This window comes from Entelurus aequoreus, linkage group LG01 (assembly GCF_033978785.1).
Source record: "Entelurus aequoreus isolate RoL-2023_Sb linkage group LG01, RoL_Eaeq_v1.1, whole genome shotgun sequence".
Taxonomy (NCBI): Eukaryota; Metazoa; Chordata; class Actinopteri; order Syngnathiformes; family Syngnathidae; genus Entelurus; species Entelurus aequoreus.
Genome location: NC_084731.1, coordinates 30,354,092 through 30,498,270, shown reverse-complemented (window position 1 = coordinate 30,498,270; position 144,179 = coordinate 30,354,092). Strand labels below are relative to the sequence as shown.

General features: G+C 39.2%; 2 protein-coding genes and 2 non-coding genes across 5 annotated transcripts; all 4 read right to left on the bottom strand.

Moving 5' to 3' along the window:
• Positions 1 to 36,925: 36,925 nt before the first annotated feature.
• stimate (STIM activating enhance) lies at positions 36,926 to 64,297 on the bottom strand. The gene is made up of 8 exons (XM_062062149.1): positions 63,531 to 64,297; positions 53,612 to 53,660; positions 53,438 to 53,533; positions 53,218 to 53,339; positions 49,410 to 49,522; positions 44,056 to 44,133; positions 43,823 to 43,966; positions 36,926 to 38,098 (listed from the first exon to the last, which is right to left on the bottom strand). The coding sequence occupies exons 1-8, from the start codon at positions 63,706 to 63,708 to the stop codon at positions 37,985 to 37,987; spliced, it is 894 nt and encodes a 297-aa protein (XP_061918133.1). The 5' UTR covers positions 63,709 to 64,297; the 3' UTR covers positions 36,926 to 37,984.
• On the bottom strand, positions 40,404 to 40,476 carry trnar-acg (transfer RNA arginine (anticodon ACG)). The gene has a single exon. It is a non-coding gene; the product is annotated as a tRNA-Arg (tRNA).
• On the bottom strand, positions 40,819 to 40,891 carry trnar-acg (transfer RNA arginine (anticodon ACG)). Its single transcript has one exon. It is a non-coding gene; the product is annotated as a tRNA-Arg (tRNA).
• Positions 64,298 to 64,418: 121 nt separating the features above from the next.
• sfmbt1 (Scm like with four mbt domains 1) lies at positions 64,419 to 143,770 on the bottom strand. Of its 2 annotated transcripts, none has more exons than XM_062047188.1 (21): positions 143,664 to 143,770; positions 98,891 to 98,949; positions 98,710 to 98,804; positions 93,399 to 93,642; positions 88,582 to 88,670; positions 87,835 to 88,087; positions 85,993 to 86,090; positions 85,798 to 85,899; positions 85,545 to 85,704; positions 85,304 to 85,386; positions 80,307 to 80,433; positions 79,943 to 80,056; positions 77,051 to 77,093; positions 76,917 to 76,984; positions 76,682 to 76,821; positions 76,422 to 76,531; positions 75,992 to 76,167; positions 74,048 to 74,226; positions 73,728 to 73,952; positions 66,421 to 66,549; positions 64,419 to 66,345 (listed from the first exon to the last, which is right to left on the bottom strand). In XM_062047188.1, exons 2-21 carry the CDS (start codon positions 98,913 to 98,915, stop codon positions 66,205 to 66,207), a joined length of 2,601 nt encoding a protein of 866 aa, XP_061903172.1. In that variant the 5' UTR covers positions 98,916 to 98,949; positions 143,664 to 143,770; the 3' UTR covers positions 64,419 to 66,204. The 2 variants fall into 2 exon arrangements, with proteins under 2 accessions (XP_061903172.1, XP_061903163.1); XM_062047179.1 differs by lacking the exon at positions 143,664 to 143,770 and adding an exon at positions 143,501 to 143,653.
• Between the last annotated feature and the right edge of the window lie 409 nt (positions 143,771 to 144,179).

Sequence of the window (144,179 nt, the reverse complement as noted above, 5' to 3'; positions counted from 1 at the left end):
GTCCTCAATGAAGGTAAAATGAGGTTAAATGTTCATTTATGTGTTCATTTATTTTCTATAAAATGTGTTTTGTGGTACTCTTTTTGGCTGTCTGGAACAGATCATTTACCTCCGCTAGTAAGTTATTGGATCGGTTTGTTTGTCTGTTCGTAAGTTAGTTAGTTACAAACATAGCTCAAAATCTTATGGAAACAAGTGATTACATTTTGGGAGTGGTCATTATCCACGTCTGTATTTTTTAAAGCTATTCAATGTTATCCAGGTTACGGACCCCCAGACTGATGGATAGGTTGAGCATGGACCCCCAAATTATATATATTTTATAAAATTGTGCTTTAAAGTAAACTGGCCCTGAAGGTACCTTGGTATTGTGCATTACTAAGATATTACAATTATACTGTATGGTGTCGCTAATAGCTCGCTGTCAACTAGTGCACCAATCGCTAGCTGACAGGGTGCGCGCCAATAGCTGAAAACTGGTGCGCTAATCACGAGCTGACAACTACAGCGCTTACCGCTGACAATTGGTGCGCTAATCACTAGCACAGTGTTTTTCAACCACTGTGCCGCGGCACAGTAGTGTGCCGTGAGATACAGTCTGGTGTGCCGTGGGAGATTATCTAGTTTCACCTATTTGGTTTAAAAATATTTTTTGCAAAACAGTAATTATAGTCTGCAAATGATGTGTTGTTGTTGAGTGTCGGTGCTGTGTAGAGCTCGGAACCGTGTAATACTCTTCCATATCAGTAGGTGGCAGTCGGTAGCTAATTGCTTTGTAGAAGTCGGAAACAGCGGGAGGCAGCGTGCAGGTAAAAAGGTGTCTAATGCTTAACCCATAAATAAACAAAAGTTGAGTGCCCCTAAGAAAAGGCATTGAAGCTTAGGGAAGGCTATGCAGAACGAAACTAAAACTGAACTGGCTACAAAGTAAACAAAAACAGAATGCTGGACGACAGCAAAGACTTACTGTGGTGCAAAGACAACGAACATGATATGACAATCAACAATGTCCCCACAAAGAAGGACAAAAACAACTGAATTATTCTTGATTGCTAAAACAAAGTAGATGCGGGGAATATCGCTCAAAGGAAGACATGAAACTGCTACAGGAAAATACCACAAAAAGAGAAAAAGCCACCAAAATAGGAGCGCAAGACAAGAACTAAAACACTACCCACAGGAAAACAGCAATAAACTCAAAATAAGTCACGGCGTGATGTGACAGGTGGTGACAGTACACCTACTTTGAGACAAGAGCTATATTGATGCATGGTTGGTTTATGGTTTAAAGTCATATCCAACAATTGCGACAATGACTTTTTACTGTCAACTGAGTTTTGTTTTTTAATGATTTCTGCTGGTGGTGTGCCTCCGCATTTTTTCAACGCAAAAAATGTGCCTTGGCTCAAAAAAGATTGAAAAACACTGTACTAGCAGACAACTGTCACGTTAGTCACTAGCTGACAGCTAGCGTGCGAATCGCCGGCTGATAACTGGTGTGCTAATTGCCAGCTGACAACTGCTGCGCTCATCGCGAGCTGACAACTGGTCTGCTAATTGCGAGCTAATAACTGGCCCGCTAATCGCGAGCTTACAACGGGAGCGCTTACCGCTAGCTGGCAATTGGTGGGCTAATTACTAGCTGACAGCTGGCACGTTAATCACTAGCTGACAGCAAGTGCGCTAATCGCCAGCTAAAAACGGGTGCACTAATCGCTAGCTGAGAACCGCCGCGGTAATCGCTGGCTGACAACTGGTGCTTTAATCGCTAGCCGAAACGGGTGCGTTAATCGCTAACTGTAAACGGGCACGCTAATCGTTTGTTGACGACTGGGGCACTTGTTGCTAGCTGACAACTGGCATAGTAATCGCTACCTGACAACTGGGACACTAATCGCCATCTAACGAGTGTGCTAATCGCTAGCCGACAACTGGTGCGCTAATCGTTAGCCTGCAACTAGGGCGCTAATCTCCAGCTGAAAACGGGCGCACTAATCGTTAGCTGAGAACCGGCGCTGTAATCGCTAACTGTAAAAGGCCACGCTAATCGTTTGTTGACGACTAGGGCACTTGTTGCTAACTGACAACTGGCATTGTAATCGCTAGCTGACAACTGGGACACTGATTGCTTGCTAATAACGAGTGTGCTAATCGCTAGCCGACAACTGGCGCACTAATCGCAAGCTGAAAACGGGTGCGGAAATTGCTGCAAACGGGCAAACAAATTGCTAGTTGACAACTGGCGCTCTCATTGCTAGCTGATCTCTGGCCAACTAATCGGTAGCTGACAACTGGGATGCTAATCGCTAGCCAGCAACTAGCACTCCAATTGCTATATGACAATTTGTGTGCTAATCGCTAGCTAACACCTGGAGCGCTAATCACAAGCTATCTTACATGCCAACAGTAAATACAAAAATATAACAATATTTATTCAAGTTCTATTTGAAGCCTGCAAGGTACAGAGGGTAAGGTGGCCATCTCAGTACCATTTTAAAACCGCACTTCAGTGTGTTGGAGCAATGATAATGTCTATTTAAAAAGGTAAACAATCTAGACGGTGACTATAAAAATTATTATAAAAAAGTTTAGCCATCCAAAGATCTCAGGACCCCTCCCGCAGTACCGCTGCATACCTCCTAGGGGTCGGGGTACCCTGGTGAAGAGTAAGGCTGAAACGACGCGTCGACGTAGTCGACGTCATCGGTTACGTAAATACGTCGACGCCGTTTTTGTGCGTCGACGCGTCGCATATTTACGTCACACTACCGTCATGGCGGAGCGCAAAGCAGACTGTGCGAGCGAGGGGGAAAAAATCACGCCAAAAGTGATCAAAAGTGTGGGAGTATTTCAATACACGGCCTAATAAAGTTGTTGTATGCACACTGTGTCGAGCGTAAATGGCCTATCATAGCAGCACAACGGCTATGAACAAACACTTGAAAAGAAAACCATCAACTAGTCAATCGTCCGTGCGAGTATACGTTGTCATCATTACACAAAAACATGAATGTGTCATTTGTATCTGCTAGGGGTGTAACGGTACGTGTTTTGTATTGAACCGTTTCGGTACGGGGCTTTCGGTTCGGTACGGGGGTGTACCGAACGAGTTTCTAAGCTAAAGCTAACTTTAGCTGCTAAAGTGTTAACAAGCTGCTTCGCTCCTTCTGCGGCTGCCTCTGTCTCAGCACGCAGCACGCAGCATTGTCCCACCCACACAACCGTACACACAAAGCGTTATACAAAGCGTTATCAGCCAATCAGCAGTGCGTATTCAAAACGTTACCAGCCAATCAGCAGTGTGTATTCAGAGCGCATGTAGTCAGCGCTTCAGCGTGGAGCAGATAGGTGTTTAGCAGGTGAGCATCAGGCAGCGGACTCTCCCCAAATGATAATAAACACCTCCCAGTCAACTACTAGTAACATCACTATGAGCTAGGGATGGGCGATACCACACTTTTAGGATTCGATACGATACCGATACTTTATCTTGCCTTTTCATCGATACCGATACCGATACCATTAATTTCTTATTGGCAATTTTTGTCAGTCAAAAATATTATTACTATTGTTATTATTTAAGACAAATCACAAGACAAAAACAGACTATTTATACCACATTTATTATGGTCAATATATAATAAAAGTAAAATTAAAATAAATAACATAAATATGAAAAATAAATTAAATATTATATATAATAATAATTATATATTATATATAATAATAATTAGATATTAGGGCTTTCCAATTAACTGTCAAATCCGAATCGCAAGAAGCTGCAGTTATTTTTTAAAGTTTGTGATATAATTAGCAATTAATGAAATATGAAATAGGCTAATGTTTTCGAAATGTAAGAAATGATGTTACAGATTAAAACCAAAATCACATTCAATCATATATTTCAAGATTTTCTTGGAAAAAAATAAAACTGTAATGCAAAGATGAAGAATCTCCAAATTTTATCTCTTTCTTATCTTGTTTTAAATACTCAAGCAATTTTCAACTAACAGTAAATTCCCCTGTGTGGAAATTATTTGAATTTAGGATAAATCATTTAAACAAAAATATTCAGTAAACATTACTAAAAAAAAACAAAAAACAATGCCTGTTTTAAGTCAACAATTGGACAACACTGGATATGCCTGGCTGCATCGCTGTCGGCTGGCTGTGTGTGTGTTGCACGTTGACGACGCTCATTGGCTGTCTCCTGTCACGTGACTGGGCCAGCTCTATACTCGGCCAGGTACAGGGCTGTCCCAGCACATAGTAAGTTTAAGTAAGTCATCAAAAACATCTGAAAGTGATGCTTGCACCCCCCACACGCCGTTTTTTGGTTTATATCGATACTTTTTTCAGAAAAGTGATGCCAAATGAGTAGCGTGTGAGTATCGATATATCGATACCACAGGATCGATACGCACATCCCTACTATGAGCCCGTTGACCTTCTAGGAATATAAACTGGAGCTCAGCTCACTCGCAGTCCTGGCTTGAGGTGAAGGCTACCGGTAATTAGCTCTCAGTTCCAGCCACATCGACCCCTTCTGAGCGCCTATTTTCAGCTGCTGGGAATATTGTAAACAAGAAAAGAACCAGAGCATGTAGACATGCTAACCTTTCTTCATTACAACTGTTAGTCACTCACTGGAATGAGTAGAATTGGTTATTGTGTACTGTGTTGGACTGGATGTTTATTTTGCACATTTTAAAAGCAATACTTAATGTTTACAGTGCTCCAGAATATTTAGATTGGCACTTTTTTGTATTGGATGTTTATCTTTATTTTTGCACATTTTAGCAAATAAGCAATACTTTTACTTTTGAAATGCTTATACTATTGCAGAATATTACGATTTGCACTGGATGTTTACTTTTATATTTGCACATTAAAAAGCAAATAAGCTACTTTTAATTTTGTTAAATGTTAAAAGTTTTAAATGTTTACATTGTTACAGAATATTTTGTCATGTTGTTGTCAATGTTGACTGAGTGGCCATACTTCTTTTTTTTTGTAAATAAAAGCCATGCCTTTTGAAAAAACTGGCCTGCATTTATTTTTTCATCTTCATTTTGAATAAAAAAATAATCGGTAAAAGGAAAAATAATCTATAGATGAATCGAAAAAATAATCTATAGATTAACCGATTAATCGAAAAAATAATCTATAGATTAATCGATAGAAAAATAATCGTTAGCTGCAGCCTTAGTGAAGAGCTCTGTTTGAAAAGATTCTTTACTATTGGGAAAATAGGGCCTAATGGAGTGCTTTTCTAGTTATTTGTGCTGTATGTCTTATGGGAAAAGTTTTGGAATGCAAATAAAGGTAGGGAGTAATTCATACTGTTTCCAATTTTTCTCTTTTTTCAGTCATTTGGCACTTCAATGCTGTTCTCAGGCTGAGAGAGACTGAGAAACACAAGAACCAAAACTCAGGGCAAAGGTGAGAAAAAGGAATGTCAGTGCTTATTATCTCCTGACAGTGAGGCAGACAGAGCTCTAGAAAGCAAACAGACAATGACAAAGAGAAAAAAAACCTTTAGGAAGTGTGTTCTAGGGGTTATGTTACGGGTTTCTGGTGCAGTACACCTCGGAGATTTGCCGTTACTCTACTGGTTCCTTGTGGTGACTGATGGATAAAATTGCAGACTCCCTGAAAATTTAGTTTTTTTTCATTTGTGTGAAGCAGGTCTTATACTGTTTGCCTGAAACCTGATTTTATTTAGATCAGGGACGTCAAACGTACGGCCCGCAAACAGGTTTTATCCGGCCCGCGGGAAGAGTTTGCTAAGTGGAAAAATTAACCTGAAATTTTTTAATGAAAGAAACTGCTGTTCTAAATGTGTCCACTGGATGTCGCAATAGCAATTCTTTGTATCTTTGTAGATGATGCTACATATGTACAAAATAGACCACATGATGTTAGTACATCAGTCGAGGAAAATGATAAAACTACATAAATAACATCTTGTAATTTGATTTTGATATTTTAAAAAAAATCTAAATTGATTGAAAATTAACACCAATGAGTTGACTGATGAACATTATCACATCATTTATTCAGAAAATCTAAATAACGACAAATAAAGTATATATACTATTAACCGCAACAGGTAATTGTAAAAAAACCAAACAAAACCATTATGATTTGTACAAGTTCAGAATGTGCTAATGTATAGTGTGATGTTGTTGTGCTATATTATGAACTAGACAGGGTGTTATATTTTATTTTGAAGTATCGCTTTTATTTTTGAAGAACCAGATGTCCGGTGCGGGAAGTGTCTTTGCTGTTTTTTCGGTTGTTTACTTCCTCCGGCTTCAGACTTTTGAGTTGGAAGGTAATAGTTCTTCACTGCTCCGTGTTTCTTCACCTTCTGTTGTAAATATTTTTCCTAAACCTTCCTAAATACTTTAAAAGTTAACACAATAATGTTGTGGGTACAAGTGATGTGTTGTTTGAAGTTATTTTTCTGCACAATTTTGTTAATTAAGAAGTAGAGTAGACTGTGTGAATTGTTTGACTGGTCGCATTTACGCATGGTATTTAGCGATCTACAAAAGTTCTATTTTTAAACAAAGAAAACAATTTGGAGTTGTCTTTATTTTTAAGTTATCGTGCCGTGATTTCACCAGTCCGGCCCCCTTGGGAGTAGATTTTTCTCCATGCGGCCCCTGATCTAAAATTAGTTTGACACCCCTGAATTAGATGCATGTTTGTGAGTAATATGAGTACATGGTTAACACGTTTGTTTTTAGTGCAAAAAAACAAAGTACATAACAAAATAAATATGTTTCTAAAAATGTCCTGCTTAAACCTAGATAACGACAATAAACATAATTATTTTTTGTAACGAACCGGTGTCCTGCTTTGCTGAAAGCAGAATAAATTCTGGTTTTGTGGTAATGTTACTATCATAAAACCAGACACACTATTTATATTTCTGTATACATTAATTAGTACATCAACTTACAACTTGGTTCTGTGACAGAGTTCTTAAACCAAAACACACAACATTTATTTGGTGCTTGGCCAGTCCAAAACATCATTGATTTAACATGCAACATGACTTTTAAAATACAAAAACAAACTTTTAAATAAAAATATTGTTTGAAAGAGAATACAATATAATGTACTACTAACAGTGCTACAGTAGTTCTATGAAGTAATGTAATACAAATGTACAACATTTACCTTGGTGAGCAGACTTGTGTACGGTATCTCTGTCAAACACACCATCAGCAGCGTCTCCATACTTTCATGGATAAATGTCCGCCGATTAGATATTATTTACATGCCCTTGTCACGACGTGGTTTTCGCTTACTGCGGGGTCATTCTCCCAGGAAGGCAAACGGATGACTCCGGACAGGACTTGCAGGTAGGAACATGATTTAATTTTAAGAAACAATCAACGAGGTACAAAACAGAAAACAACCCGAAGGCAAGCGTGCCTATCGCACGCGGAAGCTAAGGCAAAAACGTAGGACATGAAACTATAGACATTAACCTCACGAAACTGTGGCATGAAACAAACACGAAACTGTGGCATGAAACAACTTCAATTCCCACCTTCTACCTTCCTAGTCACGTCCGTTGTGTCCTTGGGCAAGACACTTCACCCTTTGCCTCTGATGGCTGCTGGTTAGCGCCTTGCATGGCAGCTCCCGCCATCAGTGTGTGAATGTGTGTGTGAATGGGTAAATGTGGAAATACTGTCAAAGTGCTTTGAGTACCTTGAAGGTAGAAAAGCGCTATACAAGTATAACCCATTTATCATTTATTTTATTAACTATGGCATAGAACAAACACGAAACTGTGGCATGAAACCAATAGCATTAACTATGGCATAGAACAAACACCAAACTGTGGCATGAAACCAATAGCATTAACTATGGCATAGAACAAACACGAAACTGTGGCATGAAACCAATAGCATTAACTATGGCATAGAACAAACACGAAACTGTGGCATGAAACCAATAATGACGCCAGCACGACTGACTGGCAAAGGCAGGCTTAAATAGTCCTCTGATTAGCAGCAGGTGCGCGTCCCGAACACCAGAGGCAGGTAAAAATCATAAGTAGCCATGGTAACTAAAACAAACTCAGGTGTCAAACAGGAACTAAAAGAGTCCAAAACTAACAGAACATAACAAAAACATGATCCGGACCACGGATCATGACAGCTCTTGTTTGGCGTTAGATTTCTCCTGCTGATGCGCCAAGTCGGCGACACACACAGTCAAGTTTTTAATGATTTTGTTCTTTATTTTAGAGTACTGTCCTTCAGATTCACTTTCTTCCTTACCATGATTGGAAAAACAAAGTTATGTCAATCTCTAGCTGTACGCTAATGCTAGCAATAAGCTAATGATAGCGAGTAAAACCAGATGTTTTGGGCGAATCTTACGAGATTCACTGTGACATTTGATGGCGAGTTAATGGCAACTCAAAGTTTTGCTTGCAACTTAAAGCATAACAATATTAGCAGTTGAGGCACTCTTAAGTTAAGGTACATTAATTAAACAAATTAAACCCACAAGTAGTGTTTGGACGCCATACATCATTATTATAATGGCAACAGGGCGGAGCAGAGTTGTTATTATGGCTGCCAACTTCCTTAATTCCCTGCACACTCTGCTGCAAAAGGCAGCACCAGAAGTTCTGCCATTTTCTTCTGTTGTTTGTGACATAGCAGGAAAGGAATGTGAATATAGTAAATAAAAATAAAATAAAAACAGAATGCAATGATTTGCAAATCCTTTTCAACTTATATTCAATTGAACACACTGCAAAGACAATATATTTAATGTTTGAACTGAGAAACTATTTTTTTTCTTTGCAAATAATCATTAACTTAGAATTTAATAGCAGCAAAACATAGCAAAAAAGTTGACACAGGGGCATTTTTACCACTGTGTTACATGGCCTTTCCTTTTAACAACACTCAGTAAACATTTGGGAACTGAGGAGACCAATTTTTGCAGCTTTTCAGGTGGAATTCTTTCCCATTCTTGCTTGGTGTACAGCTTAAGTTGTTCAACATTCCGGGGTCTATGTTGTGGTATTTTAGGCTTCATATTGCGCCACACATTTTCAATGTGAGACAGGTCTGGACTACAGGCAGGCCAGTCTAGTCTTTTAGTACGAAGCCACGCTGTTGTAACACGTGCAGAATGTGGCTTGGCATTGTCTTGCTGAAATAAGCAGGGGCGACCATGAAAAAGACCTTGCTTGGATGGCAAACATATGTTGCTCCAAAACCTGTATGTACCTTTCAGCATTAATGGTGCCTTCACAGATGTGTAAGTTACCCATGCCTCGGGCACTAATACACCCCCATACCATCACAGCTTTGCGCCAAGAGCAGTCCGGATGGTTCTTTTCCTGTTTGGTCCGAAGGACACAATGTCCACAGTTTCCAAAAACAATTTGAAATGTGCACTCGTCAGACCACAGAACACTTTTCCACTTTGCAACATTTTGGGTTGTGGACCCCTGGTTTAGCCTTGGGCAAACTGGTGCAAAGCTGCTAATGGAATCTATTTACATTTCATAGACTATTTTTGATTTCCGTTGTAATCTGGGACATGTACTCTTGATGTTAATTATGGGGCTATTCAGTTTTATTGGCGGTCGATCAACTAGGACGGGGGTCAGCGACCCGCGGCTCTAGAGCCGCATGCGGCTCTTTAGCACCGCCCTAGTGGCTCCCTGGAACTTTTTCAAAAATGGCAAAAGATGGGGGCAAAATATATTTGTTGTTTTAATAATGTTTCTGTAGGAGGACAAACATAGCACGAACCTTCCTAATTGTTAGAAAGCCCACTGTTTAATATGTTTGTGTTTATGATTCACTGATGACAGTATTTGGCCAGCGCCGTTTTGTCCTACTAATTTTGGCGGTCCTTGAACTCACCGTAGTTGGTTTACGTGTACAACTTTCTCCGTCGCTGCCACAGAAAGACGTGTTTTATGCCACTCCTTCTGTCTCATTTTGTCCACCAAAAATGTTATGCTGTGCGTGAATGCACAAAGGTCCCCACATCTGCGGTCCTCTTCAAGGTTTCTCATTGTAGCCCATTGGGTTGAGTTTTTCCTTGCCCTGATGTGGGATCTGAGCCAAGGATCTCGTTGTGGCTTGTGCAGCCCTTTGAGACACTTGTAATTTAGGGCTATATAAATATACTTTGATTGATTGATTGATATACCTTTGGCAGTTTTAAGCCAGTAATTACCAGGAGTTATCTCACCCTCTGAGACACTAACTTAATGCGTTGCCTTCATTATAACACTTACATAAGGCTTTTAACTTTTTGCGGCTCGAGACAGATTTATTTTTTGTATTTTTGGTCCATTATGGCTCTTTCAACATGTTGGGTTGCCGACCCCTGAACTAGGAGGTTTGCATGGAAATTAGTGAAGCAGTTGACCAAGTATGACCAGGGCTCTCCAAATGGTACACCCATGAAACAAAAAGTGTAAAATACTCATTCTCACACTCAATGTTTGTGGAATTGTTGTCAAAGTTCAAAAATGATTAGGTGAGAACTACAGCTATGGCCTCATTGTGTTTTCTAAACCATGCCACCAAACTAGTTATTTTAAAATGATCATGTTTCTGGAGATAAATACAGTGTAACCCAGAAAACAAAACATGTTTTTAAATGCGTTCAAATTCCTATTTGTCAATGTCAGTAGCACTTAAAATGACATTCTGACACTTTGAAAGGAGTCTACAGCCATGCTTATACGTCCAATGGTTTATCAATAGCTTTACATTTGCTTTGGGTTAATGCCAAGTGTTTACTATCCTAGCTGGTGACGTAAGCACAGTTTTGAATGGGCCTTTCATATGAACCCAGTGAAGAAGGTTTTCTCCCGAATTTCACAACATCACTCACACCCTTTTTCCCCAGCGTGTTGGAAGAAAAGCACAGCGTGGAATGTAGCCCTGCAGGTTTTTGCTCTTTCGACCTGCGGGCAAACAGGCAAATAATTTCATCACCTGCAATTCATTTTCCACTTCTCATTATTCTCTCCACCTGGGCTGTGATGGCGGGACTTTCCACAGATATTGCGAGTGTGTAGAATGTGACGAGAGAGCGTCAAAGTCATCATAGGGGAGGAGCAATAGCTACAACAGAGTGCTGAGTCACAAGCAAAGATAGTTACTAATTTGCCAATTTATTCAAATCCAACTCTTTAAAGCAGACATGGGCAACTGGTGACCCTCAGATTAATTTCTCATTTAGAAAACTACAATAAGAATAAGGTTGATTGTAATTACTACCGCCTACCAACATGTGGATACTGCTGTGTGGGAGACGCTCTGGTGTTGCTCCAATGTATGATAATTAGAGATGTCCGATAATGGCTTTTTTGACAATATCCGATATTCCGATATTGTCCAACTCTTAATTACCGATTCCGATATCAACCGATACCAATATATATAGTCGTGGAATTAACACATTATTATGCCTAATTTTGTTGTGATGCCCCGCTGGATGCATTAAACAATGTAACTTGACCACGAATTGATTAAAGTGGACCCCGACTTAAACAAGTTGAAAAACTTATTCGGGTGTTACCATTTAGTGGTCAATTGCACGGAATACACTACCGTTCAAAAGTTTGAGGTCACCCAAACAATTTTGTGGAATAGCCTTCATTTCTAAGAACAAGAATAGACTGTCGAGTTTCAGATGAAAGTTCTATTTTTCTGGCCATTTTGAGCGTTTATTTGACCTCACAAATGTGATGCTCCAGAAACTCAATCTGCTCAAAGGAAGGTCAGTTTTGTAGCTTCTGTAACAAGCTAAACTGTTTTCAGATGTGTGAACATGATTGCACAAGGGTTTTCTAATCATCAATTAGCCTTCTGAGCCAATGAGCAAACACATTGTACCATTAGAACACTGGAGTGATAGTTGCTGGAAATGGGCCTCTATACACCTATGTAGATATTGCACCAAAAACCAGACATTTGCCGCAAGAATAGTCATTTACCACATTAGCAATGTATAGAGTGTATTTCTTTAAAGTTAAGACTAGTTTAAAGTTATCTTCATTGAAAAGTACAGTGCTTTTCCTTCAAAAATAAGGACATTTCAATGTGACCCCAAACTTTTGAACGGTAGTGTATGTACTGTACTGTGCAATCTACTAATACAAGTTTCAATCAATCAATCAATCAAAAACAAGGTTTTCCGAAATAAGAGAACAACTTCAACTCCAGTTATGGAAAAAAGTGCCAACATGACACTGCCATACTTATTATTGAAGTCACAAAGTGCATAATTTTTTTTAACACGCCTCAAAACAGCAGCTTGGAATTTGGGACATGATCTCCCTGAGATAATCCTAATACCCACTACAACTATGGGAAATACTATACTTTGACTTTCACAAAGTGCATTATTTTTTATTTTTTTTAAACATGCCTCAAAACAACAGCTACAAAAACAATGAAGACACACAGCTTCAGTCCAGAGTATACTAGAGTAATAAAGTAAACAATAACATAGTCCTCCTTTAGTGCAAGGCTGCCTGGTATACTGTATAACAGGAAATTATAAACTGGGCTCAATCTGCCCTGCTCTAACATATTTGTATGAGTAACACAAATGTGCTGCAAGCGAGTGGTGAGTGCTTGAAGTGGCCTAGCAGTCAGCCATCCATCCATCCATCCATTTTCTACCGCTTGTCCCTTTGGGCGGAGTCTTTAAGCGACAACTGTTGTGGTACTACTTTTTTTCAGTGTTTGCTTTTCATCCATCTTCTGCTTGTATTCATCGTGTATCTCCTTATGATTCTTGAAGAGGTGGGAGATCTAATTGCTCGAATTAAAGGAAGACATCTTGGTTCCTCCTCGCATAACCAACTTTTTGCAGTCATTGCAAATTGCCAGTTTTGTATCCGTCAGAGACACTTTAAAACAATCCCAAACCATAGACATGGTGTTGATAGACAGTCACCGAGGTCGCTGGCTTGTTAGCCACGGCTACAGCACCGGCAACAACACACTCTTGTTGTTGTTATGCTGCGCTCGCTGCGGTTTGATGAGGTCATCAAGCGTCGCCAGTAAACCTCCCATGCTGCAGTCATCAACTCCTGTGTTGTGTGTGGGAGAGGGGAGAGTGGACGGGCTGCTGACTGGGAGACGCAACTGCTCTGTACTGCTCCCTACGTCCGTGTTTTACCGGATATGTACCGCTCCGTACAGCGGCGTTTTAAAAAGTCATTAATTTTATTTTTTGTAACCAATACCGATAATTTCCGATATTATGTTTTAAAGCATTTATCGGCCGATAATATCGACAGGCCGATATTATCGGACATCTCTAATGATAATAGTCATATTTTTACGATAATAATTGTATTTTTATCATAATAAAATAAAAAAAATAGGGGTGTAAGATAATTACAAATTATGACATCACACCAATAATTCGGTAACATTAAAAATAGCACCGATAACCGATCTTTTTTTTATTTATTTTTTTATAAAAACGCTCCAATCAGACGAAATTACCCATACTGTGCTTTATGTGGGTTAGGGTAAACAATTCAAGCATTCCTACCTCGATGGAGGTCCTAACATTCCTTAAACTCATGGTAGGCCCTTTTCCATCGCGGCAAATTTTATAGGAACTTTCCCATTTATCCGGGTAAATCAGTGGCGGTCCGTGCGTTTCCCACCTAGGCCTTCAGTGATGTCCGATTTCAATGATCACCTCTCAAAATACCATCATAGATGACCATTGCTGGAGAAATACCATACAGAAACACATTTACGCACTATTGGGCATTGTACAAAACGGGTTGTTTTCTGGCGCATTTAAAAATCAATCAACCCGCATCAGCAATTAAAACATATCTTATGTGGTACTGTCAAAATTAAAAATTGCAAAAAAAATATTAAACGTGAAAAAATAAAGAAATAAAATATCTGAACTCACATTTCATCGCCCGCGACAGCTGAGCTAGCTTCCGGGGTTGGCCAACATGGTCTCACAAGATGTAGTTTCTCTTTAAATATCCTTCTTGAAAATGGCCTTGCAAATATATATATGTTGTTTTGTCTAATCATAAAAGATGCAGATGAGGCGTGTTGGCTGAGTTCTTGAAGTTTACTCCACAGATTGCTCATCAAAAAACATCCAGCTGCCGGCATGGCTACATTCAACCTAAACGGGGCTACTACGCATGCTCTTCACTACTGTGGCATGCTGGGTAATGGAGTTCTTATGTTACCTAGCTCATAAAATCCGAATATTTATCTGCCTTAGGCCAGCTAGAAGGCCTTACTGACAACAACTCGTGATCTGATTGGCTATCGCAACTGTCTGTCAAATGTTTGTGTCCGTTCACTTACAGTGCACGGACGCCCGCATTGTTGATTCTGAAGGCCTCGGGAAGATTTCATACAGCATGGCAACATAAGCTAGCTGAATTCTGATTGGATAAAACCTCTATAACCTAAAAACAACAGCGCTGGAATGAGCATAATATGACATGAAGAGAATATGAATACTTTTAGTTATTTAGGGAAAGTAAATAAAAAATTACTTTTATCTTTAATTATGATCATGATTTCTGATTATGTTAGGCCAGCAGAGAAGGCCTTGCTGGAGCTGACAGCACACCACTGGGGTAAATAGAGTTCCCATTGTGTTTCCACCAAAAATTACTCAGGAAGATTTAGTTCCTCAGGAACCTTTCAGAGTTCCTGCTCGCTTGGTGGGCCTTTTGGAAGAATCCCAGGATCTTAACGAGGGCGGGCTGTGCTGTCGTACGCTGATTGGTTGAACACAGTTGGGGGCGTTCCTAAACCTCCTTTTTCGAACATTCAATTACAGAATTCTCGACGGCTTGTTTATTTCCTTTCTCGCGTTTTTCTTTTACGGAATACTTGACAACGGAAAGAAAGAAGATTGAAAGAAACTTTCGACTTGCAGGAACTTTTGTGGGGCATCTTTGTGCTGAAGAACGCTGTATAGTGGCCAATATGATCACGGTTATCGTTAATATCGTGGTTTTGTTGAATGTTCTCAAAAAGTACTTAAATACACACTAAACTCTTTTGACCAAGTTATTTCTTTGAAATAACTAAAAGCCCCTATTTTGCATGTTTCGTGTTTCTTATTCCTCACTGATAGTGTTTGAGGCTTAGTATTGTATCTGTTTTAATGGTGAAGCGTTTATTGTTTTCAATATTGGTTTGGTTGAAAAATTATGAGACAAATAAAATCGTATTATTATTATTCATTTTTTCTGGCGGGCATTGTGCTGTCCAGCGGTTCCACCTGGAACACTCTGTTCTAAAAAGAGCACAGCTTGTGGCTTCAATGCGCACAACTGAATAGCTGAGTTGCTCAAACAGCAACGTGTTTATACAAGTTGAGATTGGTGCATGTTGTTTCTTAACGGGGAAAGACATTAACCTTTCTTATTTTCATGTTAACATTTGAGCTCGCAAGCCGGCAGCAGTCAGTCCGTGAGTTTATCAAAGGGCAGTTATCAATCACGTTTTTCCCATCATTTCAATTAAAACGGTAATACTAACCGTCAGGAATTTTGCCGTAATTGTCATTATTGGCATTTATTGTTACATCCCTCGTTAAGACAAATCTACAGGTTCAGTTTGTCAAATCCACCGTAATTTGAGTCTTTCATACCTCCATGAGTGCATAAACTACAGTCAGATCTCCATATGAAAAAAATAACTTATTTATGTCTATAAATAAGTTATTGGTATCGGTCTTTAGAAGCAAGAAGTTGCCGGTGTTGGTTTGAAAAAAAATCCATAACGTAAGATAATTTGAGAGTATACATCCCGCACTGCAGCTGATATTGTTCATTGTCTCTCGTGCCTCTTTACACCCAGGTACAATTATTTCCAACAGTGCTGTTAGTTTATTTAAATATAAAACTGTATTGTACGCTATACCCGTGTTTCTTAACCATTGTTGAGACGCCAAAAAATATCTGTTTCTCAGCTGTGGCATGTACGGGCCGCAGCGGTACTCAGTCGTAATACACTTTCCCACCACTTGTGGCAGTAATGACGATATCAAACAAACAGAAGGAGTCTGGAGCCAAAGTCATAGAGAAGTTTTTTAAGCGCAAAAATTATGACTAAAGTGGTGAAGCTGTATTTTCAAATATTTTTACAATTTTATTGACATTATTTAAGAAACCGTGTTACAAAAAAGATCAATTAGACTGATACATAATGTGTTTATTGAGTCAAATATATTAAAGTTCGATGATTTGGTAAAATTGCAAACAGCTAAAATGATGTACAAAGTAAACTATAACCTGCTACCAAATAATGTACAACAATTCTTCTCAACTAAAGAGGAGAAGTATAACCTTAGAGGAAAATCGAATTCAAAACATTTGTATGCATGTACAACACTTAGAACCTTTAGCATATATATATATAGTATGTGGAATTAAATTATGGAATGGATTAAGTAAAGAAGTTAAACATTGTACTGATATGATCCAGTTTAAGAGGTTGTTCAAATTAATAGTGCTTACAAAGTACAAAGAAGAAGAACTATGAGAAATACTTTCAACCTTATTAAAAATAAGATATTCTTCATCTCAGTATGTTTATAATGACCGACTTAACTAATTACATATTACAAAACTGTTGTATTACTCATTCACGGATGCAATTTCACTGTAAAAAGGTCAAATTAATGTATATATTTGTAAACGCTCTGAAGTGGGAAAGGGGTAGGATTAAATAAGCTTTGCTTCTTCCTACTCCTTTTCGGACATGATGTAAACAGAAATGATATGAAATTGTGTGATGTATTATGCTGTAAGTGTGTTCATGTTCGAAATAAACTAAAAGAAAGAAAGAAAAGGAAGAAACATATATACTATTATATTATGATTATTAATTTAGTAAGTAGTTATTTACTTTAGCACTGCATAATTGTAAATGTACTTTTCATCTGTTTTTATGAGTCCCTTCTTTTATTGTAAATTTGATTGGTATTCATTTTTGTAATCAGCCTGACCTAAACCTGGACAACAATCTTTGTAATGAACACATGGTTTAAAATCATTTGACAAGGTTGATCCAGTTAAACTGTAAGTAGGTTAGATATCAGTGTTGGGATCGGGACCCTTTGGGACTGTGTGACAAGGGGTGGCACTTTTGTGACTCCTGCTGTGCTTTTTTGTGAACTTCTGGATCTGCCTCCCGGGAGCCTTTTGGCCATGGAGACCAGCTGCTGGGTCTCTGCCACGCCAGAGTCCGTTTGGAGAGACTGGAGTAGATGCGGATGAAGAGACAGGGCTGCGGGACAGACAAGCTTCACAGTGTCTTGGCTGAATGAGCAGGTATCGGGACACCTCGGTCTCCTTGGACGTATCCTCGCTTGTCCATGCGGACTGGACACGAGGGTGGAGTCGGCTCTCTTGGTTGCTTTGCTGGGTCCGCTCCTGACTCTGGCCATGCTCACTCCACCCCAGCAGATGATGGCGTGGAACAACGCAGAGGCCACCACAGTGTATATGTTTTTGTTTTTTTCGAGGTTTGTGGCTGTGTGTAGAAGTGGCTGGTTGCATCAGCTTTACTCTTTTAATGTCTTTAATGTTCTTTGACGTTTCCCTCTAACACACATGTTTATGTGTGCTATGGCTATGAGGTTTTTTTTCCCTCGGCCTCAGTCTGGACCCCCTCTCCAGGGCCCAGGCTTTGACTGATTTTTGTTTTCTTCTTCAGAACCCCTGCGCTATTCTATACACAGTCTGTGGTAATGTTTTATTGGAGCAGATGATCCTGAGTACATCAAATCGGGTATGTACAATCATTTTCCCACTATTACAAAAATGTTAAGCTTCTGGTAAAATATGTTTGTAATTTCCTAGTACGAATGGAATGGTTTATAAACAAAAACACAAGAGTGTCGTGCAGGTCAAATGCATGTTCATGGCGAGCGGACAAAATAAACAGACAGGTCACGCCTGTGGCATCGTATACATCAGCTGTATGGGAGCACTTTGGACTTAGCGTGGGCCACGATGACGCTGGTAAGGAAGTTGTGGCTGAAACAACGACTGTGTGCCAGCATTACGCAAGATGTTTTGTTCATGCTCGCGGCAACACATCAAACATGTCTCGTCACCTGCGGCAACATCACCCCACCATGTCGATTGAAAAGAAAAGAATGAGGTGGAGAAGTGCAACTTTCACTCCCGGCAGCCTTTCAACAGTGGTGACGCTAATTAAATAAAGCTCTCGAGCGTTTTATTGGCAAGGATATGCAACGTGGATGGGTGTGGGATTTTAGCACATAGTAAAAACCCTCCAGCCACAGGATCATATCCCTACATGCACACACTTCAGTAACACAAGAATTGTATTTAGAGAAAGTTTCCTAACTGTGACTGTCCACTACATTGGCTCAGAGTAGGAAAGAAAAAAACTACTTTATGAGAGTTATTGTACATGGTCATTGGTATATATTGTATATATGTTATAGACATAATATAATACATCTGTATATATATTATTCTGTACACATATTATGTATATATTCGTATATATGTTAGATTTTTTTGTATCGCTATATTAGTCTATTTATACCTGCATTGTCCTTTCCATCCTTACACTTTCCATCATTGTAACTGAGCTACTGTGTTGAACAATTTCCCTTGTGGATCATTAAAGGCCTACTGAAATGAATTTTTTTTATTTAAACGGGGATAGCAGATCCATTCTATGTGTCATACTTGATCATTTCGCGATATTGCCATATTTTTGCTGAAAGGATTTAGTAAAGAACAACGACGATAAAGTTCCCAACTTTTGGTCTCTGATAAAAAAAAGCCTTGCCCCTACTGAAAGTAACGTGACGACACAGGAGGAAGGGCTGCTCACATTTTCCCATTGTTTACACCAGCAGCGAGAGAGATTCGGACCGAGAAAGCGACGATTACCCCATTAATTTGAGCCAGGATGAAAGCTTCGTGGATGAGGAACGTTAGAGTGAAGGACTAGAATGCCGTGCAAGACATATCTTTTTTCACTCTGACCGTAACTTAGGTACAAGCTGGCTCATTGGATTCCACACTCTCTCCTTTTTCTATTGTGGATCACGGATTTGTATTTTAAACCACCTCGGATACTATATCCTCTTGAAAATGAGAGTCGAGAACGCGAAATGGACATTCACAGTGACTTTTATCTCCACGACAATACATCGGCGAAGCTCTTTAGCTACTGAGCTAACGTGATAGCACCGGGCTCAAATGCAGATAGAAACAAAATAAATAAACCACTGACTGGAAGGATAGACAGAAGATCAACAATACTATTAAACCGTGGACATGTAAATACGCGGTTAATAATTTCCAGCTTGGCGAAGCTTAAAAATGCTGTTGCTAACGACGCCATTGAAGCTAACTTAGCTACGGAGCTAACGTGATAGCATCGGGCTCAAATGCAGATAGAAATAAAATACATAAACCCCTGACTGGAAGGATAGACAGAAAATCAACAATACTATTAAACCATGAACATGTAAATACACGGTTAATAATTTCCAGCTTGGCGAAGCTTAAAAATGCTGTTGCTAATGAATTGAAGCTAACTTAGTAACGGAACCTCACAGAGCTATGATAAAAACATTTGCGCTCCACCTACGCCAGCCAGCCCTCATCTGCTCATCAACACCCGTGCTCACCTGCGTTCCAGCGATCGACGGAAAGACGAAGGACTTCACCACGATCATCCGTGCGGTCGGTGGCTAGCGTCGGCTAGCGTCGGCTAGCGTCGGCTAGCGTCGGCTAGCGCGTCTGCTATCCGAGTCAAAGTCTTCCTGGTTGTGTTGCTGTAGTCCGCCGCTAATACACCGATCCCACCTACAACTTTCTTCTTTGCAGTCTTCATTGTTCATTAAACAAATTGCAAAAGATTCACCAACACAGATGTCCAGAATACTGTGGAATTATGAGATGAAAACAGAGCTATTTTGTATTGTATTCACTGGGGTACCGATACTTCTGTTTCACTGGCTACGTCACGCGCATACGTCATCATCCAAAGACGTTTTCAACCGGAAGTTTAGCGGGAAATCTAAAATTGCACTTTATAAGTTAACCCGGCCGTATTGGCATGTGTTGCAATGTTAAGATTTCATCATTGATATATAAACTATCAGACTGCGTGGTCGGTAGTAGTGGGTTTCAGTAGGCCTTTAAAGTTTGTCTAAGTCTAAGTTTAATCATCCAAAACTAATGTTTTGGCAAACTCTATGCAAAGCCAAAGCCTTCACCTATACAGAAGGGCCTCATGTCCAAATGTGAGTTTGGCTCCCATTTCCCCCCAGAGGAGAGAACTGGAATCACAGTCAAAATTTCCCAACAACTGAAGGTCATCCAGCAATCAGGAAGGCTCTCACCTGAAGCAATCAAGTCCGCTCCTTTAAGTCTGCAGCTCCAGCTCAGACGTCAGCCCAACAAACACTGCTCTAGGAGAGTTTGCCTAGTGCCCAACTGTTTACAGAGACCAGGGTGGCTGACGGTTTTTCACCTTACAACTATTTAATGAAAAAAGAGACAATCAAGTCCAAAATAAAAGGAGAAACAGAGATTTGTCTCATCATTGGATGAAAACAAAGAGTGAAGTCCCAGTGTAACCCCTGGTCAAACAGTCAAACCCTTTTCAAGTTAGGGGAGAGCACAAACAAACAAAACATAACTTGACAACTAATGTAAAGCATCCAAACAACAGAAGAATAAGTGACTATTATATTTTAACAGAAGTGTAGATAGAACATGTTAAAAGAGAAAATAAGCATATATTAACAGTAAATGAACAAGTAGATTAATAATTCATTTTCTACCACTTGTCCTTAACAATTTTGACAAAATAATAGCATGGAAAATGACACAATATGTTACTGCATACGTCAGCAGACTAATTAGGAGCCTTTGTTTGCTTGCTTACTAATAAAAGAAAAGTTGTCTCATATGTTCACTATTTTATTTAAGGACAAAATTGCAATAAGAATCATCATCATCATCGTCATCATCAGCCGTTGTCAGTCCACTGCCGGACGAAAGCCTCAGCATGTTTCTGCCATAGTGAACGATCTCTAGCTGCTCCCTGCCACTGCACTGTTCCCCAATATTTGTCTATTTCATCTCGCCATCTCACTCTTTGTCTTCCTCTATTTCTGCTCCCATCCATGGGTCTCCATGATGTCATTAGGGAAGTCCATCTATTATCTGTTCTCCTACTGATATGTCCAGCCCACTTCCACTTACTTAGTTTGATAGTTCTCATAGTGTCTTGGACTTGCGTTTGTTTTCTCACCCATTCATTTGTTTTTCTGTCTTTATATGTGATTCCGAGCATATTTCTTTCCATGTTGTGTTGTGCTGCTGCTATTTTCTTTTCCATTTTATTTGACAATGCCCAGGTTTCAGCTCCATATGTTATGGTTGGTAACACGCATTGATTAAAGACCTTTCTTTTTAGGCTTAGCGGTATTTCTCCTCTCATGATGTTGTTCAGTTTTCCATATTGGCACCAGCCCAATCTGATTCTCCTCCCTGTCTCCTGTTCTTGACTCTTTTCTTTCAGGCTAAATCTCTGCCCCAGATAGATATATTCATTAACTTCATCAATTTCATTTCTATTAACAGTCACAGGTCCATGAGGTACCATGGAATTTGCCATAACTTTTGTTTTCTTCATATTCATTTTCAATCCACAACATTTGCTGGCATTTACAAGGTCTTTAAGCATATCTTCCACTTCACTGATTTGCTCTCCCAAGACAACAATGTCATCTGCAAACCTCAATAAGAAACATATGTTTAATGTACCCTAAGATGTTTTGTTAAAATAAAGCCAATAATGCCATTTTTTCTGGTCCCCTTTATTTAGAAAAATATCGAAAAGTATCGAAATACATTTTAGTACTGGTACCGGTACCAAAATATAGGTATCGGGACAACCCTAGTAGGAACTCTACAAAGCAATGTCAATGAGGTACAAAACAATGTCCGCAAGCTCAATGAACAGATTATCAAGGGTGTACAAAAAGATGTAGAAAATCTCCAAGGACAGATTGTCGGAGAGAGAAAATAATATTGTGATGATATGATAGAAATTAGAAAGTTCAGAGAAGAAATTAAGATTCATTGAATGGTGCATATCTGGGGAGTATCAGTGTTTTGGAAAACATCAAAGAGGAACTTGATCAGTTTACATGACAGAATGACATCACCATTGCAGCGCTACGCATCAACCCTCCATCCTCTACAAGAGTAGTTGACAACAGAGGAGAACCAGACGACATGGACGCTTCAACGGAGCGACAAGTGGTCAACTTTCTGCAATCAAAGGAAATGATGTCGATATTAACACCATTGATGGGTGCATCTTACTGAATAGAAGAGTCATCATTGTGAAGCTTGCCTACAGGAGATCTATTGCCGAAACAAGGAAAGAAGCTGAAGGGTTCAAATGTGTACATGGACGAGCGCCTCAGTAAACGCAATGCTGATATCATCAAGAAAGCGCACGACTTGAGGAAGCAGGGGAACATTTGGGGAACCTGGAGCGCCAACTGCAAAATCGACATTAAAGTGAATGGAGGTCCAGAAGCAAGAATATTGGTTGTCTGAGACATCAAGGATCTGGACAAATTTTGAAGCTCCCAGAGCGACAACAACAACAACAATAATGGAGTCTGACGGAAAACAAACATCGATATTCAACTACAGGACTACAACGCTCCAAAGGATTACGGAACAAGAAGATATTTACACGTTCATCTACACCAGTGGTTCTTAACCTGGGTTCGATCGAACCCTAGGGGTTCGGTGAGTCGGCCTCAGGGGTTCGGTGGAGCCTCCGCCGCGGAGGTCAAGACACACCCGACTCTTCGTGTAAATAAAAACTTCTCCCTGTTGTCGTATTATGGATACGGCAACAGCAGAAGTCACACGGGTTTCCAGGTGTGTCATTTGTTGTGAGTTCATGCACTGTGTTGGTTTTGTTCTTTGAACAAGGTGATGTTCATGCATGGTTCATTTTGAGCACCAGTAAAAAAACTTATAACTTTGTCTTGAATTTGAAAAAAAAAAAGATTTTTCTATTTTTCACTAAAGAAAGGGTTCGGTGAATGCGCATATGAAACCGGTGGGGTTCGGTACCTCCAACAAGGTTAAGAACCACTGAGCTACACTTACAGACCATCATAGAGCAACACAAAGGCATGTATGGAACGGTAATCCTTCTGCAGCATAGATCACAATAGTCCGGAATCAGAGAAGGAAATAGATCTAGATCGGGGGTCTGCAACCTGTGGCTCTTTAGCGCCGCCCTAGTGGCTCCCTGGAGCTATTTCAAAAATGTATGAAAATAGAAAAAGATTAATATGGTTTCTGTATTAGGACAACATGACATAAACTTTCCTAATTGTCAGAAATCCCACTGTTTATATTAAACATGATTCTCTGATGACAATATTTGGCGAGCGCCGTTTTGTCCTACTAATTTTGGCGGTCCTTGAACGCACCGTAGTTTGTTAACTTTCTTCAAAGATGCCAGAGGAAGACATTTTATGCCACTCATTCTTTCTCTCATTTTGTCCACCAAACTTTTTATGCTGTGCATGAATGCACAAAGGTGAACTTTGTTGATGTTCTTGACTTGTGTGGAGTGCTAATCAGGCATATTTGGTCAGTGCATGACTGCAAGCTAATCGATGCTAACATGCTATTTAGGCTAGCTTTATGTACATATTGCATCATTTAATTTCCTAAGTCCTCTGTGTATTTAATTTATATTTGCATTTCTCGTGACACATTATCTGTACGTAATATTGGCTGCATTTCTGATAGTTGTTTGTGTGCCATGTTGTTCCAGACCACAGCAAACGTTGCCCAGCTTGCAAAGATTGTAATAAATCCATTCGAAGAAGACAGCCTGCCATTTCCTTTAACTTGAACACACACATCTACACCTTTGGTAATTCTGAGCCAGTAATTTAGAGGAGTTATCTCACCCCCTGATAAGCCTCCATTTTACTAATGTTTTCCAATGTTGTAAAAATGTGTAGAATAAATATTACATTTCAACTTTTCTGTCAACAAAGATTTGTGTCAGCCTGCGACAAATAGTCATTTTGATAGTAGGCTAGTATAGCTAATATAGACACTTATATAATGTGTTCCATCCATCCATCCATTTTCTACCGCTTGTCCCTTTCGGGGTGTTGACTTCATTATATCCCTTATAGAAGGCTTTTAATTTTTTGCGGCTCCAGGCAGATTTTCTTTTTGTATTTTTGGTCCAATATGGCTCTTTCAACATTTGGGTTGCCGACCCCTGATCTAGATACAATATTTTTCTTCTATATCACGAATAACTGTTCTTATTATTCAGACGAACAATATAATAACAACATTAAAATCGACAAGAAACTGTCATTCGTTCATTCATTTCAACAGCAGGAGCTTGTATGCAAACTACAACAACTTGAAGCATTTTTTGGAACAATTCAACAAAGCCTTTAAGCCTTTAAGTTGATCGCTATCTCAGAAACATGCAGAGATGCTAAAAAATGAATAGATTTTGATCTGGAAGGATATGAACTATATCAACAGAACCAAGAAAAATGGAGGCGGGGTAGCTGTGTACGTGATGAAGAACAGGTCAAATATATGTCATGATAATATTTTAGAATGTCTAACCATTGAAATATGTCATGATAAAAAGCAAAAACATATTAACCAACTGCATAATTAAGTCAAACATTGATACGTTTGAGAACTGGATGAAGACAACTTTTAATGACATCAGTCAAAAATTAACTTTCTTATGTGGTGACTTCAACATTGACCTCTTAAACCCTCACAATGACTTCATAGACACACTAAGTGGGCTTAAGACCCACCTTGCTGGAGCCTATCTCAGAATAAAAAACATGTGTTCATTCATAGTTTTGATGCCTTCAGTGACAATCTACAAGGTAAATAGTCATGAAAATAAAGAAAACGCATTGAATGAGAAGGTGTGTCCAGACTTTTGGCCTGTACTGCATATGTATATGTATATGTATATGTACAGTATATCTATATCTATATGTGTATGTACATCCTTTGTTATAGTACAAGGCACAATGCACATTAATGGACATATAAAATGTTAATGTGCCAGATTGTAGCCAATGGCAAATTTTTTTGCTGTTTTTATCTGCCACACGTAGAAAGCCGTTCCGTGAAAATAATGCATACATTAAACTGGTCCCTGGTGGAAAAAAAGGTTGGGGAACCCTGGTGTAGAGCATATTTGCATGTTTCTTTTGGATTGAGATGCATTAAAGGCCTACTGAAACCCACTACTACCGACCACGCAGTCTGATAGTTTATATATCAATGATGAAATCTTAACATTGCAACACATGCCAATACGGCCGGGTTAACTTATAAAGTGCCATTTAAAATTTCCCGCGAAACTTCCGGTTGAAAACGTCTATGTATGATGATGTATGCGCGTGACGTCAATCGTTGAAACGGTAGTATTCGGACACTATTGTATCCAATACAAAAAGCTCTGTTTTCATCGCAAAATTCCACAGTATTCTAGACATCTGTGTTGGTGAATCTTTTGCAATTTGTTTAATGGACAATGAAGACTGCAAAGAAGAAAGCTGTAGGTGGGATCGGTGTATTAGCGGCTGGCTGCAGCAACACAACCAGGAGGACTTTGACTTGGATAGCAGACGCGCTATCCGACGCTAGCCGCCAACCGCATCGATGATCGGGTGAAGTCCTTCGTCGCTCTGTCGATCGCTGGAACGCAGGTGAGCACGGGTGTTGATGAGCAGATGAGGGCTGGCTGGCGTAGGTGGGTAGCTAATGTTTTTAGCATAGCTCTGTGAGGTTCCGTTACTAAGTTAGCTTCAATTCATTAGCAACAGCATTTTTAAGCTTCGCCAGGCTGGAAAGCATTAACCGTGTATTTACAGGTCCATGGTTTAATAGTATTGTTGATTTTCTGTCTATCCTTCCAGTCAGGGGTTTATTTCTTTTGTTTCTATCTGCAGTTAAGCCCGATGCTATCATGTTAGCTCCGTAGCTAAAATGCTTCGCTGATGTATTGTCGTGGAGATATAAGTCACTGTGAATGTCCATTTCGCGTTCTCGACTCTCATTTTCAAGAGGATATAGTATTCGAGGTGGTTTAAAATACAAATCCGTGATCCACAATAGAAAAAGGAGAAAGTGTGGAATTCAGTGAGCCCTTGTACCTAAGTTACGGTCAGAGCGAAAAAAGATACGTCCTGCACTGCACTCTAGTCCTTCACTCTCACGTTCCTCATCCACGAATCTTTCATCCTCGCTCAAATTAATGGGGTAATCGTCGCTTTATCGGTCCGAATCGCTCTCGCTGCTGGTGTAAACACTGGGGAAATGTGAGGAGCCTTTCAACCTGCGACGTCACGCTACTTCCGGTACAGGCAAGGCTTTTTTTATCAGCGACCAAAAGTTGCAAACTTTATTGTCAATGTTCTCTACTAAATCCTTTCAGCAAAAATATGGCAATATCACGAAATGATCAAGTATGACACATAGAATGGATCTGCTATCCCCGTTTAAATAAAAACATTTAATTTCAGTAGGCCTTTAATACTTACTGTTATATGTTTCTGCAATATGTTTTGAAAAAATGACACGTCACAATGTGTCTAAAGCAGTGGTTCTTAACCTTGTTGGAGGTGCCGAACCCCACCAGTTTCATATGCACATTCACCCAACCCTTCTTTGGTGAAAAAATTATTTTTTTTATTTTTTTTTGTTCAAATTCAAGACAAAGTTATATGTTTTTTTTTTACTAATGCACAAAATGAACCGTGCATGAACATCACCTTGTTCAAAGACCAAAACCAACAAAGTGCATGAACTCACAACAAATTACACACTTGCAAATCAGATGGAAAATTAGAGGGAACATTGTTTGGGGGTATCCATAATACTTAGACTTAGACTTCCTTTTTATTTTCATTCAAATGTTAACTTTACAGTACAGATACGCCGATAGGGAGAAGTTTTTATTTACACGATTGATTGATTGATTGAATGAAACTTGTATTAGTAGATTGCACGGTACAGTACATATTCCGTACAATTGACCACTAAATGGTAACACCCGAATAAATTTTGCAACTTGTTCAATTAAGTCGGGGTCCACGTTAATCAATTCATGAGTCTGGTGTGTCTTGACCGCCCAACGGAGGCTCTGCCGAACCCCTGAGGCCGACTCACAGAACCCCTAGGATTCGATCGAACCCTGGTTAAGAACCACTGGTCTAAAGTCTGCAATTCTTCCTGATCAGACTGAATCGGTTTAGCCATAAATAAAAACTACATTTTGGTTGACTGGTATTACAAGTTTTACATGTGTGGTTTGAGTTTATTATTGTTGTTCGCATGATGTAAATGCAGAGCGTTTCAAACCACAACATTCATTTACAGTTATTGCATGCTTTGTGTTCAAACATTTCAGCATATTGCTCGTATGTCTTCTTGTTGAGGAAATTAAAAAACATGAAATTATTACAAGTAGCGCTGTTGAAATCTTTCCATGTGAAATGACCCAAACTTTGGAGCGTTTCTAGTGACGTCATTCCCGCCCACAGGAATGGTGAAGGGAATCATTTGAAAAACTTGGCCAGAAAGGTCAAGGTATTGATACACCGGGAACCGGTTCTGAACAAGAACCGGTTTTGATTCCCATCTCTAAAGGTAACAGTATCAACTATCAAGTTTGGTTGCATCATCTTGTTGTCTCACGGTTGATTCTTGAGTGAGGAAAAAAAACTAAAACAGAGTGTTGCAGATAGCAAAGAAATTGGTGCAAAAAAGGGTAAAGTCACCTCAACGGTGTGGCAGTTTTTTGGGGATTTTTCAAAACGGACCGTGTGGGGAACAAGTGCTTTTTGTGTCGTCCTCGCCAGTTCCAGGTCCGAAGTGGCGGTTAAAGTGTCCCAACTTGTCGGATTATACGAAACCCAAAACCAGTGAAGTTGGCACGTTGTGTAAATTGTAAATAAAAACAGAATACAATGATTTGCAAATCCTTTTCAACTTATATTCAATTGAATAGACTGCAAAGACAAGATATTTATTAACGTTAAAACTTTGTTATTTTTTGCAGGGGGCACAAAATACTGATAAAGTTGAGGAATGCTCATCAAACACTTATTTGGAAAATCCCACAGGTGAACAGGCTAATTGGGAACAGGTGGGTGCCATGATTGGGTATAAAAGCAGCTTCCATGAAATGCTCAGTCATTCACAAACAAGGATGGGGCGAGGGTCACCACTTTGTCAACAAATGCCTGAGCAAATTGTTTAAGAAGAACATTTCTCAACCAGTTATTGCAAGGAATTTGGGGATTTCACCATCTACGGTGCGTAATATCATCAAAAGGTTCAGAGAATCTGGATAAATCACTGCACGTAAGCAGCAAGGCTGAAAACCAACAGGCGGTACTGCATCAAAAAGCGACATCAGTGTGTAAAGGATATCACCACATGGGCTCAGGAACACTTCAGAAAACCACTGTCAGTAACTACAGTTTGTCGCTACATCTGTAAGTGCAAGTTAAAAGTCTACTATGCAAAGTGAAAGCCATTTGTCAACAACACCCAGCAACGCCGCCGGCTCCGCGAGGCTACAGCTCATCTGAGATTAACTGATGCAAAGTGTAAAAGTGTTCTGTGGTCTGGCGAGTCAACATTTCAAATTGTTTGTGGAAACTGTGGACGTCGTGTCCTCCGGAACAAAGAGGAAAAGAACCATTCGGACTGTTATAGGCGCAAAGTTGAGAAGCCAGCATCTGTGATGGTATGGGGGTGTATTAGTGCCTAAGGCATGGGTAACTTACACATCTGTGAAGGCGCCATTAATGCTGAAAGGTACATACAGGTTTTGGAGCAACATACAGTCGAGGTCAAAAGTTGACTTACACTTGTAAAGAACATAATGTCATGGCTGTCTTGAGTTTCCAATAATTTCTACAACTCTTTTTTTTTTTTGTGATAGAGTGTTTGGAGCACATACTTGTTGGTCACAAAAAACATTCATGAAGTTTGGTTCTTTTATGAATGTATTATGGGTCTACTGAAAATGTGACCAAATCTGCTGGGTCAAAAGTATACATACAGCAATGTTAATATTTGGTTACATGTCCCTTGGCAAGTTTCACTGCAATAAGGCGCTTTTGGTAGCCATCCACAAACTTCTGGTTGAATTTTTGACCACTCCTCTTGACAAAATTGGTGCAGTTCAGCTAAATGTGTTGGTTTTCTGACATGGACTTGTTTCTTCAGCTTTGTCCACACGTTTAAGTCAGGACTTTGGGAAGGCCATTCTAAAACCTTAATTCTAGCCTGATTTAGCCATTCCTTGACCACTTTTGACGTGTGTTTGGGGTCATTGTCCTGTTGGAACACCCAACTGCGCCCAAGACCCAACCTCCTGGCTGATGATTTTAGGTTGTCCTGAAGAATTTGGAGGTAATCCTCCTTTTTCATTGTTCCATTTACTCTCTGTAAAGCACCAGTTCCATTGGCAGCAAAACAAGCCCAGAGCATAATACTACCACCACCATGCTTGACGGTAGGTATGGTGCTCCTGGGATTAAAGGCCTCACCTTTTCTCCTCCAAACATATTGCTGGGTATTGTGGCCAAACAGCTCAAGTTTTGTTTCATCTGACCACAGAAGATCTTATCTTAGTCCATGTGACATCCATATGTATTGTGTGCTTTTTTTCCCTTCTTTTTCTCTCTTTTTCTTTTAAATTGTAATTTTACTGCTTTTTACATCATGGCCAGGGGACTACAGATGACTTTTTTAACCATGTGTAGTCATGTGTTTTATGAAATTGCATTGTCCCCTTTGAAATAAACTAATCTAATCTAGTTGAGTCTAAAGAATATAAATCGATATCTATATATATATCGATTAATCGTTTCACCCCTAATTCTTATATGTAAAAATAACATGAAAGCAGAAAACGTCAACTTTGAGAACTGTTTTGGTTACAGTAAATCTATCCCAAACAGGTGGCTTCAATGGGACAATCTTGCTCCCTTAAAGAAATAGCATATGCAGATTAATCTACCCGGCTAGTTCCTTACCTGCTACAACCAATATTCAGGCATGTGAGCACCCTTTGAGGAAAAAAAACACAAACCCGAAAGAACATTTTTAAAATCCAAACTACATTTCCTGCAATTGGGTGCATTTCTACGTTATATTCTCCTTTAAGATCAGGGGTGTCCAAACTTTTTCCACTGAGGGCCGCACACTGAAAAATCAAAGCAAGCGGGGGCCATTTTGATATTTTTTTATTTTAAAAACCAATACAATATATGTATAAAAAATATACATTTAGGCCTCCACTCAGGCTTGATCCCGGGGACCCCAAAGGGTTTTGTTAAAAAAATATATTAAAAATGTGTCATTATTCAGTATTATTATTTTTATTATTATTCAAGTTTTAAATCCATAGATCAACATTAGGTCTGTCTGTCACTATAACGTTTTTAAAGATTTGAGTCGTATGCTCTTTTTGTCAAAAAAAACCCTGTTTTTTTATGGAAAAAACACAAAATATGCAATATTTTCACCCAATAAAATTTTTAAGTGGAATATTTGAGATTATATGATAATTGGAGCCTTAAAAAGGTCAATAACTCATAACACCATTGATTTTAATTCTCTTTTTTTTTTTGAGCGATGACACTTAAAAACAAATCACACAAAAATTATTGGGGAACCAAAAGGGTCTTACTCATTAAAGTGTTAAAAAAAAATTATAATTTTTTTTTACTGTTTACTTTTAACACAATAATCTCGAGATCAACTTCAGATCTATCCGTCAATTATACGTTGTATTGTTGTTTATGTTTTTTGTTTGTTCGTTTTAGGCCCTTCTTTAAAAAAAAAACAGCTACATTTTTTATATGGCAAACACAAAATATGCAACATTTTCCCCAAAAAATATCTCAAAGTGCAATATTTAATGTGACGTAATTGGAGCCTTGAATAGGTCAATAATTCATAATAACATTGATTTTGATTCATTAATATTTTTTAAAGAAAGAAACAGCCTGCATGGCAGCTTTGTGTTATTAGAGTGAACATTGCAACATTTTCTTGTTACATTTCACCTGTTTGGTCTTTCGTACCACTTTTTATGTTTTTAATTTTTTAATCGTATTTTAAAATGGGCCGTGGGGCTGTTAAAAAATGGCCTGCGGGCCGCACTTTGGACATTCCTGCTTTAGATTTATTCTCATCTACCAACCTCTTATGGCTGTATTTTTTTTACACTTACATGTCCCATGTAATGTAGTACATAATTTTTTTGTTTTTTTAGTACATCATTAACTAACATTATTATCATTGAAAATGATAAAACTTGCATGCAAACAACTGCGAAAACGTTTCCCATTGGGCAACTCTGTCCTGTAGCCACGCCCCCCGGGTAATATAAGATCACGACACGCTGGGGTTGACTTGAGCGTGCGTGGGTGGTGTTCAGAGTTGCCATGGTGGTGGACGTACCGCACCTGGAAGGTGATTGGCGGGGAATGATGAAGTGTTAGTGGGCAGTGAAAGATGAAGATAGATGGAACGAATATAAAGTGTTTTCGGTGTATTTTATTCTGACACGCTTTTAAGATGTTAGGTTTCCTGTGCTCTTATTTTGGCGATCTAATCTGAGGCGTCATTTCCTGTTTGTCACGTTCTCTGCTGCTCAGTATTGGCACGTAGTTAGTTGATCGTGTGCGTTCCTGACTAAAATGTAAGTTTACGGCGAATATCAGTGCCAAAATTATCAACGCTAAAATGCCTACAATGTGCAAATTGCAACAATGTCTCTCCATGAGGATATAATTCGCCAGCTCAACTTTCGCCCTCTTTATCTTGACATTACCATGAATTGATTAACGTGGACCCCGACTTAAACAAGTTGAAAAACTTATTCAGGTGTTACAATTTAGTGGTCAATTGTGCGGAATGTGTACTGTGCTGTGCAATCTACTAATAAAAGTTTCAATCAATCAATCAATCAATACTTCTTGTTACACGGTAGTTACCCTATTCTACCACAGGAGGGCGACATAGACCGTGTTTAAAACACTGCCTAAATCAACAGTGCTTATTCTCCATTCATTTCTAATGGACTGCAGCTGAGATAGGCTCCAGCACCCCCGCGATCCCAAAAGGGACAAGCGGTAGAAAACGGATGGATGGATGTTTGTATAGTCCATGTAAATTTGTTTGTATATTTGTATATAAACAATTGGATCAAGTAGAGTATGATTAGGGTGGGGGTCAGCAACCTGCGGCTCTTTTAAAAAAAGGATTGAAAATGGAAAAAAATGGGGGGGAAATATTTTTTTTGTTTTAGTATGTTTTTTGTTTGAGGACCAACATGACACAAACCTTCCCAATTGTTAGAAAGCCCACTGTTTAATATGTTTGTGTGTATGCTTCACTGATGACAGTGTTTGGTGAACATCCTTTTGTCCTACTAAATTGGCCCTAGTGAATCAATGTGAGTGTGAATGTTGTCTGTCTATCAGTGTTGGCCCTGCGATGAGGTGGCGACTTGTCCAGGGTGTACTCCGCCTTCCGCCCGTGTGCAGCTGAGATAGGCTCCAGCAACCCCCGGGACCCCTTAAGGGTCAAGCGGTAGAAAATGAATGGATGAATGGATGGGCTTTTGCAGATACATTTTAAGGAAAGGCATTCAAAAAACCTATCAATGATCTGCATCTACTCAGAGGTATCAATAAACTATATATTTGACGATAAAAAGTCCTTGAGCTTTAAGGGATTACAGCCCAACTGAGGAGGTGTTTGTTCAGCCTCTTCTTAAAGGCATGAATACTGCTTGATGTAATGTCTCCAACAACCACAGGGGGGAAGGCCGTTTCATATTGTAATAGCAGAGTGGAGAAAGCTTCTGTCGAGGCGTTTGGTGTTTGACTTTGGGATTTCCAGGGCATGGTCTGTCTATCTGTGTTGGCCCTGCGATGAGGTGGCGACTTGTCCAGGGTGTACACCACCTTCCGCCCGAATGCAGCTGAGATAGGCTACAGCTCTGCTGTAGGGCAAAGTCCTCATCCATGCCAATGACTTTTAGAGCCTATTTTTGGATGATGTCGAGCTGCCCGTACTCCATAATGCTCTTGACCTGGATCTTGTATATGTTGGCTCTGCCTTTAGCATCAAATTTATTGGCCAGTTTACGTAGTACGCAGAGACGTTGACCAGCACGTTTGCAGATGTTGGACACGTGGCTGGTCCACGTTAGTTTGAAATCAATACAAAGACCCAGAACCTCTATATGCTCACAGAGCCCGATTTTAGTGGCCCTGAGGAAGAGATCTGGGTGTATCCTCTCTCTGGACAGGATTATAGCTTGCACTTGTTGGGCTCAAAAGTGACCTTCCATGTTCTGCAGGTCTTTGTTTAGCGATGCAGCTACCTCCAGTCCATTTAATGTTGTTGTAGGTGCGAAGATAGTGGAGTCGTCCGCGTACAGGAATATGGTGTTCTCACACTGTTCCACATTATCATCTATGAAGATGGAGAACAGTAATGGGCCCAGAATTGATCCCTGAGGTACAGATGCATTGATGGGAAGTGGAAATGAAGATTACCCAGAAAGCACAACCTTGATGGTTCGTCCTTGACGGTAGTCCTGTAGCCAGACATGCAGTCTTCCAGTTACGCCCTTTGAGGTGAGCTAAGCACAAAGACCATTGTGCCAAACCTGGTCGAATGCACCCTTAAGGTCCAGTGCAACAGCGTACACTTTGCCACCTTTGTCGAGGATGTTGTTCCATGTCTGTGACAAAACTGTAAGGAGGTCTGCTGTGTTGTGGTTTGGTCAGAAACCATATTGTTTATTGGAGATAAGGTCATAGTGGAGAAGATGTATCAGTAGCTGTTTGTAGACAGAGGTTTCCATCACTTTACTGATAACCCTAAGCAAGGATATTGTACGGTACTTGGATGGGTCTGCTTAAGAGTCCCTTTTGTGAACTGGGATCACTCTTGCAGTTTTCCATTGGTCAGGAAACAAGCCACGAGAGAAGAGGAGTTGAAAGAGATGGCTGGGGGGACTGGCCAGTGGCAAGTTCTGCGGCGCACTCTGTGAGGACACTACCTGGGTCTAGGTTGCGTAGGATGTTCCTCACCTCTTTGGGTTTGAAGTGGACATCTCCAAAGTGAGAGGATGGTGGTGGGCTGTGGAGCTGAGGTTGTGCTGATGCCCCAGGCAATGTGCACTTGTCTGCAAAGGTTTGGCAGGAGATGTTGGCCTTTTCATCTGCTGTGATATAGGGGATACCCTGATGTTCGATGACAGGTATAGAGCCACTTCTCCCGGAGAGTGAATTTACAATGCCCCACCTTTTCTTCGAGCTGAGTGCTTTGTCCGATAGATCATTTCTCAGTTTGTTGTTGTATTGTCTTTGATTGAACACTGCTCTTGCTTCCAGAAACTTTTGCTTTGAAGCAAGATCGTCGGATGTCCGCATTTTGTGGTAGAGCCGTTGACACATAATGACATATTTTAGTAAATAAAGGTTTATTTTTTCAGGAGTTTTTGAACCTCCATTGATGTTATCTTGGCACACCACACATAAAACGACCAAAACTGTTTAAGGCCTGACAATAACCATTTTCATCCATCCATCCATTTTCTACCATATATTTACCCTTTCAGAGTCGCGGAGGTTGCCGGAGCCTATCCCAGCTGTACTCGGGCAGAAGGCGAGGTACACCCTGGACAAGCCGCCACCTCATCGCAGGGCCAACACAGATAGACAACATTCACACTCACACACTAGGGCCAATTTAGTGTTGTCAATCAACCTATCCCCATGTGCATGTCTTTGGAGGCGGGAGGAAGCCGGAGTACCCGGAGGGAACCCACGCAGTCATGGGGAGAACATGCAAACTCCACACAGAAAGACCCTGAGCCCGGGGATCGAACCCATTTTCAGATATAGAATTTTTTTTTTAATTTACCCCACTTTTAATATCAAAAGATCATTACCTATTGACAGAGCCGGCCCAAGGCATAAGCGTACTAAGCGCTTGCTTAGGGCCCCGCGGCCACCAGGGGGCCCCCAAAAGCAATTAACAAAAAATTCTTATTTTTTATTTTTTGCATGTACGTGTCTGAGTCAGACTCGTACATGGCAGTGATTAGTATTAATAATAAAGTCGGCCATCAGATTTCTTACAGTGATGTCATAAATGACTTTGCCTCCAGAAAAGCCAGGAAGCACAGGTTTTAAGGAGTGGGTGGAGTGGTGTGGGTGGTGAAGAACAGAGGAACACAACTGTGATGTGATGGTCAAATGTGTGAATTAAGGACCTTAATTTAAGGTAGTTTATTTTGATTTTTCCCCCCAAATTTTTTTTCACATCGTTATGTACATTTACATAGTTTTAATATGTAGTAACTTTATATTTGTTTATAAACCGTTATGTTACCTTGTTTCTGGTAACTCTGTTCATTAATATTATTTAAGTATTTGCTTGATATTTAATTTAATTATGTTGTTTTTTGTACAATTGAATTTGTTCCTTTTTATATATATTTAAGTGATTTTATTGTTGCACTTTATTGTTTTTCTTGCACTACGAATTATTTTTGCACATTGCTGTTTCAGGTTTTTGTTACCAAAAATAAAAAAGTGAATCAGAATCAGCTTTATTGTCCAGTTATGTTTAACACACATGGAATTTAACTTCAGTAGACTGCGCTATCTTTGTACAAAGTAAACATTAAATATGAACAATTAACTAAAAATATAAACTAGTAATTAAAGACTAATATGTACAAGACTGATGAGACAAGATGACACTTTTACTGTAAATACAAAGCTTTATCACTTGGACTGTTCAACCCCAGGCCACTCTTGTAGCTGAATGTTTTCTACATTTTAAGATTAGGAACCATATGTGGCACTCTGGACATCATTTGTTCATTCATTGGTATTATTTATGTTCTTAACTGGGCCACCCCCATATCTTTATAAATGACAAGTCATTTGTAAAGACATGCCAGGCTGACAATAGGATAATGTAAACAACACTGCCAGAGCCGCAATGAGTTTCTAGAGGTGTGTGAATGATCAACAATCAATGTTATTGGCAGAAATAGAGGGCCCCAAAATCAAATTTTGCTTAGGGCCCCATGGAGGCTTGGGCCGGCACTGCCTATTGAGCTATTCAACCTCTCATTATGTATTTCCTCCTTTAATAAGCAGTTTTCAGTTTGATGTTTAGTGGTAGTGTATCTAATCATGCTTGAACGATACATACGTCTCCTGCTATTTGGCAGCAGTGCTCAAAGTAATCAACCTAGTAGCAGTAGTTTAACAGGAGAGGATGTAGAAGTTTCTGATTGGACTGAGGAGGGTGCCGAGGCAAGGAAAACAAGTGAAAATAACGAATAAAAAATATCATAAAGTACAATGAAGCATTTTGGGTTTACAGGGACTATGGTAGGAAATGAGGGAAGACTGGTTGTGTCTTTTGCATAAAAACTCATGAAAACAAATACATTTAAACGTTTTGAATGCTTATGTATGGTATGCATGTAAATGCACGTAAGTGAATTATTTTCACTTTTTTGAGAACGTGTTCTTGATTATCAGGTGATTCTATGCGGAATGCTGGTATTATGGGGATAGGATCCAGCTCACCTGAAACCCTATGGACACACAGTCTAGAAAACGGCAATTATGACACCATTATTGCAAATCTTGGTAACATTCTCCAATAATTATCTGGCTTTTGAAAAGATTTAAAGTGCCCAACAAAGCAGCCTTTATTTATTCAAAATAGTTGATCACATTCTTTATTGTAAATTCATTTATAATGGTACCTTACCTTTTTTCCCAATAAAATATCATTTTAATGCCACCGTGAAATCTTCCACAGCGGCACAGTCACAGTTAATGTCGCACTCCATTTTCTTCAAAGGGTCCATCAGTCAACTCTGCACACACACCAACGTACACAGGCGTATGTTTACTCTAACACCATTTCTCTCATTAACTGCTTGGTCCACAGTCACTTAACAGTATAACGGTCTACGCACATCACATTCTGGAAATCACAGCCTGCTGAATGCACCTGGAGCCCTGATAAAACAATAAAAACACAAGTCAACAACAAATCAACATCTGCTGGTAATGTTGCTCAGGCACACTGTCACTGAGCTGAAGAAACAAAGAAAAAAAAAAAGCAAATGTGGTAAATTGTGCAAGAGAGGGTTCCCATATCTGCTCATCTTTTTGGGAGAACACTTTTGGAGCCAGCATAGTCAACATTTTGGCCCACAAATAAAAGCTGCATGCATGAAAAAAACTGAAATAATACAGAGACAATTTAAAGACAAACAACACTAGTGGATTGAATATTGTCTGGGATTCTGCAGTGACTGGACTTTAAAGGATTCTGATGCAAACACAACAATTACAGTAGTTATCAAGGGCCTCGCGCAAGCACGCCATACACACGCACGCAGACACGCACACACACACGCAGGTCTTGGTGGTCTACATGAGAAAATGGCATTTATATAAAGAATACAGCCAAAACGAAGATGATCCCTCAAGCACTGACGTCCGTACACTGCAGTAAGTAAAGTAAGTGTTGCATATTTCCTATTATGCAGAGTAGGCCTCCGCTTTAACAACGTGATGCTCGTTAAGTGTCTTCAAAACACAATAAATAGGCATCCAGGAGTGTCATTGGCTGGCTGAAAGAAAATAAAAAACCCAAGTCCTTAGCGCCATTAAAGGGATCGCCATGTTTGTCCGTAGAGTAGGAAGTGTGGCGGCATGTACTTTTGCTTCCGACATGATTGTTTAACGAGACCCTCGGTCAAACAGGGATGCCCATGCGCAGCTTCTTTTTCTTGACCGTCTTTAGACCTGCCAGGCGGCGAACATCCTCTTCGTCGGACTCGTCCATTTCATCATCTGCTGAGAAAAGGATCTAATAACAAAGAAAGAACAGGAGAAAATACAAGTTCAGGTCAATTGTTCACTGGTCTACACTGCAGGGGTGTCACACTCGATCCATACATACATACATATATATATATTTATATACATAGATACATATTCCTTAGGTCAGGAAAAAAACACACGCAGGCTATTTCATCCTTACAGTTCTGTTTCACAGGTTTACCTGCTCTTCAGGGGAGTTTATGAGAGCAGGGAAACCTGTGAAACAGACCTGTAAGGATGAAATAGCCTCTGTGTGTTTTTTCCTGACCTAAGGAATATTCCGCTCTACTCCGGTATTGAGCACTGTTTTAACGGATAAACCACAGCAACCTCGGCTATACATACATACATACTGCATATAAAAAGGAACTTATTGACTACAACTGAATAAAAATGGCGTACTTGCGCAAAACTCTTTGGGTAAACCTCTACCATATATGGAGATATCCACTGCCGTAACTAAGACAAAATACGTTTCTAAAATCTCCAATTCCAAACGGCTCATTTGGCACGTGTTTGGAAAAAGGCAAGATTGTTTTATAAATATCTCCACCATGCCTCCATGGTTTGATTTCATATTTTCAGTACTTATGGGGATCCCAAATACATAAAAACAGATACCAACAAGTAAGAAAAATTGGTTTTGCATATAAGGACACCATAGCGTTTAACTCCCTAGCTGCTTCTCCAGGAAATGAGCAATATCATGGTGAGTTTTTCAAAGTATGGTAATCAATCACAGTTTTAAATTAATAAAAATTTGAAAAGGTAATACAAACCGTCGGGAATCTTACCACATTTTATCATTATATATTTGCTTCTTCCCTATTCCTGGTGTGCTAGATCTGGGAGAGCTACAAACGGAAAAATGTACTTTGATATGTTTTGCCATTTAAGATATAAAAACAACACAATGTAGGTCAATTAATATATGCTAAACTATCTCAAAAACATTTACATCTTAGCTTTATGTTATAATGTTGGTAACAAAACAACTCCTTGACATATTTAAATGTTTCTTTTTTTATTTCATATTGATATCATTATAATTCTGCCAGCTAAAACCTTGTTTTTGTTTTTTTTTTCCATAAAAAAATACAATCATGTGTGCTTACAAACTGTATCCCTGCAGGCTGTATTGATCTATATTGATATATAATGTAGGAACCAGAAATATTAATAACAGACAGAAACAACCCTTTTGTGCGAATGAGTGTGAATGAGTGTAAATGGGGGAGGGAGGTTTTTTGGGTTGGTGCACTAATTGTAAGTGTATATTTTGTTTTTTATGTTGATTTAGTTAAAAAAAAAAAAAAAGGTTGGTGGTTGGGGACCACTGCTTTAGCACACTCGAAAATGTACTATATAGCAAGAAAGACATGCTCATTCATTGTGACATGACACAGGAAAATCACTGACCACATTCAAGTAAGATGCACAGGTTGTCAGCCATTTTGGTTGTCAGGTTTCATTTTGGGGGGGACTTGGGCCAGTTCCTTTTAGTTCTTTGTGTAACATTCAAATCCAGGACGTGTTTATTTTGTCTGTGGAATGTGTCCATGGTCAATAAGAAACAAGCCAAGAGCTAAACAATAGTAAATAGTGATATTAAAACAACTACATCTTATGAATCACATTAAGGAAAATATCAAGCAAGCCGAGGGTTGAAACTAGAACATTGTGTTCCGTAGTCAGACACATTATCCATTGTGCCACTGGCCCAGCGTCGCACCTGCAGAACAGATAATTTCTGTTATCGTTATATCCTATCTGAATCTTTTTTTTTTTTTCACAAATTGTATTTGTGGTCACAACAAACTGAGTTTTAAGGCATCGAATCGATAGTAATTGGACAGTTCAAATTGTGTAAGAAAACGTTTCGCCTCTCAGAGAGCAGTCTTCATCAGTTTGTGCTCACATACTTACATATAGGACAGATCCAGTCATAAGGTCTGGTTCAAAGTATTAATCCCTTAAACGGTGGAGCCTATTCAAAGGATGTTTTTTCTCTTTTGCGGTGAAAAACAAACCGAAAAGTTAAAAGTGACTGTAAGAAATTTCTTTAAGCTAAAGCATTTACTTATTGTTGTAGATCCATTCATCCACCCTCTAAACTGCTCGTCCTCATTAAGGTCATGGGTGAGCTGGAGCCTATTCAAGCTGACTTCGGATGAAAGGAGGGACACATCCTAGACTGGTCTGCAGGCAATTACAGGGCACATATATAGACAAAGAAGCATTCACACTCACATCTAAAGAGAATTTACGTATATCCCACCCTCCAAAAACACCGAGCCAGCCAGGAGTCGAACCTAGAATCTTCTGATCCGTAGTCAGACGCGTTATCCATTGCGCCACTGGCCCTGTGCTGCAGTATGAAGTGGTGTAGGGACACCCCCCTCCCCCAAAGCCGCAGCTCTGCTGCATTTTTCAGCCAAAAGAAACCATGTGCTTTGCTATTGTGAGCAGAAGACCTAACAAAAAAGCAGTTTGTGTTTTAGCGAATTGTTATTAAAAGTTTTCAAATTGGTGACAGATTATTTGTTTTTCCATTTATTCCTATGGGGGGAAAAAGTTAAAAAATCCCCACAAACCAAACCGGACTATAAGAATACTAGAAGGAATACAAAACTATTTTTGTAGGACAGTGGTGATTTGTATAATGGTAAAGTCCAGTCAAAAAGCATTACTGCAAAAATAAAAATTCGAGCCAGCCAGGAGTCGAACCTAGAATCTTCTGATCCGTAGTCAGACGCGTTATCCATTGCGCCACTGGCCCTACATCACACAATCACCCCAGAGCACAAGTTGAAGCACCTCCCCCCACGCTTGGACACACTGCAGACTTTTTCAGCCAAGCACACCAACAGCAAGTGTATGCAGCATTGCTGATAAACTAACATACACATAGTGACCACAACAATCTGTTCTTCTAAAAATGTTATAGCTTTACCCGTGTTGCACTTAAAAAGATTGCCTGAAAACTGGCAGAGTGGTTGCATAACCCTGCCAAAAATTCTCACATACTGTCAACAAACCAGAGTGTAGTGAGTAAAAAAAGCTCTGGTGTGGAGCTAGTATAATTTGATGATGTAAGTTATATGTAAACTTCCATCCATCCATCCATTTTCTTCCGCTTATCCGAGGTCGGGTCGCGGGGGCAGCAGCCTAAGCAGAGAAGCCCAGACTTCCCTCTCCCCAGCAACTTCGTCCGGCTCCTCCCGGGGGATTCCGAGGCGTTCCCAGGCCAGCCGGGAGACATAGTCTTCCCAACGTGTCCTGGGTCTTCCCCGTGGCCTTCTGCCGGTCGGACGTGCCCTAAACACCTCCCTAGGGAGGCGTTCGGGTGGCATCCTGAGCAGATGCCCGAACCACCTCAACTGGCTCCTCTCAATGTGGAGGAGCAGCGGCTTTACTCTGAGTTCCTCCCGGATGACAGAGCCTCTCACCCTATCTCTAAACTTGAATATGCAATTTCAATAGAAATTGTGTGTGAATGCTGTATGCCGCAGAAACATGCACGTCGGACTGAAATGCTAACATTAAGGCCGAAAGTTGTAATGCGAGTAAGTAACAAGTTATATGAGTTTGAGGCGTACGCATGCAGAAATAGCTGTAAAAGCTAGCATGCTAATTTTAGAATGCTAACAATTAACATGTGTCAAGTACCAAGTTAAATGAATGAGGCGCACGTATGCAAAAAATAGCTAGAAAAGCTAGCATGGTAATGTTAGCATGCTAGCATGATAGCTTGTGTTAAGTACCAAATTATATGACTTACCGGTAGGTGTACGCCAGCAAAATAGGCAAAACAAATTAGCATGCTAAGATGCTATCAGTTAGCATGTGTCATGTACCAAGTTTAATTACTTTAATGTTTACGCCTGCGAAAATGGATAAAAAAGTTAGCATCCAATAGTTAGCATATATCAAGTACCGAGTTATGACTCTGGGATAAATGGTTGCAAAAATAGCCAAAACAGTTAGCATGTGTCAAATATCTAGTTTTATGGATGAGAAATTACCAAAAAGGGGTAAAATGCTAACAATAGCATTCTAGCACTTGACTTACAAGAGTAAGAAGTATTTTGACTTTGCAACCGATAAAATCTGTTGAGAAATGTGGGATATGTAAGGTTTGTATATTGTCTATTTGTTTTAAATTTAGAAAAATTCCTGGTGAATCCGAATAATCCGGGAATTTTAGGAACCGAGATGCTAGTTTGAATGTCCGGGATTAGTGGAGTGTGTGGATGGTGGAACGGCTAAAATTGGGTTAGAAATGTGGGAGGTGTTGAACAAAGAAAATCCCCAATCGTTTCAATGGGAATTTTTCTGCAAATATTTGTGGAATATGGCACATAGCACAATTGCCTTAAATAAACTGAATGCGTTGGTTTTGGAATTGTTTTAAGTCGGTCGAGAAATGTGAAAGAAGTAACTTTTGAAATTAGATGAAATGTGGGAGAAGTAGTCGAAAGAGGAAAAAAAAAAAAAAAAAAAAAAGAGTATACAATGCAATGGAAAAGTTGGAATTCCTGGTAATCAGAAAATGTACAGAAAATGGTGTTAGTTTGAATGTCCAGGGTGAGGGGAGTGTGTGGATGTTGGAGCAGTTCAAATCTGGTGAGAAATGTGGAATAAGAAGAGGTTTGTATATTACCCATTCATTTTCAATGGAAACAACTTCCTGGTAATTTCTGTAAAACTAGGTATTTTCGGAACCAAGAAACATGTTGGCTTCAGTGTCAAAGGTAAGTGGAGTGTGTGGATGTTGGAAGGGTTTGAATTGGTAAGAAATGGGGGAATTGGGCAAGATTAAAAAGTGGCCCATTCATTTTCAATGGGAAAAAGATCTTTTGAAAACCTGGAATTACAGGTAATTAGAAAATGTACAGAAAATGGTGTTAGTTTGAATGTCCAGGGTGAGGGGAGTGTGTGGATGTTGGAGCAGTTTAAATCGGGTGAGAAATGTGGGATAAGAAGAGGTTTGTATATTACCCATTCATTTTCAATGGAAACAACTTCCTGGTAATTTCTGGAAAACTAGTAATTTTCAGAACCGGGAAACACGTTGGCTTCAATGTCAAAGGTGAGTGGAGTGTGTGGATGTTGGAACGGTTTGAATTGGTAGGAATTGTGCAAATTTAAAAAGTGGCCCATTCATTTTCAATGGGAAAAAGATAACCTGGAATTATAGGTAATCTGGGAGTTAACAAGTTAATAAAATGGTAGCCAATGTGTCCTGACAAATCCGGGCAGTTTGATATTCAACTGGTTTTGATTGGTTTAAAACCGGGGTAGAAGAAGGCAAACAATGTTTGACAGAAGAGAATAATCAAAATAACACAGTATGTGTGGCATTCACACAATAAACAGAAAATACCCACAAATACTTAAGATGACGGACGCTGTAGTTTAAAACATCTGGTTTCTACAAACAAGATTTGTAAACAGGTGTTTAGCTGGGAGCAATCAACATGCTCATCAGGAGATGCCTTATTTGTGTCAAATCTTAACAACGTAAAATAAACATTGACTTTGTAAACCATTAAGACCATTGGTTTCCTTAGTCAGACCTGGGGAGCCATTTGCAAACTGCAGTTTGTTTATCATTGGGCTTTGACACATTCTGAAACTAATAGCAAAAATGTATTGTACCTAAAAGAAGTTTCCAGAAACTGACTACCCACACATAGGAGATACCAACCTCTGACTCTGAGTCATCGTGAGACAACGCTCGTCTGTAGCGCACCTTGCTGTTCCCCCGAGAATCCTCTTCCCTCTCCTCCACCTTTGCTTTGGTCCTGTGCTTCTTCATTAGGAAATTGTCTACTACCCAAAACATGAGGGCCTTAAGGACAACACAGGGGATTCTGCAGTGAATGATACGCTCCCTGATAGATAATAACGCACTATTGCGTGTGAGGAGGTAAGACTTACGTTGACAAAGAAAGGAACGATGAGCATGACGATGGCCAGTTCCAGGTCAGGATTCTCTATGGGGTTGAGAAGAGCGAGCTGCAACACATTTTTCACACGTGTCACAAACATACACACTCTTAGATAATAAATGATAAAACTTTATTGACATGTACTTGTGGACATAACAGAGAAACCTTCTAAGTTGTTCTAATTTCACAATATTTGTTTCCATAACTTATCATTTAATGTTAGTTTATTGGTTCTTGGCTAAAACTGCCACCATCAAAAAAGCTTTATCTACTGTGCAGGCGTTTTAATAAAAAAAAGCATTTGCAAATGTCATAAAAGTGTGAAGAAAAATGAACAACTGTTTTATAAAAGAAAGAAAAAAAGGACTTGCCCTGACATATACATGCTGGAGAGCTACACTGTAACCAAGTAGCGTTTTATAAGTACTGCTAAATGTACTCTGGCATGAAAACACACATTGTAACTGTTTTGTTTAACTTGTGACATTATTTCCCCCAGAAGTTTTGGTAAAATTACAAAATCTGCAACTACTGTAGCGTTTAACTTTCAAGGTGCTGTCCTTTATGATTATTTACGCATTAAATTGTTGTTTTTTTAACAATATACCTGGAAAAAACTTCATTTATTACCAACCAGGTTCAGAATGTTACAGTTATAGTGTTGTCAGTAGTCGATAAAGTTGAGTATGCATTATTTTTCCATTAATATATTTTTAAGATAATGTTTTAGTTAGCAAATAAATAGTATAAGAGCAAAAGAATAAAGTGTCTCGTCCGACTGAGGTAGTTTGTTGGAAGACGTTAACTGAGCTCTAATCTGTGGAAAAGTCAAGTCTTTATACCTGCAGTTATAAGTCACACCCTCACCAAGTAATATTTCCCTTACCATGAATTGATTAACGTGGACCCCGACTTAAACGAGTTGAAAAACTTATTTGGGTGTTACCATTTAGTGGTCAATTGTACGGAATATGTACTGTACTGTGCAATCTACTAATAAAAGTTTCAATCAATCAATCAATTCCTGAGAAATAAATGATATTTCTGGGAGGTCCTCTACTACGCCCAAAAAGAACAATAAATAACCATACAAAATGCGCCAACAATACTCCATTTACATTTTGTGAATGGAATATTAACCAAGTGTTACTGATATTGTTATTATAAGCGCTAACACAGACAAACTATTTATAGTGGAGCCTTGATCACGAGCTTGTATGCCTATGTTGTTGACATGATCGACTGATGGGCTGCTTCCTCATTTCCTTGCTCGTGAAACTTTATTCTAGATCATAAATCATGCCTCTCACCTAGATAGTAGAAGGACGAGGGCGTATTCTGACAAGTTGGTACACTTTGACAGTCAATTTAGACCCAGAAATGGCGAGAACGATTTGGTTTCACCTCCTTTACTTTGTGAGAATTATCAGTCATTCCTCATTTAAATGGGACTATATGAACATCCTAGCAGTTGGCATCCTACTGACAGCGGATATTGAACAGTAAGTGATGGTTTATTATGTTGGTTGGCTCTCATGAAGTCTGCAGTGAGCAATAGTCAGTGATGTTGGTGGAAAAAAAAGCGAACGTCTTTTTGTGTAGATCCCGCACTTTCCGTGTCCTAATTGACTGTCAAAGGGTACCAACTTGAGGGAATACGTCCTCAGACTTCTTCTGTCCAGGTGGAAGGCATGATTTATGATCTACAATAAACTTCCAGTGGTAGTTCGTCTGCGTTAGGGCTTATAATAACAATATAACTAATACTTGTTTAATATTCAAATCATGAAATGTAAATGAATATTGAATGGTTATTTATTGGATTTTATGGGCGAAATAAAGGACTTGCCATTGGCTCTGCTTTAAGCGGACTTTTATTTACAAGTTAGAATGCATTAAAAAAAATACATCCGTCATGTCTTTCATAATAATTGTGTACGATAGGCCAAATTCCACAAAAAGTACAGTTCCCCTTTAACACTAATGCACTTAAAGGGCTGTTTGCAACAATTACACAGATGTCTAAAGAGAGCTAACTTTCTAATGTTATATCCCACCCTCTTATGGCTTCTAGGACACAATGACGTAACTACGTACGTATGTAACACATGCATGCGCATTAGCTCTAGGTGTTGTTAGCTAATGATACTGATTTGGATAGTTAGCATTAGCATCACTAAATGTATATTCTATCATAACAACGACTGCAAATTGTCTGTTGCTTCTTTTAGACTGATTTTGTATGTGTGCACACGCTCCTGCGCTTACGTGTTGACGAGACCAGGTAAGTGACCGCCGTTAAGACTAATCATTTTATTGGGGCTGGTCAATTCATCCATTTTCTACTGCTTGTCCCGTTCTGGAGCCTATCTCAGATGCATTCGGGCGGAAGGCGGGGTACACTCTGGACAAGCCGCCAGCTCAATCGGGCTGGTAAACATTTTTATTACACAAACTGAATAATTGTGGAAAATATAGACAGTTTTAAAATCTGGATGTTCTGTCAAATCACTAACGGTACCATAAGCTAGCCAATGTTGTTGTTCTTATATTTTTTGCTTTGAAAATGTAACTGTGAGCAAGTTGCAAACAACCCCTTTAAGTTTGTTCTTTGTTAAAGGGGAACTGCACTTTTTTTTGGAATTTTGCCTATCGCTCACAATCATCATGAAAGACATGAAGACTAATAGATTTTTTTAATGCATTCTAAATATTAAATAAAAGTAAATAAAAGTCCCCTCACAGCACAGCCAATGGGAGTTAACGTAATCACTTCCGTGTGTCCCTATGTTTACACCAGCCAGTGGTCTGCTGTTTCCTCGCTTCCCTGCTGGAAAGTAGATGGCTGAGAATATAATCCGACAAGTTGGGACACTTTGACCGCCATTTCAGACCTGAAACTGGCCAGAACGACACGAAAAGCGCTTGTTTTCCCCCGCACTGTTTCTTCGCGAGGATTATGAGACATTGAAGGAATCAATAAAGTACTATCTATTCTTCACCTAAATGAGAAAATATAAACATCCTAGGAGTCGGCATCCTAATGACAGCAGACGATGCAAAGTAAGTGGTGTTTAATTATGTTTGTTGGCTCTTATAAAGTCTGCAGTAAGGCTGCAGCTAACGATTATTTTTCTATCGATTAATCTATAGATAATTTTTTTCGATTAATCTGTTAATCTATAGATTTTTTCGATTAATCTATAGATTATTTTTCCTTTTACCGATTTTTTTTTTATTCAAAATGAAGATGAAAAAATAAATGTAGGCCCGTTTTTTCAAAAGGCATGGCTTTTATATACAAAAAAAAAGAAGTATGGCCACTCAGTCAACATTGACAACAACATGACTAAATATTCTGTAACAATGTAAACATTTAAAACTTTTAACATTTAACAAAATTAAAAGTAGCTTATTTGCTTTTTAATGTGCAAATATAAAAGTCAACATCCAGTGCAAATCTTAATATTCTGCAATAGTATAAGCATTTCAAAAGTAAAAGTATTGCTTATTTTGCTTTAAAATGTGCAAAAATAAAGATAAACATCCAATACAAAAAAGTGCAAAACGAAATATTCTGTAACAACAGTGTAAACATTTCAACAAAAGTGAAAGTATTGCTTGTTTGCTAAAATGTGCAAAAATAAAGATAAACATCCAATACAAAAAAGTGCCAATCTAAATATTCTGGAGCACTGTAAACATTAAGTATTGCTTTTAAAATGTGCAAAATAAACATCCAGTCCAACACAGTACACAATAACCAATTCTACTCATTCCAGTGAGTGACTAACAGTTGTAATGAAGAAAGGTTAGCATGTGTACATGTTTGGTTCTTTTCTTGTTTACAATATTCCCAGCAGCTGAAAATAGGCACTCAGAAGGGGTCGATGTGGCTGGAACTGAGAGGTAATTAGCCTTCACCTCAAGCCAGGACTGCGAGTGAGCTGAGCTGCAGTTTATATTTCTAGAAGGTCAACGGGCTCATAGTGATGTTACTAGTAGTTGACTGGGAGGTGTTTATTATCATTTGGGGAGAGTCCGCTGCCTGATGCTCACCTGCTAAACACCTATCTGCTCCACGCTGAAGCGCTGACTACATGCGCTCTGAATACACACTGCTGATTGGCTGATAATGCTTCGTGTGTACCAATCAGATGGTTGTGTGGGTGGGACAATGCTGCGTGTGTACCAATCAGATGGTTGTGTGGGTGGGACAATGCTGCCGGCTGAGACAGAGGCAGAGGAGCGAAGCAGCTTGGTAAGACTTTAGCAGCTAAAGTTAGCTTAAGCTTAGAAACTCGTTCGGTACACCCCCGTGCCGAACCGAAAGCCCCGTACGGAAACGGTTCAATACAAAACACGTACCGTTACACCCCTAGCAGATACAAATGACACATTCATGTTTTTGTGTAATGATGACAACGTATGCTCGTGCGGACGATTGACTAGTTGATGGTTTTCTTTTCAAATGTTCGTTCATAGCCGTTGTGCTGCTATGATAGGCCATTTCCGCTCGACACAGTGTGCATACAACAACATTATTAGGCCGTTTATTGAAATACTCCCACACTTTTGACCACTTTTGGCATGCTTTTCCCCCCTCGCTCGCACCGCTCGCATCGTCTGCTTTGATCGTCTGCTTTGCGGTCCGCCATGACGGTAGTGTGACGTAAATATGCGACGCGTCGATGCACAAAAACGGCGTCGACGTATTTACGTAACCGATGACGTCGACTACGTCGACGCGTCGTTTCAGCCTTAGTCTGCAGTGATTAGTAATCAGTGACAAAGTAAAAAAAAAGCAAACGTTGTGATGCGTTTTTTAAATCAATGTTCCGCGTATGCTTAAAATGATCAAAATACGTAAATATTAAACGTTATTATAAATGTGCCTGTTACTTCATTACATACATACTTGCATCATATAAAACCCAAATGGTGGTGTTTAGATGTTTTTTAGGGGCTCCATAGGCAGAACTGAACGGCTTCCCTAGCGGACTTTTGATCGCATTTATTTAATATTTAGAATACATTAAACAAAAAAACAATCCATTCGCCGTCATGTATTTTATAATGATTTTGAACGATAGACAAAATTCCAAAAAAAAGTGCAGCTTCCCTTCACGTGGTGAAAAACTGAATAAATATAGTGTAGCAATGTGTGAATAGTTACATTACGTTAGCACAGATGCTAATACTAACACAAAACAGGTGGGGCCACCAATATTTTAAATATATATTCATATATATTATAGAAGTTTTAAAGTTGTTAATTTTAAGGTGAGATGACTATGAATTGCATCATTTAACTGCCGACTTGCTATCAAAATCAGTACTGACCTTCTTCCACTGGGGGATGAGGAGCACCAGCATGATGAGGACTTTCTCAAACATCATGATAAGGATGTAGAGGATACACTGACCCAACCATGCTGTGCATTGTATGGGCTCTCCTAAACAAACACAAATAAGACATAATGAAAACACAGTGATTTTGGTCAAATGTCTTATACTGATTATAGTCCCAGTTGCGCAAGTAAGATCAGGGAAAGGGTGCCTCAAATGTGACTGTGACTGTGGTTTGAGGCCACGGTCAAAAGTGCCTCGGCAGTAGCCTGGAAGGATCTATTATCTATCTTTTCAATAACTAGTTGAAGTTTAAGTCCTTAGGGACAGACCTATTGCAGCAAATAAGAAATGAGATTAAATGTATACAGCAATGCCCTTTTTGATAATTTTATTTACACAATGATAACATGTAAAAATGTATGCTAAACATCAAAATATGTACATAAACACAGCACAGGAGCAACTGAGAGCTTGTGCAACTGTTTGTTTGTTTGTTCAAGAATACTGTTTCAAGGCTGCGGTTCAACTCTGGTATTGAGCTGTTACTGGATGATTCCCTCCAACAGTGAAATACATCACATAAACAAATAGAATTATCCAATATTGCTCATTCACTCCACAGGGAATGGAACCAGCCATTTTCTCATGTAGGCATACTTGCCAACCTTGAGACCTCCAATATCGGGAGGTGGGGGTGGGGGTGGGGGTGTGGGGGGTGGGGGTGGGGGTTTGGTCGGGGGGCGCGGTTGGGGGCGTGGTTATTTACAGCTAGAATTCACCAACTCGAGTATTTCATATACATTTCATATATATATATATATATATATATATATATATATATATATATATATATATATATATATATATATATATATATATATATATATATATATATATATATATATATATATATATGTATGAAATACTTGACTTTCAGTGAATTCTAGCTATATATATATATATATTTATTTTATTTACATATAAAAGAAATACTTGAATTTCAGTGTTCCAGTGGCTATCCATTAGATGGCAGTATTGTCCTGTTTAACTTCTCCGTTCAACTTGCAAGCGTATTTCTTAATTTTGCTCGTCGATGGCGTCGCCATGTCTGTAATTTCCTCGTTCTTCTGCTTCCTCTCCTTGTTGTGTGCACAGTTGTGCACTCCACTCTCTAAAAGCCCTAGATGTTATGACGTCATTGGGCAGGCAAGCTGTTTTATTGTGGGAAAGCGGACGTGAGAACAGACTGTCCCCACTCAGTCTCAGGTCCGCATTGAGCTGGAGGGGGCGTGGCCTCCAGCTCCGGCTGAATACCGGGAGTTTGTCGGGAGAAAATCTCTGACGGGAGGTTGTCGGGAGAGGCGCTGAATATCGGGATTCTCCAGCTAAAAACGGGAGGGTTGGCAAGTGTGCATGTAGGGGAACCGACGCAAACTTTGTAGAGCTGGGTGCTGCCCTCTTTTGGACGTTACTGGCATTAAATAAATATGCAAGATAGATAGAAAGCCAGCGAGAGAAAGAGACAAAAGAGAGATAGAGGTGAGGGATGGGGATATGGCCTAAAATCTATATCTGTAACCTCCTGCAGTAATGATATTTATAACAATATATTATTTGGTATGTAAATGATAATAGTTACAGGGGCAGTATTGGTCATACCGATGGTAATTAGACTTTAAATTTTACTGAATGATTACATTTTTGATCACAATTATAATCAGACAAAAACACATGATAACGGTGTAACAATATCAATTAAATATTCAAATTATTTCCAACTATTGGCTCTAATTTAAATAATTACTTTTTTCCTTTAAAGGGGAACTGTACTGTTTTTGGAATTTTGCCTATCATTCACAATCCTTATAGAAGACAAGAACACATATGTCTTTGTTTTTTATATGCATTCTAACTTGTAAATAAATGCGATTAAAAGTCCGCCTACAATGGAGCTTATGGTAGGCGTTTTATTGCGGCTTTAAAGTGCTTAAAATAATTACACGCCTCAACCAAGGTTTTATATACACTGTAAATATATACAGTATGTAATGTAGTAACAGATTCATAACATGTACCGTATTTTTCGGACTATAAGTCAACGTTTTTTTCATAGTTTGGCTGGGGGTGCGACTTATACTCAGGAGCGACTTATGTGTGAAATTATTAACACATTACCGTAAAATATCAAATAATATTATTTAGCTCATTCACGTAAGAGACTAGACATATAAGATTTAATCGGATTACTTGCGATTATGAGTGACAGATTGTTTGGTAAACGTATAGCATGTTCTATATGTTATAGTTATTTGAATGACTCTTACCATAATATGTTACGTTAACATACCAGGCACGTTCTCAGTTGGTTATTTATGCGTCATATAACGTACGCTTATTCAGCCTGTTGTTCACTATTCTTTATTTATTTTAAATTGCCTTTCAAATGTCTATTTTTGGTGTTAGGTTTTATCAAATAGATTTCCCCAAAAAATGCGACTTATACTCCAGTGCGACTTATATATGTTTATTTCCTTCTTTATTATGCATTTTCGGCCGATGCGACTTATATTCATTATATCATTTTGCTCATTTTAAGCACAAGGCAGCATATTAATTTCACAAACGTATCACTACGTTTGCTTTTTCCTTCAACATCATCACTGATTACTACTTACTGCAGAATTCATGAGAGCCAACAAATGTAATAAAACATCACTAACTCTACAATGTCTGCTCACATTGACCCAACTGTTACGATGTTCATATATTCCTGTTAAGACATACATACTACCGAGCCTCAAAGGTGTGAAACCAAACGTCTTTTCGTGTCTTTCTCAACATTTCCGTGTCTAAATTGGATTCCAAAGTTGACCAATTTGTTGAATTATATCCTCATCCTTCTACTATCAAGGTGAGAGGCATTTTTTATTAATCTAGATTACATTTTAATGAACTCCCGAGGCGAGAAAGCAGCTCCCCAACTCAATATAGCAGCAACAAGCTAGTTGGCTCTCTCTGACAATGCATCGCTAAAAATAGTTTGTCTGCGTTAACGCTTATAATAACAATATCATTATTACTTGATTAAAATTCAGGTCAGGAAATGTAAATGAGGTATTGGCGCTTTTTGGATGGTTATTTAGAGGGCTTTATGGGCTGAATAGACAACCTCCCATTGACTTGATTGTAATCAGACTTTTATTTACGAGTTAGAATGCATTAAAAAAAATACATCCGTCTTCTTGTCTCCCAGAAAGATTGTGAACTATAGGCGAAATTCCAAAAAAGTGCAGTTTCCCTTTGAAACCTTCCTGTGTTTAGGGACTTATTTCCTGAGTTTAACAAAAACGACAAAATATTTTTTGATAATAAAAAATATCGATCTAACCACTGTAGTATCAACATGTAATGATACTATACATGGTATCGTTACTAGTTTGCAGTTAGCATATTCTTCTACAGTGTGTTAAACTGTTACTCATCCTCCATGGATGATACTTGTCAGAAAACCGTAATTTACCTTTACTTTTTGGCACCATTGAATTGAGGGATTGCTGACGTGGCTTTGCACTGCGGAGGGACATTAGCCGCTAGTGAGAATGCTACATTGCGCTGAGGACGCGTTTGTTCGCTTGTCACTGTCAAATTTGCGGCACACAGCTAGAATGTGTCATCAACTTGCATTATCATGATGTAACAATAGTATTAAAAGTTCTATCGTCGGCCACATATAATTTCTGTCGTATATCATCTACAGTGCGCAGTGAGAGTAGGACAAACAAACCTCTTCAATCCTCACCATATTCTCCAAAGCGGAGAGACTCCCATTGCCTCCACTCGACAACCGCACTGACAGCTCGTACGCCAGAGTAGATCAACAACATTCCCAATGAGGCATCTAATAGGAAGTTAATGAGGTATCTAGAAAAACAGGGAAAATATTATATAGAGATATTAAAAAGTGATGAGAAAAAACACAAAAATATAGGATGATGGACAAACAGGAAAGAGTGACTCACAGCGAGCAGGGATCCTCCTCTGTAAGGTCTGAAAGGTAAACATTAGCAAAGTGGATGAAGAGCATCCCAATAGCCTGCTTGGAAGTATCCAAGAACCTGCACGGTGATACAAGACATATGATAAACAGTACTTATTAAGCATGGCAATGTTGTGGGACTCATTTGAAGACTGACCAGATTTTCCAGGGTCTCCGCTCATGTTTGGGCTCCCTGAGGCGTTTTACTGTGGAAAAAAAAAGACCGGATGCTGTAAGTGAGATGTTGCAACCGATCATGCAACATTAATGAAATCAATTCAGCTGAATTTCCTGTCCAAACTCTTGTTTTCTATTCAATCAGGAAACAACCCTGTATTCAACACAAATATAGCGGACTTTTAGCCACCCAAAATGTTGTTTTGTTAGGAATTTGAGCAAAATATATGCCACTGTGTAAAAGAACTCAGCCTAACTCAAATCATTGAGCTTTTTTCCCTTTTCTTTTTACAGATGTTTTTCAATTCTTATTAAAACAATAAGATTAAGTTATTATAAATGTTGTTGTTTTTTCAATAATAAGACAATAATTATAATGTAACATGACTGGCACATCAACCTGTCCAATTAGGGAGCAATGCTGCTTGTGAGTCAGTAGGGTGGTAGTATGACGCTGGGTTGCAGTTTAGCCAGAATGGCACATCAATGCGAGCAGTGTCAAGGTTTGCTATGTCTACCAGTACAGTGTCAAGGGCATGTAAGAGATACCATGAGACATGTCCCTACACCAGCAGACGTGAAGGGCGTAAGAGGACAACAACAGTGCAGGATCACCATCTGCTCCTTTGTGCAAGGACAAACATGAGGTGCACTGCCAGAGCTTTACAAATCGACCTCCAGTAGGCCACTAATGTGCATGTTTCTGCTCACACGGTCAGAAACAGACTTAAGTGGGGCCAAGTCTAACAACCCAAGGCCAGATTTGAAATAATTTGCCAGACTACTAGGAATTTGTAGATCTGTGCTCTTAACTGTACAGCAAGGCCAGTATAGCAGTGGGTAAGTAATGGTGTGAGGAGGCATATCCTTACAGGGCAGCACAAACCACCATGTGCTAGCCAGAGATAACCTGACTGCCTTGAGTTAGGATAAGATCCTAAGACCTATTGTCAGAAAATATGCTGGCGCTGTGGGCCTGGGTTCCTTCTGATGCATGACAATGTGCTGCCTCATGCATTTTCTGCATGACGAAGGACTTGATGCTATGGACTGGTCTGTCCATTCCTCAAACCTGAATCAAATCAAGAAAGGTGCTTCCTTAGAATATCACTGACCCACCACTAAACAGGCCTTGTCACACCATAGACTGTCCAGGAGATGACTAATGCCCTGATTCAAGTCTGGGAGAAGATTCCTCAGGAGAATATTAGGAACATGCCCATAAAAGTGCATGGAGATCAAAGATACATGCTACTGAGCCTAATTTCGAATTCTCTGAGAAATTTCAACAAAGGGTACATCAACTGTAATCTGATTTTTACACTTAATCTAGATCTCTACTGGTTAATAATTTGGATATACCGTATTTTTCGGACTATAAATCGCTCCGGAGTATAAGTCGCACCGGCCGAAAATGCATAATAAAGAAGGAAAAAAACATATATATGTCGCACTGGAGTATAAGTCGCATTTTTTGGGGAAATTTATTTGATAAAACCCAACACCAAGAATAGACATTTGAAAGGCAATATAAAACAAATAAAGATTATTGTGAACTACAGGCTGAATAAGTGTACGTTATATGACGCATAAATAACCAACTGAGAACGTGCCTGGTATGTTAACGTAACATATTGTGGTAAGTCATTCAAATAACTATAACATATAGAACATGCTATACATTTACCAAACAATCTGTCACTCCTAATCGCTAAATCCCATGAAATCTTATACGTCTAGTCTCTTACGTGAATGAGCTAAATAATATTATTTTATATTTTACGTAATGTGTTAATAATGTCACACATAAGTCGCTCCTGAGTATGTCGCACCTCCAGCCAAACTATGAAAAAAACTGTGATTTATAGTCCGAAAAATACAGTACACTGATCATTCTTAAATTATTCGTTATTTCATTCATCCATATTAATTATTTTCATTTTTATCTCTGGTCTTTGTTTTGAACAAGGATCTAAAAAGTATTTAAAACATGCTTATATTTGTTTAACTAATCTCTCCTGTGTCTCATGTGATGTCATACACAAATTGTTTTCTGAAAGAGGTATTTTTAATGATCATTTTGGGCATGTGTGCAGCTTTTGGATGAGGAGCAAAGATCACAAAATGTCAATGGACTACCAAAATCAACTATTAATCTGATATCTTAAAAAGAACAATAGGCTGATTCATAGATAGATATCAAGACATGTTTATAGTAGTTGCACTTAAAATGATTTATCATTTAATTTAATCATATTTATTTGCAATGTTTATTAACTTGCAGCAATGTGCAATAAACCAAAAAATTAAAAACAATTTAAATCAATGTCATTATCAAAGGTGTGTACATTTTGAAAATACTGTACATAATTTGCATGGGGGTTGAATTATTTTGAGTAAAACTGTTGATTGTGCATGTTTTTGGACTGTGGATCATGAGTGAATTCATGCAAGCACGAGGTAGAAAATGCAAACTTCGCACCGAGGTGAGAGTCATTCTTTTTTAAAACACTCTTGAGACAAGATTGCTTAGCACTGGCCCCACTGTTGACAAATGTACCAGTGCAGCAGCTACTGTAAAGCTAATATGTTTGTGAATAGTCTAATTAATGGGCTTTAATGTCCCAATAGTAATTAATCCCAGAGAGCAAAGGCAAGAAGGTTCCAGACTGAATATGGAGAGATGTCCAACACAAATAAAACCCTTGCTGTTCCTTACAAATTAGGATTGTTATCTTAAAATCAGGCATAATGGAAGGAGTTTTACTTTTTCAAATAATATTCACAATGAAACAACTGATAGTATAATTGTTTTAGCTTAACAAACTATGATTAGAAGTGTAAGGTAATTTTATTGTTTCCTAAAACCAATACTATACTGTTAGGTTAGAAAGTTACATAGAAAATTGTGACTTCTATTATTGTGTGACTTCATACTGAACACACCCAGCGCAAAGCTGGCAGTGATGTGTGATCTGAACACAGGCGGGGGCCTCTTTCAAACATGCATACACCTCCTGCTCACAGTGCTGCTCAGAGCAGAACAGTGGTACTGAACACTCTTCTCTGCTTTCCACAAGAGGCTGCACTGTGACGAGACGCACACGACTGAGACTGCGCTCATTAAGCCACACAGCTGTCAGCTCTGTGCCAGAGACCGACCCAATGGAACCTCAACTCTGTTTACCAGTGTTTCTCTTGGCCATAATGTGCACAGAAAGCACCAGCTACTACTGTGGCTGGTGATTTTTTTATTCTAATTTTACTACATTTGAAAAAAAGCACATTTTTGAAAAACATTGAAAACATTTACAGAATGTACATAAATACAGTTCTGATGTATTTTCCTAAGAGACAGTTAAAGTATTGTGCCTTACTTTCTTTAAAATGTAAAAAAAAAAGTGTGTCAATTAAAAAAAATAAGTTAATTAATGGCTGCATTCTATTTACAGTAAATGCATCAGGCGTTGCACCCAGCTGTAATTCAATAATTGTATGTCTGGACAATACAGTGACATTATGATCACAGCGAGCAACATTTAACTGTATTCTATTGCCCATTGGAGACTAGCAATTTGCCAAGTTAAAACAGGATCCATTTCTAACATGTTTTTGGCAGCACAGTGAGAGTTAGTGGATAGTATCCGCTTGGGCCTCAAAATGTGGAGTTGGCATGTTCTCGTTGCGCTTGCAAAGGCTTATTTGCAAATATACCTCACGCTCAATAGTGACACAAAAACACAAACGTTGGAAAGAAAACACCTCAAAAGATCTTGTGAGACTTCCACTTGGAACCTAAACAAGGAATTATTGCACAATACCAAATGTATTGTTTTAGTTATGCCACCGCAGAAAAGTAGCAGTGATAGAAAAGAGGAAACATTTGTTTATAACCATGAAACAGGAAGTGGACCCTACTTGATTTAGAGTCTAGATTCATGAATACTGTGTTGTACGGAATTTTTGGTACAGTAAATGAGCCAGATTATAGCATACCAGTAGTCGCTAATTTCCATTTGTAGTCCCCATAGCAGTGTGAGTAGCACTGGGACTGGCACCAGGTCTTACTCAAAGGCTAAAACTAGGATGGGAGAAGCTGGATTCGTACCAGGAAATCTAAAGTTTATAGACGGCCGCTCTACATCTGAGCCATGAAGAAAAATGGACATTATTATTCTGCCTCATTGAAAGTCTGCCGTCTGTCTTCTGGGCATCCCGCTCATGTCTAGGGGTGCAACCAATTGTCGACAAGTATCGACACTAAAATGTATCGCTGACAAATTATTTTTTCGACAATAATCAATGATGTCATCACACATGAATACTTAGTTTCTATGGCAGTACCTCTGTGATACGATAGCATTTAAAGAGGTGCCATTATGTCGGACAACTAGAGGATGCAATATTAACTCGGTAAGATAGTTAGTTTTTTACCTTGGTAGCTAGCCAACAAGTGCGAGACGAAGTTGTGTGATAAATAGATTTAACTATCATTTTAGCCAAAGTCCGCCAGATAAACTTAGTGTAAATCAATTCAAGTCCTTTGTTTATTTTTCAGGAACTTCAGGTGTGAAGCAGCGTCAATTTGCAGTGCAAAAAGAAAGTCACAATACCAAACATAAATCACACACACATACAAACATTAGGCATCATGGCGCCGATACAATAAAATTATAAATATATAATCTATTAGTAACTAAAATGTTCAGAATTAATTGAGTCTAATGGATGGCTAAACATCAATCATTACAAAATACATGTTTCTTTTTGAGGAAGTTAAATAAATTTGGTGTTTGTTTTTATTACTTCTTTTTTTTTATTGTCATTTGTATTCAGAAAAAATGATACTGTGTTTTGTCAGCACTAGGCATGACCTTGCTTTTTAAAATAGACAACATTTTAATAGGTTTTTGTAACAGCCTAATGAGCAGCAAAATTACAGTATAAGTAAATATTTCTGAATAAATTAGTTATTTTTGTTAGTTGACACATGCTTAAAAATATCTTGAGCTAAATTTAAAAACAGATGGTTAAATTAGAGCCATTAAATAGGTTTCTGGTTCATATTCCGATTAGTCGACTAATCGTTAAGATAATCAATGACTAATCGACTATTAAAATAGTCGTGGAAGTTGTAGTCCTACTCATATCTTTAAAGATCTAGATCCTAAAAATCCTCCCTCAAGTCTGGTCAACTGGCAAACTTGTGTGAACTTGCAGCATTTCTCTCATGCAGTTGGTTTTGCGGTGTGTGCTTTTTTGACATTTGCATTGGTTTTTGATCCAAGTGCGTTTGTGATTGCAGTATATTTTCAATTTGCAGAACAGAAGTGAGGTCTTTAAAGTGAACGATGAGAACCAATTCGCAGTTGGAAGACGTTTGTTTGCAGGCATGTGCACGCCACCTGACTGGACTAGAAAATTAGTTGGAGTCTAAGGAAAGCAGAGTTTGAATTCACTTTTTTGCTTTTTTGTTCTGTTGTGGTAGTTCAGGTGTACACCAGGTAGGGTGTTTTTGTCTGATCTCGAAAATTTTTAGTATCGGTATCACCATTGGTATGACCAACACTTCCCCTGTAACTACTTGGTATTGTGATGATGCGCAAATTTGTAGTATCACCCAAAACTAATGTGAAGTATCCAAACAACAGAAGTGTTTATTATATTTGAAAAGAAGTGCAGATAGAACCATGTTAAAACACAAAGTAACCAGATAACAGTAAATTAACAAGTAAGTAGTGGTTTTGAGAACATAATACAACCAGAATGTACATAATATGTAATGCGTATGTCAGCAGCCAAATTAGGGGCTTTTTAACACATTTTAAAACAGTTCTATTATCATTCATATATACCAAATGTATATCGTTATCGCAGGTGGCGACAATATATATCGCAATATAGATTTCAGACCATATCGCCTGCCTATCCTACTTTGAATTATTCTGATCTTAATAAATAATCTTAATAAATAAAACAGTTCTATTATCATTCATATATACCAAATGTATATCGTTATCGCAGGTGGCAACAATATATATATCGCAATATTACCTCCCTGCTTGGCACTCAGCATCAAGGGTTGGAATTGGGGGTTAAATCACCAAAAATGATTCCCGGGCGCGGCCACCGCTGCTGCTCACTGCTCCTCTCACCTCCCAGGGGGTAATCAAGGGTGATGGGTCAAATGCAGAGAATAATTTCGCCACACCTAGTGTGTGTGTGACAATCATTGGTACTTTACTTTATTTTATATAGATTTCAGACCATATCACCTGCCTATCCTACTTTGAATTATTCTGATCTTAATAAATAACCTTAATAGACTGTATCTTATAACTTCCAACAGTGATTGTTTCCTTGATTTAAAAAAAATTATCTACTTAAAAAAAAAAGAAATATAACAATGAGCCAGTGTTTTGAACAGTTTTTTGTTTTTTTTAATGGAATAATTCCTCAAGAGCCGACTCCCTTTGAAGAGCCATAAATCACATCTCTAATTTGCAGCATTTCCCCATAGCATTGGTTTAATGTAGGGGTGTAAAACGTACGGCCCATATAAAAGCTGTTCGCGGGCCTGATCCGGCCCGCGAACAGGTTTTATCCGGCCCACCGGTATGAGTTTGCCAAGTAAAAAAATGAGCCGAAATTGAATAAAAGAAACTGCTGTTCTAAATGTGTCCACTAGATGTCACAATAGCAATTCTTTGTAGATTATGCTACACATATAAAACAAATAAACCACATGATGTTAGTGCACCAGTCGAGGAAAATGAGCAAACTACATCAATAACATCCTGTAATTGGATTTTGATATTATTTTTTTATCTTGATAGATTGAAAATTAACACCATTGAGTTGACTGATTAAAATTATCACATAATTTATTCAGAAAGTATAAATAACGACAAATAAAGATAGAATACTATTAACCGCAACATGTAAGTGTAAAAAAACCCCAACAACATTATGATTTGTACATTTTCAGAATGTGCGTGTTCCATTTAAAAAAAAAATAAAAAAAATTGAAGTTGTCTTTATTTTTAAGTTGACGTGCCGTGATTTTACCAGTCCGGCCCACTTGGGAGTAGAATTTTCTCCATGTGTCCTCCGATCTAAAATGAGTTTGACACCCCGGTTTAATATGTGTGTAGTATGTGGGTTTTTTTTTTTTTTTTTTTTTTAATTAAATCAACATAAACAACACAAGCTACACTTACAATTAGTGCACCAACCCAAAAACCCTCTCCGCCCTCCCTCCACCCCCCATTTACACTCATTCACACGAAAGGGTTGTTTCCTTCTTTCATTAATATTATTGTTCCCACAATATATATCAATACAGTCTGCAAGGGATACAGTCCGTGAAGCACACAGGATTGTGTGTGCTGCTGGTCCACTAATGGTACTAACCTTTAACAGTTAATTTGACTCATTTTCATTAATTACAATTTTCTATGTAACTGTTATTTTATTTTAGTTTTTTTTTTGTTCAATAAATTTTTATTTTTTATTTTAAATAAAGGACATTATCTTCACCAGACCAGGATGTCAATGGCATTTGATTGTTTAAAGGGTTCTTAAAACCAGGTCCAGTCCAGATTATGTCCAGGTCAGGCTCAGCAACACACCCTTCATTTATGTACACTCAAATTAGTGAAGTGAAGTGAAGTGAAGTGTATTATATTTATATAGCGCTTTTCTCTAGTGACTCAAAGCACTTTTACATAGTGAAACACAATATCTAAGTTACATTTAAAGCAGTGTGGGTGGCACTGGGAGCAGGTGGGTAAAGTGTCTTGCCCAAGGACACAACGGCAGTGACTAGGATGGCAGAAGCGGGGATCGAACCTGGAACCCTCAAGTTGCTGGCACGGCCACTCTACCAACTGAGCTATACCGCCCCAAATTAGGGAAAACAACAACAGATGGCATATAATCTATAAACAAAATTACATTTTCAAAATAAGCATTTGAGAACTTCCCATCTACTTTTATGTTTTTTGGCATCATTATCGGTTTCAACCATATAATTTTCTAAAGTGAAAAAATGATGAATAAATGTTTTAAAGAAAGTAATACCAATTGAAAATCTATTTTTGGCCTTAAAAATAAACCTTTTACAGAGTACTATAATTACATTGACTAAATCATGACTGTCAATGAACTCTCCTAAAGTAACAGAAACCACATCAAGCTTCATAAACAAACCAATCCTTAAACAAATTTTTTTCAACTTCCACCCAGTTGTTTAGTATGTGTTTGGTATTGGATTAGTTCTGTGTTTACCTCTGTTGGCTATTGTTCATTAACCTGACTCTCGCCAGATCCTTGTAGTTCGCTGAGCTCCACACAAGGATCTGGGACTTCTCAAAAGGAGATGTATTAAGAAGGCGGGGCCTTGTAAAAAAAATAATTGTATGTGATTGGATAGACCACTTGTCCGTTATCTTGAATGACGTGCTACTTCAACCACTCACATTGAAATCAACCCGTGATGCTGATGAGAGCGACGCTGGGAAATCCAAAACAGAACAGCCGACATATTGGATAACGACAGAGCGAAAAGTTAGAGAACTTTTACTGAAACAACGCAGCAATGTCAGTAGACGATCGATGTCGTTTGTGCAAAGAAAATATGCAGAATCAATGTCAGCACACGACTCCTCGCTGCGTGCCGCCATTGTTGTTTGAATCAAACAGTCGCTTCGGCGCTACATCACATCTATGGAATCCCGCCCGGAGATCCTGATTGGTTCATTATTTTTTGATATCTTGATGGAGTTTGCATTGCCTTTGATCCCAGATCCTTGTGTGGAGCTCAGCGAACTACAAGGATCTGGCGAGAGTCAGGTTAATTAACCTACTCAGTGGCCTGGTGGTTAGAGTGTCCGCACTGAGATCGGTAGGTTGTCAGTTCAAACCCTGGCCGAGTCATACCAAAGACTGTAAAAATGGGACCCATTACCTCCCTGTTTGGCACTCAGCATTAAGGGTTGGAATTGGGGGTTAAATCACCAAAAATGATTTAATATGCACCACATTATGAACCCACACCAAACAAGAATGACAAACACATTTCGGGAGAACATCCGAACCGTAACACAACATAAACACAACAGAACAAATACCCAGAACCCCTTGCAGCACTAGCTCTTCCGGGACGCTACAATATACACCCCCCACCCGCTAGCCCCTAACCCGCCTCCCCCCCACCCACCTCAAACCTGCCCCCCCCCCCCCCCCGAACCACGCCCACCTCAACCTCCTCATGCTCTCTCAGGGAGAGCATGTCCCAAATTCCAAGCTGCTGTTTTGAGGCATGTTAAAAAAAACAATGCACTTTGTGACTTCAATTAATAAATATGGCAGTGCCAGGTTGGCATTTTTTTCCATAACTTGAGTTGATTTATTTTGGAAAACCTTGTTACATTGTTTAATGCATCCAGCGGGGCATCAAAACAAAATTAGGCATAATAATGTGTTAATTCCACGACTGTTTGTATCGGTATCGGTTGATATCGGAATCGGTAATCAAGACTTGGACAATATCGGAATATCGGATATCGGCAAAAAAGCCATTATCGGACATCTCTAATTATAACACTCACACAAGTCTTTACATTTTTTGCGGCTCCAGACAGATTACTTTTTTGTATTTTTGGTCCAATATGGCTCTTTCAACATTTTGGGTTGCCGACCCCTGGTTTAATGGCATGTGTTTGGTATTGGATTAGTTCTGTGTTTACTTCGGTTGGCTATTGTTCATATCATTATAGGATAGATGTACAAAACCTTTCGGTGTTAGAGTGGGTCAGCATCCCAGCTGACTAACATAGTGATGCTGACAACACAAACACACACACAGCTGGAGTCAGATGATACCTGACCATACTCACACATGAGAATGCTGAAAGCCATTACAGCCAGGAGTCCTTGAAGGAAGATCCCAAATGAGTCCATTAGGGCACCATTCTCACAACCCCTATTATCAGGGCCAGGGGTGGGGGTCGTGTTGCCGAGGGACAGTCCTGCCACGTCCCCCTGCTGGGACAGCGTGTAGAGCCCTCCAGTCATGGATGCGTGAATATAAAAAGATTCACGACAGGGAAAAAAAATAAAAAATCGGTATCAGCAGATGTTGGTCAGCTAATCGATGCAATAAGTAGGACAGTCTTGTGTGAGAGATGGCGACGTCTCATTCTCCCGCGTCAGACGTACCTAAGGTAGACTTCAAGTCAGTAACTTGTAAATAAACGACAATCTGTGACGTGAACCATAACTTCAGGTCGGTGCTGTGACTGTCAACATTTACTGCGATTTCTTCCAAGTCCCCGGTGTAACGTGCGTTAACCGCGCCAATTCATAACAATACGCCGGCTTAATATCGTATGATATGCATTTTGTATCAGTACGCATAAAAAAAGCGACGCAAGGCACGACCATTACGTACTTAGCTTAGAAGCTAACTAGTCAGTGCGGCTAAGCGAACACAACAACTCCTCTATTTAGTCGTTGGAAAGGGAATTCACTCCCAGTTTGAAGACCAGCAAAGCCGCTCGTTTTGCAGCTTTTAAAACGGCGGCCGAGATGGAAAAATTGCAGGTCATGACTCCTTTCCATCCCGCAGCTTCCCGAATCCCCACACAGCAGAGTCCGGTGCCCACTCATGTTGACAGACGTAGCGTCACGTGACGGACAACGGCGCGAAATGCACGCTGGGAAATGAAGTCAATTAAGGAAGGGGGAAAAATGACACACGTTCTATTTCAAATTAGCTGGCGGTTTTATTGCAGTTAATTTTTTTTAAATCAAGAAATAAAAATGTAATATTTGTAACGACAAAGGTGAGAAGAAGATAATCTACAGTTTTTTGTTTTTTTTTGCATACACAACATAACATTACAGTGAATTACACTACAAGAATTCAATGAGTGAAAAATGTTTCATTCTACAAAGTATCTCTTTGCTTTGAATCTTTCATTATATTATTTTTTCTCACATTAATTAAACAATAAATTATGGCATGAATTGGCTCCAATATTTACCTGAATATTCCTCCATGTCAACAACTGTTTAATCATTGCAATAGTTCATACGAATCTGTGCAAATGTTGAGAATATTTAGAGCATTTTCACATTGCTTAGAGTATTTTGCTGAATCATTTTTTCTTCAATTACCCTGTTACGCTAAAGATATTCCTGTACATATACAATATATACAACCATGCAGTCACAATGTCGTCCCTTGTGCCTGCATTTCAGTGTCTTTGTATTATAAAACAACCTTTTTGGAGGGGAAAATCATCTTACTGGGATTAATGTGTCCAAATGCAGTTTTAAGTGTCAAACATGTTTCACTTAAGAGGGGAAACTTGTATTTTTTAAATTTAAGGTGATTGACTACCCCCGTGACCCCAAAGGGGACAAGCGGTAGCAAATGGATGGATGGATGACTATTTTCAAGTGCTGGCCATGACTTACGGTATATACACAAATCTCCTCACCAAATATCTTTACAGTTGACGAGTGAATCTGTGAATGTACCACAATAAGAGGCAATAACATTTCCTTTCCTTGCACATAAGACCATATATTTTGGTAACAATAAAAAAAATGGGATGATTTGGAGCACTCAAGACACAAATAAAATAATGAGCCTTCTTTCAAAAATGTAAAAGTTCAAATGCATTACTTTGGAGTCAAAACACACTTGAGAGTTAATAAAGGTTTTTAAACTTATTCAAAGGCTACAGGGAAACTCTTAATTTCAGTTCTCACTTGTGCCTAGGGATGCAACGATTATGGATTTATTCTGTACAATTATGGTTCGAGTAGTAATCACAGTTTCATGATTGTTATGCATTGATTAATTTCACAACAAAAATATGCATACAATCACAAACCTTCCAGAGATTGAAATGACAGAAAAAAAATATTAACACTAGAATACTTGTACAAAATATAACATTTTTAACAACCAATATTGTTAATAAGCAAATGAATTAATTAATAATTGTATCATTATAATCAAAATAGGACAAATTAGGTCAAGTGTTATTATCATCAATGCCTATTTATTCATTTTTAATCATCTATTTTATGTTGTGTTATTAATAACTGAAATGCACATAATTATATCTCATCTACACCTGGATGTAGATAGACAGGTACGTGTAAGTGCCTGGTGTAACTTTGTCAACGTTCCGTGCAGGTTGTGCCGAAATTAACGTACTAGCATAATGTCCAAGTGAGGAGGACTTACAGCGTAATGAAGCCTTTGCGATTAAATAACTGTGGCATTTCTAATCACACTTAATAGTAAAGGCGATTAATCATTGCATCCCTATTTGTGCCTGGACCTGAAGTGTTTTATTAACCCTGTGCAGATTTCTTTCACACCAAAAATCTTAATGTACGTTTTCCATCAATCTCCTCTCTACTCTTTTCCAACACAACATAGAGGATTCGAGAAGGTGTCCAGTGTAGGAAATGTCAAAATGGGACATTATTACAGTGTTTTTTTGTTTTTTTTTTAAGTATGACTTAAGTCTTTTGTTCGTTGTCCTTCAGCTACGTGGCAAACTGTTGATAAAATGCCAATTTGACCCTCTCGATGTGGTGGCACAGCTTGATGGCCGGCCCCAGTTTCAGGTCCATACACTCTTGCACAGTTGGCAGGTTCAGCAGCAGGAGAGCCTGACCGTCGATTTCCTAAGATAGGTTTGACAGTCATTAGTATAGATCCCAGTGTCCATTAACATAGAGCAACGTGTGTGTAGCTCTTACTTGATCCATAAAAATGCGTGCGAGAGGTGCGCAGTCAGTTGTCCTGATGAAACGGACCACATCAGTAACGCTCCACTCCAGAGGGCTGGTGTCCAAACACAACTTTTGGGGAGGTTCTGTTTTGGAAGTCTGCAAAATTAGAGCGATTTTAAACTTGGTTTTGTTATCAAAGCATTAACAAGAGCTTGATCTGGTTCATCCAATTCTGTGTCAATTATACAAAAAACACACAGCGTTATGTTTGGTACATACTGGGAATGTCCCGATCTGTCGGTCCGATATCAGCAAGAGAACAAGTATCGGATGATATCTGTTTGCATCCAAAATCTCAGATATGATCAATCAATAAATCAATCAATGTTTATTTATATAGCCCTAAATCACAAGTGTCTCAAAGGGCTGCACAAGCCACAACGACATCCTCGGTTCAGATCCCACATAAGGGCAAGGAAAAACTCAAACCAGTGGGATGTCAATGAGAATGACAATGAGAAACCTTGGAGAGGACCGCAGATGTGGGTGACCCCGCCCCCTCTAGGGGAGACCGGATGCAATGGACGTCGAGTGGGTCTAGCATAATATTGTGGAAGTCCAGTCCATGGTGGATCTAACATAATAGTGAGAGTCCAGTCCATAGTGGGGCCAGCAGGAGACCATCCCGAGCGGAGACGGGTCAGCAGCGCAGAGATGTCCCCAACCGATGCACAGGCGAGCGGTCCACCCCGGGTCCCGTATAAGATTTGATACAAGCAGTCCTACAGTGTGTTTACTTTTGCAAAGCCGGACAGATAGTTAGCATCGAAGGGCCTGATTTACAAAATGTTTGCGTGTACTAAAACACGTGCAAACTTGATAGCACCCACAAAGCTGATCTACTAAATGTGTGCAAAGTGGATTGTTAAGTTAAAGTTAAAGTACCAATGATTGTCACACACACACTAGGTGTGGCAAAATTATTCTCTGCATTTGACCCATCACCCTTGATCACCCCCTGGGAGGTGAGGGGAGCAGTGGGCAGCAGCGGTGGCTGCGCTCGGGAATCATTTTTGGTGATTTAACCCCCAATTCCAACCCTTGATGCTGAGTGCCAAGCAGGGAGTGTCTCTTAAGTGAGCAGAATAAGGCATGCAATCCATTTTGCATCTCTGTCTTCATTAATATGCAGAATATATACTGATCATCAGTGGCCTTGTGTTTAGAGCGTCCGCCCTGAGATCGGTAGGTTGTGAGTTCAAACCCCGGCCGAGTCATACCAAAGACTATAAAAATGGGACCCATTACCTCCCTGCTTGGCACTCAGCATCAAGGGTTGGAATTGGGGGTTAAATCACCAAAATGATTCCTGAGCGCGGCCACCGCTGCTGCTCACTGCTCCCATGGAACAAGGGGATGGGTCGAATGCAGAGGGTAATTTCACCACACCTAGTGTGTGTGTGTGTGACTATCAGTGGTACTTTAACTTTAAAACGCCCATAATACTGGCAGTGGCGTCACTTCCTCTCCGAACTCACTTTGTATACGATCAATGAGCCCATACAAAGCTAAGTGCCGTAGATTCAAGAAATACACGGCTGACTTACCCGTGTAAAAATTTGTCCGAGGAGGGGGACCTTAAACGATGGTTTAGTGTGGCTGAAACGGGGCTTAGGTTAAATAATTATTAGTTTAAGGGGTTAAACGACTTGGTGTAGACATGGCCTTAGGGTGGTCTTGAATCTGATAGGCCACCCCACTGTTTTTCAAACTAGGGTACAAGTACTACTCAGGCTCCATCTAGTGCACAGGTGTCAAACTCAAGGCCCGGGGGCCAAATCTGGCCCGCCACATTATTTTATGTGGCCCGCGAAAGTCTGGAAATAATATGCGTTAATAAAATGGATCGATGGATGGGCATTCCATTTATAAAATTTTTGTATATGCTGTAAAAAAAACAAAACACTGCTTTTACTGTAAAATTCTAGTGACTGAGCTGCCAGTTTTTCAAGTAAAATGTAAAAAAAATTTTTGCAGCTTATGTAAAAAAAGATATTGTTAATGTACTATATATATACATGTATGTTCACATATTACTCATTGTTAAAAGCGGGCCCCTGAGGGCAACCATAACTGCGATGTGACCCTCAATGAAAACGAGTTTGACACCCCTGATATAGTGGTAGGCGAAATAATTGCTTAATTCAGGAGTCCCCAAACTCCAACACGAGTAAGTCAAAGTCTCATAATTCATGTTCTTTTTTTAATAACATATATCAAGAAATACTGTAAATTGATATGCTGCCCGATGGGTAAAGTCCACAGCAATCCTTATTGACCATGTCCATTACAGCAGCACATCTTGCACAGACTCATTGTATAGTTACTAATGTGGACAACCTTTCCTATTCATGGTCAAATTAATCAAAACCAACACAGAACGTTAAAATATGCGATAAAAAAACTCACAACGTGCCCACCTAACTATGTGGACATTATAAAAAATGTCTAATAGTACCAAACACAATTCAAAAATACACCCTTTTAACCCATTTGCTAGGCCTGATGGGTAATATGCAAACACTCTCCACACTTCGATATGTTGGATGTATTTTAGTTGCTTGAAAGAAAATGGATGGATGGCTAGATATTTTACAAAAAATTAAGGAGGTCGTTAGGGTAGAAAACAAGGTTGGAATGGTTCACATACCGTATTTCCTTGAATTGCCGCCGGGAATATAGTATTCGCCTGCCTAGAATTACAGCCGGGTCAAACTCGTTTCGCAAAATAATTAGCGCATGCTTGGCACTTCCGCCGGGTCAAATATGAGTCATTAAATGACTCCCGCCTCCTGGTGGTAGAGGGCGCTAGTGATCCTTCTTGCGACTACCAGTACTGCAGAAGACCGGTGCTGCAGAAGAAGACAACAAGCAGCATGCATGAGCCGCCATCGTTTGCTTGCACTTTTACCATGGAGGATTACATATCTAAAATAAAACAGTTTTCTAAACTGGACTTTCAATCGAAGCAGGAGGTAATAATTAAAGGAATATCGCCAGAGACTTTTAAAACTGAAGAAAGATAAGGAAGACTGCCTTTGATCAGAAGCAGCTGCATATGGACATCATTTATAAGTAAAGGTAAGACCATAATAATGTTTTTTTATATTAAATGTGCTTTTCATGATAAGGTAAGCGCCGGAGTGAGAAGAGGTTTTAAAATAATTAGCGCATGCTTGCCCATCCCGCATGCTTTTGGTAAGCGCAGGAGTGAGAAGAGGTTTTAAATTAATTAGCGCCCCTGCGGCTATTCAAGGAAATACGGTACTCCTAATATTCAATGTAGTGCAGGCAATCTTATCCGGCGCGCAAATATTGGCGGGCAATCTTAATCGGCGGATTTGGTGTCCACATATTCGCGTGGCGGGCAATCTTTGTTGATTGATGATGACCGATGATGAGCAACCAGGTTCCAAATGTCCGTGGTCCTTCACTAAACGTAAGTCATTTTAGTTACAATATATTTTTTTACACAAGCATGTTAAAAAGTGTTTGCCTGCCAACATAAGAACAGGTACATTAATCTGTTTTTAATGTTATTTCAGTCCCATGGTCCCTTCATCTTTTGTTATTCTACCTTAATTCTAGTTCTACTCAGTCGAGGTAATATATTTGTTGCGTAAATACTCTTAAAGGCACATTGTGTAATATGTTCAATTATTCTGCTGCCACCAATGTAAAGAGTGGATTTGATTGAGGACATCATTTGTTGAAATATAAAAAAGGTTTATGAATGTTACGATTTTACTTTATTAAAGAGGACATTTGACATACTGCACGGTGGCACAAGAGTTAGTGCATGTGCCTCACAATATGAAGGTCCTGAGTAGTCCTGAGTTCAATCCCGGGCTCGGGATCTATCTGTGTGGAGTATGCATGTTGTCCCCGTGACTGCGTGGGTTCCCTCCGGGTACTCCGGCTTCCTCCCACCTCCAAAAACATGCACCTGGGGATAGGTTGATTGGCAACACTAAATTGGCCCTAGTGTGTGAATGTGAGTGTGAATGTTGTCTGTCTATCTGTGTTGGCCCTGCGATGAGGTGGCGACTTGTCCAGGGTGTACCCCGCCTTCCACCCGAATGCAGCTGAAATAGGCTCCAGCACCCCTCGGGACGGTAGAAAATGGATGGATGGATGTTGCAAGTTGTCTGATGTACTGTAATAGTTCAATGCTTTGCAATATTGTTTAATGTCAGCAATTGTCTTATACGAAGACTCACTCCATACTTAGTGGTAGTAACCGTGGTAAACTACTATAGAAGCCACAGCTGCTCCTGAGGTAGACGCATTGTTTTAAGGTGCCACCCCTGGAAAAAAAGGTTGGACATGCCACTGAATACTGGCCGAATAAAATCCAAATTTGATTCACCATCACCGTTTTGAAAGCACTATTTTGCATTTTATATAGCACGTTTGAAAAGGATGCGCAAACTGACAGTTTCACGCACAGCTGGAAGAGAGGAGTGCTCCGGCCGCACAGAGAATCTTCCTTCCTACGTGTGTGTTTCAACATATTTGGACGGTCAGAAACAAAAAATATTATACACTACATTTATTCAGCAACATCCTTTTATAATTTCATGGCTGCTAGGTGACTTAAGGGGCTGATTAAAACAAATTCAATTGATGCATTTTGGTGTCATTTAATATATTTTCAATGAATGTTAGCATAAAGCTATCTGATGAACTAGCGCTACTATGCTTCTCCAGTAAATGAGCAGTATCATGGGTCTGTGAGTTTATCAAACTGCACTTACTGTATCAAGCATGCTATAAAAAGCTGTGCACTACAAGACATGCTCACTATAGCGCTTGATCAAAAAAAAAAACATCAGCAAAAATCATTTAATTAATTTTTGTTTTGTAGGTTAAAGTGTTTTATATATTGTGCTCCTGAGTTAATGTTGGTGATCAATTTTATATAATTTCTCTTTATTGAGTTTATTAAATGAACATTTTCAATATCAAATACAATGTTATGCAGAGGTGTACTTATTACCATTTCATAAACAAATGATACTATTTATAGTCAGAGTGGAGAGTGTCAAACAGGTGTCAAATAATTCGAGTTGCATATTACTGCATTTGATATTATCCAGTAACAACCGTGTCCGCATCATTTAACTGACTGCGGCATGCCATCAAAATAATGAATTACTGTGGCCTCTAGATGTCACGAAATCACAACACTCCATTTCAAAAGCATAAATCTGTTATAAGGTTAGTGTTTTGAATACCTATTATTGTTCTCAGGATTAATTCCACTTGATTAAACCTTTTCTAACATTACACACTACAAAATAATAAGTGAGTACTGTAATTCCTGCTGATATCGTATTGGGTTAATATTTTGGTGCAGTATTTGTCCTATTTTCTATTATTATGTTGTGGTACTCGATAAAGATATTCACCAAGCGGGACTTCAGTTTCCGGGTTAACAATCCTAACGACATGGCGGCTAATGGCTGGAGTCATGTGTGGGTATTAAAGGGCCCAGCCCTAAAATGGTTCCAGTCATTCCTAACCAACAGGAGATTTCCGTAAGCTTCGGCCAATACTCCTCCTCTGAGTATGCCCTCAACTATGGTGTACCACAAGGCTCAATGTTGGTGCCTATAGCGATAGCCAGGCTACCATGACTACTCTGCAGAACTGTCTGCATGATGTATAGGAATTGCTGGGGCTCTGCCCTTATCTGACTGAACTTCTGCAGCCTTACTCTCCCTGCAGGACCTTGAGGTCCTCAGAACAGCTCATCTTGACTGTGCCTAAAACCAGATAAAGCCTTTTCAGTGGCAGGGCCAATAATGTAGAAAAGCCTGCCCTTTTCTATTAGATCCTCCCAGTCCCTGAGCCAGTTTAAATCCAAGCTAAAAACATAATTTTCCTCCCTGGCGTCCAAATGCAGAGCACCGCAAGGGCCCTATTGAAATTGCTGTGTTTTTCTTCTATCCGTTTGGACGCCTTTTTGAGACCTAACATGCATGAAAAGTCCCCATATTTTGCAGGTATGGCGAAAAAGCCACCTTCCAAAATTACAAAAAAATAGCCTCTCCTACCAGATTTACATATCAACACGAAAATCGCTAGAGACGTCTATCATGATGGGACACACATAAAAGTACCTGAAAACGAACAGGAATTTGGCCATCTTGGTTTTCGTTTTCCATTTTTCAGCAAAAAAAGGGGTTGTACTTTAACATACTCCTCCTAGGGACTTTAACCAAAGGAGTCCTGGTTAAAATTACAGATACTACGGTACATATATAGGCGATGATATATTGCAAACACATTATTCCTACGCCATAAGATGGTATGGCTGTATGGCGACAAACTTTGCTCCAATGATTCTCTACGCACGTTGCGCAATGACGTAAGAATCGTTAAAGGAACCGTTTGAAAAAATGGGAAGTGATTCCAAAGAATTGATACACTGGGAAACGGTTCTGAAAAAGATAAACATCCCCAACTACAATAGAAATCAAATACATCTCAGTAGCATTAGTAGTAATTTGGCCAACCTCAATTAGCATAACTACTGTACATTAGTGATGTGCGGATCGATACTGATATACTGTATCAATATCGCAGATCTTTCTGCTCTAATGTTCTCAAATCAAAACATCAATACTTTTGATACTTTAGTTATTTGAAATATTGTGTATAATTAACAGGAACAGTGTAAAAACGTAACTAAATTTGTGAATGAGGCTAAGTGTCAGTATAATGCTTTTGTTTACATGTTCAGTATTTTCACATTAACATGTTCATGTAACTGAATTGTGACTTACTTTTTATTCAAATAATAGTCCTTATTAATGTATTTATTTTTAGGTTTTTATTATGTTACTTATTTCCTTTTGTTATGGTTTACTTTGTATGATTTTGTCTTCTGTTTTTTGTTTGTATTAGCTTGGCTATATTGTTATTCACGCCACTACCTGAAAAAACTTCAGAGTCTGAAATAAGTATATATATAATAATAAATAATATTAATAAATAATATACAATAATAAATCAATAATAATAAATAATATATAATAAATAATAATAATAAATAAATAGCTGTATTCTTCATGCTACGTTATTTGAAATTCACAACTTAAAAAATTTTAGCAGACACATTAGGTATATTTGCACAAAGTATCTGTACCGGATTGGTATCGCCGATACCAGCCTGAATTTTACTCAGCATCGGATCGGAAAGAAAATCAGTGATATTGCACATCCCTAGTTAGCTACAAATTATTTTTATTATTTGAGACTTTAACTACCTTTGGTGATGGGGGATGGTTCTCGTCATCAGAGAACGAGGGCGAGCGGGGTTTCCGGCGCCGCCGTGTGGGTCTGGGCGTTGCAGGAGGGGACGGCGATGGCGTGGTGGGCTGAGACTTTTCTACCGACTGCTCGGAATCATCCTGGAGATCATCTTGCAGTTCGGAGCCAGAGTCTTCACTCAGGGAGTCATCTTCATCAAGATCTTCTTCCTCACCACTGCCCTGTGAGCCACAGACATGCAAGTCAGCAGTCAGATTGCATAGATTCAAAGTCCTTTAATATCACATCGCAGGAAGAAAGTGCCCGTGTGTGCTACCTGTGGAGACCCAGCAGGTGTGTTATCAACAGAGGCTGAAGAGCGCCGTTTTTTATGGACGAAGAGCTGCTTCCTCCTCTTCCTCCTTCTGCCTCTCCTTTTCACTCCAGGCTCGAGGTTGGTGTGACCTCCAGGCGGGCGGCCGACACGTTTACTCTTCTTTTTTCCGTAGTAATATGCTGGGGGCAAGACAACAAGCTGTAAAGCCGCATGCCAGAATAGATTTTTGGGATCAGTGAGATTTGAAAAGCATTGATCGTTTTAATTCATGTGCATAATAAGAGAGTAGTGATTTTGGTCACACACACAGCATAGATTTACACTAAGCAGTAATTAGAATAACAGTAATTATTAGTAGTCAGCACCTCACTTATATTAAAAATTAACACTAATGCAAAAAATGAGTTTCTAATTTGTTCAAATTATATTTTCCAAGAGGAAATATAAAAGGAAATAGACAAAGCTCAAACTGTAAAACTTAACCACTGTTAATATTTAAACTTGTAACTGTCACACAAGTGTAAAAAGAAGTTAACCAATACCAACAAAAATAACACATTTTAATAACACTGCTGATTCCAACAGTGAAACTGGAGTTTTACTGTTTGAATATGAGCCTGTTTTCTGCACTAAACTTCCTATGTGTATTCTTCTCTTTTTACCTATCTTCTTCCCTTATTAGCCCTTAGTCTTGCTTTGGAGGAAATATTGCATTAAAGGAAAAAAAGCAAGGCAGAGGAAATCCTCCGATGCTCCCTAAACTGAGCTCTTTTAAGGCATTTTGATCTCTCACAGGTGTCCAACTCAAGGCCCGTTATATTATTTTATGTAGTCCATGAACGCCTAGAAATAATATGCCTCAATACCGCACTTCACCTTTATTGATAAATGTATTTTTTCTTTAAATGTTGACAGAAAAAACATTTGGATGCATCTGCATATCTTCTAAACTTTATAATCATCTGATCATGCAACAAGATATTCCAACATTTCTCTCTGTTATCAAAAATGATTACCTAAATTAGCAGGTGTCCACATACAACTTTTTCACTTCCGATATAATATCCCCCCAATATTGGAGTCTTGAGTATTGGCCGATACCGATATGAATCCGATTTGATATCAGTAGGAATCAAACATGCTTTTATTATTTTGTTGTGTGGAATGTCAGAAAAGGTTTGGTCAAGTGAAATTACTCAAACAGAAAACAATGGTATAGGTTGGTTATTATACAGGTTACCGGACGCAAATGAAGAATTGTTGGCAGTTTTTGAATTAATTTCTAGAGTAGTTCAGAGGCAGAATGGATTGCTCCCCTTAGCAACATTGCTAGCCACCCAGAACAAGACAATTATTCTGAATTAGAATGCAAAAATGAAAAATACTTGTGTTCTTCTTTCTCATTGGGATTGCGAACGATAAGACAAAATTCCTCATGAAGTGCAATTCCACATCAAGCTTATGATGTGTTCATTCAATGATGCAGACACGTTTGTTACTGGATACTTTCCAATACACTTCTGCCTTGGAGACTCTGCATGTCTAGGAAATATGCAACTATAATTATTTGATATTTGTTTAGCTCTGATAGCCTATAGCCTACCATGTTTATATTTTGTAAATAACTTCATTAAAATACAAGAAAAGACCACCTTTGTGTGCTTATTGAAGGATATCGGATCGATATCAATATCAGATCGGCACATCTCTAACCTAAATATATCTGCTTGTTACTCTGACTTATTATTCTAAAACAATATAATCAGTAAATAGTATAATAAATATGAGGCGATTATACATTTACATTCCTATACAGCATATTTATAGTTACACGGGACCCTCTGAGGGCAGCCAAAACTGTGATACGGCCCTCAATAAAAATGAGTTTGACACCCCTGCTTCAGAGGTTCTAAGCGTGTCCAGCTGTGTGAAGAATCCACATACTGTATTTGGTCTTGGTGAGGACAGAGCAGTTCTCCGAGCAGCGTTCCAGAACCATGCGAGGTCCAAACAGGTTTGGGCAGCACTCTAACTTAATGCAGGTCTTCCTGCAGAAGTCAGCCACGCAATCTGCAGTGCGAACTATTTCCAATGTGGCTCGGTAGCTTTTTCCCTTGTATCTGAAAATCAAAGAAGACTTTTATCAACAAGGAATACACGATTCAATACCCGCCTTGTTGGTATTACATCTCACATGGTTACAACATGAAATGCTTGAAATCAATGCAGTGCATTCATTTACTTCTACTTGAGCTTTGAGTATATTCACACTACCATCCAGTATGTATACTACACCAGTCAAGCTGTGAGCTCTAGTACTATTTCTGCTATTTCAGATAACAAGGATTTGAGGATAAATGGTGTTTCCCCTTACTTGGCCTTGAGAGTCTCTCCATGGCCTTGCCAGCGACTCTCCTGATCCAGCTGCAGCTCCCTCAACACGCGGCTCGGCTTGTATGCAGAATTAATGAGCAGAGTCAAAACCTGCACAAGCAGAGAAATGCAACACTTTATGCTGGTGGTTGTTTTAATTGGCGCCATGCGCAGCACTGTCAAATGTGCAAAATGGGTATGACCACATCATCTATTTCAAGTAACTGTAACATGAATCTTACAAGGATGATCTTATCTAACCTCTTTAAGCACAAGGACACAGTTTCCAGGTCCGATGAACTGTGGCAACTCAGCAATTCGTCCCTTATTTAGGTATGGCCCAGAGAAACAGCGATGGTTGAAGTAGATCTTGGGACAGCAGTATTTCCCGTTCCCCTGTCCTGCAAAGTGGATTTAAAAACACAACATGCAAATGTTGGCGCAGGCAACACAAAGGGGAGCAGTTTGCGCTTTTTCAATGACAGATTTGACTAACCAGCCTCTGGGTGGTTAACCATCTGCTGCTTTACATTGTCAGGTGACGACGACTTTGATGGAGCTCTGCTGTAGAGTGATGCAAAATGAGTCAGTCGGGGTAGGTCGGACAATAGGAGCACTATATATACTCACTGTTTCTCAGGCTGCACCACAGCAATCTTTCTCACATTCTCCACTAAAAGAAAAGGGGAGATCAATATAAACCATATTCCTGAGGACAGATTTTACCTTAAAGATGTTTGCATTACATTTTTGAGAAAATCTAGATTGGTAACATGATTAAAACGATTAAAAAAAATATTGTTTGCTATGAGGGGAAAACCCTGTCACTCTTTATTGCTACCTAATTTAAATAAAATAATGAAAATAAATGTTTAATCAGGATCATATTCAGATTGTGGGCATGATCCCAAATAAGCAGTGCTAAATAGCATGTGCAAACTATGAAATTGCTTGTACAATTAATGGGCGTGTTGTGGGTGACAAGTAAAGCAAAAGTAAGTAAGTAACTAATTTAAAGTTGTGCAGGCTACCCTACGTAAATTAGGTTTTTGCATGTACCACCGGCGGTCACCATGGAGACACTCATTTATTGCACATTCATGTTATCATGCTCCAACCTGGTGGCGTTTTGCTATGTTTTAAAACATGCAGCACACAACTATAATTTGTGCCAGAGGTGAGCTCTGGGAGATGCTGGCATTAACTTTGATGGCGCGCTGGGACGATCCAGGTGCAAGAAAATGCATGTTACAACACGTTTTTTCATTAAGGCAGTATAGTGTTTATTTTTGGCGGGGCCGGCAGATCGACAACGAGGCAGGGCACGCCGGAGCCCGCTCCAAGATGGCGGCGAGGAGGCGTGGCTGGTAGTCCGTCAGCGAGGCAGGGCACACCGGGGCCCGCTCCAAGATGGCGGGGAGGAGGCGTGGCCGGCGGACCCGCATCCAAATGAACTACAGGTGCGTGGATCGCGCAGCTGAGCAGAATTAAGTGAGCCCTTCTCAAGTGTTTAAAAGGACGGCAGCTGAGAACGACGGGGCAGAAGGAGGTGGAGAGCCAGCAGCAGATGCAGCGCGCGAGAGGAAGAGGAGCCAGAGAGAGGCGGACGCTGAGCAAGAGCGCAAGAGAGGGGCGGACGCAGAGCGAGAGCGCAAGAGAGCCCAAGGAAGACGACGTGCTGCTGGAAAGCAGACGGAGGAGCGAGCAGATCGAGGCAAGTGCTGAAAAGCAATCAGCAAAAGACTTTGATTTATTGAAAAATAAAAGAAAGTCAACCCTGCTCGAAGCAATGTCCTTCCTTGATGGTTCTGCGAACCTGGACGACGGTCAGAGTCATTCACATATACTTGTTAAATAAAACCCCTGCCTTACTTTTTATGAATATATAGGCCTACGATGCTTCTGTATTTTAATATTGGTCGTTATGGTGGTACATGGAGAGCCAAGTGTTTTCTGAGGTGGTACTTGGTGAAAAAAGTTTGAGAACCCTTGCCTTAAGTAATCAGCTCAAATATGGAATTGCTGGACAGACAATAAGTCTAATATTTACATTTCTGACAGCAAAATGTAGATTATTGAGACCAGCAGTGTTGCACAGATGATTCGCTCACTTCATTGTGTGTCATATTGCAGGGGATGCCTTGTTCCGACCGCAGCACAGCAATTTGTGCGTAAATGAACCAGTTTGCGCCTATATTCCAAACGTGCTAAATATAGATGCAAAACAGTTTCAGGCTTGATAAATCACACAGCTCGCGCTAAATGATTACATTTGTATCTCCTCCTCCTACTAGGTTGGGAATTTACATTCTGATCATATATTCTGCATGTTCATGAAGATACACACACTAAATTTCCTGGGTTATTTTGCTAATTTAAGAGACACAATCTTCAGCGCACAAGCTTAATAGATCAGTTTTGCACGAGCTTTCAAGTTTGCATGTAGCGTTAATGCAATAATAACGAGTTCACTATAACTTCCTTTAACATCGCTAATTTTTTTGACGCGCAATTAACTTGCACGCGTCCTGTCTGACCCTCCGTCCATTTTGTAGCGCGGGAAAATGTCGGTGCGTTCAGTTATTTTTGAGCCACGGAGCGGAAAAAAATAGCGAGCAGAAATGGACAAAGGAAAGGGTACATTATGGAAAGCCCATGTCCAAAGCCATGGCAAGTCATTCTCCCGACATGACAAGACTAGCCGTGAGTCATCATCCCTGCAGCATAAGTCTTTTGGCAATCTTGCATTCAGAGGGGTGGAGCTTCACTTCTGTGTTAGGATTACAGTATAGTGCATTGATAACATAACATGTAGATTGTTACTGTAACTGGGATAAAAGCTCAGCAGAAAGGAAAGATGGTAAGAAGGAAGTTGAGCAAACTAATTGTCCAGTCATGCTATAAAAACATGAAACTAATCTGTTTGGGGTACACTTATTAATCATACTTGCCAACCTTGAGACCTCCGTGCCTGCCTACTTTATGGGTTATAGATAAACCTATGGATAACGGAGACATATATAATAGTCTCCTTTTCAGGTGAGAGAGGATGCTAAAGGCAGTGCCTTTAAGGCACGCCCCCAATATTGTTGTCCGGGTGGAAATCGGGAGAAATTCAGGAGAATGGTTGCCCCGGGAGATTTTCGGGAGGGGCACTGAAATTTGGGAGTCTCCCGGGAAAATCGGTTATTGTTATTAATGATGGAAAATAAAATGATCTGCGATTAATTATTTTAATAGTTTGACGGCCCTAGTTTTAATACATGGAGACCTTTAAAAAATCTGCACCTGTGTATTTTAAGTCTTTAATTTCACTTGGAAAATTCCAGTAACTTCTATCAATGTAAAGTCTCATCAGAGAAGTTTAAATGTATTGTGTGGTATTTTAATATCTGAAAGGTTGCTTGGATCTAAAAGAACAAAACGTCAATACTACAGTTACATTTTTCATTGATTTTGCAGTAAAAATTGTAAGAATAGCAACAATATATACTGTAAGTTGTAAAGTACAATACTGCTTACCTGCAGGCTTAATAGGGTACACAAGAGGATAGCCAATTGTCTCACACCAGCTGACCGGAAAGATGTCCAAAGAATCCACATGAACTATCAACTCCGGCATGGGCTGCTTGAGTCCTACATTAATGCGGGTAAAAATATCAGAGTTTCACCTCCCTTAAACGATATTCTGCTTGAGCGACAAAAATATGTTAGAATGAATGACCTGTGATTATATGAATTAAATGTAAAGAAATACTATTGTCCTCATTTTTTCCTCAATAGTAGAGGTGACAAGGCTTAAAGCCCAGTAATTTTAGATTTTAAATGCATACAATATGTACTTTCATCCACTGAAGTAAACACATTCTTTCACCCTCGTTCTCACCTTCCAGGCTGAGCCAAATGTATTGCCCTTTGACCCTGGTGACTGTTGCCACGTGGATGTTCTCTGGGGACAGCAGGTTGACAGCCTCCAGTTTCATGGACTCTTTGAAGCTGTGTTCGGACATCTCCTGTTTAAAAACAAACAATTAAATGATTATTTTTACATCCGTAAAGTGTCAAAGTGCAAAGGTGACGTCTATAGATTTCACCTTAATGATTAGACAAAAACTACACCAACGATTTCTTGGAACCTTTGTGCATACAAGTAGGTTGCACATGTGTATAGCAAAAACACATACAATGTCACTGCATACATGAAGGAATTAATTTTCTCTCATTGCTGTCTTATTTCAATCTAACAGTTAACACCACACACTATAATGCAACAGAATTGTATTTTTTTTTTTTGCATTTATTTCTTATAAGGCCGTTTGCCCTCTCCCAAAAATTAGTACAGCAGAGGATTTTCTCAAGGACACACACACACACGCACACACACTCAGGCGCACGTACACAATCTCCCAAAGTGGATGTGGAATATAATTATTTGTCCCGCTACTTATAAGTATCCAAAAATAATCAAATCAAGCGACAAAATCAAAGGCTCCAGGGTGTGCTTGCTCATAAAAAAGCGTGCAAATATCGACACTTGTATAGTTACTGTGATCGCTCCTCCCACCAGTAATTATTGAGACCTTCCACCTTGCACAGTAGAAACAATCAGAAGATTTAGAATAAGCCACAACACAGTAAAACTGTAATAATGCAGAGTTGTCTTATGAAGTGATGGTTCTTGCAAAGGTGCCAAAGTAACGGATGCCGGCCAACCTCACTAAATCTCACTTCCCGACGGCAATGGCTCATTTGCTAGTCTGCTCAACTTAACTCTTAACCAATGGGTGTGTGGTTACTGGTTAGAGCCCAGCATTTGCTGCACTGGGCAGCGCGGAATTCTCACTGTTACACTTGTAAATAACACTGTGCTTTATCAGGAATGTCTTGTGTTGAAATGACGACAACAATTGATCCAAAGTTCTTCGCTTTGAGTTCTTTCCTTGTTTACACATTGTGCTGTAAATGTAATTATGATGTCAGTCTTTTTTCCTAATGTTTAGGAAGTAGTTAATATGAAACTGTATTTCTCAAGAAAACCTTTTTTAATTCTGCTGACATGCTAATAAGCGCAAAAAAGTAATGGAAAAAAGACTGATTACTAATACACTAGTGCCTCAATTTATGGGCTTAATTGGTTCAGTAACAAAGCTCTGATCCAAAATCTCAGATGAACGTCTTCGATTGAAATTATTTGAAATCAGTTCAATTGGTGCTTGCCTCTACAAAACAGCACAATTTCAACATGTAACATGCCTTTTAAGAAGAAAAACAATCTGCTCGATGGGATATTGTAAGTATACAATATACAATAAATATTGTATTAAAACAATACTGTAGAATGGACTACAGCCTAGTGGTTAGAGCAGGGGTGGGCAATTAATTTTCACCGGGGGCCGCATAAGCAACCCGAGCACTGCTGGAGGGCCACACGACAATATTTCAATTAAATTTTGCTCAATATTATTTTTGATATACCGTAAGATAAATAATAATGATGATAATAATAATAATAATTAATAATAATAATAATAATTTAATTTAACCTAACTTAACTTTATACAAAAGCAGATTGCTTTTGATGGTCACTTTATCCTGCATTATCCAACATTTTTCCCCATCAGATTTGGACAACCATCTGTTGTTAAAAATAGTTTTTAATCATATTTATTTTATATTGTTTTTTATATTGGTTTTATATGTAATTGTTTTTTCTTTTTATTCAGTCATTGGTGGAGCTAAGGATAATATTTGAATATTGTTTGTAATATTGTTGTGCAGCACTTTGGAAACATTTTGTTGTTTAAATGTGCTATATAAATAAAGTGGATTGGATTGTCACACCTGCCAGCTTGTCCCAACACCCATTTACCTCTGTGAACAAGTCATTACCTGTGGTTGTCTCTTCAATTGACTGCATCAGAGCTCTCATCCAAAGTTAGCGAAAAACAGCCCATGTCTCCGGGCATTATCAGCGCAACAAAGTCCAATAAGCACTCCTTAATAAACTCTCCGTCAGAAAACGCCTTACTTTTTCTGGCGCTTTTGTGAGAAATGACGAAACTTGTCCTGACGGCTGCATCTCTGGGGGTGTGAAATATGGCACAAAGTCCTTGTTGGGTTTGCAGTTTTACCATCAACGCATCAGCCTCCCTTGTGCGCGCTTCATCAGACACATTCCGGTATTTTCCCTCGTGTTTCTTCGTGTAGTGGCGATTAAAATGATATTTAAACACAGCAAGCTGTGTACCACACATTAAGCACACGGCTTTACCATTAATTTATGTAAAGAAATACTTGGCAGTCCATGTGTTGTTGGAAACACGCCATTCGTCATCAACTTTTCTTTTTTTAGCGTCTCATCACTTGTCTCTATGCACCTTCACTCACAGGTTCCCCCCGGACATACGGCACAAATAACACATTTCAAAATAAAAGCAGCACAGTTGTATTGCGCGCACGACATAGATGTTTTTTAAACTTTATTTTGTAATTTGTAATTGCGCCGTTCAATTCACTCACAATCGCACACGCGCATACGTCCACACGGAAGTAATACAAATAACGCTTTTCAAAACAAAAGCAGCACCGTTGTATTGCACACTCGACATAGATACTTTTTAAAATTTATTTTGTAATTTATGATTGGCCTCACGCGGGCCGGACAGGGATGCGCAAAGGGCCGGATGCGGCCCGCGGGCCGTACAATGCCCAGGTCTGGGTTAGAGTGTCCGCCCTGAGATCGGTAGGTTGTGAGTTCAAACCCCGGCCGAGTCATACCAAAGACTATAAAAATGGGACCCATTACCTCCCTGCTTGGCACTCAGCATCAAGGGTTGAAATTGGGGGTTAAATCACCAAAAATGATTCCCGGGCGTGGCCACCGCTGCTGCCCACTGCTCCCCTCACCTCCCAGGGGGTGATCAAGGGTGATGGGTCAAAATGCAGAGAATAATTTTGCCACACCTAGTGTTCGTGTGACAATCATTGGTACTTTAACTTTAACTTAACAAACAACTACAGTAGTTTTATGAAGTAATATAATAATAATGTACAAAATGTACCTTGAGCGTGGACTTCTACAGTACCTCCTTTAAACTGCTTCTCCTTCAAACACACCATCAGCACCTTCTCCATATTTTCATGGATAAATATTAATCGTTTATATATTATTTTAACGTCCTTGGCTGGCTTTAGACTCATTTTGCTTCAGTATGGCACAGACCAGCAGTGATACCCTCGAATTGCTTCGCCAAGTTGGCTAGCTACACACTCTGTCATGTTTTTAATTATATATTATTTAATTCAATGAATATCATATGCTTCTTCTTTTCAGCACTGTCCTTCAAACTCATTTTCTTCCTTCCCATGGTTGAAAAAAAAAGTTATGTCCATCTCTAACTACAAATTTATGCTCGCGAGTAAGGCCAGACGTATTGGTCGGATCTTACAGGGTTCACTGTGACATTTGCTACGCCAACTAAGGATGTGGATGCCTGTAAGTAAATGTGTTGCTTACAATTTAAAGCATAACAATTGGCTTAGTGACAGCTCTTATCTCAAAACACTCTTAAGTTGGGGCACTTCTTAAAGGGGGTGATATTATGATTCTTTTTCTACATTTAAAACACTTCCTTGCGGTCTAACTAACATGTAATTGTAGTCCTATGGTCAAAATATTGCATAGATTATGTTTTACAGATCTTCTTCAAGCTGCTTTCTGACAGTCTCGTTAAGATGTGGCTTTTGTTGGCGGTCTTATTTACGAGCCTCCACTTCGACTGCGTCTTCTCCCTGTCATATTTTGTTGTAGTTTTTAGCGCTTCCATAGCAAGTCTTCTGAAAGATTAAGTTAGAACTATACGCTGCTTTGTTGGGGTGTCAAAAAAATAAATATTTTTTAATGAAATGCAATTCGTATTTGTCCATCCATCCAGTTTCTACCGCTTGTCCTTTTTGGGTTCGCAGGGGGCTTCTAATTTGTAACAATTCTTAAATTTATTTTAAAAAATAAAACGTTGATTTAAAAAAAAGAAATAATAATAAAAAAATATGTTTCTCCTCCAAATCTGTCCTATCCAGCCACTTTAGCAAACTTTATATTTGGGTATAATTTTCTTTTAAGTAATATAGAAATGTATCAAAGCTGTTTATCTATTTTATGGAGGAATATAGTTAATCGTAGAACTGGCACCTAGTGTTCTAAGTATTGATTTTGAATCGAGAACCGTTTTGAATTGAGAATCGATTCTGAATCGAATCGTTACCCCCAAAAATGTAATCGTATCGAATCGTGTGGTGCCCAAAGATTCACAGCCCTACTAATTTTTATGAGAAATGGCAACAGCGGAGGATGCATGTGCATGTACGAGCCAGTCTGCCCCACAACAGGAGGATAGAGGAAAAGACGTAGCTTATTGACTACATCGTCGGACTACAATGGCATGGGGGCGCAAAGCACTTTGGTTACATTTTTACCATACATGGACAATCCGCCGACGTCACACCCGGCGAAAACGTCACACCTGGCGCAAATGCCAAACGACTTGTTTGTGGGAAGTATGAAGGAAACTAAGATTGTTTTATACATGTACATATCTTTGCATGCCTCCACAGTTTGATTTCAAATGTTCAGGACTTAATACAGATGTCAAACACACAACAGCAGGTACTGTCAGGTTAGAAAAGTTGGTTTTGCCTAATAGAGCCCCTTTAAGTAGAGGTACCACTGTATGGATAACATGAAAGAATGCAGGCCTCCTAACAAGTACCTTTCGCATGCTGTATTCCCATAACAACAGAGAAATATTAGTAACCATTAATAGCATTCACATTTGCTTGTCACTGACACTTCCTTACTAGATGTTAAAGGTGATGTTGACTTACATTTGGGAAACAGTGTTGAGGAGCTGCCTCGGCTTCACAGTGTTTCAGGTAATCTGCCCAGTCGAAGTCTGGACCCTGGTACCCTGTACACGACACAGAACATAGAGAAGACATTAATGGGGGTTATTCAGAAAGATGGGACCAATGCAAGTTGGAGTGAGCTCCTAGTGAAGTTAGTATATCAGTATGAGTGATCTTATCAGGTCTTGATTATGAGGAAAACTATTTGTCTATAACAGACCTGGTGGTGGGCTAAGGGGGAGTCCATTTTTGAGACTCCACTGTGCAGGAAAGATCCCTGGACTGTTTCTGTGGCACAGGAAAGACCGCCCAGAACCTTCAGACTCCTCAATGCCACAAAGGTCATCCATTGTCACCAGGAAGTATAGCTTATTATACACCTAAAGATAAAATACATATTTTTAAATGTAGTTTTTCTGTTCATTTGACATGAACAAACACGCATTTGAAAGCCAATGGACTTCTTATATTACCTTGGCGACAGTGGCGGGCCTGATAGATATAGGAGCGGCAGGGTCGACCGCTTCTAATTTCATTCCTTCTTTGAAACAATGCGCAGCGATGACAGGCTGGTCCTAGGACAACCACACAAGAGCAAAAACCTCTCTTAGACCATGTTGAATACACAGTTCACCAACTCTGTGCTTCGGACTAACTGTTGTCAGTACCTTACTGAGCTCTGCTGTCAGAGCTTCATCCTGAGGCAGGTCAATGATCCTCTGCCTCACCTCCTCCCACTCTTCCTCTGTTCGCAGGGCCATCAGTCCTGAAATAAACACACACAAATCAGCCGGAGAAACTACTTAATAAGTGTAAATAAAATCATTGTGTTTTTTTTCATTAATATGTTAGGATACGTTATAGCAAGGATCACAAACACCACAGTGCAATCTTGTTGTAAATATAGAGTATTAGGGACACACAATGTTTGACTTTAGGTTTAAAATGGCTTTAAAACAATACTGCCTGAATGCTGCATCAGAATGAAGGAACACGATGCGGAGTTGATATCGCAATTAACACTTTTGAAGAATACTTTTGAAGTCTTGAAGAATATCAATCACATAAAACAAAGCTGTCATTTTAAATAAAAATAATTTTCAAAAACCACTCATTCTCTAGTGTCATGACTATTGATGTGCATTAGTAACTGAAATAAAATTAACATACTACAAGACTCCTATTTATAGTGCCTGAATTAAATTTGCCCTTCTATTTTATCCAGTCCAATCCAATTTAGAGAGCACTTTAAAAAGAACAAAAATACCCAAGTGCTGTACAGAATAATGAAAGAGAAACATAATCAAAAGCACATGCATTAACAAACAGAAAACAGAAAAAAATATATCTAAAAACAATAAGTTCTCTCTTCAGAATTTGCACACAGCCCCTGATGTTTGTATGTAAAATATTTTTTATGTTCAGTGTTTGAGGTGAGATAAAAAATAACCCAACAAACCAGAACAATAAACGTTTTATTATCTAAATTCAAGTTACAAAGGTAAATATATATTATTACAAAAACAGTTATAAAACACTTAAAGAATCATACGTTTACTAAAATGAATAGTAATCGTACTCGGGGTGGAATCTTTAGGCACCTCACAATTCAAGCCTATGGTTTTATTATAAATTTACGATTTACCCTAAATTCATATGTATGTAAGGCTCATTGGGTCACTTCTGGTTTTCAGACAAGACTGCACACAGCATAGATGTATAAGACTAGATATGTGTGCACTGTAGCAGTTTCTTAAGCGACGTGCCTACGTAGTAAACAATCATCCTTGTTGTTTTAGTTTCCGTGCCTTCTAAAACCACGGCATTCCCAGACACTTTGGACCCAGTGGCCTAAAGCAGAACCCAGCTCAAAGAGGTGTCATACCTACCTATTCATATCTATGGCTTACAGTGTTGCTGAGTGGATATTATTTTCTACTCTAACTTAATAATCCAGCTGGACTTCTGTTGAAATGTAAAAATAACTAATTGTTTTTGTTGTTTTGCTACTTTAAATGCAGCTACCTTAGCGGTTATCATGGCTATGTCTTCTTTTGCTGTGTTTTTTCCTCAGTGTGTGTCCGTGCTAGTGCCGCATTTTAGAAATGTCTGCATTACTTTATTTGACATTTTTTTAATTATTTAGAATTGTGACGTATCTAAGAATTGAATATATTTTTACCACCTCTATATCATACTGGAATAAAGTTTGAGTGAATGTCAAAATGTATACGCAAACAAAGGCAACATAAGAGGAAAAATACTTGACTTACTTTATTCTTGTAACTCTAATACGTTTCATTTTTCTTTTCAGTGTGCCCTTTATAATCTGTAAACTTTTAACTCCAATACTTAAAATATATACCATCAAGCATTTTTTTTCGGAATAACATTAGTGAGAGTGCTTGACTCTACCAGCAGATCAATAACATTAACATATTCAATGTTCTTCTTTTGTTTTCCAAGAATAAATAGAATTAGTAATTGTGAGCCATGTCGGAGCCACTGACCGGAAGGAGGCCTGAGGGTGCAGGCATGCTCTTGAGCCCAGCCGGGTGGGTGGAGGCGTGGGTGGAGGTAAAAGAGCCAGAGGGTTGCGGGTGTGTCCGGTAGACCCTCGGTGCCGAATAGCCGCAGCTTCAGTCTTCCTCCGACGTTCTCCTCGATCTTTGCAGCCCAGGCCAGCCCCGGGTCAACACTGTCCTGCAGCTCCACATAGCACCCGGCGCTCAGCAGCTCCATTGGGTCTCGACCACGCTGAGGCTGAGAGATATGGGAGTTAAATGTGGACATGCGAGTGCACACACTAAAACAGTGTACTGTACGGTGAGGACATTTCACACTGAATGTGTCTCATGACTAAGTGGCAGAAGCACAGTCACTGAAAAACAAATATCAGCCTCTAAATATTCCCAATAAATCTAAAAATTGGAGATTTTAATGGTTTTTGCTTTCTCTTAAAAAGGTTGACAAGGTATTTATCCACCGGGACAATACAATATAAAACAAACATGACAGTAACTAAACAACTTAGGGTACAAACTGTGACTTTGCTCTTATACTAAGGATGGTTTTATTTTTCCTCTTCCTCTTCCTGTAATTTTACAGCAGTTTCATTTTTACCAGTCGGCAAATCAGTAGTGTTACAGAGGAACGTTCTTGGCACAGACACACAGACGAGAAAGAAATGCAGCTCCAGCTCCACCCAGCAAGTGAGTCATCTCTGTAGGGCAGCTGCTGCGATTCCCTCGCCTTACCATTTCCAGCAGGCTGGCAGGCGCGCTGCACTCCTCGGCCAGGACCTTCTCCAGCAAAGCCTCCCAGTCCTGGCGCTTTTCACGCACACCTGTGGTGGAGTCATACATACCGTACATAAAGACATTTAGCATCCAACAGAACAGTTTGGACTTGCATCAATCAGCTGGAAGATCTATCTACAATATCAGATTTCATTTATCATATTAGATGTAGCTAAAACAATTCATCAAGCTACACTGTTGAAAGGATAAATCCACTAATTAATATTACATATATTTAGGGATGGGTACTTTTAACATTTGAACCGATACGGTGACAATTCCCGGTACCTGGGAATCGATACCTGTCCTCAACATACCTTTGTGGAACTTTTTTTGCACTATCTTGATTTTGTACACTTCTGACTCTCATTTGCAAGTATTATATCGTAGACTTTGCATTAGGGCAACAACGATTAGTCGACATAGATTTGTTATTGCTGACCAGTTGCTTAAAGTAGCTGTAGAACGGAAAAGCAAGTTGATTTTTAATGTTTAATTGTGTTTTACTGTATCCATTAAACCATATACAATTGTATTTCCAATCCGCAAAGTATGTGAAAATACCGTCAAAACATCACAAAATGCCACAATTTCAGACGGACATTTTGAATATTCCGCTTCGAATGTCTCTGGCAATTTCCGTAAATTCGAGGTTAGATGACGTCACAAATGGAACGCTTCTGCACTCTGACCAAATCAGCAGATCAGTCATACCGGAAATATGCAAAAATAAGAAAGAGATGTGCTGTCTATCATTCAAAATACCTGTGCTGATGCTGCTGCATCGTGTCTCAGCCCGTCAAGGTTATTCTACATTATATATCATGCCTCTCATCTGGATAATAGGAGGATTTAGCCATGAATCTAGAAGTTGTTCATCTGTGACATTCAATTTATACCCGGAGATAGGGACAAAAACACGACAACTGAAGACGGTGTCTGCAGGCAGCAATTTTTCCTTTTAACCCTACGTGAAGATTATGAATATATTTTAATCTAAATGGGAAAATATGAACATTCTATCAGTCGGCATCGCTGTGAGAGCAGACATTTTACAATTAGGCGATCGTTTTATTATGTTCGCAGTTTCTATTTCTTGTTTAGCACTTAGCATTACTGCTACATGATGCTATACTGTTTTACTAAAGCTGGATTTGTTTAGCACACATCTTCTAAAACTTGTAGCTCACACTCCTTATAGTCAGGCTAAAAATTATAAGGTTTTTTTATAAGGTATTTTGATCATATCTATTTTGTCGCAAACTTTGAAAGTCTTTGGGTGGTATAAATCAGATATATGTGATAATAGCTTCAAGATAAAGGCAACTTGTTTTTCCATTCTACTGATACTTTAATGTAATTGTAATTGATAGACTGGCAGGAATGTTCATGTTTTCATTTGTATTCCTTTAGGTCAGGGGTCGGCAACCCAAAATGTTGAAAGAGCCAAATTGGACCAAAAATACAAAAAAAACAAATCTGTTGCAAAAAACTATACACCTCATATTAGTGTTATAATGAAGGCAACACATGATGTAAGTGTCTATATTAGCTATATTAGCCTACTATCAAAATTACTATTTGTCCCAGGCGAATGCAAATCTTCGTTGACAGAAATGTTGAAATGTAATATTTATTTTACACATTTTTACAAAATTGGAAAACATTAGTAAAATGGAGGCTTCTCAGAGGGTGAGATAACTCCTGGAAGTTACTGGCTTAGAATGGCCAAAGGTATAGATGTTTGTTTCCAAGTTAAAGGAAAGCAGGCTGTCTTCTTCGAATGGATTTATTACAATCTTTGCAAGCTGTGTAACGTTTGCTGTGGTCTATAACGGCACACAAACAACTGTCATAAATGCAGCCAATATTGCATACAGATAATGTGTAAAATTAAATACAGAGGACATAAGTAAAATAAATTTAGAGCTCAAATATACCTACAAACAAGGCATATTGATGCTAGCCTAAATAGCATGTTAGTATCGATTAACTTGCAGTCATGCACTGACCAAATATGCCTGATTAGCACTCCAACAAGTCAATAACAACAAAGCTCACTATTGTGCATTCACGCACAGCATAAAATGTTTGGTGGACAAAATGAGACAAAGAAGGGGTGACATAAAACACGTTTTACTGTGGCAGCGTGGGAGAAAGTTGCACGTAAACGAACTACGGTGAGTTCATGGACTGCCGTAATTAGTAGGAAAAAAACGGCGCCCGCCAAATACTCTCATCAGTGAAGCATGTTTAATACAAACAATGGGATTTCTAACAATTAGGAAGGTTTGTGCCATGTTTGTCCTCCTCCAGGAACCATATTAAAACAAAACATTTATTTTTTCCCCATCTTTTTCCATTTTTATACATTTTTGAAAAAGCTCCAGGGAGCCACTAGGGCGTCGCTAAAGAGCCACATGTGGCTCTAGAGCTGCGGGTTGCTGATCCCTGCTTTAGGTAAATAATTGCAGCTAAATAACCCCAACAATATTGGAAAACAATACTTTGGTTGTACTGCAAGTCATGTTTACAAGACATCTTGCACTTTAAGTCTGTTGATTTATTTTTCATACTTTGTGTGATAAAGTAAAACCATTCATTAATCAGTCATTTATGTTTGTTTCGTTACCATTGAATTTATTATAATTTTTATTTTTTTATTTTTTTATTTATTTATTTTTTTAAAGTTTTTAAAATTAGTTAAAATCAAGTCGCGGACTCAACGTTACACTGAAACGTGTACAGCAAATCATAAGCAATAATCGCTGAATAGTCGACTTAAAATAATCGTTCATTGCAGCTCAACTATGCAGGCATCTGCAATTCCAAGACGTTAGATGGCAGTAGTGTATAGAATAAGGCAGGCCTACTCAACTGGCTGCCCGCAGGCCATATACAACCCGCCAAACCCTTTAATTTGGCCCGCCGGACATAGGCTTGATAAAACCTTTCACACTAAGGTGGCTCATGTATGCAGTATTCGCGCTACCCCGCAGGGGGAAACAGCGAGGTATATGTGTCACAATGAAGCAGCTGTAGAGAGAGTGCAAGAGGACTACTCATCCAACCCTAAAAAAAAATCTAAATAAATGGCGAAAATCAGACATTTAACAACAACTGGACAACAAAGTATAAATGTTCTGCACCGAGCAAGTGCTCGAGTCATTGTTTCCTGTCGGACGTTTTAAGTGGCGGACACAGTGTTCGAGACAAGATATTTATGTTTGTTTTGTATTGCTGACTTCGTAATGTCTTTTGTATTTGTGGTTGTGTTGTTTTTTTGGTATGAGAGTAACTTAGGCGAGCGCTAAATTTGACCAGTAGAGTGCAATAATGCTACACCTTAGGTTTAATTGTGATGAGTCACATATATATACATTGTGTGCAATGTTTGATGTAGAACATTGTTTAAATTCTATACGCGTAAACATCTGTAGTTTATTGTGTGAATGTATTAACACTAAACCTATTTTATTTATGTAAAATACACAATGGACATTATTTATGTGAAACACTCAATGGACGTTATACTTTTGTAATGTTCACTTTAAGTCTATATTTGTTTACCTAAATTAAGGAAGAAGTGTCAAGAAATAAATCTAAAAAAGGAAAATTATTCAAAAGTGGGAACATCAATCCTCAATAAAACTTCTGGATCTTTCGTTTCTTCATGCTGTGAGCTATCTGTCTAGCTGCACACGCTGGAAACGAGTAGCAAGGGCAGAATAATTAATTTAGTAACAGTGCATTGTGAGTGTTGATGTGTTTACTTTGCAATTAAGTAAATGCAGTTTCCAAGGAATATAACCAGCGGGGGCCCTCTTCATTATGTGGTTGAATAGTACTGGACTACAGTGTGTTGCCTAGTTAGGAAGTAGTCTTTGCCATGAAGCTGAATAGGCCCGTCTAGTCTTATTCTGCGCCCTACAAAGTGTTTGTACCGTAAATTTTGTACTTATTACACACCAGCTGTTTGATCCGAACATGCCTCCTTTTTCAATACCAAATTTCGAGGTGGTAAAATTGCCATGTAAAATAGCTAATACTAATATGGCATATGGCAAAACGAATGTAAATTAGCATCGAGCTAGCGCATTTTGGAAAAGTGGAGCCTTATTTATCATTCAAGCTTTTTCTATCAGACATACTTACATTATTGGCATGGATTAGCCCGCTGAATTGGCTCTGAGTGCTGCTTGAGTGATTGTTTGCGTGCTAAGTGCTTGAGCCGACGCCGAGACTACGAGTGGCTAGATGTGGTTTGATTTGACGTGAATCGACACTTAGTACCGGCGGAATTCCGACGGTCCCTATATAAGAACATAATTCCCTACATCCCTACATATATTACATACTATAATATAATGGATATAAGTCTGTAGTGAATAATGTATGTGTGTGTGGTCCATTTGGTTCTTTGTAGAGAAAACTGTGTTTGTTTTGCATTTGATTGTGCAACGGTGCAATTGGAGCAAACAAGCAGTGCTGCAAATACACAAAGACAGCAAGACCAATTGAGCTTTTTAGATTTTGATCTAATCACAAATACAAAATTGTCTCCCAATTGGCATCATTATGGCTTTTACTTCTCTTGCTTGATGCACTAGGGCTGCTGTAAAGCTTAAGATCGAATTGTCTAAAATGTAAGCTGCAGCTGTAGAATATAACAATACCACAGCATCTAATGAGATGGCAGTGAATTATCAACAAATGCAACGCAAGTTAAATTCCTCCCTAAATAAGAAAGTCAAAAAACTGTCCAACAGTCTCACCCTCTGGGGCTCTCATGGTCTTTCCATGCTGGCGGCTCCAGCCCAGCGGGTGTAGGTCGGCGGTCATGATGTCACACCAGAAGTCAGCACTGCGGTTATCCTGGTATCCTTCATAGCGGAGCAGCAGCAGCTGGCCACATGTAGTGATGATACTGGCCACCCAATAAGGACCGTCAGCCTCCGAGCGCACACACACCTCTAACTTCATGCCTGGAGTCAAGCCTGTCTGCAGACCCTGGTCCACCTGAAACCAACATGATGCTTACATTCAGGAACTTATGCTCAGAAGGAAGTAAATTCAAGAACTGCTAATAACCAAATGATGCTCAAAAAGTGTGAGTTTGCTTTCGGAGATCAAATGGATAAGAGGTTTGTGCCGCTCCATCCACTTGAAATTTGAAATGCCTGCTCTGTTAATAGTATTTACTAGTGTTTGTGCATCATTGAGTTAAACAGCCTCAGGAAAAATGTGGCATGTTTTTTAGAGGGGGATAGTAGATCTTGAAGGGAGGGCAGTGAGTTGAAATACACTACTGGAAAAATGTGTTTGGCCTTGTACCAACCAAGAGATAAATCTTTGTATCTTTGTGCTCTTGGGATGTAACGATATTTAATGTCACCAAAGTTATCACGGTATTGTTGAATGTTCTCAGAAAGTACTACAGAAAGTAAACAATTAAGTATTTTACTTAACCTAAATAGTAAATAGTCACAATATATTTTCCTTTATAGAATAAACATTATGTTTTGTATCAAGTCTGCACATGTGCAGTAACATGGAATAGTCCATTGCTGGAGAATGGAGGGGGGAGCTGTCAAAACGATCATGACTGACTAAAGCAGGGGTCCCCAAACTTTTTGACTCCGGGGGCCGCATTCGGTTAAAACAATTTCGCCGGGGGCCGGGTTGTATATATATATATATACATATATATATATATATATACATATACATACATATATATATACATATACATACATATATATATACATATACATACATATATATATATATACATACATACATATACAGTATATGTATATATATATATGTACATATGTATACATACATACTTACATACATACATACATTCATACATACATATATACATATGTATGTATATGTATATATATTCCTCACGCACTAATCGACTGAAATTGACCCAACACTGCGGCGCGAGCGTGATGATGTCACTTTATCGATGGGAAAATAAATTTTTAGACAATATGATTTGCCTGAGCGGCTAGGAGACACCGAGAGTAACAAGCTGTAGAAAATGGATTAGAAAGGACAGATTTTAAAAAATAATAATTAAAGAAAAAAAGAAAAAACGTTTTTTTTTTAAACTTGGGACTTCCTGCGGGCCGGATTTTGGATGCTGGGCCGTAGTTTAGGGACATCTGGATTAAAGGGTAACTGCACTCTTTTTTTTTTGCCTATTCACAATCATTACAAAAAGACATGACAACGGATTTTTTTTTTGCCTATTCACAATCATTACAAAAAGACATGACAACGGATATCATTCTTTATCTAAATGGGAATATCTGAACAATCGTAATAGTCGTCATCCGAATGACAGCAGACATTGTACAGTAAGTGATGTTTTATTATGTGTGTTGGCTCTCATAAAGTCTGCAGTGAGTAGAAATCAGTGACGCAGTGGGGGAAAAAAGCAAATGTGATGCATTTTTTAAGTTATGCGCCGCTTATTCTTAAAATCAAAATATGTAATTATTAAATGTTAATATAAATGTGCCTGTTTTTGTCAGGGCTGTATAAACAGAATAGAGCAGATCCCATAGGCTCCATTGTAAGCAGACTTTTGATCGCATGTTTTTAAATATTTGAAATGCATGAAAAAAAATACATCTGTTGTCTTGTCTTTCATTATGATTGTGAACGATAGGCAAAATAAAAATAAAAAATGCAGTTCTCCTTTAAGCATTTTCCTGTATTTTAAACGCATACATTGAGACAAAAAAAAAGGTTTTAAATATAAGAAAGCGTTACTAATCGTTTTTATTAAATGATTGGTGGCTACTACAAATCCTGGCAACTACCAGTACCTGTTTTGTCTAATGGTAGTATGCCCCATGTAAAGGTCTTCACATCTCTCTGGACCGAGTCTGTAGGTTCAATGTGTATAAAATTAAATAGCTTAGTTGCTCAGACAGCCATGTGTTTGGAAAAAGTTTAAATTGGGGCATGATATTTGTAAAGTGGAAAGACGGTAATTAGGTTTGCGCAATATAGACAATATAAATTATATGAATTTCACCGACGATAGAGCTTTTAATACTATGGTCATATCGTGATAATGCAAGTTGGTGACACATGCTAGCTGTGTCCTGCAAATTTGACAGCGACAAGTGAACAAAGGCGTCCTCAACGCCATTTAGCATCCTCGCTAACGGCTATCATGCCTCCATAACGCAGCTTCTAAAATCACAATTTCTCGCCTGCATAGCGGCAAATAAACTAAGTTTCTTACACGTATCATTATCACTGGAGGAAAATTAATAGCTAAACATGTTACATTACACACCATAGGATGATACAAAAAAGCATAGCCGACTCCCAAGCTAGAGGTCTTGTTAATGTTAACAGGGGTAGGCGGATCGATACAAATATCGACAGTAGCGATACCAAGTATATATCGACAAACATGATCGATACTAGAGTGATTAGACCTATATTTTTTATTACCACAAAATATATTTTTTTCAGTTTTGTTATCATTTACAAACTCAGGAAATAAGAGTCATTAACGTTTTTTTTGGTAACACTTAAGTATGGGGAACATATTCACCATTTATTAGTTGCTTATTAACATGCAAATTAGTAACATATTGGCTCTTAATTAGTCATTATTAAGTACTTATTAACAGTGTTGGGTTAGTTACTGAAAACCAGTAACTAGTTACAGTTACTTTAGTTCAAAAGGAACTCAGTTACTAACTCAGTTACTTACACCAAAAAGTAATGTGTTACTGTGAAAAGTAACTATTTAGTTACTTCTTTTTTTAAAGCTCCCATTAATGCCCTTTTAGCCTTCATTTCAGTACTGTTATTGCAGTGGAGAATAATACAATGTGTTAATCAACTTGACATGCATTTGCATCACTGAACTCTGCTAAGCAATGTGGTCTACATACAACACACAAAGACAAAGATATGTTTCAAAGGGCCAACTTATTTCAGGCCAGAACAAATTGACAAAACTATTTTAAATAGCTGCAACATAACATACATAAGTAACAAACAGCATAATAACAACATAGCTGTAAACGAAATACGTACTTTAACTTTATTTTTACATACCAAAGCCTAACCAGGCGTTTTTTCTCTCAAGGAATTCTGAAATAAAATCATGTCTGAAGCCCAGAACACCCTACACATTTCCCCAGTTTTAGTTTAGAGATAAGGAAATATTGGCCTGGCCCACTAGGATCCCTCTTTATGTTTGTGAACTTTATTTTTTATACATTTAGAGTGATGTGATAATCAAACATTCTAGAAGTCTAGAAATAAAGAGTATATAAGAGAATTGACAGAGTGTGTGTACTATAATTCATAATAACATTGATTTTGATTCAATATTATGTTTTGAGCAATGACAGTTTGAAAGAAAAAAAAACAGCTTTGTTTTATTAGTCAACATTGTAACGTTTTCTAAATTACATTTCACCTTTAAGCTTCTTTATTTCACTTTTGTTATGTTTTTGTTTGTTTTAATAGTAATTTTAGAAAGTGCTGTGGGCCTTTAAAACATTAGCTGTGGGCTGCAAATGGCCTCCGGGGCACACTTTTGACACCCCTGCTATAGATAATAAGAAATTTAATCTGATAAATCTATCGATAAAAAGCTGAGCCTGGCGACGCATGCGCGTTAACAACTCTCTCGCTCTGTCTGTCTCCCCCCCTCCCTCACGAATGCGGCTGCGCGCACCCCTCCCCTCCCTCCCTTCCCACACTCAGACACACACACACAGCGCGGCTCCGTGTGACACAAGAGATTCAGAAGAACGACACCGTAGCGCTGCCACAAAACACACTCAGATCTTCTGTTTCAAGCCAATACTACATAAAAAGTAACGTAAAATAATGCAGTAACGCATCATGTAGTAACGGTAACTGAGTTACTGAATATAAAAAATAACGCGTTAGATTACTAGTTACCGCCGAAACTAACCGCGTTACAAGGAAAAGTTAGTCCCAACACTGCTTATTAATGCCTTATTCTGCATGGCTTTATTATACAACAACCCTAACCCTAATCCTAACCCTCTAACCCTAACACTAACCAAATAACTCTAAATTAAGTCTTTGTTACTTACAATATGTTCCCCTAGTGTCCAAATAACTTTTAATTAAGTCTTTGTTACTTAGAATATGTTCCCCATACTAAGGTGTTACTGTTTTTTCTTTTGTTTAATTATTTTGCATGATCGTTTTTATTATTAATGTTTAATATTGATATTTTGAATGTCAATTGATATTGCTAAACCACCATCTTGTGTTTTTGTCTGATTATAATTGTGATCAAAAATGTAATCATTCACTGATCTTGAACATTTTAAGTATTAATATCATTGGTATTACCAATACTGCTACTGTAACTACATAGTATTGGATCGATACCCCAATTTGTAGTATCGTCCAAAATTAATCAAGTAAAACAACAGAAAATTAAACCATGTCACAACAAAAAGTAACCAGCTATTAACATTAAATTAGCAAGTAGAGTAATAATAGTTTTGAGGAAAAAAATACAACTGTAAATTACGTAATATGTTACTGCATACGTTAGCAGCTAAATAAGGAGCATTTGTAACCAGTTTGAAATGGTTTTATCATCATTTATATATGTCAAATCTAATATATTGTGATATATATCGTTATTGGAGGAGGCTGCAATAAATATCGCAATATACATTTTAGGACATATCGTCCATCCCTAAACATAACGTGTCTTGTATTCATGTTAGCATTTAAACTAGGTATTGATAGCTTTCGTCGCCAGGAAAAAAACAATGACACTAATCTGTGAGTTTATTGAAGTTATCATTTTACCACAATTTTAATTTGAAACGGAAAGGGTTGGAGGTTTTACCATGGTTTATCATTACTACCGCTTAGTAAATGTTATATCCTTAATAAATGCTTACAGAATGTTTCTGTATTTCAGTGTATGATAAGTTAAATGCAAGGTTCCTGCGACAACAGTCCAGTTTTCTGTCCTTTTCCATGCCATTTCTTTGCATATAACTTTGTAATATTTACAGTGAAAAGGAAGTGAGGTCTTACATGTTTGAAGGCGTGATGAGGTACAGAAGCAGCACCGGTTTCCTCCAAATAATCATCCCAGTTGAAGTCGGACACATCCTGAGCAGAGTCTCCGTCTGGAAGAGACAAACACACATTTTCCTTTTATAACTCGCTTTCAAAAATATGACCGTGCTGTTAACACAAACAAAAGCAATCCTACCAGACTCCAGCGACTCCTGGCTCATGCTGGTATCCTCTCACAGCCACCAAGATTAGGAGCTATGGAGTAGAATAGAGGAGGATTACCATCCATCACATGTAAATGAACGAGGTATGGTCCAAAAACACAATTCGTCAATCTGCTCCATCTGAATCCTGCAATTGTTTTCATGTGATAAGCATATTTAATTAACAAGCAACAAGATGTCTCTTGACAATGCCAGGTGCAACCTAAATAATGCGAGGCCTTCAAAACACAAACGTACTTGCTAAATCTAATGCTCGATAGCAGTAATAAAATGACAGGACAAAGTATACAAAATGGCAATGTAGTGACAGGGATGGGTCCCGTTCACGAAAAATAAAACGGTGCCATATCTCGATATTTCTGTTACAAGTGAAGTCACGTCCGGTTGCAGACTCACTTGGCAGGCAAACAACCACTCAAGCAGCACTCAGAATAGATTCACTCAGACTGCCTTTATGTAATGTTGCAATTTCCCATGCCAACAAAGCTAGTATGCCTGATAGAAAACACTCAAACGTACAATATAGTAATGTTATGGTTGAAAACAATACTGTTAGCCCTAAAAGACTATGAAATATTAAAAAAAAAAGTTCAAACCTCAATGAAGAAATACCATTTTTCTTATTTTGAGCATAGAGTTTTTACAACATTCGAAGGTGCTCTAAATTTAACTGACATAAACAACAAAGCAGAAGAACAACTGTGGATTGTGTAGGTTCTTTGCGGGGAATATAATCACAATTTGGTTAAATCACCATCAGTCTGCAGTCAGAAAGTATGTAAAATAAAATGTTGTATCTAGCACAGTATAGAGCTGCAGCTATTGATTATTGTAGTAATCTATCGAATAGACCGTTCAATTAATCAAATAAACCCATAACCTCAATGTGTATTTTCAGGAAAATAGTTTAAATAGATTTTTCTGCAGCATCCCCTTCATTTTTTTTCTAATATTTGTCCATCAGCGGTCTCATGTGCGCTCTATTGCAGCAATCGATTGATAAGTTTGTTTGTATAATCGAGTAATTGAAAAAAAAAAAACACTTTCTAGCCTCAGTGTGTATTTTAGGAAAAATTGGTGAAATGAACAACAATTTTTCTGCTTGCCATAACCTTTATTTTTTTCGTAGTAAGTCCACATAATCAACATTGGAATCACACTTTTAACATTTTTGCATTAATAAAAAAATACAAAAAAAACAATTTAAAAAATCCAACTCTTTGCTATTTTCCGTCACACATATTATGGCCACCGCTCTCATGTGTGCTCTATTGTAGCAGCCATGTAAAAACTATATTGGCATATCTAAAGTTCCGGGCACTTCATGCGGTACAGATTTGATTAATTCTTAATAGTTATACCCATCCATCCATCGCTTATTCCCTTCGGGGTCGCTGGAGCCTATCTCAGCTACAATCGGGCGGAAGGCGGGGTACACCCTGGACAAGTCGCCACCTCATCGCAGGGCCAACACAGATAGACAGACAACATTCACACTCACATTCACACACTAGGGACCATTTAGTGTTGCCAATCAACCTATCCCCAGGTGCATGTCTTTGGAGGTGGGAGGAAGCCGGAGTACCCGGAGGGAACCCACGCAGTCACGGGGAGAACATGCAAACTCCACACAGAAAGATCCCGAGGCCGGGATTGAACTCACGACTACTCAGGACCTTCGTATTCTGAGGCAGACGCACTAACCCCTCTGCCACCGTGCTGCCATAGTTATACCCATTAAACGATTATTCGAAGCATTCCATGCGGTGCAGATTTCCAAATTTTTTATAGCAACAGAATATTTCAATTAGTCAATACAACCTTAATTGCAGCGGCCGTGCGGGAACTAAGTGTGCATTTTTAAAGTTCTGGGCACGCCACTCATATCAATTGTATTAGTTACACTCATTAAACAGTTAATCTAAGCAATATAGTATAAATCAAAGCTTTTTTGTAATTATATTCATTCATTTCGATTAATCGTTACAGGTCTACTAATTGCAGCAGCCATGTGGAAACTAAGTCTACGCATTCTAAGTTCCAGGTATTCAATACATATCAATTTTTATTAGTTACACTAATTAAATGATTAATAAAAGCATCATAATATAAATCTAAGCTTTTTTTCTAAATGAATTAATCGATTCAATTGATTTTGAATAATCGCTAATTGCAGCGGTCGTGCAGAAACTAATACCACTTATATAAAGTTCCAGTCACTCCATGCAAATATATTTTTATTAGTTACACTAAGGGATGTCAAGTTATGAACATTTTCTATCACGGTTATTGTGACCAAAATTATCCCGGTTATCGTTATTATCGCAGTATTTTTAAATGTGCTAAACATTTTCAAAAAGTACTAATACTGAAATCTTTTAACCAAGTTTTATTTAAAACACAAACAACACATTCAAAATGATTTCCTTTGTAAAAGAAACATTATTGTAGATATAAAAAAAACGTTTTCATAGACCTCAAGTAGAAACTGAAAGTGCAAATGAACGCAACACAAGCATTATGAACAAAGTACTATGGCAGAAAAAAACCCAACATAAATAAATAAAATAAATGTGAAAATTATGCAAGATAGCACTTTATGGACATAATAGTTAAAAAATTAAAAACAATAAGAAATTTGAAAGATGGCACCTGAGGAAGACGTAACTGAACTTTTTGTCTATATAAATAAAAAATAGTATTAATGTATGAGATCTAGTCTTACACATAGGGCTGCAAAATAATAATTAAGATTATTTTTATCAATATTGAAATCACGATTATTGACAGAGTTGGAGTGGGGCGTGAACGTGACACCATCATGTAATTTGTAATGTCTAATAAAACGGCTATAGATACATATGTTATCCATATATTTAAAGACAAATATTTATATTTTTGTTCATTAAGAGTATCAACGTATCGGCTTTTTTCTCATTACATGAGGCCTTTATCTTTATTTTTACATTTTGTTAGAGAGGTGTTTTTTTTAAAGTTATGTACATTTATATGTACTAAATGTTTGTACATGTACAGTACATGCTGTATAGGGACAGATCCATTAAGAGTTTGAGCAGAAATATGTCGTATAGGAATTAACTACACACTATAAAACATTAACAAAATGCTTTGTCACATGAATGTTTTTAAAGTAATAACTTTGAAATTAAAAAAACCCAAGTAATGAAAAAAATTATGGTGTTTACTTTTTGATATCAATATAAAACACAAAACCGTTTGACTAATGAAAATAAAGTCTAATAAACAAGCTTTGTTCATCTTTAACAACACCATGTGCTTCAGCACAACAGTTTGGCCGACAAAAATAAACACGATTGATGCCTCTCACATCGAATACACAATCTTCACAGCCTGTGTTCAATTCGATGAGATGACAAAACATTTTAAGCTAATATTGATGTTATTTTAACACTGATAAAAGTTGCAGTTAAATAAAGGACGAGTGAGCATACCAGTAAACAAACTAAAGACTTTATAAACAATTTGTGGCAACGTTCCCGACACATCGCCTGCTGCATGTTTCCCCACGTCATTAACTCTCAGTCACAGCAGCTGATGGACGCAGTATTTAGAAAATAAAAGCAACATCAAATAGTTCTCTCCTTCGCTGCATACTTTAAGTGTGGGACAAATGCGTCTTTCTCCAACATTGTCCACACGTGTCGTCATTTAATAGCAGCAGTGCGCTCTTAAACGCACGCCAAGACTCCACGGAAATGAAGCAAGGGAAAATGAAGTTGAATCAATCGCTCGATTCTGTTTACTAAATGTACGTTCCCTGACTCTGTTTCCAGGAAGTAAGCACTGTTGCCTAAATGCATTAATAAATGACGGTTTTTCGGTAATAAAATAAGTAAACAGTATTACTAACCATCTGGAATTTTATTGCGGTTTATCATTTTACCGTTTACCGTTACATCCCTAGTTACACTCATTAACGATTAATCCAAGCAATTTATCATAAAGCAAAGCTTTATCCTAATTGATATAATTAATTTCAATTAATTGTTACGGCCCTAATTGCAGTGGCCCTGCAGAAACTAAGTCCATGTATTTAAAGTTTTGGTAACACTTTAGTATGGGGAACATATTCTAACTAACAAAGACTTAATTAAGAGTTATTTGGACACTAGGGGAACATATTCTAAGTAACAAAGACTTAATTTAGAGTTATTTGGTTAGGGTTAGAGGGTTAGGGTTAGAGTTGTTGTATAATAAGGCCATGCAGAATAAGGCATTAATAAGTACTTAATAATGACTAATTAAGAGCCAATATGTTACTAATTTGCATGTTAATAAGCAACTAATTAATGATCAATATGTTCCCCATACTAAAGTGTTACCAAAGTTTTGGGCACAGCTTTTTTAAAATCCAATTCATTGATGTAATCGTTGGAGCCCGAGCACACAGTTTACTTTTAAAATTGAGTTTGAAGACTGAATCCGCTTAGAAACACAAAGAAGGGGCTTTGACACGTCAAAGTGACCTGCAGCACACGTGAAATGAAATGAATTCAGGGAGAATGAATAAGGGGAGCGTTGGTGGGACCACAACGGCGAGCGGCGAGCGGGATGATGCTCTGTCAAAGCAGCTCCATTCAGACGGCCTGTCAGCCTCGTCTTTTGTCACCCAGGACGTCTCTATTAAAACCGGGGCCGACATCACACACCACCCCCTCCTGGCCATGGCGACCCCGGTGCTCCGCCAGGATCTGCGCCGCCTTTCACCCACGACCCTTCGCTCTGTCTTTCCACCCCCCCGCCAACATATACATACACAGCAGAGGGTCTTATTGTCCCCGGGGTCACACTCTCTCACGTGCGCGGGGCCAAAAAGAGCAGCAAGAAGAACCAAAGTTGACAGGCTCTATTATTTCATATAATGCTGATCTCATTAATGGACGCATCTCTATATGCTTTCACTGGGGTTTAGCAATCCTCCAAATAACATTACACTATCTCCCGTCATACACTTTTAAAGAAATCTTGGTGTTTTGACTGTGCTATTACAGCCCTCTGCAGCACCACTTTGACTTACGCACACAGGGGAAAAAGCCACTTCCCGTTTCATATGCCACAAATGGTGTGCAAAGAGCCCAGCGGGCAGCTGCCGACCAGCCTCAATCTCACTGCAGCACCTGAGTCTGGAAAAGAAAGGGGCAAATCCACCCACACATGTACACTCGCTACCCACGCATTTTACAAGCACTTTACTAAACCTTAGAATCCAATTCTCATTAGCACGTGATTAAGCGTTCTCTGCGCCAGCGTTCCCCGGCCTCTGAGCAGGAAGCTGCACAATCACAGACACCCACAGCGTTTCTTGCTAATGAATTGAAATTAACATCGTCTCACGCCCTTAGCGTCTGGTTTCTCTTTTTTAATGGGTAAAATTCCACATGAAATCGGTAACATCCATGCATTTTGAGGATGACACTAAACAAAACTAAAAAAAAGGCACAGATAAGTGGTTGGGGGGGTGATACTGCACTCTACTCTGCTGGCAAGACAAAAACTCAGCACTGATGCTCACCATATTACAACAAGCAAAATCCTACTCTTATTGTTAATTTGGTCCTATTGTTCACACTCATTAAGTTTACAATGTATGATTTAGTTTTTTTTCGTTTTCTTCTCAGTTATCGTACGGCCAAAATCCAATCTGCGTACAATTCCGTTAAAGCGGGTGCCCAAGAATGCACTGTGTCGGTGACTTAATTTATGTACTAAATTTATTGTTATGAATACATTTACACTGCAGGCTGGAGTGGCCCAAATTATTTGTTTTCAAAATTAGATTTTTCCCAGTTGAGTGTTTACCCTAGGACAGTGGTTCTTAACCTTATTGGAAGTACCAAACCCCACCAGTTTCATATGCGCATTCACCGAACCCTTCTTTAGTGAAAAATTAAAAAAAATAAACATTTCTAATTCAAGACAAAGTTATATGTTTTTTTTACTGGTGCACAAAATGTACAGTGCATGAACATGCCATTGTTCAAAGAACAAAACCAACACAGTGCATGAACTCACAACAAAATACACACCTGCAAATCAGTGTGACTTCTGCTGTTGCCTTTGAGAGACCAGTTCAGATATGCGTGGCTTCACATTGGCAAGTGCCACTCTCATGTCATTTTCACAGCAGTCTGTTCCTTTTCTTCGTTTTTATGTCCAGCATCCTCAAAAAGGATTGCTCGCAAAGATATGTTGTAACAAATGGTATAAAAAATTCCAGGGCTTAACTAATAACTGGATACTGTACTTTTCCATTTGTTGACACCAAAATGTTGAGAGCGTTGTTGTTCTGAAGAGTTTCTGTTGAACCTGGCTCTGCTGAATTTCAATGATTTGGTCGAGGTATTCATCATTGACATTTGCTGTCTCAACAGCAAACGTGAACGGCTGTCTCACCCATGCCGGATATGACTCTCTTGTAGGGAAATATCCGTCGAGAGACTTTGCAAGCTCATCGATGTGCGTGGCAATTGTTTGCTTTAGTTCCATGGGTACAGAAATGTCTCCGATTCCAGACACATCTCGTCACATGTTGCTCCACTGAATGCTCAAGGAGTTTTTGCGTTTGCTCACGCATATGGAAAATCAGTGGGAACATTGTTTGGGGGTATCCATAATACGCCGAGAGGGAGAAGTTTTTATTTACACGATGAGTCGGGTGTGTCTTGACCTCCGCGGTGGAGGCTCCGCCGAACCCCTGAGGCTGACTCACAGAACCCTTAGGGTTCGATCGAACCAAGGTTAAGAACCACTGGTCTAGGATATGGACGAAAAAGAATATATCTTAATATATTTTTATTTAAACTCGATATTTGATATATATCTCGATATATTTTCTCCGGTGAAAATATTTATATAGAGATATTAATTTTTGAGTGATATTCAGTGAAATTGAAGTGAATGACAACTGTACTGTAAAAAGTTAGTGGACCTTTTATTAACCCAGTTAGTCAAGATGGGAATTAACAGCACAGAAAATAAACTGTTTAAGTAGCACAGAATTACATAACGTAAATAAAATTAAAAAACAAAGAATGTATAGATAAAATAGAAACATATTCTTTCTACATAAAATAAATACCATAGCTGTGCAAATAATACAAAATGTATTCAACTCAGATAAAACATTTATTTGCAGGCAGGCACTTTTTAATTCCCAGTCGACGATGTAATGGACTGTCACACACGTACGGTTCTGTGGTCCTACTAGACCACATGTCTGTGGTCAGCGCAAAGTAAGTGACTTGACTTAATTGTGCGACTATAATATTGTTGTTAGTTTCAAAATGATTCAACTATTCAATGTCAAAACAATAAGAGTAGAAATAATGAACAAAATGTCAGCTACTGTTTGTTGTAAAACACCAATGCAAATGAAATGTAGCATTTAGACAGGCTATGCTGTAGCAAAAGTCATCACATGTCCACAATCATGTGTGTTCTTAAATGTGTATTCCAAGTCGAGAGCAGTTTTGATTTGGGCTTACGTGGTAAACAACTAAAATGTTGGCCATTGTTTTATCCAGACGCATGCATTTGTAGAAGCATTGTGTGTTTCCTGGATGTCGTCTACATCGCTAAAAAAAAATCTAAGGAAGAGAATCCCTCTGCCATCTTCCACTAGTTTTTTTAATTTATAAATCGCCCGCTTGAAAATTCCCTCCTTTCTTCATCGACTCTTTCGTCTGTTGTGATTTCCCCTTCCTGGTTCCTGGACCCGCCCTATGTTGCGTCTGATTGGCCTAATCTCAACCAATCGTGACTCATCATAGTAAACAACCAACCAATCATGGATGTTCTTACAAATGCAAGCACGTCTTACTACAAAACAAAATAAAAGTCGGCACCATAGATTAGGGATGATGTTTGATAAGAAATTATCGAGTTCGAGCCTATTATCGAATCCTCTTATCGAACCGATTCCTTATCGATTCTCTTATCGAGTCCAGATAGGTTGTTGTATATGGAAAAAAACACAATATTTTTTTTTAACAAAAGCTCACTTTTATTTATCTAATAAATAAATAAATATTGACACTTAGCCCCCTAAAAAAAAAAAAAATTGACTGTTGTTACCCAAAGTATATTAAGTGGTATTTTTCAGAAAAACAAATATATACAGTAACACAAAAACAACCTGTCTCTGTGATCACTATAGGTGTATAAATAATAATATAGTGTTAAATAAAATCAGTCCTTTGGGCACAAAACTGAAAATAATACAGCTCTCCAAAAAGTGCACTTCTGCTGCTATTTGACATAACTGTTTGTTATGATGCTTTGACATTTTTGCACTTTATTTCTTTATTGAAAGAAAATTCTATGAAGAGAAAAGTTGTTTGCAAATGTGGTTACAATGCTAAAAAATGAAAAGTTAAAGCTAAAAAAAGAAATACACTTTATTGAGTTAATATTATTTCTTTATAGGGGGAAAGATGTGATGTTATGAGCCAGGGAATTTAACAACTACACTACCCAGCATGCAACAGGAGTGACGAGCATGCGCGGTAGCCTCGAAAAGTGTTATTGCAGTCACCACCCGGCAGCTAAAAATTAGGTTATGAGCGCGCTGTGAAAGTAAACGTCAAGAACTCAGCCAACACGCCTCGTCTGCATTATTTATAATTAGACAGACAACACATATACAGTGTGATTTTATTTTGTTTACAAGGAAAGAAAAACAAAAGTTAAAAAAGGGAGATGTCATATATGTATGTGCTGCGGTTGCTTTAAGAACGTTGCGCCAGCTGCCGTAAAGGAGGTGCGTTGCTAGCCTGGTTGCTATGTTTCCGGTTGGTCGTAAAAGTGTTCGTCATGTGTTTGTACCCTGCTCAAATCTCTCAGTAAAGTTATTCATTGGATTATACCTTTTGTTTTGAACTTTATTACACCTTGGAGCGCTTTTTCCGGTCCATTGTTTTTCCTGCTTTCCCTATCTGCGCCTAATGACTGAGCTACGTGACGTAATTTCTTGTGATGTCACACGGAGCATTTCTGGTCGGGACGGGATTCCATGGATTCGAATAAAGAACCAACTCTTTTTCTTTACTATAGTGGTTTCGATAACGGGTACCGGTTCTCAAAAAGGGATTCGAGTCCGAGGACTCGGTTCTTTTCTTATCGAACAACCGGGAAAACCGGTTTCGAGTATCATCACACCTTAAAAATGTGTGGTTTTGTAATGTTAATTTTTTTAAAGTAATATAATGTATGAATGGATATCCAGTATGTAGTGTAATATAATTGGGAGGGTTGTAATTTTTTTTTATAGCTGTTAAGTAGAGGCAACACGGACATCAGCGTGGATCGACGTTAGCTTTATTTTTCAACTCACTAACATAAACATTGCAATGTACATGGAAGCAAATACGCCACAGCATTAATTCTGGTCCTTCAACGATCGCTATTTCTTTGGAATCAAAATATATATCCATATGTTACACATAGCCTATTATTTGCGCACTAATGACTAGTGACGTACCAAAAATTTGACCGCCGAAAAAAGACTTTGCTCCCCGAAACCAGACTTGTGATGATGTATTCAACTGCGCTAGTGGGCTGTGTCTTTAACGCGCACACGAATGACGTAGCTCGCCCAAAGGTGACGAAAAAGTCACATTCTGGTCGCAATTCGGTCGCATTTCCTTTTAGACTGAATTCACTTTTGAAATGATTTGGACTACCTCCTCAAGTTGCCCAAATCTGATGCAAAAAAATCTGATGTGAAGCACTTTAAGGTGATCAGACTGGCAACAAAAATCTGATCTGTGTCACTTCAGGGCAAAAAATAATCTGATTTAATGTGCAGTGTAAATGGGGACTATGAGTGCAAAATAAGTCACCAATGGGCCAAAGAAATTTGCGAGTGCCAGCGCTTTGTTAAAGAAGGTGATTGAACACGATTGAATTCAAGAAAAAAACTTGTGACAAAGTACACAGGCGCCACCCGTGTGGCTTTTACCTCACCTCCCGCCTCTCTGCTCAACACTGCCAACAAGAGTCTTCAATAAAGGTAAAGGGGATGTTAAAAATGTAGGCCTGGGACAATATAGCAATAACGTTTGTGTTGCCTTCGTCTCTCGCGCTCAAACAGGGTGAAGGGGGTTCACTCTGTGCATCGTTATCATCTGAGCAAGTTTATTCAATACCATGATTAAATGAACGGAGTGAACTCTCTTGTCAGTCATCCACAATCTTTGTCCAAGTTGGCAGAACCCCTAGCTTACAAGTTTATTCAATACCATGATTAAATGAACGGAGTGAACTCTCTTGTCAGTCATCCACAATCTTTGTCCAAGTTGGCAGAACCCTTAGCTTACACACACAAGATGCACAGACAAAGAGAGCTTTGTGAGTCGCTACTCGCTAGGGAGAAGCACTGCAAGGTAAAAAAAAATTAGGATGAAAAAATATGATTGCTTGACTAAACTATGGGATTATTTCGGTTTCAAACCGAATGAGCGAGATGAGCCCATCGACACGGACGAACGAGCCGGTCTGCATAACTTGTTGGAAAATGATAGCAAGGAAAAACAAACACACAACACCGGTTTTACACTTCAATAAGTTCATTATTTATTGAAGTGCAATTTTTTTCTAATAGATTGAGAGTCCATTTTGTTGTTATGTTTGTTCACTTATTTAGAATAATTAAAAGTTATTGACAGGTGAAAAGTTATATGTTCTAGTTAAATATTCATTTATCTAATTTATTTGTCATTTACATGTACTTTGCATAGTTTTTTTTGCATTATCTATAAAGGTTTTGAGTATTTGGAACAAATTCATTAGATTTACATTATTTCCTCTGGAAAAATGTTCTTTGATTTTCATACGATTTGGTCTTCGTCTGAACTTTTGGAACAGATTCCTAATGAAAACCACTAAACTGAATTGAACTCCTTCTATGGTAATCTTAAACAAACACTGGTACTGTTGAACAATTGGTTGAAGAAGAGTTTAGTATTTTCAATTGTTAGTGAATGATTTACTGCCATACATTGGCTTTCAACAACAGTTAATGTTATTTACTTCTAATATGATATGATTCTATCCAATCCAATCCAATCCACTTTATTTATATAGCACATTTACACAACAAGAATGTTTCCAAAGTGCTGCACAGCCATGTTAAAAACAATATTAAAAACAATAGAATACATGTTAATTAGGACAAAGGATGAAAATTAGCTATTGTGCTAACTCCGGCATATTTACATTGTTGCTCTATGTTGATGAATATGTATTGTCCTAATTCAAATAAATAAATTAATTAATTAATGGCTGTGCAATGATTGGCCGACAGTTCATCGTCAGTCAGAAGATCAGCACGTTGGCCTCCAAAATAAAAAAGCAAATATTTCTGGCGTTGTGGTCGTTAAAAAAGACTCACAAAAATATCAGTCTGGTGTTTTTTTTTAATGGTCACATACTATATTATTTGTCAACAATTTAAAATGTCAGAGGTTTTGGTGTGTTTGAAGTGGTTGCCCAAAATAAAGCATTGTTGCTGGAAAGAGACAGTTTAAAAGTGTTTTAAGTTAGGGGTCCTTTACCCTTTGGACCCTGGGTACAAACTTTTCTACTACAGACGGGCCGGGGCCCACTCAAATATCAACACTGATTTAGTAATCTCACTCATGAGTCTAATCGTATTCAATAATTATGTCTAACTTACTTACAGTTTAAAGGCCCACTGAAATGAATGTTTTTTATTTAAACGGGGATAGCAGATCCATTCTATGTGTCATACTTGATCATTTCGCGATATTGCCATATTTTTGCTGAAAGGATTTAGTATAGAACAACGACGATAAAGTTCTCAACTTTTGGTCTCTGATAAAAAAAGCCTTGCCCCTACCGGAAGTAGCGTGACGTAGTCAATTGTTCGCCTCCTCATATTTTCCTATTGTTTTCAATGCAGCTAGAGCGATTCGGACCGAGAAAGCGACGATTACGCCATTAATTTGAGCGAGGATGAAAGATTCGTGGATGAGGAACGTTAGAGTGACGAACTAGAATGCAGTGCAAGATATATCTTTTTTCGCTCTGACCGTAACTTAGGTACAAGCTGGCTCATTGGATTCCACACTCTCACCTTTTTCTATTGTGGATCACGGATTTGTATTTTAAACCACCTCGGATACTATATCCTCTTGAAAATGAGAGTCGAGAACGCGAAATGGACATTCACAGTGACTTTTATCTCCACGACAATACATCGGCGAAGCTCTTTAGCTACTGAGCTAACGTGATAGCATCTGGCTCAAATGCAGATAGAAACAAAATAAATAAATCCCTGACTGGAAGGATAGACAGAAGATCAACAATACTATTAAACCATGTACATGTAACTACACGGTTAATAATTCTCAGCCTGGCAAAGCTTAACAATGCTGTTGCTAACGACGCCATTGAAGCTAACTTAGCAACCGGACCTCACAGAGCTATGATAAAAACATTAGCGCTCCACCTACGCCAGTCAGCCCTCATCTGCTCATCAACACCCGTGCTCACCTGCGTTCCAGCGATCGACGGCGCGACGAAAGACTTCACCCGATCATCCGTGCGGTTGTCGGCTAGCGTCGGCTAGCGTCGGCTAGCGTCGGCTAGCGTCGGCTAGCGCGTCTGCTAGCGCGTCTGCTATCCAAGTAAGTCCTCCTGGTCTGCTATCCAAGTAAGTCCTCCTGGTTGTGTTGCTACAGCCAACCGCTAATACACCGATCCCACCTACAACTTTCTTCTTTGCAGTCTCCATTGTTCATTTAACAAATTGCAAAAGATTCACCAACGCAGATGTCCAGAATACTGTGGAATTATGAGATGAAAACAGCTATTTTGTATTGTTTTCAATGGGGTACCGATACTTCTGTTTCACTGGCTACGTCACGCGCATACGTCATCATCCAAAGACGTTTTCAACCGGAAGTTTAGCTGGAAATTTAAAATTGCACTTTATAAGTTAACCCGGCCGTATTGGCATGTGTTGCAATGTTAAGATTTCATCCTTGATATATAAACTATCAGACTGTGTGGTCGGTAGTAGTGGGTTTCAGTAGGCCTTTAACAGGATAAACCTTGTCAAATGATATTAAACGATGTATGGCACATCATAGATGGGCAAACTCTGCAGGCCAAAACTCAGCTGTCTCCCTGCACCTCAAGGAGAAACAGCACTCCTTTGAACAAAAATAACAGGAGTTTGAAACATTCTGGTCACAGATGCTCCTTTGTGCCATTTGTTCACAACTGAATTGAATGCTAACGTGGGTGATTCCGACTATTTTGGGATGACAGTGGTCGATCCACAGCGATCGTTCTGCGGAAATTTCACTTTAGCGACTGTCGTTGGCATAGACAGTAGGATTGCTCGTTTGCATCTCAACAGTTGTTTTTCTCACTACGTTAGGGCGGAACCATCCTTGCCAAGGCACACCCTACTTGTGTTGAAGTACAAATGTTTGGGGTTTGGCACCAGCAGCTAGACTAGATCTGACCAAACTAAGCCTATGAGCATGAACCGATGAAGCCTACTTGGATGAGAGGCGAAACGTCTTTTAAGACAAACCAAATAGTCCAGTTGCGAACACCAATCAAATATACTGCTAAAGAAGGGACTCATAAAAACGGATGGAAAATACATTTATATACAATTACGCAGTGCTAAAATAAATATATTCAAACTAAATAAATAATAATAATATATGTGCCTTGAATAAACTGTCAATAAAATCAAATTGAAAATGAAAATACAGCTTCATCACTTTTGTCATAAATTTTGCGCTTAAGAAACTTCTCCATGTAGGCCTGGGCTGATATTTAATATGTCAATTAACCGAACGATAAATGAAAATTAAGTCGATAAGTTTTCTAGCGTCGATAATTATGATAAATGATAAATGGGTTATACTTGTATAGCGCTTTTCTACCTTCAAGGTACTCAAAGCGCTTTGACAGTATTTCCACATTCACCCATTCACACACACATTCACACACTGATGGCGGGAGCTGCCATGCAAGGCGCTAACCAGCAGCCATCAGGAGCAAGTGTGAAGTGTCTTGCCCAAGGACACAACGGACGTGACTAGTATGGTAGAAGGTGGGGATTGAACCCCGGTAACCAGCAACCCTCCGATTGCTGGCACGGCCACTCTACCAACTTCGCCACGCCGTCCCCATGTGCATGCGTCTTTACAGGCTTCAAGAGCATTCATGCTTTTCATCGCTTTTAGCGAATGCAGAAATTTGTTAGCGGAATGAAAAGAAGGGGGTGAATCCTCTTGTGCTTTTTCAGTGTCTTTGACTCTCTGTGCCGCAAGGCCAGGCCGCTGGACTGCTCGCATCACACACACTCACACGCGCGCACACACGCACACACACACACACACACACACACACACACACACACACACACACACACACACACACACACACACACACACACACACACACACACACACACACACACACACACACACACACTGCAACAAGTTAGGCGGTGAGCTCGTGACTAACACATTCAGTAGCAAACATGGAGAACAAAATGATCCCAAAACCAGATACCACCACAGTCTGGGAATATTTCAGTTCAAACCTTTTGAACAAGATGAGCCTATCAACAGCGAGGAGCCGGTTTGCCGAATGTGCTCGAATATGACAAACCTTCACACCCACTTGAAACACAAACGCCCAACAGTCTACACTCACTTTGCGTTTGGTGTAAAAGTTCACTGCAAACAAAACAGCGCAAAATCGTATGCGCTCACGGAAAGTGTGGCTCAAATCCCTACATCGTCAAAGACATGCAGCTAAGGCTGAAACGACGTGTCGACGTAGTCGACGTCATCGGTTACGTAAATACGTCGACGCCGTTTTTGTGCGTCGACGTGTCGCATATTTACGTCACACTACCGTCATGGCGGAGCGTAAAGCAGACTGTGCGAGCGAGGGGGAAAAAAATCACGCCAAAAGTGATCAAAAATGTGGGAGTATTTCAATACACGGCCTAATAATGTTGTTGTATGCACACTGTGTCGAGCGGAAATGGCCTATCATAGCAGCACAACGGCTATGAACGAACATTTGAAAAGAAAACCATCAACTAGTCAATCGTCCGCACGAGCATACGTTGTCATCATTACACAAAAACATTAATGTGTCATTTGTATCTGCTAGGGGTGTAACGGTACGTGTTTTGTATTGAACCGTTTCGGTACGGAGCTTTCGGTTCGGTACGGGGGTGTACCGAACGAGTTTCTAAGCTAAAGCTAACTTTAGCTGCTAAAGTGTTAACAAGCTGCTTCGCTCCTTCTGCGGCTGCCTCTGTCTCAGCACGCAGCATTGTCCCACCCACACAACCATCTGATTGGTACACACAAAGCGTTATACAAAGCGTTATCAGCCAATCAGCAGTGCGTATTCAGAGCGCATGTAGTCAGCGCTTCAGCGTGGAGCAGATAGGTGTTTAGCAGGTGAGCATCAGGCAGCGGACTCTCCCCAAATGATAATAAACACCTCCCAGTCAACTACTAGTAACATCACTATGAGCCCGTTGACCTTCTAGAAACTTAAACTGCAGCTCAGCTCACTCGCAGTCCTGGCTTGAGGTGAAGGCTAATTACCTCTCAGTTCCAGCCACATCGACCCCTTCTGAGCGCCTATTTTCAGCTGCTGGGAATATTGTAAACAAGAAAAGAAGCAGAGCATGTAGACATGCTAACCTTTCTTCATTACAACTGTTAGTCACTCACTGGAATGAGTAGAATTGGTTATTGTGTACTGTGTTGGACTGGATGTTTATTTTGCACATTTTAAAAGCAATACTTAATGTTTACAGTGCTCCAGAATATTTAGATTGGCACTTTTTTGTATTAGATGTTTATCTTTATTTTTGCACATTTTAGCAAATAAGCAATACTTTCACTTTTGTTGAAATGTTTACACTGTTGTTACAGAATATTTCGTTTTGCACTTTTTTGTATTGGATGTTTATCTTTATTTTTGCACATTTTAAAGCAAAATAAGCAATAATTTTACTTTTGAAATGCTTATACTATTGCAGAATATTAAGATTTGCACTGGATGTTTACTTTTATATTTGCACATTAAAAAGCAAATAAGCTACTTTTAATTTTGTTAAATGTTAAAAGTTTTAAATGTTTACATTGTTACAGAATATTTTGTCATGTTGTTGTCAATGTTGACTGAGTGGCCATACTTCTTTTTTTTGTAAATAAAAGCCATGCCTTTTGAAAAAACAGGCCTACATTTATTTTTTCATCTTCGTTTTAAATAAAAAAATAATCGGTAAAAGGAAAAATAATCTATAGATGAATCGAAAAAAATAATCTATAATTAACCGATTAATCGAAAAAATAATCTATAGATTAATCGATAGAAAAATAATCGTTAGCTGCAGCCTTACATGCAGCCATTTAATACAGTTATAAAACTAGCATTTTGAAAAACAATGCAAACGTTTGACAGACATTTGTCATGTCATGTTGATGTTCTTCGCGCCGAATCTTAAAGTTTTTTTTGCATATGACCTGTCGTCAAAACATGATCTGCTTATACTGTATGTTGTTTGTTAATACTTTATTTAGCCGTTTAATTACCGTATTTTCCGCACCATAAGCCGCACCTAAAAACCACAATTTTTGTCAAAAGCAGACAGTGCGGCTAATAACCCGGTGCGCCTTATATATGGATTAATATTCATATTTATTTTCATAAGGTTTAGGTCTCGCAACTACGGTAAACAGCCGCCATCTTTTTTCCCCGTAAAAGAGGAAGCGCTTCTTCTTCTACGGTAAGCAACCGCCCCCATAGAAGAGGAAGCGCTTCTTCTTCTACTGTAAGCAACCGCCAAGGTGAGCACCCGCCCCCGTAGAAGAAGAAGCTCGCGGATATTTAATTTCATTTGTGTGTTTCTGTAAAGACAAAAAAATGTCTCCTCCTAAGAGACACGCGTACAAGGTTCCACTGACTTTTGATATTCATGTGAACCGCACTGTGGATACAACGGGAACACGTACGGTGAATATTCGCACCACAGGGAATGAGAAGTCGTCCTACTGTGGTTCTAGCTTGCCATGCTAACGGCCAGAAACTTCCGCCCACGGTGATATTCAAAAGGAAGACCTTGCCAAAAGAGAACTTTCCAGCCGGCGTCATCATAAAAGCTATCTCGAAGGGATGGATGGATGAAGAAAAGATGAGCGAGTGGTTGATAGACGTTTATGCGAAGACACCGGGTGACTTTTTTCACGCAGCGCCGTCCCTGTTGATCTATGACTGCATGCGCGTCCACATCATCGATGGTGTCAAAAAACAAGTGAAGCACACCGAAGAAGAAGAATTCGAGGGATTTGTAGATGAGTAATAACTTAAGAAAGTGAGCTTTAAATGTTTATTTTGTGTGTTGTGTGACACTAACGTAGAGCAACGTTGAGTTATTGATGTTGCTATTGCTCTGCACTATTTTGAGTGTTACTATTTTTGTGATTGCACATTTGCACATTACATTTTGGGAGTGAACAGAGTTGTTAGAACGCTGGTTTGTAATATATTATTAAAGTTTGACTGACCTATCTGACTGTTTTGTTGACATTCCCTTTAGCGTAGCGTAGGTGCGGCTAATAGCACGGGGCGGCTAATAGGTAAACAAAGTTTTGAAATATGCCGTTCATTAAACGTGCGGCTAATAACACGGGGCGCCTTATGGTGCGGAAAATACGGTATGTTTTGGTTGTTGAAGCACCCTCCATAAGAGAGACAGAACCTATTTTATTGCTTTTGGGTGTGATTTTTGTATTGTGTTCGGGTCTGTGGGACCCGTTTTTATTTTTTATTAAAAGAAAAATTATACAATTAATTAATCTTTCAAACTGAGACTCACTGACTTTGGCTCATTTTCTGTGAAGAACATATATCAGAATACATATTTAATGACCACACACCATACACCCCCTACACATTTCTATTACATATAAGATGTTCGGGTTCACTGGACCCGGGGCTAATAGAAGTGTGGAAATTGATGTTCCGTGTAACACACACACACACACACACACACACACACACACACACACACACACACACACACACACACACACACACACACACACACACACACATAGCAGGCCTAGACAGGAGGAGGACAGTGTGTAGATACACAGAACATCAGCGGGTCAAATGTGCGAGAAAATGAGAGCAGACAGTGTTGACAAACAATGTTGCAACCTCCTGTGGGAACCGCAGGTGCAGAAACACAAAAGAAGAATCCCTGTGGGATGCAGAAACTGGCAGAGAAATTTTCCGTGCAATGTTCATATTATTGTTACTCAGTCAGCGTTTGTGGGTCTGACGGACCCGTTGCATTTTGTGGCTTTTAAAGCCTCACTATCAAACACTTTTATGTTAAAATACTGAACAGATGTTTATCTTATCCCAACAAACATGACTTTTTGCATTTTGTGGCTTTTAATGCCTCATAATCAAACACTTTTATGTTAAAATACTGAACAGATGTTTATCTTATCCCAATAAACATCTGTTCAGTATTTTAACATAAAAGTGTTTGATTGTGAGGCATTAAAAGCCACAAAATGCAACGGGTCCATCAGACCCACAAACACTGGCTGAGTAACAATAATATGAACATTGCACGGAAAATGTATCTGCCAATTTCTGCATCCCACAGGGATTCTTCTTTTGTGTTTCTGCACCTGCGGTACCCACACAAGGTTGCAACATTGTTTGTCAACACTGTCTGCTCTCATTTTCTCGCACATTTGACCCTCTGATGTTCTGTGTATCTACACTCTGTCCTCCTCCTGTCTAGGCCTGCTGTGTGTGTGTGTATGTGTGTGTGTGTGTGTGTGTGTGTGTGTGTGTGTGTGTGTGTGTGTGTGTGTGTGTGTGTGTGTGTGTGTGTGTGTGTGTGTGGTACGTTTGTACACGGAACATCAATTTCCACACTTCTATTAGCCCCGGGTCCAGTAGACCCGAACATCTTATATGTAATAGAAATATGTAGGGGGGGTGTATGGTGTGTGGTCATTAAATATGTATTCTGATATTTGTTCTTCACAGAAAATGAGCCAAAGTAATGCCTCACAATCAAACACGATGATGTTAAAATACTGAACAGATGTTTATTGTGATAAGATAAACATCTGTTCAGTATTTTAACATAAAAGTGTTTGATTGTGAGGCATTAAAAGCCACAAAATGCAACGGGTCCATCAGACCCACAAACGCTGGCTGAGTAACAACAATATGAACATTACACAAGGGTTAAAGTGCAAAATTTTGCAAACAGATAAAGTACATGTTATTTCTTGGTTTATTTAACTTGGAGATTTAAAAGTTTAAATTCCAATTACAATGTTAACATATACAAGAAATACACGTTTATTGCATTTAAAACGATATACATGCGTTGTTATTATGTATTATCATGACATCAGTGGTTCATTTGGTGTCAATAATGGCAATAATATTATTTATCTGCAATTTTTGTAGATCAATATATTGCTGATCAAAATTTGTTGTCAGCCCCGGTTGATTGGCAACACTAACTTTGCCCAAGTGTGTGAGTTTTTTATTGTCTATTTGTGTTGGCCCTGCGATGAGGTGGCTACAGACGATGGATGGATGGATGGCCTAGGCCTATCTTAATGACTTTAGCGTCAGACTTCTTCTGTTAGTTTCTTAATGTCATTACTGCCACAGGTTTTTTGAAAAAGCGTATCACAACTGAGTACCACTGCTGTCTACACGAGCCCAACAATGGCCCTACCTGGCCCTATTGTTAAGAAACACTGCTTCACTGTAAGTAAGTATATCACGATTAATCCAAATTCAAAAGTGTGATTAATCAGATTTAAAAAAGTAATTGTTTGGCAGCACTAATTACAAATGATATGTCAGTGATATCAAATGTAGAAAACACAACAAACTAAAATGGACATTCTCAGTTTCCTTTTGATATTGACAAACAGGGAAGTTAACGGTTTACAATATTTGTGCTTATGATCAACTTTTGTGTAAAATAATACAAATATCTGAAAAAAGTTAAACACCTTCTACTGCAAGTGAGGTCATCCTTTCTCCATAAAACTCCAGTTTAAAAGCCATCTGGCCATGTTACCAAAAGCATGCATAAAATAATCTAAATGCACCATGTGATCTGGACCTGCTTAACAATGTCCGGAATTGTTATGAATATAGAAATGAGAAACAAATCAACAAACATATTCATCTATTGAAAAGACTCAAAACTAAATCAACAGTCATTATTTATAATCAATGAGAGGTGGTCCCCAGCTGAAGACCCTGCAGCAAAACCTTTTCTGGTATGCGGTCAGGTTTAGGCCTGCCTCAGGGAAGAGGACGTCCCTGCCATGCACAGTCCACCACAGGCACCGGTGGAGGTGCGACAGGCCTAAGACCCAGCGGCAAGACCACCTTGCTGTAATTGAAATGCATTTCTGGAGACAGTGGCTACTGTGAATAGAGCAGTTGGAGTCCAGGGAAGACTGGAGGACAACCAGGAGAGACTGGTGGCAGCAGGATAGACTGCACCGGGAGAGGCGGGCTAGTAACCCTACCCTCTAGTTTTCCAAGAGGAAGACACCCAAAGCCTACTACGAAGACAAAACAGAGAAAACAACCCGAAGGCCCTCCGAGAGGCGGAATGGAAGAAGGGCCAACAAGGACGGATCACACGGTAACGACCGCAAGGATATCGGCAAAAGAGAAGATCCCAAGGAAGTGTGGGTGCGGCTGGGAGAAAACAACAACTTTAAGGGGACTTCACATCCACATGGGAAAGATGAAGTGTGGTGGTGGGAGTCTGATGCAACCTTGCACTGCCCCGATAAGGGCAGGTCAGACAAATGGGATCCAAGGCCGGGTAGACAACCACAGTGCCAACGGGCCCAATGTTGCAGAGGTAGAGCAGGAGGAAAGGAGGGAGGAAGAAGAAAGGGATGTTGACGAGCCCCAAGAAGTGAACCCAGTAGCACCCCCAAGCGACCCAAGAATAGAGTCAAGTCAAAGAGCCAGGAACCTGAAGAACCCACTCCGAAGGAACAAGATCAAGTGGCCGAAGGCCAACGAGACAGAGGAGTGGAGAAAGTTGGATGAACATCTCAGCGGGCTGCTGCAAAATGCGCTGCGTGGGTCAGTGGTAGCCAAGCTAAACCTGTTTGCGGAAATCCTCTATGAAGAATGCAGCAACAGGTATGGCGAGGTGACCATCAGAGAGGCCACAATAAGACCAAAGAGCAGGAGGGAGAAAGAGATTGATGACCTGGTGGCAAACAGAAGGCAGCTCCGCAAGTGTTGGAGGAAGGCAGAGGAGTCTGAGAAGGAGGGCCTGAAAGCTCTCTGGGATGAGATCAGAAGACGCCTCGCTAACCTCCGGAGGGCAGAACGTATCAGAAAACGGAGAAAAAGGAAAGAGAAATAAAGGTCAAGTTTCTTCAGGAATCCATTCCTCCATGAGGAGAAGACAAGTGGAACCCTGGATATCTCCAAAGAAGAACTGGAGGAGTACATCCGCACTCAGTATAGTGACCCAGCAAGGAACAACCCGCTAGGCTCCCCAGGGTATGTGCCCAGACCCTCAGAACCATCAGCCCTGTTTGATACATCACCACCTAAGCTCAGCGAGGTCAGGCAGGTGATCCAGCGGGCAAGATCTGCTTCAACACCAGGCCCGAACGGAATACCGTACCGGCTGTACAAGAACTGCCCAGGAGTGTTGAAGCTGTTATGGACCCTGATGAGAATTGCCTGGACTAAGCAGACCATACCATCCGAATGGCAGAGGGCAGTGGCAGTTTCTATTCCCAAACAACAGAACGCTAAGACCATCGAGCAGTTCAGGAGCATAGCCCTACTGAATGTGGAGGGAAAAGTCTTCTTTTCTGTGATGGCGAGAAGAATGACTACCTACCTCACGGAGAACAACTACATTGACACCAGCTGCCAGAAAGCCGGGATTCCAGGTTTTCCTGGCTGCGTAGAGCATGCTTCTATGATTTGGGAACAGATCCAGACCACTAAGAGGGAGAAGAAAGATCTGCACGTCATATGGTTAGATCTAGCAAATGCCTATGGGTCAGTGCCACACCTGCTCGTAGACTATGCCATGGAATTCTTCTACATCCCAGATAACATCAGGACCATGATCAAGATCTACTTCCAGGACATGCACATGTGCTTTGCACTGAAGAAGGTGACCACTGGCTGGCAGCAACTGGAGCTAGGGATCGCAATGGGATGCTCCATTTCCCCATCCTATTTGTGGCAGCTTTCGAGGTCATCCTGATCGGTGCAAGGCAGGTGGTGGGTGGTGTCCGGCTGCCTGCAGGCGGTGGGTGGTGTCCGGCTGCCTGCAGGCCAGAGGCTCCCGCCTCTAAGGAGCTATATGGACGACATCACCTGCCTGCTAAGAACCGCCCCATGCACGTCCAGGCTACTTAAGAGGCTGGATGAGCTGATCACCTGGGCCAAGATGAAGTTCAAGCCTCAGAAGTCAAGGAGCCTCTCAATGCGAAAGGTGAAGAGAAACGACAGAGTCACCTTCACCATCAGCGGAGAAGACATCCCACGCATCGTGGATCAGCCCATCCGTAGCCTGGGAAGACTCTATACACCTGGTCTCTCAGACAAGGACATGGGAAAAATCATCCACCAGCAGCTTTCAGAGGGCCTGTCCAAGATTGATGCAAGCCAGCTACCTGGGAAGTACAAGGTGTGGTGTTACCACTTCACCCTGTACCCAAGGATGATGTGGCCTCTGAAGCTGTGCGAAGTCACGTCATCAGCCGTAAGCCGGATGGAAGCAAAAGCCAACTCTTTCATCCGAAAATGGCTTGGCCTGCCACGGTGCTTCTCAGCTGCTGGCCTGTATGGATGGAACTCACTCCAGCTACCCCTGAAATTATCACCCTGGGCTACAGGCAGGAGAAGGCAAGGCTGGTGATGGAGCTAAGGGACTCCTCTGACAGGGCAGTGGCGGATGCAAATGCCAGAGTCGAGACTGGAAGGAAGTGGAAGGCCAAGGAGGAGGTCCAGAAGGCGATGGGGAGACTGCAACATCAAGAAGTCGTGGGCATGGTCCAGACAGGCCGGGCAGGCCTTGGATGGAGCAATCCACCCATCCTATGGTCCAAGGCAGGCAGGAAAGAGAGGAAGGACCTTGTTGTTGCTGAGGTCACCAGGATTGAGCAGGAGGAGCTCAGAGTAAGGTCTGTGGCACAGGGGCAGCAGGGGAGGTGGACAACTTGGGAGGGTGTATCGAACCGAGCAATCAGCTGGGCAGATTTCTGGAAACTGCCACAGGCTCGGCTCAGTTTCCTCATCAGGGCAACATATGACACCCTCCCGAGCCCTAAAAACCTCCACCAATGGCTTGGCACAGAGCAATCCTGCGACCTCTGCGGGACCATCAATGCCTCACTCCAGCACGTTCTGTCAGGCTGCAAAATGGCGCTGACACAGATGGCGGCACGACCAAGTGCTCAGCAAGCTGGCAGAGGTGCTGGAGAAAAGTCGGCAGGAGGCAAACAACCAGAGTCCAGCAGAAAGCCAATGCAAAATCCACTTCCTAAGGCAGGGGGAACCTGCGACACATTCCAGCAAGAGACCACCCGCCAAACTATTAACACCAGGGGCGGCGTGGAAGATGGAAGTGGACCTGGGTAGGCAGCTCCAGTTCCCACAGGAGATATGCAGCACGCTGTGGTCTGCAGCTCTGAAGTCAGTAGCACTGATTGAGCTGACAGTGCCATGGGAGGAGGGACTGGAAGCTGCCTACGAGAGAAAGAAGGCAAAGTATGCAGACCTGGTCACGGAGTGCAGAGAAAGTGGATGGAGGGTGAGACTGTATCCGGTGGAAGTGGGAGCCAGAGGCTTTGTGGGCAGAACAACACCACACCTGCTCAAGGACCTGGGACTATGTGGAGCCACCCTGAGCAGATCCATCAAGGAGCTTTCAGAAGCAGCAGAGAAATCTAGCCAATGGCTCTGGCTCAAACGACACAACAAGGCTTGGGGAGCAACATCCAAGTAGGTTTTGCTGCAGGGGGTGTCAGGGAGACGTCCCTGTTCACTGCCCCGCCACCGGGAGATGTTCTGGGCTAAGGGGCGAAACATCAATGAGAGGTGGTCCCCAGCTGAAGACCCTGCAGCAAAACCTTTTCTGGTATGCGGTCAGGTTTAGGCCTGCCTCAGGGAAGAGGACGTCCCTGCCATGCACAGTCCACCACAGGCACCGGTGGAGGTGCGACAGGCCTAAGGCCCAGCGGCAAGACCACCTTGCTGTAATTGAAATAATGTTGTATTCCAGAGTGAGAATGAGTTAGACTTTTACATGAAACTGTTTTTTGTTATGATGGTAATAAAACTACTATTAGGCCTCCCATGTCGAATGAAAAAGCATGACAATATTATGAATGACTTCCTGTTTGTGTTGTTGAAGCAGTTGAAATAGTTCCGGGGAAATATGCAGGTCTTTTTCCCAGTACATGCGATACAACAATATACAGCAGCAAAGTTACGGTCATAAATGTATTAAAAAAATAATATGAGACATTTTGTACAGCCAAGTAATATAATGACGAATGAGTTCTGATTGACATAGTCACACAGATACTGTGTTTAAGTAGTAAAACGTTTGTTATTGTGGCGGTTTGGAGTGTCACAATACCAGAATTTCAGTAGTCGATACTGGTACCTATGAATTTCCACGATTCTTGATACTTTGATGCCACAATAAAAAATAAAAAAACTTAACCCATGTACTTCTGAATTTACTACTTAATTGAAACGTGTTTCAAACTGTCAAGTATTTAAGACCACAGTACTTCAACATATTCGCAGTATCAGCTGCCAAAAGGTAATATACATTCCAAGAAGAGCAATGTTCTATAGCTGCCCATTAGAGCAAAAACAATAATGTGCCCATTATAACAAAAACAATAATGTCCTCATAAATATGATCATAAATAACAACAATAGTCAACTATTTTACATTTTAAAAAGAACAGCAGTGGCATACAGCCTTCAAGTATACAAGACAAACAATATTGTTTGTAATATTAGATGTCATCATGTCATTTGTGATCAAATAGGCTAATAAAAAGGATAAAACAAATATTTAAAGACAAATCTTTCTGTTTGTATTCCTTATTAATCTCTCTTTTCTCATTACGTTATGCCTTTTTGTGCTATTTTTCCTTTTTTAATTTTTTTTCTATCTACAATGTGCAATAAAAAAAAGAGATGTATTCAGCAAACGGCCCGCAGGCCACACTTTGCCGTACGGTGAAATAAGTAAAGCCAAACAACAGAAGAGTGTCTCTTAGCTGTGTTTTATTAACACTTACAACTAGTAGGCACTGCAGTTGCTCGTAGGTATGGGTTGCACGCCTCTGGAGCTTTTTTGCACGCTGTGGCACATGTAATGCACACTTCCTTGGCTTGTGGTGGTGGATCTCTGCACTCACTTGCACAACGAATACTTTCGTGACCACTTGTATTGGATTACCAAATAAATGCACGATGCAAGATACACCTCTCCTTCACTTTTAATATGTACCTATTAGGGCTGCAACTAACGATTAATTTGATAATCGATTAATCTGTCGATTATTACTCGATTAATCAATTAATAATCGGATAAAAGAGACAAACTACATTTCTATCCTTTCCAGTATTTTATTGAAAAAAAAACAGCATACTGGCACCATACTTATTTTTATTATTGTTTCTCAGCTGTTTGTACATGTTGCAGTTTATAAATAAAGGTTTATAAAAATTTTAAAAATTATTTTTAAAAAAAATAAATTGCCTCTGCGCATGCACATAGCATAGATCCAACGAATCGATGACTAAATTAATCGGCAACTATTTTTATAATCGATTTTAATCGATTTAATCGATTAGTTGTTGCAGCCCTAGTACCTATACTCGCTAAATATAGCAACAAAGGAGCTAAAGTGGTAAAGGCAGGTATTGATGTATTTTTTGTGTGTATAATCAGTGGTGATTGTAGTTTGCAGTGTGGAATTGCATTGAATCATACTGTACTTAATGTACACGGGGTTTCCCCTACATGTAAACGACTGTGGGCAACGCCACGGTACGATTACTGCCGCCACACCTTCAAAATAAGATTTGTCTTTCTTTTTTATCCTTGCAAACATTTTTTTTAACATGAAAACAAATTTGTTGTTGTTATTATTGAATGGATATACCTAAGGCTGAAACGACGCGTCGACATAGTCGATGTCATCGGTTACGTAAATACGTCGACGCTGTTTTTATGCGTCGACGCGTCGCATATTTACGTCACACTACCGTCATGGCGGACCGCAAAGCAGACGGTGCGAGCGAGGGGGAAAAAATCACGCCAAAAGTGGTCAAAAGTGTGGGAGTATTTCAATACACGGCCTAATAATGTTGTTGTATGCACACTGTGTCGAGCGTAAATGGCCTATCATAGCAGCACAACGGCTATGAACGAACATTTGAAAAGAAAACCATCAACCATCAACTAGTCAATCGTCCGCGTGAGCATACGTTGTCATTATTACACAAAAACATGAATGTGTCATTTGTATCTGCTAGGGGTGTAACGGTACGTGTTTTGTATTGAACCATTTCGGTACGGGGCTTTCGGTTCGGAACGGGGGTGTACCGAACGAGTTTCTAAGCTAAAGCTAAAGTCTTAACAAGCTGCTTTGCTCCTTCTGCCTCTGTCTCAGCACGCAGCATTGTCCCACCCACACAACCATCTGATTGGTACACACAAAGCGTTATCAGCCAATCAGCAGTGCGTATTCAAAACGTTACCAGCCAATCAGCAGTGCGTATTCAGGGCGCATGTAGTCAACCTTTCTTCATTACAACTGTTAGTCACTCACTGGAATGAGTAGAATTGGTTATTGTGTACTGTGTTGGGCTGGATGTTTATTTTGCACATTTTAAAAGCAATACTTAATGTTTACAGTGCTCCAGAATATTTAGATTGGCACTTTTTTGTATTGGATGTTTATCTTTATTTTTGCACATTTTAGCAAATAAGCAATACTTTCACTTTTGTTGAAATGTTTACACTGTTGTTACAGAATATTTCGTTTTGCACTTTTTTGTATTGGATGTTTATCTTTATTTTTGCACATTTTAAAGCAAAATAAGCAATACTTTTACTTTTGAAATGCTTATACTATTGCAGAATATTAAGATTTGCACTGGATGTTTACTTTTATATTTGCACATTAAAAAGCAAATAAGCTACTTTTAATTTTGTTAAATGTTAAACGTTTTAAATGTTTACATTGTTACAGAATATTTTGTCATGTTGTTGTCAATGTTGACTGAGTGGCCATACTTCTTTTTTTTTTGTAAAGAAAAGCCATGCCTTTTGAAAAAACGGGCCTAGATTTATTTTTTCATCTTCATTTTAAATAAAAAAAATAATCGGTAAAAGGAAAAATAATCTATAGATTAATCGGGAAAAAAAATCTATAGATTAACTGATTAATCGAAAAAATAATCTATAGATTAATCGATAGAAAAATAATCGTTAGCTGCAGCCTTAGATATACCGTATATTGTCTATTATTTACGTACTGTTGGCTATAATAACTTTGGAAAACAGCTCAAATATCATACAAACGTTCCGCATTGCTTTAATTTGGAAAAAAAACGTGCACCTAAATCGCCTGTCAGAAGCGCGTCACAAGCTGGCCGCGCACCTAAACAAATTGACGCCCGCAAAAGTGATAAGAAAATGTTGAAGAGAAAGTTATTTTGAGCTAATTAATATATTTCTTGTTCAAGACAGAGTAAACTACCGTAAGTCTTTTGACATTACTGCCGACAATAACGTCTATCTTTACGCCGTGTGCGTCTTTGAACCTCCGTTTGGACATCACCGTGTGGTGTGTGCATTTGTCCCTGTGTGTGTGTGGTTTTCTCCAGACACTCCAGTTTCTTTCCATCCATCCATCCATTTTCTACCGCTTGTCCCTTACGGGGTCGCGGGGGGTGCTGAAGCCTATCTCAGCTGCACACGGGCGGAAGGCGGGGTACACCCTAGACAAGTCGCCACCGCCAAAATATGAACGCTAGCTTCATTGGAGACTGTAAGATGTCCAAATATATGAATGTTAGTGTGAATTATTGTCTATTTGTGCCCTGCGATTGGCCATGCTGATTTGATTTAGCTTGTCTATGAGCTAGTCCATTGTACGTTAGCATTAAGCTAGAGGCATTACAGCTCAACCTTAATCCTGCATAATGGTATCGATTTTTTCAGTTTATTCCATATTTTATAATTAATTTAACGTGATTCCTACATGTATGTAAACGTCATGTGTATGTATATTGTACTTTCTTTAGTGTGGTTAGTTTTACAGTGACTTCATTGTGAAGAATATCAACAAAACCCCTAGTTATTTTTTTCCAACTCTGACTCAAAGGACTGTTTACATATTTAGCAAACTGAATTGCAACATTAAAGTATAGCCTGAGTCACTTTTTACAATAAGCAGAAGCAATTAAAACGGCATTGAACAAAGTGAGCACAGTCTACTTTAACAAGTCAAATTCTTTGTGTTAAAGTTGACTGTGGTTGTGATTCTGATTATATAAGAACAAATGTTAATATTAATAGTATTAATGGTATTAATAATAACTACTCACACGAATATTTGTTTTTAAGTATACATAAAATATTTGTTTATCCTTTTTAAAGAAAACATATGCATCTTTGCAATTCAAAATGATCTCTTGCCATATATGTTGATGTCATATTGACCGCGCCCCCACCGCCACGTATATAGTGGCAATCAAGGAGAAACCCTTAATATTAAAAACAAACAAAAAAACAGTTCTCTGGGTTTTGTGGTGCAAACTAAATAATAAACATAATGCAGCTGAGATAGGCTCCAGCACCTCCCGCGACACCGGAAGGGACAAGCGGTAGGAAATGGATGGATGAATGTTAAATGAACACTTGGTGACAGTGTCAATCAAACCTGAGCACTGTTTTTTTTAATAGACAGCTATATTATAAGATATCATTAGATGTGTGCAGGTGAGCCTATGCATCCATCCATCCATGTTCTATCGCTTCTCCCTCTCGGGGATGCGAGTGTGCTGGGGCCTATCCCAGCTGCACTCGGGCAGAAGGCGGGATACACCCTGGACAAGTCGCCACCTCATTGCAGGGCCAACACAGATAGACAGACAACATTCACACACTAGGGTCAATTTAGTGTTGCCAATCAACCTATCCCCAGGTGCATGTCTTTGGAGGTGGGAGGAAGCCGGAGTACCCGCAGGGAACCCGCGCAGTCACGGGTTATAAGGCGCACTGTCGAGTTTTGAGAAAAAAAAAGGATTTTAAGTGCACCTTATAGTCTGGAAAATACGGTAATATTTAATAATATTTCCCACAAATAGAGTATAAATTGGTGAACATGTGAATTGTTCAGATCAATACTACAACTGCAACCAGTGTTTAATTAAATTAAAAAAAGTGTAACTTCAGGAAACAATCTAAAAATATATATAACGAGCCAGTCTTTTTAACGGTTCTTTGACAAGAACAGCTGTTCAAGATTTAGCTCCCTTTAGAGAGCAATGAATCTAGGGATGCAGCTATTTCATATTTCTGTAAGCAAATCATCTTTCAATTAGTGTAAATAGTCGAGTCATCAGATAAAACACACTTTATTGCATCAATGGGTATTTCAGGTAAAATAGTTTATATAAATAACAATTTGCTTGCTTGCCATTCCTTTCAGTCTTTTTTTCTAGTAAATGCACAAGATCAACATGAAAATGTACTTTTAAAGGCCTACTGAAACCCACTACTACCGACCACGCAGTCTGATAGTTTATATATCAATGATGAAATCTTAACATTGCAACACATGCCAATACGGCCGGGTTAGATTAGTAAAGTGCAATTTTAAATTTCCTGCGAAATATCTGGCTGAACACGTCTCGGTATGATGACGTTTGCGCGTGACGTCACGGATTGTAGCGGACATTTTGGGACACCATTGTGGCCAGCTATTAAGTCGTCTGTTTTCATCGCAAAATTACACAGTATTCTGGACATCTGTGTTGGTGAATCTTTTGCAATTTGTTTACTGAACAATGAAGACAGCAAAGAAGAAAGCTGTAGGTGGGAAGCGGTGTATTAGCAGCCGGCTGCAGCAACACAAACACGTAGAGAACTGGGACAACAGAGACTCTTACCAGGAGGACTTTGAGTTGGATACGCTGACGCGGTACCGTGAGTACGCATGAACTGCGGCTTCCAAACATTTGATCGCTTGCCCGTACGTGCGTGCCGCTATGTGCATGTCACGTACGTGACTTTGGGGAAATATATGTGCTGTATGAACTTTGGGGAGGTGAACGGTACTTTGGGCTGTGGGATTGAGTGTGTTGTGCGGGTGTTTGATTTGTATTGGCGGGTTATATGGACGGGAGGGGGGAGATGTTTGTTATGCGGGATTAATTTGTGGCATATTAAATATAAGCCTGGTTGTGTTGTGGCTAATAGAGTATATATATATGTCTTGTGTTTATTTACTGTTTTAGTCATTCCCAGCTGAATATCAGGTCCCACCCGCCTCTCACAGCATCTTCCCTATCTGAATCGCTTCCACTGCCCTCTAATCCTTCACTTTCACTTTCCTCATCCACAAATCTTTCATCTTCGCTCAAATTAATGGGGTAATCGTCGCTTTCTTGGTCCGAATCGCTCTCGCTGCTGGTGGCCATGATTGTAAACAATGTGCAGATGTGAGGAGCTCCACAACCTGTGACGTCACGCTACTTCCGGTACAGGTAAGGCTTTTTTATCAGCGACCAAAAGTTGCGAACTTTATTGTCGATGTTCTCTACTAAATCCTTTCAGCAAAAATATGGCAATATCGCGAAATGATCAAGTATGACACATAGAATGGACCTGCTATCCCGTTTAAATAAGAAAATCTCATTTCAGTAGGCCTTTAATTTGTATGCATTAATACAAAAAATCCTCAGCTTTTCGCTGCCACAAAGATCACAGCACTCTCACACCACCGCTCTCATGTTCGCTCTACTGCGTATTTAAAGTTCCGGGCACTCTGTTTTATAAATGTTTATTCGACTCAAACATTAATACACTCAAACAATTAATGAAAAAATGTGAATATAAATTGATCAAAGTATTTTTGTAATGAAACTAGGGCTGCAACAACTAATCGATTAAAATCGATTATAAAAATAGTTGGTGATTAATTTAGTCATCGATTCTTTGGATCTATGCTATGCGCATGTACTGCGGCTACGTCTCATGAGTTGGCAGTAAGCAGTAAGCCAGCCAATGATGTGTCATGTGCAGCTTACGTGACGACGCCGTCTCCTTTGCCTGGAAACATTCGAAAAATGGCGGAGGAAAACAGTACCGATAGTTCAGCGGAGAAACATCTTGAGGTTAATGCTTCAATGGAGAAAAGTGTACGACCTAAGTCGTCAAAAGTGTCGGAACACTTTACTTTAAAGACTTCAAAGAAGACCGTTTCCTGCAAAATGTGCAGCATAGACCTGGCATGGCACGGAAGTACAACATTGCTTCGGGAGCACCTGAAGAGGAAACATGTGGGAGCCATGGATGAAGGGAAGAACTCACGGTACGTACATTTTTAAGTCCATAGTCCGAGTATATTGATCCGTTGTGTCCGTCCGTCTTTGTGTGTTTTTAATCTTTTGTTAACGAGGAGATTTTTTTTTAAGGAAGCGCAGCAGAAACTGTTGTGTATTAACTTTCAGAGTGTTAGGAATGTTTTGGAGAGTGCGACGACTTCATTTTCTGTGTTGTTTTGAGTCGCAACAGGCATTTATGAGTTCAGCTTTTTTGTGAGTAACGTTAACGTTATCCCTTTGCTGCAACGCGGGGCTGATAATGTGTCTCCGGCAGATTTGACTCCGTTTTGAGAGAGAAAACGCACGGTTGCCAATTTTGAAATAAAAGTAACGGACAGAAATATCTCAGGTTCGTTTCATAATGGATCAATGTAGCCGGGCCCAATAAAGCCATATAAATCTATTTAGATTTGAGTGACGCTTTAGTGTAAATAAATAGAGATGTCCGATAATATCGGACTGCCGATATTATCGGCCGATAAATGCTTTAAAATGTGAGATCGGAAATTATCGGTATCGGTTTCCAAAAGTAAAACTTATGACTTTTTAAAACGCAGCAGTGCGGAGTGTTACACGGACGTAGGGAGAAGTACAGAGCGCCAATAAACCTTAAAGGCACTGCCTTTGCGTGCCGGTCCAATCACATAATATCTACGGCTTTTCACACACACAAGTGAATGCAATGCATACTTGGTCAACAGCCATACAGGTCACACTGAGGGTGTCCGTATAAACAACTTTAACACTGTTACAAATATGCGCTACACTGTGAACTCACACCTAACACAAATGACAAACACATTTCGGGAGAACATCCGCACCGTAACACCACATAAACACAACAGAACAAATACCCAGAACCCCTTGCAGCACTAACTCTTCCGGGATGCTACAATATACACCCCCCGCTACCCCCTACCCCCCCAACCTCAACCCCGCCCACTTCAACCTCCTCATGCTCTCTCAGGGAGAGCATGTCCTAAATTCCAAGCTGCTGTTTTGAGGTATGTTAAAAAAAAGAATGCACTTTGTGACTTCAATAATAAATATGGCAGTGCCATGTTGCCATTTTTTTCCATAACTTGAGTTGATTTATTTTGGAAAACCTTGTTACATTGTTTAATGCATCCAGCGGGGCATCACAACATAATTAGGCATAATAATGTGTTAATTCCACGACTGTATATATCGGTATCGGTTGATATGGGAATCTGTAATTAAGAGTAGGGATGATACTCGAAACCGGTTTTCCCGGTTGTTCGATAAGAAAATAACCGAGTCCTCGGACTCGAATCCCTTTTTGAGAACCGGTACCCGTTATCGAGACCACTATAGTAAAGAAAAGAGTTGGTTCTTTATTCGAATCCCTCGGAACGAATCCCGCCCTGACCAGAAATGCTCCGTGTGACATCACAATAAATCAGTCACGTAGCTCAGTCATTAGGCGCAGATAGCGAAAGCAGGAAAACAATGGACGGGAAAAAGCGCTCCAAGGTGTAATAAAGTTCAAAACAAAAGGTATAATCCAATGAATAACTTTACTGAGAGATTTGAGCAGGGTACAAACTCATGAAGAACACTTTTACGACCCACCGGAAACATAGCAACCAGGCTAGCAACGCACCTCCTTTACGGCAGCTGGCGCAACGTTCTTAAAGCAACCGCAGCACATACATATATATACAACACATCTCCCTTTTTTAACTTTTGTTTTTCACACCGTATATGTGTTGTCTGTCTAATTATAAATAATGCAGACGAGGCGTGTTGGCTGACTTCTTGACGTTTACTTTCACGGGTGACGACATGCAACAACACTTTTCGGGGCTACCGCGCATGCTCATCACTCCCGTTGCCTATATTCCCTAGCTCATAACATCTTTCCCCCTATAAAGAAATAATGTTAACTCAATAAAGTGTGTTTCTTTTTTTAGCTTTAACTTTTCATTTTTTAGCATTGTAACCACATTTGCAAACAACTTTTCTCTTCATAGAATTTTCTTTCTTTCTTTAAAGTGCAAAAATGTCAAAGCATCATAAACAGTTATGTCAAATAGCAGCAGAATTGCACTTTTTGGAGAGCTGTATTATTTTCAGTTTTGTGCTCAAGGGACTGATTTTATTTAACACTATATTATTATATATACACCTATAGTGATCACAGAGACAGGTTGTTTTTGTGTTACTGTATATATTTGTTTTTCTGAAAAATCCCACTTCATATACTTTGGGTAACAACAGTCAATGTTTATTTATTTTATTTTATTTTTTTAGGGGGGTAACAGTCAATATTTATTTATTTATTAGATTAAATTGTTTTGTTATATAATAAAAGTGAGCTTTTGTTAAACCAAATATTGTGTGTTTTTTTCCATGTACAACAACCTATCTGGACTCGATAAGAGAATCGATAAGGAATCGGTTCGATAAGAGGATTCGATAATAGACTCGAACTCGATAATTTCTTATCAAACATCATCCCTAATTAAGAGTTGGACAATATCGGAATATCGGATATCGGCAAAAAAGCCATTCTCGGACATCTCTATAACTAAACGTTATGAAGTTGCTGGAATATTTCATGCTATTATTCAGAGGCAGCCTAAAATGAATCCTTTATTATTCACAACAGAAACGTGTACAATATCTGATCCAGTTCAGATCTGATGAGTTACATTTCTGTGTTATTATTGGTATATTCTGCAACCCCAATGTCCATTTATTTAATTTAGCGGGTTTTTTTAATGTGGTGGCGTATTTGACTTTTACGTCAGAAATTATTAATTAAATCAACTAGGTATGTATTGAGTTACATGTAAATGATGCTACTATGTACGAGATGGCCCTTGGCAAAGGCCTAGTACCTGACTGCATCCTAGCCAGGGATACGGTGAAGACCTCAACGGCGGAGCAGGCGGAAGACGGTAGATTTAAGAACTACCACAACGGCTGCGATGGCGGAAGAAGGCTGCAGCAGAAAAGGGTCCCCAGTCGTTTTGAACTCCATGCCACTGGACCCTGACCCGATTCTGTCAAGGATCGTGTGGTGACTGTCTGTGCACCAGTCTCCCCACATTAAACAAAGTCACGCACAGGCATCCTCCATGGAGGATCGTCACACTTGTTCGAGTGACCGCCGATGATGATGCACATTCATAATATGGTTTTCTCTCATTTCAGAAAGAAACAACCCAGCATTAGCGACTTGGTACAAAGGAAGGTCTGCACACCACAGCAAGCAGCTGCATTGACTGATGCTATCCTGAATATGTTGCTAACTGACATGAGGCCACTATCAATGGTGGAGGATGAAGGTTTTAGACAAATGATTCACGTCCTCAACCCTGGTTACACTCTTCCCTCGAGGACCCATTTTACCAAACTGATGGAGAGGAAGTACGAGCAGGCATTCCAAGCAGTGTAGACTGACATAAAAGCCACCCAGAGCAAAATTGCTCTCACTACTGGCGTGTGGACAAGTGTAGCCACGGAAGCCTACCTTGGCAATACATGCCACTACATGGAACATGAAGTCAATCTGCCTTACGACCATGCCACTAGAGGAAAGACATTCAGCATCCAACATTGCAGAGTGGTTGGAATAGGTAGTAGCCAGGTTAGAAATTCCCCTAAGCAAAATTATTGCTATTGTGCATGACAATGGTGCACTTTATAAGAAAAAAACACTTGCCTTGTTTTATTTGGCAAGTTGAAAGAACAACTTGGGCAAGAAAGCATTTAGGTTTTCAGCAGCGAAGGCTTGGAATAACCTACAATCGAATATTAAACTTCAAACCCTTGTTACGTTGAATGAGTTTAAAGCTTCTGTGAAATTATTGCAGTCTACCTTGTCTGTATGCACATGTGTTATGTGAGCAAGTTTTAATGTCGTAAATGTGATGTTTTATGTATTTGTTTACTGTTTTTAATGTAACCTTGCTGCTGCCCTCTTGGCCAGGTCTCCCTTGGAAAAGAGATATTTGATCTCAATGGGATTTTACCTGGTTAAATAAAGGCTAATAAATAAACATGGTGCCAGTATGCTGTTTTTTTAAATAAAATACTGGCGCCCGATTGTAGCTGAGATAGGCTCCAGCGCCTCCTCCCGCGACCCCAAAGGGAATAAGCGGTAGAAAATGGATGGATGGATGGATGGATAGAAATGTAGTTTGTCTCTTTTATCCGATTATTAATCGATTAATCGAAGTAATAATCGACAGATTAATCGATTATCAAATTAGTTGTTAGTTGCAGCCCTAAATGCAGCTCATTAAGTATATTAAACATTAAACTGAGATTTATTTTAAATTTCACGTGCAGCCGAACTATTTCAAGTAGGAATGTAACAATAATTGGTATTAATGATAAAACGTGGTAATACTCCAGTCGGTTAGTAATGCAGTTTCAAATGTAAACGATCGTAAAACTGTTATTGATAGTAGAGATGTCCGATAATATCGGCCTGCCGATATTATCGGCCGATATATGCGTCAAAATGTAATATCGGAAATTATCGGTATCGTTTTTTTTTTTTATCGGTATCGTTTTTTTTTTTTATTAAATCAACATAAAAAACACAAGATACACTTACAATTAGTGCACCAACCCAAAAAACCTCCCTCCCCCATTTACACTCATTCACACAAAAGGGTTGTTTCTTTCTGTTATTAATATTCTGGTTCCTACATTATATATCAATATATATCAATACAGTCTGCAAGGGATACAGTCCGTAAGCACACATGATTGTGCGTGCTGCTGGTCCACTAATAGTACTAACCTTTAACAGTTAATTTTACTAATTTTCATTCATTACTAGTTTCTATGTAACTGTTTTTATATTGTTGTACTTTATTTTTTATTCAAGAAAATGTTTTTAATTTATTTATCTTATTTTACTATTTTTTTTTAAAAAGGACCTTATCTTCACCATACCTGGTTGTCCAAATTAGGCATAATAATGTGTTAATTCCACGACTGTATATATCGGTTGATATCGGTATCGGTTGATATCGGTATCGGTAATTAAAGAGTTGGACAATATCGGAATATCGGATATCGGCAAAAAGCCATTATCGGACATCCCTAATTGATAGTTTGATAAACTCGCAAACTAGTGATTCTACTAATTCGCTGGAGAAGAACGCTAGCACGCTGATCACTGGCAAGCAGTCGGCATCACTATTCGCTAGTTAACAAAGTGTTCAGTTAAAGCTAATCCACTAATTACTAGGTACACTCTATTGCCAAAAGTATTTGGCCACCTGCCTTTTACTCACATATGAACTTGAAGTGCCATCCCATGGAATTGTCCAAAATGTTTTGGTATCCTGGAGCATTCAAAGTTCCTTTCACTGGAACTAAGGGGCCAAGCCCAACTCTGAAAAACAACCCCACACCATAATTCCTCCTCCACTCATCACTCCAGAGAACGAGTCTCTACTGCTCTAGAGTCCAGTGGCGACATGCTTTACACCACTGCATCCGACGCTTTGCATTGGACTTGGTGATGTATGCAGCTGCTCGGCCATGGAAACAAAATCCATTAAGCTCTCTGCGTACTGTACGTGGGCTAATTGAAATGTCACAAGAAGTTTGGAGCTTTGTAGAAGCTGACTGTGCAGAAAGTCTTTGCACTATGCACTTTAGCATACGCTGACCCCTCTCTGTCAGTGTACGTGGCCTACCACTTGGTGGCTGACTTGCTGTTGTTCCCAAACTCTTCACTTTTCTTATAATAAAGTTGACTTCGGAATATTTCAAGACTGGATTTGTTGCACAGGTAGCATTCTATGACAGTTCCACGCTGGAAATCACTGAGAGTGGCCCATTCTTTCACAAATAGAAGTAGAAACAGTCTCCATGCCTAAGTGCTTGATTTTATACACCGGACCAGGTGATTAGGGCACCTGATACTCTACTTTGGATGGGTGGCCAAATACTTTTGGCAATATAGTGTATCTTAAATGTTAACAAGAATGCAAGACACATTAACATATTTCCCTATTACAAATGTCATACCCCAATCTACACTTGTATAAACACTAGGGGTGCAACGATTTGTCGACATTGTTGACACTTGACAGATACCGACAATACAATTTGTCACCGACAAATCAATTTGTCGACAAGTCGGTGACGTCATCACTCGTATTTTTCTGGACTAGAGCGAGTCAGCACGGCCACACGGACAACATTGCAGATGAAAACATGTAAAATGTGGAAACATTTCACTCTAATGTAGTTAAAGACATGAATATCTTGCTCATTTTGCGGAGAGACCTTTTTTATGACAGTATATCTGTAATACAACATCATTTAAAGTGTAGGCATGATGGCAGACATCTGGAAGATGCAATCTCAACTCGGTAAGATAGTTAAACTTAGACTTAGACTTAGACAAACTTTAATGATCCACAAGGGAAATTGTTCAAATTGTTGGCTTGTTACCTTGTGTGAGATGAAGTTGTGTCAAAAAAAAATAGATTTAACTATCTTTTTAGCCAAAGTTCAAAATTCATTCAAGTACTTTTTATTTGTCTGGAACTTCAGGTGTAAACATTGCAATGTGCAGTGCAATGAAGACAGGAACAATAACAAACCTCAATCACACACACCTGCAGACACACACATACGCGCGCACGCAAACAGTAGGCAGGCTCCATGGCGCCAATAACATAAAATAATAAATACACAAGCTATTAGATTGCAAAAATGTTCAAAATTAATCAAGACTATTAGATTACTAAAAATCCATCCATCCATCCATTTTCTACCGCTTGTCCCTGTCGGGGTCGCAGGGGTTGCTGGAGCCTATCCCAGCTGCTGCCAGGAATTGTTCAATAATAATATACGTCCGCGTGCAGCTTTTTAAACATATCACCAAAAAATGTTTTTTGTTTTTTTTTAGGAAATTAGATAGCTTTGGTATTTGTGGGTTTGTTTTATTTGCTGTTATTTTTACTGTTCTTTGTTTTCATTTTGTCAACACTGGGCCTGTATTAAAAGTTTAACAGTTATTTTGTAACAGACTAATGAGCAACGCAGTTGCAGGATAAACACATATTCCTGAATAAAATAGTCCTCTTTGTTAGTTAGCACAGGCCTAAACATATTCTAAGATGAGTTTAAAAGCAGATGGCTAAATTAGAGCCACTGAATAGGTTTATGCTTTATAATCCGATTAATCGACAAATGACTACGATAACCAATGACTAGTTGACTATCAAAATAGTCGTCAGTTGCAGCCCTAATAAACACTATGTTATCTGAGCAGCTACGCTATTCAATTGTGTACTTTGAACCTAAAAGCTGCGTAGACAGAGAGGTAGATATCAAGATATATACGCATATATACTATATATATATATATATTTATAAATATATAAATATGTATATATATATATATAAATATATATATATGTATATATATATATATATACTGTATATACATATTTATATATATATATATATATATATATAGATAGATAGATAGATAGATAGATAGATAGATAGATAGATAGATAGATAGATAGATAGATAGATAGATAGATAGATAGATAGATAGATAGATAGATAGATAGATAGATAGATAGATAGATAGATAGATATCTATATCTATATCTATATCTATATATATATATATATATATATATATATATATATATATATATATATATATATATATATATATATATATATATATATATATATAGATATAGATATAGATATAGATATAGATATATATATATGGTGGATAACTTAGTAAAAAGCTTTTTAGTGTATGTATAAGTACATTCTACAATACACATTCTACAATACAATAGTGATAATAATGATAATCGTGACCATTTTAGTCACAATAGCCGACCGACTTTGAAATTTTCACATGGTTACATTTCTAACTGCAAGCATGCATTTCTTATTCTGGTGTATGTCACCAATAAAGAGACTTGTAAATTAGCATATTATGTTCACTCAATATGTTGTAATTAATGTCGTTCAGTTACTGTTGAGCCACAAGCTGGAAAATAGCGAGCAGAAAAGCACAAGGAAAGGGGTACATTATGGAAACTTAATGTCCAAAGCCATGGCAAGTCGTTTTACCAACAAGACAAGACTATTTTATCTTCGATCGTCGTGAGACAACACAATGTTGCACACTTTGCAGCTGGCAGAGAGGTGGAGCTTTACTTCCTTGTTTACATTACGGTTGAGTGCGTAAAAACATAAAATGTAGATTGTTACACTAACTGCTTTAGTGAGAGGAAATAAAAACTCGGCAGAAAATAAAGACGATAAGCGGGAAGTCTAGAGTCATTTTTTTATCGGAGACTTGCACGTCATCAAAACATGTCAAGACACCTCTGCCTCTTCTCATACCAACCAAATATTTCCCGCTTCACAATAACAGCGTTAAATCCGGTTTAACTACCATAACAAGATGAAAAAATGGTCTTACATTACGATCATGCTTTGTCAAAGATGTTTTGTAATGTTATCTGTGATATTTATATCTAAATAAATGTTTTTTGGCAGATTGAAATAAAGTGTAAATTATTTTATAACCTCTTCTGATTGATAGTCCATAATTACAGAATGTTTAGCAGGCTAAATATTACACTTTAATAATAAATAAAGAAGGTAAAGAAGGGTAAAATGTTGTCATGCAGGGATATGAAAACCATTAACATGTACAACATGTACAGAATATCAGAAACATTTATTCAGGTATAAATACCACAAATTACATTAAAAACATATTTGACAATCAAACTATGACCGTAACAATCCATATTTTGTGTTATTAATGTGCAATGTGCAAAACTGGCATTCAAACATGGTGTAGCTCCTCTCCTCTGAATTCAAGTCCTCCTACAGCCGGAATACAAATTCTGTATTCCTACAAAATACAAGATCTGGCAAGACACCAACGCACTGCAAGTTGATTTTTTTAATGTCAGTAAATGCGTGTTTATGTCCATTTTGTGTTGAGCTGTTTAAAAAAAGCATAATGTTTAAAAACATTTAATTAAAGCAAACTAATTGTCCAGTCATTGTATTAAACTAAGGGTGTCAAACATACGGCCTGCGGGCTGAACTGGTTTTATCCGGCCCGCGGGATGAGTTTGCTAAGTATAAAAATGAGCCGAAATTTGTGAATGAAAGAAACTGCTGTTCTACATGTGTCCACTAGATGTCCCAATAGCAATTTTTTGTATCTTTGTAGATGATGCTACATATGTAAAAAAAAAACACACACAAAAAAACACATGATGTTAGTGCACCAGTCGAGGAAAATGAGCAAACTACATAAATAACTTTTTTTTTTTTATCTTGATAGATTGAAAATTAACACCAATGAGTTGACTGATGAACATCATCACATAATTTATTCAGAAAGTATAAATAACGACAAATAAAGATAGAATACTATTAACCGCAACATGTTAATTAAAAAACAACAACCCCAACAACATTATGATTTGTACATTGTCAGAACGTGCTTGTTCTATTTTTAAACAAAAAAAACAATCTGAAGTTGTCTTTATTTTTAAGTTATCGTGCCGTGATTTTAGCAGTCCGGCCCACTTGGGAGTAGATTTTTCTCCATGTGGCCCCCCATCTAAAATTAGTTTGACACCACTGTATTAAACACTTTAGGGAACACTTACGATTATGAAAAATTATCCATCCATCCATTTTCTACCGCTTATCTAGCTGCAATTAATTTGTCTCCAGTGTGTGTTGTCATGTGTATTTTAAAACGGTAGCTTCGAGGAAAATCTTTACCGCAGATTAAACTAGAAAAAGGTTTTCTCCCGTGTGTATTTTCATATGTTCTTTCAGCACACTTATGTGATGTTGCAATAGCAATTCTTGGTATCTTTGTAGATGATGCTACGTATGAAAAAATAAATAAACCATATGATGTTAGTGCACCAGTCGAGGAAAATGAGCAAACTAGGTTAATAATTTTATTTTTTATCTTGATAGATTGAAAATTAACACCAACGAGTTGACTGATGAACATCATCACATAATTTATTCAGAAAGTATAAATAACGACAAATAAAGATAGAATACCCCCGAGACCGGTAGAAAATGGACAGATGGATACTATTAACCGCAACATGTAAGTGTAAAAGGGCAGCAAGGTGGGACAGGGGTTAGTACGTGTCCCTCACAATACGAAGGTCCTGGGTTCGATCCTGCGCTCGGGATCTTTCTGTGTGGCGTTTGCATGTTCTCCCCGTGACAGCGTGGGTTACTCCCGCCTCCAAAAACATGCACCTGGTGATATGTTGATTGGCAACACTAAATGGTCCCTAGTGTGTGAACGTGAGTGTGAATGTTGTCTGTCTATCTGTGTTGGCCCTGCGATGAGGTGGCGACTTGTCCAGGGTGTACCCCGCCCGTGTGCAGCTGGGATAGGCTCCAGCACCCCCCGCGACCCCATAGGGGACAAGCGGTAGAAAATGGATGGATGGATGGGATGTAAGTGTAAAAAAAACAACAACATTATTAGAGATGTCCGATAATATCGGGCTGCCGATATTATCGGCCGATAAAAGCTTTAAAATGTAATATCGTAAATTATCTGTATCGGTTCGGAAATTATCGGTTTCAAAAAGTAAAATGTATGACTTTTTAAAACGCCGCTGTACTTAATGATACACGGACATACGGAGAAGTACAGAGCGCCAATAAACCTTAAAGGCACTGCCTTTGCGTGCCGGCCCAATCACATAATATCTACGGCTTTTCACACACACAAGTGAATGGATGCATACTTGGTCAACAGCCATACAGGTCACGCTGAGGGTAGCCGTATAAACAACTTTAACACTGTTACAAATATGTGCCACACTGTGAACCCACACCAAACAAGAATGACAAACACATTTCGGGAGAACATCCGCACCGTAACACAAATGAACAAATACCCAGAACCCCTTGCAGCACTAACTCTTCCGGGACGCTACAATATACAATATACACCCCCCTCTCAGGGAGAGCACGTCCCAAATTCCAAGCTGCTGTTTTGAGGCATGTTAAAAAAAAAATAATGCACTTTGTGACTTCAATAATAAATATGGCAGTGCCATCTATGGGCTGGACTTTCGCTGATATGTTGGATCCACTATGGACTGGACTTTCACAATATTATGTCAGACCCACTCGACATCCATTGCTTTCGGTCCCGGGGGGGGGGGGGTTATCCACATATGCGGTCCTCTCATAGTCATTCACATCGACGTCCCACTGGGGTGAGTTTTTCCTTGCCCTTATGTGGGCTCTGTACCGAGGATGTCGTTGTGGCTTGTGCAGCCCTTTGAGACACTTGTGATTTAGGGCTATACAAAAAATAAACATTGATTGATTGATGTTGGCATTTTTTTCCATAACTTGAGTTGATTTATTTTGGAAAAAATTGTTACGTTATTTAATGCATCCAGCAGGGGCATCACAACAAAATTAGGCATAATAATGTGTTGATTCCACGACTGTATATATCGGTATCGGAATCGGTAATTAAGAGATAAATGGGTTATACTTGTATAGCGCTTTTCTACCTTCAAGGTACTCAAAGCACTTTTGACAGTATTTCCACATTCACACACACACATTCACACACTGATGGTGGGAGCTGCCTGGCAAGGCGCTAACCAGCACCCATCAGGAGCAAGGGTGAAGTGTCTTGCCCAAGGACACAACAGACGTGACTAGGATGGTAGAAGGTGGGGATTGAACCCCAGTAACCAGCAACCATCCGATTGCTGGCACAGCCACTCTACCAACTTCGCCACGCTGTCCCCAGTTGGACAATATCGGAATATCGGCAAAAAAGCCATTATCGGACATCTCTAGATGTAAGTGTAAAAAAAACAACAACATTATGATTTGTACATTTTCAGAATGTGCTTGTTCTATTTTTAAACACACACAAAAAAAAACAATCTGAAGTTTTCTTTATTTTTAAGTTATCCTGCTGTGATTTTTACCAGTCCCGCTCACTTGGAAGTAGATTTTTCTCCATGTGGCCCCCTGATCTTTCATCACTTATTAACGATGAAAAATTGCATCTATCTGCAATTAATTTCGAAGGGACAAGCGGTAGAAAATGGACGTATAAATGAGGATGTAAGTGTAAAAAAACCAACAACATTATTAGAGCTGCCGATATTATCGGCCAATAAATGCTTTAAAAATGTAATATCGGAAATTATCGGTATCGGTTTTAATCGCGATTAAATATTTTGAATCGTTGCAATTTCGATACCGATAAATGTGTTGCTGTGCCCAGATACAGCAGAGGTTGCACAAATGGGAAGTTAAGCAGTCTGACAGGCCATTTTTGAAGAACTGGTCCATGTTTATGCGCCATTATTATTAGTATTATTATTATTATTATTATGCAAGTGTGTTCAAGCTATTTAAGGGCACGGCGAATAACGTGTTCACTGACAGAGACAACACATGAATGGCTCTGCGGGCAAGACACCCACCTTAACTTTCACACTGACACATTTAAGTCTTTCTTACGGCCGTGATGATATAAACTGTGTGAGTTAACGGCGACGTGGGTGTGCGTGTGTACACGCGTGGAACAAGCGAGTCAAGTTACTGCACGTCACGGCTTTGAGCAATGAGCGAGCAATAAGGGCGCTTATACACTCGGCCGAAAGCGGACTCGTCTTTTTTGAGAGACAGGAAAAAAGACGAGCGCCACGCCACGGCGCGAAACACCGAGCGAGAAACGTAACAACCCCCGCGGAGCACGTGAATATTCGGTCGCCGAATTCGCCTCTTACCGTTAAGTAGTTTTTCCAAGTCGCTTTTTTTTTTTTTTTTTTTTGAGATGCCGATCCTCTCTCCGCCTGCTGGCTAGCAGTTGTGTTAAGCTAGCATGAGCCACCAGCCGCGGGCCGCTTTCTGGTTTGGGGATTTTCAAAATAAGACAACCCGTCGACCCACCCGGTGACAGCGAGGCTTTCTGCGGGGACCACGCTTCCGGTGCGAGACGGTCCCGTCGTCCTGCTAGCTTGATGCACTTCTCGTCCACGACCTCATTCCAATATGGCACAAACGGCTACTGCGCATGCGCTCCCGCCTCTTTATATGCCTGGAGCCCGGCTAACATCACATCTCCGTACAACAATAAAATATCGCACAAGCACAATCCGCTTTTGGAAAGAAAATTTTAAAAAATGGTGTTTAAGGACGTAATTATCTATATAAATTGTTATAGTTAACCCGCGTGGAATATATGTAATTGCACATATATAAAATTATATATGTAACTAAAAAAAAAAATGGAAAAAAAATCTGCTTTCCACTCTGTAATTTGCAACCTATTTGTTGTATTATTATTTATTTGGATTATTATTATTATTGAAAAAATATTTTTTTAATTAATAAACAAAGGAAATCCTAATGCGCCAGTCCATTGCGAAGTACTTGTAATAATATAATGTTAAAAAAAAAAAATTG

Excerpts from the sequence above, each read along its gene's own strand:
- stimate (XM_062062149.1), bottom strand. The coding sequence starts at position 63,708 with ATGACTGGAGGGCTCTACACGCTGTCCCAGCAGGGGGACGTGGCAGGA. Across the intron at positions 53,340-53,437 it reads GAGGAGGATCCCTGCTCGCT|ATACCTCATTAACTTCCTAT; the intron begins GTGAGTCACTCT and ends CTGTTTTTCTAG. Across the intron at positions 49,523-53,217 it reads TCTCCGCTTTGGAGAATATG|GAGAGCCCATACAATGCACA; the intron begins GTGAGGATTGAA and ends GTGTTTGTTTAG.
- sfmbt1 (XM_062047188.1), bottom strand. The coding sequence starts at position 98,915 with ATGAGCCAGGAGTCGCTGGAGTCTG. Across the intron at positions 88,671-93,398 it reads GACCATGAGAGCCCCAGAGG|GTGTGCGTGAAAAGCGCCAG; the intron begins GTGAGACTGTTG and ends ACTCCACCACAG. Across the intron at positions 80,434-85,303 it reads CTCAACACTGTTTCCCAAAT|GAGATGTCCGAACACAGCTT; the intron begins GTAAGTCAACAT and ends GTTTTTAAACAG.